Source organism: Macrosteles quadrilineatus, unplaced genomic scaffold (assembly GCF_028750875.1).
Source record: "Macrosteles quadrilineatus isolate MER2022 unplaced genomic scaffold, UCM_ALF_1.0 Scaffold_7__1_contigs__length_78375512, whole genome shotgun sequence".
NCBI classification, from domain to species: Eukaryota; Metazoa; Arthropoda; class Insecta; order Hemiptera; family Cicadellidae; genus Macrosteles; species Macrosteles quadrilineatus.
In genome coordinates this window covers 75,650,904-75,795,082 of record NW_026542600.1, presented here as the reverse complement: position 1 = coordinate 75,795,082, position 144,179 = coordinate 75,650,904, and the positions used below count along the sequence as shown (strand labels likewise).

At 33.6% G+C, this 144,179-nt stretch overlaps 3 protein-coding genes across 7 annotated transcripts; 2 read left to right on the top strand and 1 right to left on the bottom strand.

Annotated features, from left to right (window-relative positions):
• Positions 1-82,903: 82,903 nt before the first annotated feature.
• Positions 82,904-93,071, top strand: LOC128998739 (uncharacterized). Of its 3 annotated transcripts, XM_054425068.1 has the most exons (5): positions 82,904-83,066; positions 84,954-85,045; positions 85,822-85,968; positions 89,367-89,489; positions 92,462-93,071. In XM_054425068.1, exons 3-5 carry the CDS (start codon positions 85,822-85,824, stop codon positions 92,546-92,548), a joined length of 357 nt encoding a protein of 118 aa, XP_054281043.1. In that variant the 5' UTR covers positions 82,904-83,066; positions 84,954-85,045; the 3' UTR covers positions 92,549-93,071. The 3 variants fall into 3 exon arrangements, with proteins under 3 accessions (XP_054281043.1, XP_054281044.1, XP_054281045.1); XM_054425069.1 differs by lacking the exon at positions 84,954-85,045 and having other exon boundaries at positions 82,904-83,023; XM_054425070.1 differs by lacking the exon at positions 84,954-85,045 and having other exon boundaries at positions 83,015-83,066.
• Positions 93,072-99,331: 6,260 nt separating this feature from the next.
• On the bottom strand, positions 99,332-121,706 carry LOC128997975 (protein quiver-like). 3 transcript variants are annotated; one of them, XM_054423853.1, is made up of 5 exons: positions 121,389-121,706; positions 119,380-119,460; positions 112,223-112,267; positions 106,372-106,518; positions 99,332-104,330 (listed from the first exon to the last, which is right to left on the bottom strand). In XM_054423853.1, exons 2-5 carry the CDS (start codon positions 119,402-119,404, stop codon positions 104,134-104,136), a joined length of 414 nt encoding a protein of 137 aa, XP_054279828.1. In that variant the 5' UTR covers positions 119,405-119,460; positions 121,389-121,706; the 3' UTR covers positions 99,332-104,133. The 3 variants fall into 3 exon arrangements, with proteins under 3 accessions (XP_054279828.1, XP_054279829.1, XP_054279827.1); XM_054423854.1 differs by having other exon boundaries at positions 121,495-121,706; XM_054423852.1 differs by lacking the exons at positions 112,223-112,267; positions 119,380-119,460; positions 121,389-121,706 and adding exons at positions 114,391-114,441; positions 115,031-115,185; positions 117,133-117,220.
• A 590-nt stretch (positions 121,707-122,296) lies between these two features.
• On the top strand, positions 122,297-141,974 carry LOC128998328 (cyclic AMP-dependent transcription factor ATF-7-like). The gene is made up of 11 exons (XM_054424431.1): positions 122,297-122,699; positions 124,721-124,814; positions 127,588-127,730; positions 128,365-128,491; positions 132,402-132,510; positions 133,911-134,043; positions 135,894-135,995; positions 137,408-137,479; positions 138,038-138,159; positions 140,077-140,267; positions 141,217-141,974. Exons 1-11 carry the CDS (start codon positions 122,643-122,645, stop codon positions 141,720-141,722), a joined length of 1,656 nt encoding a protein of 551 aa, XP_054280406.1. The 5' UTR covers positions 122,297-122,642; the 3' UTR covers positions 141,723-141,974.
• The last annotated feature ends 2,205 nt before the right edge of the window (positions 141,975-144,179 follow it).

The window sequence follows — 144,179 nt, the reverse complement described above, 5'->3', positions numbered from 1 at the left end:
CAGACTTAGTGACATATTAACGAATCAGTCATGAATAATTTGTAAAATTTATTTATCAGTAATAACCTATGCGTTTTTATAAGTCATGTTTTACGTAACAAAAAAAATTTTAAAAGTAGTTACATTTTCCCAATAGAGCTAAATGTAGTATCTGAAATGATAACGTTTAATCTTTTAACTACACAAGTTTAACTTCACATTGAGGAAAATGTCGTACAAAAACGCGTTAATTTAAAATTTAATTACGTAGATAATTAAAATATTTCATCCTCATGTTTAACAAATTAACAAAGAGCGATCTATTAAAGTTTAGAATAGGAAAACACGGTCATGCTCATATTTTGGAATAGTTCACTGATATGACAACACAACAACGTATGCAGCCCGCCTAGTCTCAGGTATGACGTAACAATCAGCTGGGACAGTCCGGCCGCAACTGTCCCACCTGTTTGCTTCGTCAGCTGAGATGAGTGAACGAACGAGAGCACGACATTTCATTCTTTTATAGTAGTACCTATATTAATGATGTGTAAATTTAAATTGTCAGACTTTATTGTGGTTCTGTTAGATAGCTGCTAATGTATTATGGCATTCACAGCATTTGGTTTTTAATCAAATAATACATAAAGTCATTTTATAAATTTGAACGATTTGAGCACAAAAATATGACAGTTTTATTTTCTAATCACATGCACATATCACAAAATAGTCTATTAGTATGCAGGTCAGCTGAAAAAGGGTTCCTTGGTTTGTGTCCTGTAAATATATTAAATCATCTATATAGTCTTACCTTTGGTACGACTGCAACCACAAACCTGCAAACAAAATTGTTTTTTACATTTCATGCGCTTTGAAAAGCTATAAAAGCTCTACATTAACAGATGGTTTTTACATAGCATGAATACCCTATAGTAGGTATTTTCTCTAAAAGTAATTTATTGTATTTTATATGATATTTAAAGTTTAAATGAACAAAATTATAACAAAAAACCATTTCTTTAACATTTTTCTTCAATAATATTAGTTTATAGTAGTATATTAGTTTGTGCCTGCTCGCAATTTAAGATTTTGATGACGTTATGGCACTGATGTTCCGTAATCAATAGTTTGTTTGAAATATTAAGATTCCACTAAACTGAGGGTACAGTTATGTTTTTAAAACACGAGTATTCGTAGCTTGTAAAAAAAATACTGAACAGAATACAGATAGACAATAAAATACTATTATACAGGGTGTCCCGGAACTCTCAATCAATATTTTAGGGCATTGTTCCTGGGTAAGAAACCTATCTAAAAATCACATTTAAAATAATCCAGAAGTCCTTAGTTACTGACACAGCCACCATTTTGTTTTTAAATTTTTAAATTAAATTAAATTTTTTCTAAAAGGTGGTTAAACATGCGATGTTGAAATTTAGTACAAACATTTATGATAACTAGACAAAGCTACAAAAACAAAGCACAGATCAAAGCAAAAGATATGACAATTTTCAAAATTCATAAAACAAAATGGCAGCCATTATTCTTGTAAAATCCTTGTAAAATAAACGCCTTTCGAGTTATATTTTAGTTTAACGATGTTGTAAATGGCTGCCATTTTGTTTTATGAATTTGGACAATTTTCATAATTTTTCGTAGCTTTTATGTCTAGTTATCATAAATGTTTGTGCAAAGTTTCGATTTAGTAAAGTTTAACCTCTTAAAAAATGAATAAGGAAAAAAACCCCAATGGTGGATCTAAGCACTTCTATACAAATTAAATGTGATTTTTAGATAGGGTTCTTACCCAGGAACAATGCCCTAAATATTGTTAGAGAGTTTCAAGGCACCCTGTATACCTGATTATTTTTAGATATTACAAAGTATCTTTGAGTGGCTTAAATGTATTTAAGTCAATCAACAAATCCATAAGGCTTAAGGCTTCTTAATAACCGATTGAAGACAATATTATTACGACCCCCTTTAAATGTAGTTTCACATGCATAAATCTTATGTTTGTTGGTCATTAAATTATTATAAAAAATCTGAAGATCTACAGCCATATCTTAACCAATGATATAATTTAGGTTTGACAAATTCAAAGATTACATCAACACCATCATTATTTTTAGGTTTTTGCGTACTTCCAGTAATTTTTACCCAGTTTATAAAAAAGGTTTTTTAAGTATTCTGTGAAAAATTATTAAGTTTTAGTTTCCTAACATTAGTAGAAACAGAATTTTGGTATATTAAAAACAGAATTTATTTGCTTCCTATAAAAATGTATTAGTCATTGTTGAACAGCTGTTAGATTAGAGAATATTTACCAAGCCATAAAACATAATTCGACCCTCCCTATTATAGATTTATCAAAAACTGTTTGGCTTTTAATGTTTAATAAAAGGTCGGGAGTTTTGTGCATGAAATATTGGCAATGTTAAGAAGCAGACAATTTTAAAATTTACCTATCTAGGAGAACTACCTAGACCAACAATAACTTAGTGGATAAATGTTTTGATAGAAACTGGTAGGTAGTGGTGTAAATACGGTATATTTGTCTTACAGCTTCTATTATCCCAACATAACTCTTCACCTTGTTCGCCTTTGTTTACATTAAAAATCCTTAAAATTTAGTTGAAATAAAACTGCACTTGAAAAGGTTAGGTTAACCTTTTCACGGTTCAAGAAATATTCTTCAATCAAACAGCTGTACAACAATAAGAGCCAAACTGCAACGCAGTAGATAAATTAGGAAAAAACATAAGAACGAATTTTTAAGAACATAATTGGTTTCATTATGCCACAATTTCGTTCCTACAAGCCACCATTTTGTTTCTACAATTTTAAGAAGTAGCATATTGACGACATATTTTCGAAACCTACCTCTTAAATTGTGTACATTTTCAAAGCTGTCTACGCATAAATAATGGAACAGTAATATAAAAATAAGATTAAAACTCTAAACATATTTGTGGGACACCCTGTGCATAATCAGATAATAGCCTTTAAAAATTGCGTAATCTACTGCTATTTTATTCAGTTTTTCAAAGATAATAATCTTGGTAACTGAGCGATTAAAGTTAGCCTATTTAACTTAAAATACTAACCAGATCTGAGCAAAGATGCATGTCGTCACAGGAAAAGCAGCTGAAATACCAGTCACTTGACACTAACACTAAATGTCTACTAAAACACACTAGCGAACACTACTCGACACAGGTACAATATATCACGAATAACGAACACTCACTACACGAACACACGAACACAACTAACGCGTAATAACGTGAAAATATATTGTAACGTTCACGATACGTACAGGACAACAATGAACCAATCAGAAACTAGTGCGTCATGCGAGTAGATGACTTGCTGCTAATCAGCTGTTTAGGTTTTTGGTTAGTATACCAGCCAGCATTTGCATACGCTACAACATACTTTATTCAATGAATTGTCGTATTTGTATACTTTATAAATCAATGTATCATTAGTATAGGTAAATGGCTCAATTACTAGTAAGAAAAATCTTTTTCCTTTACTATGCAATTACATAAATAATCTTTAGGTTTAAATAAATAGTAGGCCTACTAATTAGTTTACTAACATTTACGATTCAATGCATTATTTTAGTAGTTAATATCTATGAGAGTTTTCTGAATTGCAAGTATTATTGTACTATTTAACTGTTAGTTGCGGTATAACTATAAATTAACCATGATATATTTATGTACATACTATATAATATGAAACTTCTTTATTATTGTAATGGCTTTACCAAAAACACGGGAAGGGAGTTGATCTTATCTTACTTGCTAGTTACCTTTTAATACATTGATTACATCCTTAGGCAACCTGAATATTATAATACCCACGCCGCAGCAAACCTGCAGACTAAGCGAATTTCCATTAGCCTGATTTGATTTAAAATTAAATCTATTCAAATAACTTTAGGATTAACGAGTACGTAGGTTTGCTGCCTATAGGGAGGGTAATAAAGTGTGTTTTTTAGTAAAATATCAATAGCTTAGTATAGAATAAATAGATTTGCCAGGTTTGATCCAAACATATCCATAAACAAGCAAACTACAACATTTTACTTATTCTCCATAAGAATAACATGGGAATTTTTAACTTACAATTTTCTCCGTAACCAATAATCACACAGAAACACTTCAGTATACTAAATGATTTGGGAAATTTTAAGTTTTGAGGGTAAAAAACGAGAAAAGACAATTTTTAACCCATAAATCATCCCATAAACCCTCGTTCCCATGGTCCGATTATCCTGGTTCGCGAACTCGTTTGAATAAACATAGGTTTACACGTTTGTGCCAAATTTCATCAAAATCGGTCAATTTTTGCTTGAGTTATCGTGCTAACGGACACACATACACATTATATAATATGTGTGTGTGTCCGTTAGCACGATAACTCGAACAAAAATCATCCGATTTTGATGAAATTTGGATTAAACGTGTAAAACTACATTTATTCGAATGTGTTCGCGAACCAGCATAATCAGACCGTTGGAACGGGATTTTATGGGGGTTTTATGGGGTAAAAATGGGTTTTCCCATTTTTGACCCTAAAAACATAAAATGTTGGAATTTCTTTCCTAACCATTTTGTAGAGCTTAAAAAAAGAAATAATTTAGTATATTGAAGCATTGTTGTATGCATAATGGTTACGGAGAAAATTTTAAAAAAAAGCAAATATAAAATTTCCATATTATTCTTATGGAGAAAATGAAAACTGTTGTAGTTTACTTGTTTATGGATGTTGATCAAATTTGGCAAATTTATTTATTTCATCCTATACTATTGACGTTTGGTCAAAAAACACTGTTTACCTTCCCTGTAGCAGCAAACCTAAGCACTTGTTAAATATAATTTTATTTAAATTGGGAATAAAAATATGTCTTATTTATGGAATTATTTGAGTAAATAAATATGTAATCAGACAAGTTGAAATTCGCTTAGTCTGCATGTTTGCTGCGGCGGGGATATTTTTGACTCAATGTATTTTATTTATAATGCCTTTGTTCTATTTTATATGAAATATAAAAATTAAATTGAACTAGCTGCTTTTTATTTTGTATTTCAAATTCCATTAACCAACCTGTTTCTTGGTCTCAGTGTAGTTTTCGGGCCATGATGAGCATCACTTGCTATGCTCTCTAAGGCAAGCTTAGAAATAAAATCATATTTAAATTAACATTTTGGGTTTTTGCTTAGGTTAAAATACTTCCTTCCCCGTTTTATCTTTGTTAGGCCTACTCAGAAAGAAGTAAGAGGGTAAGGTTTCAGATATTTATTCCTCTGTACATACCAGTTTTATTTATTCTTTCTTTCATGAGCTCTGCATTAAAAAAACTTAAATAAGGAGCGAAAATGTGTCGACACTTTGACTAAATGTACCTACTAATACTAATGCCTACTAAAATGCTTGGCGTTATTATCACGTTTGCCGCCGACATTGAAACATAACTTTTCAAAGTTTAATCAATCCATTCTCACAAAAAGTTTCGGTTGACGTGCCGGGACTACAAGTTCAACATATCTTAAACAACTCAAATCAATACAGCCCACTTTTGTTTATATTTGTAAAATTTCCATAACTTCATTTACAAGATACTCATCCACAGATGAACACCAATAACTAGTGTAGTTTAGTAAAGTTTATATCGAGCAATCCTATCGAATTTAGCAATTAATCGAAGGTACAAATTGGCAACGTTTGAAAATACCCTAGCTTTTATACGACTACCTCAATATTCAAACGGACTAGACTTCAATTATCAACCAGTTTGATATTGTGAATAGCTGTGTTTTTTAATTGTCTAAGAATCCTTACTTATTTAATGGTAATCGGTTTTCAAATCAAATTAAGTTCAACTTAATGTATTTCACTTAACAGTTCAAACAACAGTTTTTCTACAAGAATAGCAGAATCCATTAAGACCTATACCTTAAGACATTCATTGTCAGTAGCAATTAGCACGGTTATCATCCAGTGAGGTCATAATTATTGTAATTAGGTAAGTATCTAGTGATGGGGAGTATCGTAGTGTGGGCTGGGCACGTACTGTGGTGATGTGTGTGATCACAGATGTTGTAGACGGTATTGTTATTAGGTCAAGGTCATATGAATGTGTTTTAAAAATATTCTACATTCATAGGTAAATAGTGCAGAATATGTTTTATTTTATTTTTTCATTTATTTTGGTAACAATCAGAAATAATAATGTACATTAGTTAAATCTACGCACTACGCACTACGCAACTCCCCATCACAAGGTACTTACCTAATTACAATAATTATGATGACGTCACGGGATGATAACAGTGCTAATTACTACTATTGTCATACCTCAAGAGGTGTAGGCCGTGTTTACATATTGGTACATTGACTGACTATTAAACATGGTTTAAAAGAACTTGGTATTTGTTTGGGTTGGCCAAATTCACTACAGTGTACTCCTAAATACTTCTCATTTTGCCTATCGAATAGAGGAATTTCGAATGTGGTTTCATTTGTATTTCTTGAAATGTGACAAGGTAGGGTGGTTTCAAATAAAACTATGATATGACATATAATGTGTTGAAGAATTAGAAAAAAATCAGATCCGACATTGAAATTAATTAATTACGGTTTATTAGTAAATATATTGCTGTCATCTAGCTCTTAGACTAAATATTACCTTTGGTACTAATATTAGTAGATATAATATGATGGTTTTACCTCACTTTCGGCGTTTTAGAGGCACTTTTAGGGCACTTTTTATAGGGGAAAAATGAGAAAAATTAGTGGCTCATTTTTTTGGCCACTTTTTTAAAGACCCAGCTCTCGACCTATACACCCCTATATAAACTTTCTACTTTTTTAATACTAAAAAAACACGTCTGGAATATGGCTCATTTTTTTGGCCACTTTTTTTAAGACCGGCTATATTTGGCTCTCGTCCAATACAAGCCCATACAAATGTTCAAACTCCATTAAAATTTCAAATCCACATCCATTCCTATGTATATTTTCAAAATCATGCGAGGTTTGTGCGTGAACTTGGGCACGCTTAGTATAAACTATGCCCGACTCAAATGAATGACTGTGAGTGTAACCTAATGACCCCAATCAAAACCAATTGTCAACATTCTCTGTCTGTCTGGCGCCAGTCTGTCTGGGGCAGGTTTAGACAATTACCAAATATGTTTGATTGATTGACCTCAATTATTCAATTGTTCAATTTCAGTTTGTTCAATTTCCATTGTTAAGTTCTAAATTAATTTAGACAATTTTGTGGTATATAAGGGGGGCATTCTATGGAATCATCACTCACTCTTCCACCTGGATCTTCTTGTTTTGGTAAGTCTTTGACATCTAAGCTAGACTATTGTAATATGTTGTCGCGTGTCGGGTCATGGGATCAATTGGTGATGTAATTGATGCTTGTACTCGTACTCTGTATTTCTTTTAACTTAGGAGTGTAGCTAATTTCCCGAGTCCATTTTTAAAAACTTAGCCGAATTGAGTCACTAAGGAACTTGTAAAAAATGTATATAAGTCTATTTTTAAACACTTAGAGTATTTTGAACAGTCACCAAGGAACTTAAAATGTATATAAATCTATTTTTAAACACTTAGAGTATTTTGAACAGTCACTAAGGAACTTAAAATGTATATAAGTCTATTTTTAAAAACTTAGCCAAATTCACTCACGGGGGGGACTTTGAGTCAAAAGTTTGCACAAGTTATTATTTCAAAACTTAGCCAAACTTCACTCACCGGGGGACTTTGATTCAAAATGTGTACAAGTTATTATTTAAAAACTTAGCCGAATTATACTCACTATATAATTTTGTCAAGTCCCTTTTAACATAGGTAACATAGTCTTCTCTATAACTAACACTCACTCTGTATATATGTAGACTCAGCAATCTGAATTGCTAAAAAGTATTTTTATTTAAGATTTTGGATTTAGTTTTGATTTAGAAAATTACAATTGCCAAATCTTATTGTACGAAATTGTTTTGAATATTAAAATTTAAAATTCTGATTTAAATTATTATTTCCCATTAATTGAAATTGTCTAAAATGTAATTTCCACCAATTGTTTTTTTAGTTACATGTCAACTGTGTGCTGCTTCTCTATCCAAAAAAGTAACTTATTTTGTTATTACTATTTTTAAGCGAGTCAAAAATATATACAAGTTATTATTTAAAAACTTAGCCAAATTCACTCACCGGGGGACTTTGAGTCAATAGTGTGCACAAGTTATTATTTAAAAACTTAGCCAAATTCACTCATGGGGGGACTTTGAGTCAATAGTGTGCACAAGTTATTATTTAAAAACTTAGCCAAATTCACTCATGGGGGGACTTTGAGTCAATAGTGTGCACAAGTTATTATTTAAAAACTTAGCCAAATTCACTCATGGGGGGACTTTGAGTCAATAGTGTGCACAAGTTATTATTTAAAAACTTAGCCAAATTCACTCATGGGGGGACTTTGAGTCAATAGTGTGCACAAGTTATTATTTAAAAACTTAGCCAAATTCACTCACGGGGGGACTTCAAATCAAAAGTGTGTACATGTTATTTTTTTAAACTTAGCCAAATTCACTCATGGGGGGACTTTGAGTCAATAGTGTGCACAAGTTATTATTTAAAAACTTAGCCAAATTCACTCATGGGGGGACTTTGAGTCAATAGTGTGCACAAGTTATTATTTAAAAACTTAGCCAAATTCACTCACGGGGGGACTTCAAATCAAAAGTGTGTACATGTTATTTTTTTAAACTTAGCCAAATTTACTCACCGGGGGACTTTGAGTCAATATTGTGCATAAGTTATTATTTAAAAACTTATCCAAATTCACTCACGGGGGGGACTTTGAGTCAAAAATGTACATACAAGTTATTATTTAAAAACTTAGCCGAATTATACTCACTATATAATTTTGTCAAGTCTCCTTTAAAATAGGTATTACTCACTCTGTATATATGTAGACTCAGCAATCTGAATTGCTAAAAAGTATTTTTTATTTAAGATTTTGGATTTAGTTTTGATTTAGAAAATTACAATTGCCAAATCTTATTGTATGAGATTGTTTTGAATATTAAAATATAAAATTCTGATTCAAATTATTATTTCTCATTAATTGAAATTGTCAAAATATAATTTCTACTGTATAGAAGATGCCAACCTAGTTTTTTAGTTACATATATAAAAATGAAGACTACATGTCAACATTGTTTCGCATCCCTCTCCAAAAAAAGCAACCTTATTCGCCACTACAATTTAAAACATCAAATGAAGGTATGTAAACTGTGTGATTTAATCTGTGATAATAATGTGGCTCTAAAATCTCATATATTACAAAGTCACAAGACTTGTAATTTCTGTAAAAGAAATGTTGTTGGCCATTTTAAAAGACATGTAAATTCTTGTAACAAATGTCCATATACAATGATTAAATTTGTTGGTGAATCGATTAAAACTGAACTTAAAAGTACTCTTCAGTCTTGTCCTCTACCGATAAAATGGACTTTAGTAAGGAGAATCAAATTTATAAAATATACAATAGATCAAAATGGAAAATTAGTTAATGAGAAAGAATGTATTGCAGATTTCAGAAGCCTTACTATCCTTACCATTGAGAAGAGAGATTTAAAGCCTCAAATTGAAAATGCTCTTTTAAAGATTGACGCTTCCATGCACAAATATCAAGCGGAAGGTAGTGGATGGATATATGACCACACTAAATATTGGCAGTTGCACGTTTACAAGTACAAGCCCCTAACTCCAACGTCATATATCCCCACACCAAAAAGTATTCAATCAAAACATGCAGTTTTAAATATAAAGAATTCTGACAATAAATGCTTCCTTTGGTCAATTTTAGCAGCTTTATATCCAAGGAATGCAAAAAATGCTGAAAGGGTATCGAAATATGCACCCTATGAAAATCAGTTAAATATGACAAACATAAAATATCCCGTAAAAATATCTGACATAGATCAATTTGAAAAAAAGAATAATATAAGTGTTAATGTATTTGGAGTTGAAGACCAACAATTTATATATCCATTAAAAACCACCAAACTAAATAGTAATACTCATATAGATTTATTATTATTACAAGAAGGTCGTAAATCACATTACTGTTTAATTCGTGATTTTGATAGGTTAATGTTTTACTCTACAAAACATAACAATAAGAAGTATTTTTGCAGGTTTTGTTTACAACATTTTTTCACCAAAGATAAATTAGAACATCATATAACATATTGTAAAAACTTTGATGCACAAAGAGTGGAAATGTCTAAACAAGATACATTACAATTTAAAAACTATAAATATCAACTTAAAGCCCCATTTGTGATTTATGCAGATTTTGAGTGCTTTATAAACTCCAATATACATATTCCATCGGGATTTGCATTTGTAGTAGTAAAAGATTCTAAGATTATTTCTGAAGTGTTATATAGTGGTGCAAATGTTATGGATGTGTTTTTCAAAAGATTATTTGAGACTTATGATTTTATTAAAAGTCAAATGGCGATATATATTCCCCTTGTAATGACTCCTGAGCAAGAGGCATCTTTCCAAAACTCAACACATTGTCACATTTGCGAAAAGCCCCTATATTTTGATAGGGTACGAGAACATTGTCATTCAAATGGCCAATACCGTGGAGCTGCCCACAATGATTGTAATTTAAACTATAAAGTAACAAAGAAAATACCAATATTCTTCCATAACTTGAAAAATTACGATGGACATTTAATAATGCAACACTTGGGAAAATATGCAAAGTTAGATCGTAAATTAAATTGCATAGCCAAAGATATGGAAAAGTACATTTCATTCTCTGTTGATGATTTAGTATTTTTAGATTCCTACAACTTTCTATCCCTTCCATTATACAAATTAGCTTCCAATTTAAATACATTTAGATTTATAGACAATCCACTACTACAACGCAAAGGCGTATTTCCCTATGAATATATGACAGGACCAGATAAGTTTACAGAGTCTCTACCTCCAATTGAAAAATTTTACAGTACTTTAACTAAAGAACATATCTCTCCCAATGAATATGAACATGCTAAAAATGTCTGGACCCATTTTAATATAGACAATTTACAAGAATATCATGATTTATATCTTAAAACTGATGTATTGCTACTGGCTGATGTGTTTGAGACATTTAGAGACCTGTGTTTAAAAGATTATAAACTTGACCCCGTACATATGTATTCACTTCCAGGACTAACATGGGAGGCCTGTCTTAGAATGACTGGTATAAAATTACAATTATTTCAAGATATTGACATGCATTTGTTCATAGAAAGTGCAATCAGAGGAGGAGTCAGTATGATTTCCACACGTTACGCTAAAGCCAATAATAGATATATGGGTGAACATTATGATCCCAATCAAGAAAGTGTCTATTTAATATATTTAGACTGTAATTCACTATACTCTACAGCAATGTGCGAGCCACTACCCGTGGATGGATTTCATTGGACGAAAGAGATAGACTACAAAATATACAAAAACAATCAAAATGATGAGTTTGGATACATTTTAGAAGTTGATTTAAAATATGATAAAAGCTTACATGATTTACATAATGATTATCCATTAGCACCTGAGAAAATGAATGGCAAATTAATACCTAATTTAAATGACAAAACTAAATATATTTTACATTATAAAACATTACAAAAATATGAGGAATTGGGTTTGGTTGCTACAAAATACCATAGAATTTTAAAATTTAGACAGTCCAAATGGCTTGCACCCTATATTAATTTTAATATTGAAAAACGCAAATGTGCTAAAAATGATTTTGAAAAAGACTTTTACAAATTGTTAAATAATAGTCTCTTTGGTCGAACAATTATGAACCAACGCAAGTTTTGTGATATATATCTCAAGGATGAATCACTATTAACAAAATATGTCAATAATCCAAGGTTTGACTGTAGCAAAAAGTTCGATAACAATTTACATGCTATACATTTAAATAAATTAGTTGTAAAGTTTAATAAACCTATATATTTGGGAATGACCATTTTGGATATTAGTAAAGTAATAATGTATGATTTCCACTATAATTATATGTCAAAATTTAAGAATAAAAGATTTCTAATGACAGATACAGATTCTTTAATGTATTCTATAGTTACAGAGGATTTTTACAAGGAAATAGAATGTGACTTGCACTATTTTGATACCTCTGGATATAGTAAAGACCATTTCTTATACTCTGATAAAAATAAAAAAGTCACAGGCAAGTTTAAAGACGAATTAGATGGTCATATTATGTATGAATATTGTGGTTTAAGACCAAAGTTATATTCTTATATTCCTCTAAAATGGTTATATGAAGAAGACAAACAAGCTTTAGAGGTGAAGAAAGCTAAAGGAGCTGATGGTGCTACAGTTAAACATCTCCTTAGACATCAACATTATTTGAACTGTCTTGCCACTGGACAAGATTACTATGAGAATGTGACAAGAATTAAATCTACAAATCATCATCTTCAAACCTTAACTATGAATAAGAAAGTACTATCGTTTGACGATGACAAGAGGTTTATTCTGGAAGATGGTATCAATACTCTTGCACTTGGTCATTATAAAATTGATCAAACATAAATCTATATTTGCCATTATTCTTTAACCTTTCTTTGTCTATTACAAAAAAGCCATATTTAGTTTTATCCCAACATTGATGACAGAGATTTCTAAATTGGTTAAATGAAAAATCATTACCAACATGATTGTTATATACATGTTTTAAATTCAAATCATCTTGTTTAAATAATATTAGGAAATTTACATTATCACGTAAATGTTTGTGTACTTTGCTGTAAGATTGACACAAGTAAAAACTGTTAATATTTTTATGTCGACCCATTGAGAAAAATTGTGTAATATTTGGACTATTTATGTCATCAAATACAACAACTGACTGTGATTCGACATCATTTGGTGTGATTTCACAGTCAGTAAACGTGTGTAATTTCACTTCGTCACACAAACTAAATATTTCAATTATTTTTTTATATTTTTCTTGTTCTAAAGATTTTGATATTAAATATAGGTTTGTAAATTTTAATCCTTCCTTTCTTACAATTAAATTATAAATTACAACCGTTTTCCCACTTCCACTGGGACCACAAATAACACATCGAATATTGGTAGGAAAAAGACCCAAATTCTTTGGTATATTTTCCTTAGTATGTACTATTTTAAATTTGTGTTTTTGTTGAATAAAAGACATTTTTTATATAATAAAAATGGTAAAAAATAATAAGAAAACATGTAAAAAGGGCAAAGGTTTATTCCTAAAGCCTTACAGGGGTCGAGGGTTATTGAATACTCTTATAAATAACCTTCCATTTCCACTTCACATACCATCATATCGGTACTGTGGACCTGGAACGAATATACGTGAGAATTTAGCTAAAAATGTACCTCCAAAAAATAAACTAGACTCTTATTGTAAAGAGCATGACATATTCTACATGAATAATCCCGATACCGCTGCTCGGAACAAAGCAGACATGAGATTAGCAGACTTAGCTTGGACTAGAGTAACAGCCAAGGATGCAAATCTTGCTGAAAGAGCAGCTGCTTATGCCGTGACAAATTTGATGAAGGCAAAAGCAAAGATGGGAATGGGATTAAAATTTAATAAAAAATATGGACAACTACCAGCTGTTAGAGGCCGCAAAAGACGTGCCTCACTTCCGGGGGGTGTACCTAAAAAACGAGCTAAAAAATCTAACACCAAGAGTAAAAGAGTGCGGAATAGTTATTTTAGACAGTTCATCTGGCACACATTGGACAGCATATCGTAAAAATAAAGATATTGTAATTTATTTTGACCCATTTGGAATCCAACCTCCAAAAGAAGTAATTAAATATTTTGAGGGACATAAAATCTTCTATACTACTGATCAAATACAAGATTTAAATAGTTCCATTTGTGGAATTTTATGTTTATCATTCATAAAAAATTTTTGTTTATAAAAATGGATTCATTTACTATAGCATTTTCGGGTACAGAGCCAGAGCTAAAGTCAGTGTTCTTTCCTCCCATTGAATTAAATGATGATTATGTAATTGGATTAGTAGATTTTCAAAGTTATAATTCTATATTTAATGTTAAAAAACCACTAAATACTTTAACATATTACAAAGTAGAGAAAATAACATTACCAAAGGGAGAGATCTTAGTTGACGATTTAAACCAATTATTAAATGGTAAACTTAAAGTTATAATAGATAAAAATGGAGAAGCATTAATTAATACTAAATCCAAACTTTTATTTAAAGGGCTTATTCCAAAATTAAATCAACTTAAAGGCAACAAATTAACCATTGGAGAAGGTGATGATGTTTTCTATTATGACCACAATGCTCCAGTTACAATAGAAATTTCTGAAGGAACATATGAGGTGGTTGAGCTTGCAAAGGAAATTCAAAAGCAAATTCCAAACTTTTTCCTTACAGCTAATAATAAAACTATGAAAGCGACATTACTTTCTAGCCACGTGTTTGATTTTACAAAACCATGTTTAGGGTCTGTTTTATTGGGATTTAAAGGTGTTTCTACTCCTGGTGTTCAGTTTGAATCTACAAATAAAATAAACATTAATAATGTAAATGTGATTAGAGTAAAATGTAATATTGCAAACGGGTCCTATTTAAACGGAAACAAATCACACACCATACATAGCTTTTATCCAGAAGCTCCTCCTGGCTACAAAATTATTGAAGTTCCAAGAAATATTATATATTTTCCTGTAAATAAGAGAAGTTTAGATGTTGTCAGTATTACATTTGCCGATCAGCACGACAAGGCAATTGACTTTAACGGAGAAGAAACTACAATTACTTGTCATATAAAAAAGATATGAGAATTTATAAGAATTTATCTATAAGTGCACAAAATGCTAGGTTCCTACGATCAATAGGACTAAAGTTAAAATTTTCTATTAATAAAAATGGAAGATTTTCTAGACGTTACAGAGAAATCCCAATTCGACGATAGTGTGGTTAAAATTACAAATCACTCCTATGTTCCCCACAACACTTTGGCAATAAATAATTCTGATGAAATTCGAATATGTATTAATAATCAAGATTTGCTAACTCTCCCATGTAGGAGTTATCTGTATATTAAGGGAGAAATTGAGAATCATGATAAAGGTCATTTTATAAATAATGCATTTGCGTTCTTATTTGATGAAATTAGATATGAAGTTGCAGGTAAAGAAATAGACATTGTAAGAAACCCAGGAATTTCTAGTCTTATGAAAATATTGAGCTCTTACAATAAAACAACTAAATTGTCAAATGTGGCATTTGATTCTGACACGAATTTAAAAGAGTTCCATAAAGGTGGCAAGTTTAGTACATGTTTGCCATTAGAGCTGTTAATGGGTGTATTTGAGGATTTTAATAAGGTATTAGTAAATGTCAAACAAGAATTGGTGTTGAAAAGATCCAAAAATGATTTGAATTGTATATTAACAACCACTAGTGCTCCAGCGAGTGGCACTGCTGATACGATTCCTAAAATTACACTTAACTCAATTCAATGGGTGATGCCACACGTGATACCATCAGATGGGGAGAAGTTACAATTACAAAAGATGTTACTGCAAAATAAAAATTTGCAAATTGCATTTAGAAGCTTAGAGTTGCATGAACTTCCATCATATCCCAATACTACAAGACATACATGGTCAGTAAAGACATCTTCAAGTTTGGAGAAGCCTAGGTATATTATATTTGGTTTCCAAACAGCTAGGGATAATAGTGCACGAAAAAGAACTGATGAATTTGATCACTGTAAGTTAAAAAATCTCAAAGTATTTCTAAACTCTGAATATTATCCTTATAGTGATTTAAATCTCGACTTTGAAAATGGAGATGTCTCTAAAGCTTATGAGATGTTTATGAGGTTTAGAGAGACTTACTATAATACTATCCCAGATCCTATGATTAGTAGGGCTGAGTTTATGAAGAAATATCCACTAATTGTAATAGACTGTTCTAGACAGAACGAAACAGTGAAGGAAGGAATTGTTGATATTAAATTAGAGATTGAAACTGCAGAAAATGTGCCAGCAAATACATCTGCATATTGTTTGATAATACATGATAAAGTGTTTGAGTACAATCCTTTGTCAAATGAGATAAATAAAATGTAAATAAAAGATGAAAAACATTCAACAAGAATTGGTTGACTCTGCAAATCAAATACGAGAGAAATATAGAGCTTTAAAACGTGGCAAGTTTCTAGAGGCTGAAGAGAGGTTCCAAACATTCCAACCTTTAATAGAGCCATTACAAGAATTAAAAAAAATCGCCAAAACAGAGAGGCCTCGAATGGAGATTCTCCCAATGACTCCATCTAGAATACCAATAATACCAAGATTACAACCATTACAACAATCTACTCCACAGAAATTAGATTTTGGTCTTTTAGCATCAGACTATTTAGGAAATTACCTCAGTAAAAGTAGTATGACAGACACTACATATGGTATTAGACGAGAAGCAAATAAATTTTTTATTGGAAATAAGGAAGTTGATATTGCCAATGATGATGTTACAATTGCAAATAAAACCTACAAGGGAACAAAAGGTTTGTGGCAATTGTTAACTTTAAAAGAACCTGAGGATTATACTCCGGCTGATTTGCAAAATTATAAAGAAATTTTGGAAGCTACAAATGGACATTTAAAGAGTTACAAAGATGGTGCACCAATTTCAAGTAATAGACATACTAAATATCTTAATATAATTAAACCTCTTTTTAAATCTGTTGGTGAAGGTTTGAGACAAGTGACTGGTAAGAAAATAGACTATATTTATTGGGATGATCCTAATGAGCTTGTAGATAGGTTAAGACTTCTTTGGCTAAGTCGCCAAGCCGGTAACTCAGGAGTGGATAATGAAATAGATTCCATTATTGAGGAATTGAGAGAAAGTGGAATTATTTATTAAATAAAAATATGTTTATAGATAAATTTTATCGTTTATATAATCCATATAATAAGCCTGCAGAACCCAGGGCTAGTAGTGAACCTACTTTAAATTTACAAGACGATAGTTGGAATGGTTTAAACCGTAAACTTGGTAATGTTAAAGATGGGGAGTTTGTAGATGATGTATCAACTTTGGGACAGACATTAACTAGAAAAGGTGATGTCTTCTTACAAGGTAAAACTAAATATGAGTTTTTAGAATCCAAGAATAAAAATTGGAATGCTAAAAAACGGAAAATTACTAATGTGGAAAAGGGTGAAAGTTTAGATGATGTGCCCACTTTACAACAGACTTTAATACGAACAGCTGGTGGTACATTTGTACAAGACAATAATAATTATGAATTTTTAGAATCAGAGAATGGTATTTGGAATGCTAAGAAACGGAAAATTACTAATGTGGAAAAGGGTGAAAGTTTAGATGATGTGCCCACTTTACAACAGACTTTAATACGAAAAGAAGATGGTAAATTTGTACAAGACAATAATAATTATGAATTTTTAGAATCAGAGAATGGTGTTTGGAATGCGAAGAAACAGAAAATTAGTAATTTGATGGAAGGTACAGATAGTAAAGATGCTGTGAATGTTTCACAAGTTCCAAAAATGGAAGCAGGCTATTGGAGTTTTAATAGTAAAAGGTTAGTACGTGTTAAACCTGCCATTGATGACACTGACTGTGTTATAAAAGAACAGACTATAACTTTTGATAAAAAAGAAAAATGTTGGGATGCCAAAAAACAATTCATAAGAAATCTACCAGAGGGGGAACATTTGGATGATATTTGTCTAATGTCACAATCTATGCATTATGATGGATCAAAATTTGTATATGGAGAAAAAAAATTTAATTTGATGGAATATAATCCTGATTTATTAGTTGCTGACCCCACATCTTTGAGTGGATTTAAGTATATAGATAATAGACCATATATACCAGAAAACTATGTATTTAAAAGAATGGAAGATAATCTATTGATTGGGGCTAATGGTGATGTATTTAGAGTTACAGGAAAGGATGATGTTATAAAAAATGAATGAAATTGCATACGAACTTCATAAACCTGCAAGAAAGAATTTCATTAGAAGGTCTTTCAAAGTATTAGGTATAAATGAAACCGTACAAATAGATTTAATTGATATGCAAAACTATGCTAGAGAAAATTCTGGCAATAAATATATTTTAACTTTAATAGATACATTTTCTAAAAAAGCTTATGCTGCTCCACTAAAGAATAAGACAGGGTTAGTGGTTACAGAAGCCATTAAAACCATTCTACCAAAGGGGGTTAAAAACATTCAATCTGACAATGGAAAAGAATTTTTTAATCAATATTTTAGCAAACTAATGAAAAAATTAAATATTAATCACTATCACACATTTTCTACAACTAAGGCTGCAATTGTGGAGAGGTTTCAGAGAACTTTAAAGAATTGGTTATATAGGGAATTTAGTGCTCAGGGGAGTTATAAATGGTTGGATTTACTTCCAAAGTTAATTCGAAAATATAATAATAAAGTGCATAGATCTATAGGAATGAAGCCTAACCAAGTAAATGTTAAGAATAGTAAATATGTACATGAGAGGTTGACTTCTAAAGTAGAGCAAGTTAAAAAGCCAAGATATAAGGTAGGTGATAGCGTAAGGATTTCCAAGTATAAACATGTTTTTAGTAAAGGTTATACTCCAAATTGGACAGGGGAACTATTTACAATAGCAGAAGTTAAGAATACAAAGCCTGTGACTTATATCTTGAAAGATGAAAATGGCAATATAATCAGGGGAGGCTTCTATACAGAGGAGTTGTTAAAGACCAAGTATAAGGACATGTATTTGGTAGAGAAGATAATTAGGAAAAAAGGTGATTCGTTGTATGTCAAATGGCTTGGGTTCCCAAGTAGCCAGAACTCATGGATTTCCACTAAGGATGTCCATGGGAGCACGCCCGAGTTCGCGTGCCGAGAGCCGGGTGGCCAAAAAAATGAGCCATATTCCAGATGTGTTTTTTAGTATTAAAAAAGTAGAAAGTTTATATAGGGGTGTATAGGTCGAGAGCTGGGTCTTTAAAAAAGTGGCCAAAAAAATGAGCCACTAATTTTTCTCATTTTTCCCCTATAAAAAGTGCCCTAAAAGTGCCTCTAAAACGCCAAAAGTGAGGTAAAACCATCATATTATATCTACTAATATTGGTTTGTTATATAAAAGATCTCAAACTGCAATCATAACTGCAATTTAAATTAAACAGTGGAAATAACTTAATAATCACAAAGTCATATATTTTATACTTAAAGTACGTGGAGAAATTTTTTGTTTTGTCCGCAGTAAAAATATGTTATATCCGCATATTTATATATATGTATGTTAATAATATATGTTGAGAATGAATAATATATGTTATGTCCGCATATTTATATGTATGTATTTTATTAATATGTGTTGAGAATGAATAATATATGTTATGTCCGCATATTTATATGTATGTATGTTATTAATATGTGTTGAGAATGAATAATATATGTTATGTCCGCATATTTATATGTATGTATGTTATTAATATGTGTTGAGAATGAATAATATATGCTATGTCCGCACCAGTTATATGTCCCTTACTGATCTGACTGATATTTGTTTTTCTTCCTTTTGAGGAATCGGTTAGGTTATTATTATGTACAATGTAGAAATTAATTACCACGTAAGTGCAATATTATAAGAAATTGAATTATATGTTACTTAACTTCTAGATATTATTGTTTTAGTTAACAATCAAATAACTGTATTAGTGTATAATAATACTGTATTAGTGTGGCAGACCTCGTTCACTCGGTGAATTCACATATTTTATAGGTCAGCGACATATTTCAACTAATTTTATTTAATATCCAAAGTAAGCCTAGCATACAAGTTTTGGCTGTTAGAAACACTTATGAAACCTATCAACCTATAAAACCCAATCAATTCTTCCAGTCCATTGACCGAATAGCGAGGATAACTTAACGGTACCTATTACCGAACTGTTTACATATACAGCTTACTAAACTTTGTACGTTTCTAGTCCTGTTACTTTGTCGCATTTGACTATGAATGCAATGTGGAATGAAGCTTTGGTCGACGATGCCGCTGAAGAGGGCACTAGCACACAGCCACCTCTAGAGGTGGCTATGGCACTAGCCAAGGGTTGTCAAGCTTCGGTTGACGTGCTTGGACCATGAGTCCACCCTCTTACAATCAATCAATCAATCAGCCAAGGGTCCAGCCGCAAAGACCTACCTACTGTCGGGGGACTGCCAGCCGCCCCTACATACGTAGGGACATACGGCGCTTGGCATCGCCAGAGTATCGTTTGAAAGTTCCAAGTCTAGTGTCTTAAAATAAACTCAGCTTTTTCATCAAAAGTTTGAAGTTTTTCAGAATGGCATTTGGCTCTAATAAAAGTAAGTTTTGGGACATAACAGTACTTTGTGAAAAAGACTACTTCGACTTTACCTAAAAAGTGCATAGCAAAATATTTAAAGTTATTTTGTAGAAAGAACATTGTATACACCTCCGACCAGTTGGTTTTACTAAACAAATACCCAAATTATACTAAAATCAACAATTGGCCTGAATACGTTGACAGACAAATTAGGTACCTCTCAAGTGATCAACTAGCGTTGCTAGGGACATCAATGACTTACCATCTCAAATCTATGTTTGTGGAGAGACATTTTTTCATTTATGGAGTTGAAGGTGTTGCATTTAAAAGTCTTGTTTCATTACATTGTAATAGAGAACTTTCACATTAGTCTCCTCCAAAAGACGGTTGAAAGAGCCATGTGATGTATTTAGGTGGCTTGAGTAATTAAAATATGGTTTTCCACAATGATATTGATTTAACCCGAGAAATCGGACTTACCAAAACCCATTATTGAACGGATGTACTTAAACTATAAAGAAATATAGTAATTTACAATAACTTGGCTTTGTACTCATCTTCAACCAGTTAGTTATTGCACAGTCAAAGTTTTATTTAAATTGACTTAAATGGTCAGTTTCAAGTCTTCAAACAAAATATTGCATTATTTCCAAACGCAGAACATATATTTCATTGTTATATGCAAACAACCCAACTTGCTTTTATGAGATCAATTTAAATCCATTTTAGAAAATCGAACAGACTGAAATATCAATGACCCTCTACGGAATTCGTATTATTTTCATAAATGCACTATTGTATTGCCTATTGAATTGTTTTGTTTGACTGTGAACAGCCCAATTAGCTTTCGGAAGCCACTCCAAATTTGACTTTGGTATTGATGCTAGCCTTGTCAGTATCAAAGCTAATTAAATGTCCATCCATGTTAGTAATCTCATCGTACTCACAGATGATTTCAGCACACATAGTTGCTTACACGCTTATTTAAATTGTAAACAAAAGAACTTTTTTGAACATAAATTACAACTAAATTATTTCAATACTTTTATTTAAAAATATTCATTAGGGACTGAATTGATTAAAACCCAAGGCACCTGTGATTAATGGACCAGTCGCATTCTCTTTCGTGTGTCGAGAACAAAGAACCACTAAAGTAGTCCGTTCTGGTCCCGTCCATTGTGAGATGCGTAACTTATTAGTTCAGTTTTGGTTTACAGTGCCTTGCTTTTAGTATTTTATGATTTCTAGTCACCAATGGTAATTCCAATAATGGAATCAGCCAAATAAATATTATCATTATAGCTACAATGCAGTTTAAATAGTTGCGGTAATATACAGTGTGCTGATAAATATTGGAATTGATCAGAAAAGCCAGTATATTTTAAACTTAAACATTTGTCCTATCTCCTTCATTCCCTAACTCCTCCAGTTTTTATTTATGTTGAACAAATTTTACTGTAAAAGAAATAGACAATGTTAATTTCATATTTCAACCCCGAACTTGTATGACAATAATTGGTACCAAACGGTAGTTTGTTGTAAAATTTGGTCCATCAAATAATCTTATGAACTCTGGTTGTCATATTTATCAGTATTCAACCTTATTAATCTGACCTCATATATTGTTTTTATTTTGTAGTTTTATATGGTGTTAAGCAAGGCCATGTATCTAAGATGCATAGTCACTCAATTACATTTGTCTTACCTTTTTGTGTTATTTATGTTAGAAGTTATGTTAAATAGTATTTTTTATGAACATGATTTTTTTCAAAGCATGTTAATAGTATGTTTCACCACTAGGGCGTAAAATGACTCTTTTCGACCAGAGCTCAGGTTGCACGATTAAGGTAAAGCTGAGGACGGGAAATGAGCAAAGGTTGAAAAGAAAAACGAAAATTATTTTTATGCATTAAAAACCAATTGAAGCAACTTCCAGATTGTTTTCATTTTCGCTAATGCAAACAAGCAGCTGTTTACTAAGTGATTAAATCATTTCGTCTAAAATGAGTTTAAGTTCAGGTCGATGTTCTGAGAATTAAAAGTTTTATCCCAACCTCTCCTCACTACCACTTACTATTAGTTTACCACTGTAAAACACCGTACCCTTTTGACCCTACAAAAAATTTTTGGTTGGACTCACTCAGTATTTTACCGATTTTAAAACAAAAAAATTCAGTTACCAAACATGCAGGTTTCAAATAACCGCAGCATCAGTTTGTTACATTATTTTTAAGATTGATGTACTAAACAATATTACCATTTCGTGAATTGGCTAATTTAACACAATTCTTCTATCATCGGTTATATTGTATTAATACAAGTCTATATAATTAATCATAATAAATACAAGTCTCAAAGTCCTTTTGAAAGTAATGGGAATCGAATTTATATCACTTATATCAATAAATACTACATTATAATTTACAGATGATAAACTGATAATTGGCACTGTAACTGATAACTGTATATTTTATCATAAGTATTAAAAGCATATGTAACGAATTCTTTTAAATAAGTCTTAACTATAGTATCCTTAAAAATTACCTCGGTTGATGCACAAGGAAAATTGCCTCTTTCCTTAACTACTAAGAGGCTCAAGCTGCTTATGGATTCGTACAAATAGAACATGTATTTGTAATGGGAGATAGAAATGAAGGTGCTTGTATTTAAGAGCTGTTCAACCAAGACGCCTAACTACATGATCTGCTTGAGTGAATATTAAATCCCTTGAAAGCGCGGTTTCACTCTAACCAACTTCTGATCAAAGTTATATTCGTTCGTTCATGTAAATTATTAATGAGTATAATTAATAAATTCATAAATTATCCATGGATAACTATCCTCGCATTTACTGTAGTAATGACCAGTCACAAAAATTTTAAAATAAAATAAAATGTGAAAAACACAATATATACAGGAATGATTAAAAGAATTCTAGCAATCCTTTTAAATTCTTGCGCAGACAATGTTTGCTTAACCAAATTCATGCCAAATTGAGCTTTATGAAGGAAATAGATTATATCTCCAACGTAGGGATTTCAGAACCAGATATACGATGGGAATACAGTAACAATGTTAAAAACTACATTCTGTTGAGTATAAAAAAAGCCAGAATCCCAGAGCCCTATTGTAACATAAAATTAGTTTAATTTAATTTATGAAGGCTAACCTAATACACATTCCACAGTGTTATTAAAAAGGTACAATCAGGCTTAACAGCCCAGGAAATCGGCGTGGATAAGCTTGTGATTAGTGACCAGTGCATATCAGCGTCCAGTGCCTATCAGTGACCAGTGCCTATCACGACCATTGCCTATCAGTGACCAGTGCCTATCACGACCATTGCCTATCAGTGACCAGTGCCTATCACGATCAGTGCCTATCAGTGACCAGTGCCTATCAGCGTCCAGTGCCTATCAGTGACCATTGCCTATCAGTGACCAGTGCCTATCACGATCAGTGCCTATCAGTGACCAGTGCCTATCAGCGTCCAGTGCCTATCAGTGACCAGTGCCTATCACGACCATTGCCTATCAGTGACCAGTGCCTATCACGACCATTGCCTATCAGTGACCAGTGCCTATCACGATCAGTGCCTATCACGACCATTGCCTATCAGTGACCAGTGCCTATCAGCGACCAGTGCCTATCACGACCAGTGCCTATCACGACCAGTGCCTATCACGACCAGTGCCTATCACGACCAGTGCCTATCACGACCAGTGCCTATCACGACCATTGCCTATCAGCGACCAGTGCCTATCACGACCAGTGCCTATCAGTGACCAGTGCCTATCAGCGACCAGTGCCTATCACGACCATTGCCTATCAGTGACCAGTGCCTATCAGCGACCAGTGCCTATCACGACCAGTGCCTATCACGACCAGTGCCTATCACGACCAGTGCCTATCACGACCAGTGCCTATCACGACCAGTGCCTATCACGACCAGTGCCTATCACGACCAGTGCCTATCACGACCATTGCCTATCAGCGACCAGTGCCTATCACGACCAGTGCCTATCAGTGACCAGTGCCTATCAGCGACCAGTGCCTATCACGACTCACATATTATTTGGTTCTCAAACTCTCTTGATACTGCGTCTCGTTAGGTCCAAAACAGTATAAAAACCACTTCGAAATTGTTTTAAGTTTTTCCTTGTTGCCGTCACATTATTTTATTGTGCCACAATCATCTTATATTATCCCTTAGATGACTATTGTGTTTATACTTTGTAGATATATTATGTAATTATGTCCTAAGTAATTTTCAGTCATCGCCACCTAACCTAACATAACCTAACCTAACCTAACCTTACCTAATCTAACCTAATCCTAGTAAAATCGACCTAAGTGTGTGAATACAAACATTGAATGAACTCTGAGTTTTTATTAATAATCACTTTTCAATATCCAATATTCGTTAATAACGTATGATTAAATATTCTGTTGTAAAGAAGAATGAAGTATAATTGATTATTTGTAAGTTCTTTATGTGAGCATGATCAATGTAAAAGCTATACACCAGACCATGTTTAAGAGTCGTTATCCTTGAGTGCCAAAACATCTCTGGGGTCTCATTAACCTAACATTTACTAGACGTTACGAGTGGGTCACAATTAGTGGATTCATATTCAAACCAGAATTATTACATCTATAAAAAAGTACTCCACAGTATTTTAAGTTATTACCTTAATGTTGATTTCAAAATGTTTAACCTGCATTTTCGCTCATTATCTAATAATGTGACTCTCAAACTTGTATTCACCACCTTAATTAATGTTTAAAATGACAATAAACTAAAACAAATTGTACTGACATCAGACCCACCAACCAACATCCTAAATAGAAGTAAAGAAAATAATAACTCTGGTACTATGAAAAAATAACCGTGAAATATTTTTTTTAAACGTTTGTATAACTATTTTAGAAAGATGAGACGACGTTTAAATCATTGAGTAATATTTATGTCTCTACTAAAACTTTATAATCTACTATGATTTTATATTGTTATAGTCTGGCCGTTCAAGGTCATTATTCTTGTCACTGTTGTCTAATTAGTCGTGATATTTTGATTCTCTATTCATTTTACGTACATTCTCATAATAACGCATAACATTCAATACAACAATCCATGTTGAATTTATAGAATAACATATAGAACATAGCTTAGCCTTTTGTTTCCCAATGTGAACCACCCCACATTCAGCTGCACATTTATGTCTATTGATGTCTGTACTAATGTTAGACCGTGAGGAATATCAATTAATTCATACAATAAAACTTGATTCACTGCTTAGTGAGGCTATATACTATCCCCAGTGGTTGTCTGTATGACTGCATAGCACCGTATACTTACCTATTATTCAAAGTAGAAAAAAAATCTTTACACATTTTTTTTTTGTAAGAAGTATTTTTACAAACAGTATATCGCAATACTGTATTATTATCTAAACAGAAAGTTGGTTCTCATTTGCATTTTGTAGACTAAAATTAATCGCTGTATTTAATGTTTTGCAGTATAATAAAAATGTACATTAAACGAATTAAGAATTATACTAACACACAGACAGTTATTATATTTTGAAATCCTAAAAACAGCTTCAGCCTATGTATGGAATTTATTTATACTGATGATAGATTTAACAAAGTAAATGCCTGCATTAAAATAATAGCTGCATAAACGGTCAAATGGTATTAATCAAACATCTAAACCCAATCGTAGGACACCCTGTATGTACAGAAACGTTGAATCCAACCACCTCACATACCAACTACGTCAGGTCATCAGTTGGTGTTTTAATCCATTATGTTCAGACAATGTTCTTTCTAATTTACAGTTCTCGACGTAGCGTCACTGGTATATTTATTCATGGTTTATCGCGTAATAATATATTTAAACATAGCCGTTGTGAAACACCTTACCCTATCGTACTATACATAATTATAAGGTGTTCTGGATTCCCAACGTAATAAGATTAAATGCTTCATACATTAGCCTAAACTGTTGGTTGTATTTTAGAACCAGCTCGGTCGGGAGAAAGATACACGTTCTCTGTACCTTTATAAGATGATATTTGAAAACTATTGTGCCTCTTTGTGCAAAGATGTATGATGCTTGATATTTCCATTGATTAATTGACAGTAAGGTTCCGTACATCAGAAAAACATTACTGTGGCTGTGACATTTGAAAATTAGTAGCATTTTTAGGTTAGGTAATTATAGTTTACCTATGGAGATTTAGCTGTTCTTACATGCACAGTTCGTACGATTAAATGTAGAACACACATGTATGGCAAGTTCTACGTATATACTCAATTTGTTATATAAAAATAGGAACTTAACAGCACCAAATCATCTTGGGTAGTCCAAACCTCACACCTCTGCCGTACAGTTATACGCCGGCAGCGCCCATGGTTGACCGGACTGTGGTGGGGGGTGTATGTCTGTGCCGGACCGCGTTTCGGGTCACGCAACACATACAGCCATTGACTATATATACCTATATACCTGTAGGTATATATAGTCAATGATACAGCGCGCGAACCATTGTGTTTATATATCGATGTCTGACGTACAAGGTTTGTTTTTATTATTCCTAAGCAAGTTTTTAATAAACGAAAAATGTTTACTGACAACACAACTACGGGTTTTAAACAGAATCTAAGAGTAAACAATCATATTACAAGGGAAACAATTGTATTTATGAGCAATTCATTATAGACCCTAGCTACAACTTTTGATTAAAATCATTCCATTCGGTATTGATACAATATTTGTGCTTTAGTAGGTAAACCAACCCTCCAACTAAAACTAATATGTAATCTGGTCCTATTTCTTCCTCATTTAATAATATTGTCATTTGTAGGGAGCTTAGTCTGTATTTATAAATGTAAATTAAAAAACCACCGGTCAATGAAGCTATTGGATTGACATAAATAGAAAAAAACCCATTGGAATCCAGTAACAAAAATAACAAAGTAATGCAGTAAAAGGTCACACAGCATGTATTTAGGATTAAAATCTTGATTAGTTAAGTATCTGAGCTTTTTATAAGATTATATATATTACTCCCAACTTAATATGTATTAAACTATACAAATTGAATATAACATATTACTTGACAAATAATTTTCGTAGTAAATTTCAATTGGCACGATACATTTCCAAACTAGCTTGTTCATTGCAAAATTATGATTATCTGATTCAAATTTCGCTCCAAAACTACATTTCGGTGTTTTCGTTAAACTGTCAAAGAGATTTTGCAGCTGTCATAGCAAAGCACAATACAAAAAGGAGGATAAAGGGATGAGTCTGCCTCTAACTCAAGCTTTGACTCCACTGTAAACTTTGTTATGTCAAAACATTACAATAATATCAGGCTCAGTCTTTTGGTTTATTAGTTAACGGTTACTTGCGTTTGTTGCTTTTGATGTACTTTTCGCTCTTACTTTAAGCTCATAAATAAGCCTAAGTAGTAAAAAACTAAAGTATTTATATTAATTTTTTAATGTCTGTTAAGGTATGATTTAAGTTATATTATTTTTGCATTTACTATATATTTAGGACTAGATCTAACACGACTTACTGTACATTGCGAATTCCTTGCATTTTGAAGTAAATTTAAGGAGTGGGTGAATGAGTAGGAAATACTTCATTATTGATACAAAAACTAGCACCACGTTACCCTTTCTTAATATTAACCTCGTAAATCCTAAATATAAACTAAACGATATTTTTTTCATTTTACTCAATATAAAACAACAACTAAAGTCACAAATCATAACCCCTAACATACGCATCCACACACGCATTCACATTGGTATATCAATAAATTACCTCATTAATCAGCGTAATACAAACTTTGCGTATTGTAAAACTGAGCTGATCTCGGTTATGTGGATAGTAAAAAGTAAAGGACCAAGTATTGATCCTTGAGGAACTCCTCAATGTACCTCCTTTCGATCAAATTTATTTTTGTTATGATTACACACTGCTTTTCGCCATGAAGATATGATCTCATACAGAATGATAAACTATCCCGTATTATTTTGAAATTGGTAAAAATAATTTCATTTTCCGCTGTATCGAAAGCCTTATTCTAATTGAATAATGTTAATATAGTACATTGGATGCAATCCATAGCGAGGCGTATGTAATTCGTAATCTTTAACAACACAGTTTCAGTGCTGTAAGATTGCTGGAAACCTGATTCAGAAAAAATCGTTAAACCCGTTGTTTTGGGAGAGTAAATCAGATATTTAGAAGTACTCGTCCAAAGCATTCGAATCTCAGATTCAGTCTTACACTTTTAAAAGGAGCAAATCGTTTAAACAATTATTAAAGTAAATGTGCCCAGGTAAAGTGCAAAGCAATTGTGATGATTTACAATGACATTACAGAGATAAACAAACGACAAGAGTTTTTATGTAATGCCACTGGGGTTCCTACATTCACAAACGTAGGTAAATTAAACTAAATATTTTAGTAATAGTGTGCTTTAAATTATTCTCTGTTAAAAAAATGTATGTTTAAACCAATCTAAGTTGTAATTTGTACAGGCTAGTATTTCCTAACTTATGCATTATCGTAGTTCCGTTTGGAAATATTTACATGTCATGGACTGTTTTATTGATCATGAGAGAGATGGTAAAATTTTGATTTTCATCTAAAATAATTTGCAACACATCTAATCAAACACACCGAAACTTGAAGACTAAAAAATGGCAAAATCAGTTAAAGAAATCCTTAATTTTCCGTTTTTCTTTAATCAGAGAATGAGCTTATACCGAAGATCTAATGAAGGACCTGGTACATCAACCAAATTACTTTTCGTTTTGATGCCCCCAGAGGCCAAAACCCCCATCCGTAGATATAAAACTAATAATTTTGTATATGCTATCCATTAAAAAAAATTATGTACATTTTGTATGATTTTGTTTTATGCTCAATGGTTACGTGGAACATTTCTTTAAAATTGTAATTTTAAATCACCATTTTATTCTTATGGAGAATAATTTGATCGATGTAGTTTGCTTTTTTGGATGAATGTTGATTAAATTTGGCCAATTCATCTTTATACCATTAACATTTTACCAATCACACGCTTTATCACCTTCACTGTAACAGCAAACCTAAGAACTCAAAAGTTAATTTTACCAAAATTAACTTTACTAAAATTATTTAATACTAATTAATTTTAGCATGAGTAGGGAATTAATATGCCATTTTAAGGGAATATTTGAGTAAGTATCCAATTAGGCATACGGAAATTATTCATGGTGTGCGGGTTTGCTGCGACGGGAGTATTTTTCCTCCACAGCATAATCATGATAATAAAGTAAGCAATAAGGTTGAGTCAACGGAAAACAATGGCTTAATACAGTATATAACGGGTCGTTGGGAATCAATATTGAAGTTTGAAATTTATGAGGGAACTTTATTCCCTTTTACACACAATGCATGTTGGTTATTTGATTCATCCATTCTTTGTTCCACATATATCAAAGAGCCCTACAAATGTAACAGTAATGGTAAAAATGGATGCACATGATCTTTCAACATCGGAAGCCTATTTAAATAATACAGTTTTAACTATTATAACCACTAAGACCTACTAACTACTTTTAAATACTTTTAAAGACTAGATTACTAGACTACTATTTAACCTATTATATTAATCACTAAACATTAAAAACGCATAACGTAAATGTTTGATCCATTCGTGAAACAATCGTTAACATTTTGTAACATAGTTTTGGAATGTACATTGAATTTTTTGAGTTTTTTTTTTACTTTGAATGTTAAAAGCTATAAAGATGAATTCTAAACTATGTGTATGTATAAATTCCTAAATATTTATTATGTACCGATTTGATCCAAACAGTTTTTTTTTTTTTTTTTTACTCTAAAACGAGACTAAAGGAGGTAAGTAGAAAATTTTAATTCCGTTCATTCCTTATCTACTTTGATTGTGTCCGTAAGTCACACATTTCTTTGATTGCTTGAATTGTATTTTAGTCAGTTATCAATAATGTTATATTATATAAATGTAGTAAGATTCTTACTTTTTATTTCTAGAATGGTATTCAAAAATGTATCGAAGAAGACAGGCTTTTGTTTATGACTTGCAAATCTATTTCCAACAATAACCACTTCACGGTACTACAGTAGTTAGCTCTAACTAACAACGAAGTACAATATGGAGTCAAAGCTGCTTTTAATGTTTGTACGTTTACTCTGCGTTTTGAACAATCGGGGTTGAAGCCTAATCGAATTAATTTTAACTTACCGAGAAATACAGGCTGGAATATAAATTTTCAATGACAATGATATTGGATATGTAGTGAAAAAATATCCTTTCAACTCATTTTATATAGTCGAAACCAAGACGTCGAAACATTACAAACTCTTTCTAGACTAAATTGACGTTGTACTAGTAAACTTTGTAATTGTATTGTTCACAACTTTATAACAAAATCATTATATATACTAATAATATTAAAACAAATTTCTTAAACACTTCAAGCAGCATCATTGTTTTCTATTAGTCTTTATATTAAATAATGTTTCTGTACTACTACTTACTTTCCGTGTCCGGAAATCAGACTTAGCTTTTCCAAAAATTAGCTACCGATACGGCTTTGTCATTCGCATGTGAAAGATCATCTAATGTGCAAGACTGGTCTAGGCGTGGGCAGATCAGCAAATGGCCAGGATCCTGAACAGCACCACACGCGCACAAGATGTTTTCTTCGTCTGGTAAGAGACCCCATTTCTGCATGTTTGACTTGCATTTTGGTACCTCGACCCTAATTCGATGTAGGGTCTTCCACACCGTGTAATGAAGGCCTCCACCAGGAGCCAGTTCCTCCCTGGCTGGTATGGGAGGGTTATTCAACGTGGCCTCCCACCTCGCCACCCGATTGCTTGAGAGTGATCCATCCAGGACTCGTGTACGTGATAAAAAAAAACTCTTCTGTACTGTAAAAATGTCTTTCAAATTAAACATTTTAATATTTCAATATTATTCTGATGTTTTGCCGATTAAACTTACAACGCAGTATGGTGTAAACACAAAATCTGATAAATAATTGTATCCTAGTAATAATAAATATGTTTAAATACCTGCTATTAGGGAATCCATTCAAAATTCAAACGCAACTAGTTTCAGTTCCTATATTTTTTATCTTCGCATTTAGATCTTCAAATTTAAATAACATGGTTATTAACATTTCAAAAGGAGACCCACTCGCACACGATACATGTATGGTCACTGATCACTAACATTCTACGATAGTTTAAGTCAAAACTTTGCAACTTGAACGGATTTCCTAATAGCAGGTATTTAAACCTTTGTTAAAATTATTTGGCAACCCAGTGGCTAATATCTCTATTGAAGTACCCCAAAACCATTTAGATCAAGTACAACGTATATAACTACTTAGCAATGTAAACGAATGGTGTCTTTTTACTAAATACATTTAATGAGCTAGCTGTATCATTGGTTTAAGAGCAATTCAGAACTTACAATAAGCCTTTTGTTTGATCCAGTAGGTTAAAATATCTGTAAAACATCAAGCACTTTTTCTAAAACCATTAAAATGCATAAACTTTGTTTATCCAACTCATTGAAAAAACCATACATTTGAATGGTTAGATGACATTTCCTAATTAAATTCAACCCACCAGACTTATAGTAACTGTGGCATATTCTACTAAAAAGAACTGTATCCTGCAACTAAATACTCTTCGTTGCTCTCAATATCTATTCGTAATTTTATTTTTTCACCCAAAAGGTTTTCATGTGAGTTAGAATGAAAATTTTGCCTTTTTTAGCGAATTTCCCTATAGGGATAGCTATTACCGTAGGTGGCACGGTAAGACCTAGACCCGGGACCGATTTACTTTTTCATTTTGATGTCCCCAGAGGCCAAAAACACCATTCGTTCAAATTTTTATATATGTATATATATATAGACTTATATATATATATATATATACGTCCGTGTACGCGATAACTAGAGTAATTTTTGTCCGATTTTGATGAAATTTGGTTTAAAGGTGTAAAGCAGGATAAACTTGAATGAGTTCGCGAACCAGCATGATCGGACCATGGGAACGGGGCTTTACGGGGGGTTTTATGGGGTAAAAATTGGTTTTTCTCACTTTTGATCCTCAAAACACAAAATTTCCCAATTTCTCTATAGACCTTTTTAAAGAGCTTAAAAAACAATTAATTTAGTATATAAAAGTATTTTGGTTCGGTTAATAGTAACGGAGAAAATTTAAAAAAATTTAAATTTAAAATTCCCATGTTATTCTTATGGAGAATATTATCAAATGTTGTAGTTTGCTTGTTTATGGATATATTTTGTTTAAATTTATTTATTTTGTATTAAGCTATCAATATTTTACAAAAAAACACAATTTATTAGTTTCCTTGTAGCAGCAAACCTAGGTACTCGTTAAACCTAATGTTATTAAAATATATTTAATTGAAAATCAATTAAGACAAATGGAAATTCGCTTAGTCGGCAGGTTTGCTGCGGCGGGGGTATTTTATATATAGCCCCATTATATGACACCTCACTTTAAAGACCATCAGTTAAAAGAATATCGATGGAAACTTGGAGGTCCATTCTCAACTCAGTAGAAAATGGCGGCGGGTTTTTAGTTTTGATCAACCCGAGAAACCCTAATTAAAAATATACATCAATATCTCTTATTATTATTTTATCGGGCTATACGGGTTGTATTAGGAAAATTTATTCATTATCACCTTTAAAATACAGGTTTGCTTCTTGTTGGCATAACAATTTCGCTTGGGATCTCTAAATAGGGGATTTTGGTGTCAGCTAAAACAGGTTCATGTAAAGCTTGAAAACTAAAGATTGTCGCCATTTTGTACTGAGATGAGTAGGGACCTCCAATATGCATAGATATTCTTCTAAACCGATTCCCTTTAAAATTATGTGAAATTTTATGGAGCTTTATATTTAAAAATTTTAAACTTCCCCTAAAATACCCCATTTTGTGGTCACAGGAAAAAGTGTCATACTGACCAAAAAGTACTTTTTAGTTTCTTGTTACGGTAACACTGAGTTTTCCTGATGCAACCCATTAAATAGTTAATAGGGGATTTTGATGTTTTTTAAGTGGAGTCTTTTAGGATGATGAAAAATAAAAATGGCCGTCATTCCGTAATGGGTTGATATAGAGATCTCTAGTTTTCACCATTACTCCGTTTAACTAATGACCTTTAAAAGAAAGGTGCCATACTGCCATACGTTTATCTTTTGTCAAAAGTTATCTAGATATTACCTTTGCCATAGTTTATCGTTGTTAAATATACTCAATGTGTGTTGATTTAAATTTATCTACACTGTTGTATCTATCTGTTGTCAATTTGTATTGTTATTTACTCACACCGTCGTTTATTTTGACTGTCGACAATTTATATCTTTGTCAATTTACATTACTGTAATATATATTGTTACATCACATCAAACGCTAAAGCACTATTTGCAATTTAAGCAGCATATCAGCTTCTTACACATCTAGTTTATATTTTTCTTCTGTATCTTGTCGCATGTATGCTGTGTTGTTGTTTTTTCTTCTTGTAAAATGGTGAATGCCGTTGGAATAAATAAAAATTAATAAATAAATGCAAAATAAACGCTGGCAAATAGATTCAAAAACCTTGTTTATTCTTTTGTATCTTCATTACCAACTTTTATGTTTGTTGGACTCATTCACCAATTTAAAAAGCTATGAATGAAGGAGATGGAGGGATCTCACAATGAATCTAGTTTATGTTATACCTTCTGAGGTGAGTTTTTATAAATACTGGTAGTTGATCTGGCGGTATTATAAATAATCGTTGGTTTTTAAACACATTATAGAGCCATATAGCAACATTAATCATAGTATTTTTTTTATCATTTAGGTTTCGTGAATCTCATTCTTAAAACAAAATACGCATTTTCCCTGCAGCCAGATAATATTTACTGGTTTAAAGCAATAAAAACAACACACGAATAGTATCGACGAGGTTTTGGTTTTCCTTTTGACGTGAAAATGAAACTCTCCTAGCCACATCAGAGTTTGAGAGCGAACACGTTTAATTAAAAATGTTCCGCTTCAGACAGCTTCTGACTGGTAGGGATAGATTTTCTAGAAATTAAATTAACTGCATGGGACTAAACGCTGCAATTCATTACTAATGGTTATAACAGTCTAAAATCATATGTTTTTTATTCATGTTGAAATGTATGAAAATCACATGTTAAAATACTTTGTTTACAGTTGATTGTTTTTTTTTTCGATTTTGAATTGAAAATTGACTTTTATGATTGTGTTTGATTCTGAATTTACCTATTTCTTAAATATTTAATAATGGCGACGAGGATAATAGAAGCAATTGAACAAATAGAAGACGAGAATGAGAGGATAATCAAGTACAAAAATCTCAGAAGATCCTTGAAAGCTCAGCTTACAAATATTACAAAACTATTGAAAGAGCACAAAGCATCAGTTAGACTACAACATTTGGTAAGCTAAAATCAATACGTTTTCAAAATCGATTCGTTTTCTAATTGGGTTGAAGTTATTCCAACAAAGATAACAGCTTCGGAATGGTGCATAAAGACACTTCGGAATTTATTTTCAACTTTTGGTATTCCTCCCGTGCTAGTATCTGAAAATGGGCCACATTTCTCATAATTTACATTCAAAAGTTTCTTAAAGATAAACAGTATCATCCACAAGACATGTGCTCCAATTAACCCTTCATCAAATGGGTGAGCAGAAAGATTTGTTTAGACGATAAAGAAGGGCTTAAGCGCAATGAGAAGAGAGGGACTACTCCCTCTCTTTTCATATATTAATTTTTAATATTATCTCCATACAAAAACAAAACTACCAATGGTCTTAACGCAACTAAGAAAGTCTGTAAACTGAACTGGTAAAGATCGTACTTCCTTATGTTCGGTCGAAATATAAGAACTCGTCTTGACATCATTCTGGAGACAAACAAGCTATAAACAGCAAATGAAAATGAGAGTTCAAATAAAAGACATCGCAATTTTTAAATTGGAGAAAGGGTTCACGCTTTATGCTACAACCATAAAGGGGAAAAGGTGGAGTTTTGGACGAGTAACAGCTAAAGAAGATAAATTGATGTATGTTCTGCGAATGTATGATGGCTGCAACTGGAGAAGACATGTGAACCAGATGCTACCGTGCCGATTTAAGGGGGGGGGGTTGATATTACTGTCAAAATCATATGTTTTTAATTAATGTTGCTTAATGTATGAAATCACATGTTAAAATACTTTGTTTACAGTTGATTGTATTTTTTTGAAGGGGATTTTGAATTATAATGAATTTTTATGGTTGTGTTTGATTCTGAATTTACTTCTTTCTTACATATTTAATAATTACTAATACGTTTTTTCTAAACTGATAGCTCAAAATAACGATAAAAGTAAATTTTTAAAAGTAGCAATAATTTATAACCTAAAATTGTTATAACTTTTTTTTATTACAGCACACCTCAAGGAGTTAAACTGAATACAGATGCACACAAAATTTTGTACTTGACATGATTTTACCAAATTTGGGTAAAAATACCCCCGCCGCAGCAAACCTGCCGTCCAAGCGAATTTCCATTTGGCCGAATTGATTTTCAATTGATCTATTTAAATAACATTAGGTTTAACGAGTACCTAGGTTTGCTGCTACAAGGAAACTAATAAAGTAGTGTGTTTTTAGTAAAATATTGATAGCTTACTATAAAATAAATAAATTTGCCAAGTTTGATCAAAATATATCCATAAACAAGCAAACTACAACATTTTACAATATTCTCCATAAGAATAACATGGGAATTTTAAATTTACCATTTTTTTAGTTTTCTCCGTAACCAATAACCGTACAAAAACACTTTGATATACTGAATTGTTTGTTTTTTTAAGCTCTTTAAGAAGGTTTAGAGAAAAATTGGGAAATTTTGTGTTTTGAGGGTAAGAAGTGAGAAAAACCAATTTTTACCCCATAAAACCCCCCATAAAACCCTGTTCCCATGGTCCGATCATGCTGGTTCGCGAACTCATTCAAGATTATCCCGCCTTACACCTTCAAACCAAATTTAATCAAAATCGGATAAAAATTACTCAAGTTATCGTGTTCACGGACACATATATATATATATATATATAAATCTATATATATACCTATATATATATATATATATACATATATAAAAATTTGAACGAATGGTGTTTTTGGCCTCTGGGGACATTAAAATGAAAAAGTAAATCGGTCCCGGGCCTAAGTCTTACCATGAGACCTACGGTAATAGCTACTTCCCTATAGGGAAATTCGCTAAAATGTGGATCGGCAAAAGTGTAGTGCAGAGTTTAAATAGTGTAGCTAAGAGGTTTTGTACCTCGATAGTAGTAGGGCTTCATATGCATATAGAAGAGCAACGATGGAAGCGAGTTAAAAGGTTGGTTCACAGCAATCCCAAATAAGCTTTAAACCTAATTTCCTTAATACGAGGGGAAAATTTATTGATTTCGTGAATAAACCAATTAATGGTGAACATAGTAAAACACCGAAAAGGGGTAGTTTTTACTGCTTAAATATTTAAGATTTAAAAATTGCATAATATTCCAAGAAACTTCTTATCACTTTGTAAAATGGTAAGCAAATGTTTACAGGATAAATTTCATACAGTATTTATATTCCACCTAAGGAGGTTTTCTATTTTTGATAAGAATTACCAACTCTGCACCCTGCTCCACAATCCTTTGTCGCCTATACGTACATGAATAATTTTAAACCCGCTCAGCCATGGTGGAAGTACAGTTAGTCTTACTTCCACCATGAGCTCTCAGCTACGTTTTAGTCTCGCCGCTCCACTATGTTTTACCCTTATGGCTTGAAGTGAAGCCATTCACGATATATTGTTTCATAATCCTGTTCTTATGAGCTTCAGACACTCCAGACGTTTTGTTCCATATAATCTTCTGACAATGTAAGCCCTACACTGCGTGGTTATAATACCAATTTAACAAAACAGACTAGAATTTGAACTACAACTTGAATTTATGGTGTATAATACTCACCACCTTAACCTTATAACAATTAAAAACCTAAGAAAATTGAAAATGAGCAAGGATCTTTGAACACTTTTTCCCCTAGTGATGAACTGTATTTTTTCCATACTACACAGTTTTTAAGTCCAATAATTCGTAATACAGAACATTTACTTCGAAAAAGTGAAGTACTTTCGAAGGAAAAAGTACCTCGAAGATGAAATCTCCAGGATGGAGTATGTGAAGAGAATTCCACTACAAAAAGTAATAACCCTACTGTTCTGTAAATAGCTGCTGAAATTATGGCGTTTTTCTTTTAAGTATGTATTTTAATAAAATCTCATATTCATTCTCTCAATGTTTAGCGTTTTTTACCTTTCTGTCTCTAGATATTAGATGAAAGTTCAATTATATCAGGGCCATGATGATACTTTAAATGTTTCTCTGGTAAATACAGTATGTTAAATAAAACGTGTTAGGACTTAAGGGACTGATATAACATCATTTTAAGCAAAAAATATCCAATAAACATAGGTTAACAAATGTATCGTTTAGCCATTGTTTTCTTCATTTTATTAATTTTTATCTCTATAATGGCTACATCAAAAAGCTTCGATCTCAGCAAATAAGTCATTTTTTATCAGTTTTATTAGTTTAGGAAATAATATAAATTTACTCATTTTAAAACTTTCTGAAAACAATTGATTTTACAAAATAGCTTATTCCCTATATGGGAAATTCTTACAAAAAAGGAAAGAATATTTTTATTCCACCATTTTATTAACCTATACAATAAGACAAACTTGCCCGCACAGGCACAAGGGCCATTGCATCCCATCCACCAAGCATGGGATATAACTAGTATTTACCACCGATAGTGATTGTTTATATCAATACATAATATATAAAAGGCAAAGCCCTGACTGACCAGTGACCAAAGAATAATATTATTCTTTGGGCGATGTCTGACTCACTCGCCACTAATCCTCCAACTCCCCATCTATACAGAGAGCTGAAATTATCCTTATAGATAGTATTATAGGTTTATTGTTAGGTTTCCTTGGCAACAAATTGTAAATTTTTATGTAACAAACACGTGTTTGACAGAACAGCTGTTATAAAAAAATACAATTCAGTAAATTTCAAGGCAAAGAGATAAACGTTTTATCGCAAAATTATATAATATATAGTTTTGATATCAGTCTATGTATTTGTAATGTTTGTTTGTTACTCTTTACACCGTTGCAAAGAAAGGGTTAGCTGCTAGTTCCCCCTATATGGTAAATATTTAGCACAGACTATATACGATGGAACGTAAAAGAGGGGATAGGTATACAAAAAGCATTCGAGGAGGGGAAGGAGCATCCAAGCGTGACAGATTGTTGACCGCCGGTGCAACTGGGCATCAGCCGTCACTCTAGCATGGGTGCTGTTGATGGCACAGTCCGCACGGTCTTAAGCGCTTTTGAGAGCAGTAACTATGATTGTGCCAACTGTGTCAAAAGCTAAGCAAGGCTTTTGACTGTGTTTACCATTGCCTGTGTAAACTGCAGTATTACAAGGTCCATAGTGGTGCGCTAAGTCTCTTTGAGACCTACCTCACGGACAGAGGCAGGTAATCAGATCTTGAGGCTGGTTTGTCAGCAGGGACTTCCTCTATTGCTACTAGCAACTGTGAAGTTCCCAAGGATCTATTATTAATTAAGATATATTTTTTCTTCGTATACTTCAATGTACACTCCTTAACATACTTCTCAATTTGACAATTGCTCTGCAAGAAAAATTATGACTCTTCCAATACATTGTAAATATGTCTACTGAAAATAAATATGTCTCATGTCTTATACGTAATGCGATTCAGACATGGGTAAATAAAATTATTTTGGCTTTGGAAACTGTTTTATTTTGTTCTCACTATTTTATTTTAAAACTTAAGAACTATTTATGGTCACACATAACGGGCCAAATGTAAACTACTCGTTGGTTGCAAACTATCACTTGTTATGACATGCACCTTAATATTATATGAACCTTAGTAATATGTCCAGCATGTTTCAATTTGTAATAGTTTGTAGAACATTACTTTAACATTCAAACATTTGCATTGCTAATATAAATAAAATCATTATTTACAATCCAGTATTCTGTGTTGAAGCTTAGATCATTTAAGCTAATTCAAATAATTTTAGCCAAAGTAAAAATCAAAGCTTTAAAATTTTAACATTAACATCTTTTAGCAGAATTCTATCATCAAATATCCTAGCTCGCCGGGCCACCCGTTTTCGCCACAGCCGCCAACACTGATGCCAGTTCTCTGTTGTTGTTCAATCCAAACACTTACCTATCCCCAAATATCCAGAGATATAAGTCCAGGAAATATCCTAAATCTTGCGTAACTTCGTTATTAATGGTAAGATGAATATTCTACAAAGTTACTAGAATGGATTTAATATATCCTGGATTGAGGTGTTAAACAACTCTTTCTCACAGACGCTCGTTACAACTTTGGATGTTACATTTTGAATTGCTGAAGAGGTATTTGTAAATCCATATTAGATTCAACGTTATACTTTTCCCATCGATAAAAGTATGAATTGGATATGCAATGAAGGATGAATATTAAAAGCTGTACTAGAAAAAGCTTAATTTTGTACGGTAAAAGCAATAAAGCTCAACACATACGCCATCAATCAGCGCTGTGACGTGACACATCATCCATCATTGGTTATTGTCCCACTTTTGAAATACGAGTATTAAGTATGATAAGCAATCTTTGTTAGAGTAACTAATGGATTGATAAAAGAATCAAATTTAATACTAATCGTTGTGGCAGTTAAATATAACATTAAACGGCCCCAACCTCCACCAGATAATTTTATTATTTGATTTGGGAAGTACCTGGAACCGAGCTTTGCTTAGTGGAAAAAATAACTATTCTCTGAGAGTGGTTTTTGGTCAATGTCATTTAACGAAATATTCTTTTTCAATCTATTTAAAGTCTGTTAAAATGTAGTATCGTAGTTGACTTTGTTTGTTTCATAATTCGCTATTCATAATTCTTATGTACAGCGTAAACATATTTAAATTTTAATTAAATTCTTGTATTTAATTCATACTCAAGATTTTGTAAAATTCTTGTAAGGCACATTTCAAACCTTTTTATTAATTCAAAGTAAATCAAATATTAGTTTCAAAAACAAGGGACATGTCGAATGGCACCGATGAGTCAACAAGAGGTGTCAGATTCAAGGTCCCGGGCATTGAAATGCACAACTGACGTCTACAGTAAACTGCTGACCGAAGTGGCAGCCAATCATTGTAGTGAGCGCCAAATGGATCAACTATGATTGGAGCACTGTAGGTGTGGTTAATTGGAATTAGAATATATCTGAAAAAGGAAGGCACAGGAGGAGCAAGATGGTATCAGAGTGGAAGAAGATTTTTTAGGCTTGGGCCGGATCGAGCAAGTTTAAGATCGGTAAAATCTACCATCTAAAAATACGTCCTAGGCCAAACGACTTCGCCAAATCACCACCACTCCGAGAAGAGGTTCCATGGGGTCGTCATCGAGGTCCAGGATCAACCACGAGGTGGCCCGACAACGGAAACAAGAGACCTGGACATCCAAAGGACGTCTTCACGCGGGATCATCCACCCTCCAAATTCTCCTCGGTATGTTGAGATTCAATATTTTTCCCTGGAACAAAATTTATAAGAGATAATAGAAGTTAATTTAAACCTAACTTAAAAATAAATTAAGGACCTAAATAATCCATGATGTAAATAATAAATAAATAATTCCTGTTACAAAAAAACAACACAAAATAGCCTCAAAGGCTAAACTTGTATAATATTGTATTTAAAATAAGTAAGTTCTTATTAAGTATTCAATTTTCACATGTGTTTATTTTGTAGTTTGCTAAATGTTAATAGTCTTTGTTTTTAAAGTGTATTATTTTTCATAGAAGATCTGTTGTGTGAAATGGACTTTGGCCAAACGGCATAGAAGTAGATTCGTAACATTTTATTGAATCTAATAATAAAGAGTTTTACTAACATCAATTCATTTTAACATTTTGTAATATATCAATCACTTGTTAAATTTGTATTTTATAGTTTGAATAGTTTAATATATCCTATATAATCTATGTGTTCGGTTCTCATTTGATACTGGGCCGTGTATATAATTAATTTATATTTTTTTTGAATATTATCTAGTTATGCCGATTATATTTATGTACATTATAAAGGGTAATAGATTAGAGAGAGAGGTGCAATAAAATTTAGCTGTTTATATATTGTGTCAGTTCAATCAGTTTCCTGAGTGTTCTCACTATTTGCCAAGCGAGCTTACTAAGCTCAATCACAATTAGTTATAAATTTAATTATTACGTTTAACGTAAAGTTTAAAGTTCACCAAAGGTTTACAACAGTATACGTTTAGGTATTTTTGGAACCAACACACCCAATAATCGAAATATAAGAAAATATCTAATATTTTACTACATTTGATGATTGCATATTTAACAGGCCATTAGACCCTTTTGAAACTTATTCCTAAAGTTAAGGTAAAGCCTTTTTCCAGTTGCAAAGGTTTAGTTAGGCGAAATGAAAATCTACTTTTAAACACTACAAAGTAAATAGCTTCTTCCTGTACTCTTTATAGACCTGAAAGCTGTTAACGGAAAGGGACCGGTAAAGTCAGCTGGAGTAAGCAACTAACAGACTACTGTCGCTACCTTCCCCTACTCAGTTCAAATGGTGGAATGGATTACAGCAACAATAGTCCAGTAAAAATACAGGATGAATGATATGAGTGTGCCAGCTGTTTTTTTCCAAAGTTACAAGAGATAGGTATGTTATTTATAGGTAGGTATTTCGTTGAAAACAAACATATATTTTAGCACCCTATAACTCGGTAACTATTAGGAATAAAATAAAAGTGCAAATATCATTTTTGTAAATAAGTCGTAAAATTGCATCTACATTCTAAAACAACCATTGAAAACATAAAAAATATTGATTCCATTTGATTAAAAAATATTGATTCCAAAAATGACCAAAAATTTTAAAATAAGAAAACTATGTACAGTATTTTATGGGGTTTTTAGAATGTATATAATACAATTTTAAGACTTATTTACTCATACCATTTTCTATCTAAACTCACTCATTTAGGAGCTACATGGCGCAGAATGTACACTGCAAGTTATTTTTTATTAGTTTAAACTCGCTGTAACTCCTAAATGAGTTGCTTGAAACTCCTCACAACACGCACAATTGTAATTTCTTTATAACAATTGTATGTAAGACACTATGAACGTGCTTCAAGAAATTTTACGGTCTACTTAGAGGTTATGTCTGCATTTTTTAGTTTTAAATATAGGATTGGTTTAAATAACTTGGTTTCAATCTTTGCGCCAAGCAAAATTTTCCCTGAGATTAAAATATTTAACTCTAACAATAATCTATGTAATCACGGTTACAATAACTACACTCATAGAATATATATATATGATATGTATATAGTATGATTTCTGGCTAATTGCTCATAACTATACGTATGATACAGAATGATAATTACATTTTTTGCATTCTATACCAGGTATCCAATTTACTTTGGGGACAGAGGACTAACAAGGCTGTGGTAATGTGACGATATTTCACTGCCAACACTTTGCTTCGAACTTTTGTTAACTCGATCCATTTAGGTTCCAACCTCTTTGTAAAGTGAAAAGAGAAATCTCAGAAAAAATATGTTATTTAAACTGAACCTTGTTCAACCATAGATTAAAAGAAGTACACAAAGTAGACAATATGTCTATACTCCTTTTATCTATGGTTCAACTAAAGTAAATCACACGTTTCAAGGTTCGGTGTTATTTCGTAGGGTTGACAATTTTAAATTAAATACTAACCGTTTAGGTTTTTAATTATTATTGCACAGGTATGCGTGCTTTGAATGAAAAAATAATAACTATGCATGCTAACTGTGCTGGTATTTCATCTATCATCGTTGATGAAATTCGTTACAAACGTGTCAACCTACATTTATTTGAACGAATTAACAAACCGGACTATGGGATCGGGGTTTAATGGGGTCAAATTGGGATTCCCAATTTTTAACTTTCAAAACAATACAAAAATACAATTTCTTTATCAAACATTTCGTAGAGCTTTAAAAAACCATTTAGTACATTGAAGCGTTGTTGTACACTAAATAATTAAAGATAAAATAACAAAAATTGTAAATTTAAAATTACCATGTTATTCTTGAAGAGATTAAATAAACTATTATAGGTTGCTTTTATATATGTACATTTTGATGAAATAAATGTGGCAAATGTATTTATTGAATATAAGACTATTTGCAATTCACTAAAAATACACTTTTATTACTATTATATGAACATTATTATATTATATGAACATCAATTCATATCGACTTGCTTAGTAGAGTGGTCTGAGTACTCGCATACAAATTTGAATATGCCAGGCATTTCTCGATGGAAGTTTGGATTATTATACGAACCAGTATTCGTAATTAAGCTATAACATAGGATAGAAATAAACAATGTTACTTGCTTACTTAGCTTAAATATTTCATATTCATTCCCGGAAAATTCAGAAAGTAAATCGTACCGGTCTACCACCCACCATCTATGTATGTACCGGTCTACCACCTACCATCTATGTATGTACCGGTACCACCTACCATCTATGTACCGGTCTACCACCTACCATCTATGTATGTACCGGTCTACCACCTACCATCTATGTATGTACCGGTCTACCACCCACCATCTATGTATGTACCGGTCTACCACCTACCATCTATGTACCGGTCTACCACCTACCATCTATGTATGTACCGGTCTACCACCTACCATCTATGTATGTACCGGTCTACCACCTACCATCTATGTATGTACCGGTCTACCACCTACCATCTATGTATGTACCGGTCTACCACCTACCTTCTATGTATGTACCGGTCTACCACCTACCGTCTATGTATGTACCGGTCTACCACCTACCGTCTATGTATGTACCGGTCTACCACCTACCGTCTATGTATGTACCGGTCTACCACCTACCATCTATGTATGTATTGGTCTACCACCTACCATCTATGTATGTACCGGTCTACCACCTACCATCTATGTATGTACCGGTCTACCACCTACCGTCTATGTATGTACCGGTCTACCACCTACCGTCTATGTATGTACCGGTCTACCACCTACCATCTATGTATGTACCGGTCTACCACCTACCGTCTATGTATGTACCGGTCTACCACCTACCATCTATGTATGTACCGGTCTACCACCTACCGTCTATGTATGTACCGGTCTACCACCTACCGTCTATGTATGTACCGGTCTACCACCTACCGTCTATGTATGTACCGGTCTACCACCTACCGTCTATGTATGTACCGGTCTACCACCTACCGTCTATGTATATACCGATCTACCACCTACCATCTATGTATGTACCGGTCTACCACCTACCATCTATGTATGTACCGGTCTACCACCTACCATCTATGTATGTACCGGTCTACCACCTACCATCTATGTATGTACCGGTCTACCACCTACCATCTATGTATGTACCGGTCTACCACCTACCATCTATGTACGTACCGGTCTACCACCTACCTTCTATGTACGTACCGGTCTACCACCTACCGTCTATGTATGTACCGGTCTACCACCTACCGTCTATGTATGTACCGGTCTACCACCTACCGTCTATGTATGTACCGGTCTACCACCTACCTTCTATGTATGTACCGGTCTACCACCTACCATCTATGTATGTACCGGTCTACCACCTACCATCTATGTATGTACCGGTCTACCACCTACCATCTATGTATGTACCGGTCTTTCAACAACTTTATCCAACTTTGGACCAGAATGTAGCTAAACCAACAATAGTCGATCAAGTAATTGTTTGGATTGAATAATACGCAGTTGCTACAATACAATACAACCGGTCACAAACAACAACTTGGTCTAACTTAAGTTCCGTTTGTGTACAACCGATCAACAATCGTCGGTCGTGTAGTTGATTTGATTTAGTAATATGCACCTGAAACAATGCAAAAGAAACATTACGTTTCTGAACGTTTATTTACGTTTATTTAAGTTTACTGTGGGCAAGTTCAGTTTCTAGTTCACTTTTCTTTCAATTTAAATTTTTGTTCAGTTTGTTTTCTTAGATTATTTCGCATCAAAATTAGAAAAAATGGCGTTTTCTAGCTATATATCTTTATTTTATACATCCAATCCCGTTGAAAAAACACTGTATGCCAAACCTGTAAGAATTAGCCAATCCATATTGTAGTCGGTTTAACGTAGAGATTATATAGATTCAGTTTTCATATAAAAATGTACTTTACATTCTTTACAAAAAGACATTTACTGTTAGGAAACCGTGCAAGCTAATGACATTTTCCCTATATTTGAATAACTGAATATATTTTGAATATAATATTAATATCGTAGTATGTGACTTTTTAGACTTCGTCAAAAGTTTATGTATCTAGCATAGGATTTATTTGCAAATCGAGCATACATCATAAAAATTACTAGATTGAACACTTAACCAACTTATAACTAAACCTTCATATGGTAACTTATTACACTCTCACATGCAATGGTCCCAATTTTATGGTTTGATCACCAAACCACTTTGGAACTACTGTATATGATATACATATTAGTGTAATCAATACGAACCAGTGATCAAAGTCACGTCCTTACTAATTATGTCATGGCAACATTAAGCTGGTGGTGATTTGATCATGTCATGGCGGCATTATTGAGGTGGCAACGGTGTGATCGGTTATAGCTAGTTGTAATTGTGTATCACACCTCATACCTCTATGCTTATCTGATATAGAACATATCAATTTTATGATAGATTAGCTTTCTCGATTACATAAATATATATATTTATCCTATTTAGTGACAATTCGTTTTGAATAATTGTAAAATCTGTGAGTAACGGTAAGCAGCCAATTAAAAAATGTAAAAATAGTGCATGATGGATAATTTTGATGCAACAAATACTATTAGATGATATTACTAAGTGTGGCTATAAAGCAGGTTGCACTTAACAGGTTGGACAGAATAAACTTTAAACTGTGATACAGCAAAGGGCCACAGAGAAACAAAGTAAATTATTAAGTATTTATTGAATAATAAAAAAATGCAGTAGGCCTACTTCAATAATATGAAAATTCATGTTTTTGGCCCCTGGACTATATTGTTGAGACAATAATAGGTTTTTTACATACCTCAGTCAAATAGTCGAAAAATTAGCCATGTGTCCATAAATGAGAGATGTATCAATCAAAAATGAGCAATATCATTTTTTGGACTATTTGACTGAGGTATGTAAAAAACCTATTATTGTCTTCAATAATCTATAAACAAATACCGGAAATAATAAAATACAATAGGCCTATCCAATAAATACCGTACACCTTTACTATTCATAATAAATATACTACCATATACTACGGCCCCCCATACACGTAACGATCGGCCGGCCGGCCCGGCCTGAACAGTCCACGCCGGCCGGAAAACTACACTTTTCTTCGCAATTGCCAATAAATTAAGTATTAAATGAGCGAAGAGAAGCTGTACTTCTAAAACCAGTAAGAAGTATGAAACCGAGTGTCATGTGCCAGCTAGCTGTATTTGTGGTTGAAATGTAACGAGAAAATCAAATCTTGTTTGAGTCTTGTGTCCTTGCGCTCTTTAATGTTGATAACCGAACGTCTAAGATGGTATACAGATTTATATGGGATTTTTGTATATAATAAGTAATTAAGGTACTGTAGAGCGTTTGGTTCTATACATCGACTTTGTCACTTATCGAGAAAGAGTTATACAGAGTGTCCCGGAACTCTCTACCAATATTTTAGGGGCATTGTTCCTGGGTAAGAAATATATCTAAATATCATATTTAAATTGTCCGGAAGTCCTTAGTTACTCAAATAGGTGCCATATTGTTTTTTTTTTCACTTATTATTTTTTTCCTGAAAAGTAGTAAAACATACGAAATTGAAACTTTGCAGATACATTTATGACAAAACTACAAAACAATTATGAAAATTTTCCAAATTCATCAAACAAAATGGTGGCCATTTTTAATTTTGTTTCTTAAATAACTCAAAACCGTTGATTTTACAAAGATTTTACAAGAATAACTTTTATTAAGGCAATTTAACTACAAATTGATTGACACTTTAATCTTTAAGATTGGACGAATATTAACTGAGATATGGCAGCTTTAGTGATAAGTGTCTATGCTCTGCATGCTACAACTAACATACAGCGGTCACTTATCACTAAAGCTATAAGTTATCCGAATTGTAAATGTTAAACGATAATGTTTTTTTTTCTTTTCTTTTCTTTTTTTTTTTTTTTTTTTTGGAACTAAGACAAGTCCATACTGTGATAAATACTTTAAGAAATACACAAGCATGAACAGGCTACACTTTAGTGGTATGTAGTGAGGTATGAAATTGTCCATATTTAATTTGTAAGTGGAAGTTTAAAAAGTACCATTTAAGTTAGACATCCAAGTGAAACTGTTGATGTGAATGTGTTTTGACACTTATAGAATAACGTAACGAGACCCTCAATGTTTGTATTTTACCTCTTTTACGCTAACAAAGCTCTCAAAACATCAGCTAACATTTTATACTTGATTTTAATACTTTTTAATCGTTAGTTAATAGACTAATATTTCATGTTCTCATTCACCTTGAAAAAAATATTAAAGCAAACTTTTGCTTTATTGTTTTATCTGTATTTTTACTGAGTTTATAATATAAACTCAGTGTTATAGGACTGGTACAAGACGCGTTTTTCTTTATGAGACAGTTTTTTCACCTTTACATTGTTGTACCTTACGCGCAGTAATATGAAAGTACGAGTTGCATATTGTTACATACTATTGTTACATATTATTTACACAAAATAATCTTTCACCTTTAAACAGTTTTAAAATTCAAACCAAACAAATTATATAAAAACTGGTTTATTCTGTAGGTTGCCACATAAAGGATATTCATTTTCTTTTGTTAGTACTACTTAATATTTGTGACAATTGATTGCTGCTGGTTTGTAACCGAAGTGTGTCTGTGGAATAATGGAAGAGCTATGTGGACAGATAAGGGTTGAAACATGGAAATATATGATGCATTAATTAATAATACAATTAACTAGGGAATTAGGAGGCGCTGCAACTGTCTATTTTAAAGGACCCTGAGACTGATCGTGCCCATTGCCGTAACCACCCTAGCCAGCTTCTGATGAGATGTGATTTACTAAATTATAGGCTAACATGAAAACCTTATAACTAAACCACTACTTGAAAATCTATCAGCTGCGTTGATATGAATAACTAATAATGAACTAACTTGGAATACTGAAATTGTAATTAAGGTAATTTTATGAAGGAATAACTTATTTGGATTAACAGCAGAGAACAAGTGAACAATTTAGTACCATGTGATTTTATCAAATTTCCCTATAGGGAGGTAGCTACTACTGTAGGTGGCACGGTAAGACATGCAGCCGGGACCGATATGCTTTTTCATTTTGACGTCCCTAGAGGGCAAAAACACTATTCCTTCAAATGTTTATATATGTATAAATATACGTCCGTGAACGCGATAACTTGAGTAATTTTTGGCCAATTTTGAAGAACTTTTAATTCATGTTATTTCTTTTATTTTATGATACTTTTCCACCTATATTTTGATATACCTAATATCTTGCCTCAAACGATTATTCAAAATAACAAAATAACTATAAGCCTGTAGGCCTATTAACCTTACGAACGTAAAGGGAATGCTTACACTGTTGAAATCTATGATGAGCTTCTTCTACATTTGTATACATTACCCAATACTTTAACAATACTAAAATATTATGTTTTCCAACATCAGTTTTGTCCTCAGCCCTGAGCAAAGCAAGCGATGAGCTTATACAGTACAAAAGTAAACTGTACTGATAAAATCTAGTGCTGGGTACCAAAATGTGAATCTAAGAAATCACTACTATAGACTTCTAGCCAGCATATGTACCATCTAAAGTGGAATTTTTTTATAAGGTGTGGAAAGATCATTATGTTAAATATTAGTTAATTATTGAATTGATTTAAAATAGTTAATTAAAACACACACTATACCAATAGCAGTTCGTTCCAAATGAAATGTCTATACGTGAACCAATTGTCAGAAACGAAGTGTTTGAGCTTAGGCAATAAAACAACAAACAACAAATTAGTTCGGGACGAAAGCGGTGGGACTCTCGCAATAGAGTACACAATCTTACTCTTGAGCTCTCGAAGTAATTACAGAATCTTCATTACTATTACAGAGTTATTTCTAACAAATAATTACATCCTTATTTATATTCAAAAGTTTTACTTTTAATTTGAATGTGTCTAAGAATCAAATTACGCATATCGTATCATACAGAACGCAAATATTCCCACATGTTCTCAGCATGTGGCACCTTATGTCTTGTAAATATCCGCCTCAAGTTATAGTGATAAAGAAATTTCTTTTTATATGATTATAAATCTTAGATGGCACTAAGTAGTGAGAAGATAGTTTTAGTTAATACTAAATATTTTATTAATAAAACCCTCTAATAATATTAGACTGGTAGTAGGTCTATCATCATATAATATACAAAATTATTTAAGTCATAATATTATTTTTTTATTTATTTATTTACTGTGTATATTCACGCCACTGGGGCATTTATTGATGTTTTTTTAGAAAGTTTAGAACTCTGGTCTTGCTACTCTCTACCGACAACCTGTTGTTAGGAATCACCATGAATTGATAGCCCGTTGACGAATGGCATGATCTTGATCATCAAATCAAGCACATGTTCATGACTTCAATCAGAGAATATTTCGCGTTGCTTTAAATAACGCAAATTACTTTAAAACTGTATGTTCGAACATTGTAAATTCAAGTACGGAACTCTTCAGCAGATCTTCGAAGACAAGTTTCAATGTAATGTTGGCCAATAAAACAGCAAGGGTAAAGCTAGTGCACCTCAAGACAGTGCCTGATGTGAGTAATACTTGTTCTCAACTCGTGTTACAAACGACAAAGTTATTTCACTGTCACCTAAACTATATTTTATCTGTTAATAAGACGTCAGTAAGAAAAATGACCACTGAAAACTATACGCCCCCCATCATCTAATAGCCAGTTTTGGTGTTATATTTTATAATGCATTAAAATTATTTCTTTCTCAAATTAACCTATGCTGCCGATAGTTTGTATTTGAGGGATTATGCATTGCATCTTTGAAAATTGAACAATTTTAATCTTTTTATAAGATAAAATTATAATTCTAACACAAAAATTAGAAAGATCTATAGCGAAAGGTAATGTAATAACAACAGCCGAAAGTTTATAGGTTTAACCTGTTGTGTGATTCTTGTATTTAGGAGCATAAACCACTATGAAAGTAAATGTATATAGTACAGTCACTATTCGAAGTATGACTGCCATCCCTAGGGGAAGATTGATTGGGGTGGAGGGGGGAGAAGTGTATCGTTTCTAGACAGCCACCAATCACTCAATCGTCCAGTAAAACCATTCCAAAATTATTTTCCCTTCTCTAAACTAAACAAAAAATCAAAATAGAATGACTCTTCCACGGACAGTAGTGATATTCTTCTTTGTGAGAGATAAATTTGCACAGTCAAATTTGAAAAGCGTCTTGCCGAAGACTGTTATACTATTTAGAACTAAATAATACTGTAAATAGTTTTTTACTGAAACTCATGTAATGTGTTAATTATTTCGTGAACCAAATAATATTTTAATTTCATTTGAGTCTTTAAAAATGTTTAAAGAGAATTACTTTTCACATTTTCACCAGATTACCTTATTATTTAGCAGAGATATCACACTTCTTACTTTGTACTTGTAAGAATGTGTAAGAGGTGGTGTACCAAAGAATGTTTGTTACACTGACTACCAATCACTCTGTATATTTAATTGAAAATCTAATCAGGCAAAATGGAGATTCGCTTAATCTGCAGTTTTGCTGCGGCGGGGTATTTTATTGTAGATTTGTTTAGAGTAGTTTGTCAAAAGATATTGTACATCACTCGTCCAAGATGTGTTTACCGTACTCGTATGGTATTCCCTCACTCGACTCGTCCGGTAAACATATATTTTCCGGTCAAGTAACGTAATGTAACTACGATTTCTTCCTTAGCTATAAAATATGTGATTTATCTTTTGTATTACCAATATTGTAACAGCCCTTTGACGGTCTGTGCAATTGTGGTGATTGTATTTGGCTGCACACATGAATGATGGACATTCTTCCCTGAACGTCATCATTGACATTTGTGAAATAATGACAGCGAGAGGCGGTCGTGGTTGTGTGTGAGAGTGAGAGAGAACAGCACCCACTGGCCACTACCCTTGCCACTACCCTTGCCACTACCCTGGCCCCTGGCCACTACCCTTGCCACTACCCCCACTACCCTGCCAGCACCTGTGAAGTGGCGCGCCGCGAGGTAGTAATCTGAACTAGAACAGCGCTCCACCGCGGCCAAGGATGGAAGCTTTGTGTCGGTAGGCAGTTTTGTCGGTAGGTAGAATGAATTACTGTCAATAACTAACTAATAAAATGTATTAATAGGTATAGATAACCTTTTATTGATAAAAGCTCAGATTCAAGTAATATAAAAATGTATACATTTGAAGAATATCACATTTCAAACGGACTTATTGACAAGGTCGGGAGGAAAACTGGAGATAAACATGTGAGTTCTCGCACGAAAGTTTGCAGATGTTGTCGAGATATATACTAAACAGAGTCTAACGTCTCATGGGTGGACCGGTGCTTCTAAGTGTCGAACTGAGATCTGGATAGCCCAACTCAGTGTACATATGTACATAGTCCTGCCAACAATCATTCGAACGGCAAGGTAGTTCGTAAGCAATGATCGTATTTGAAAAATTACACTTCAGAAGCGGCATTTGTTCACCCAATTTTTTGTCAAATTAAAATCCATGTTTTACTTTTATGTATGTACAGTTGTTTACTTAATTTCGACAACAACTAATCTCATGAAATTGAGACTTGCACGACATTGCTGTAACATGTGGTTTAACGTGCATTGCTTTTGAATACTTAATAAAATGTATAGAAATAAAGGGTTTATTAAACGCCACCTAAATTACAAGTACCGTAAGACTACAAAATAAGCTCACATGTTGGTATCCCTGTTTTCTTTATTTCATTACCAATCAGCTGATATGCATTATTGCTTAGTTATCCACGAGTTTTATCCACTCAACATATTTTATTTCTGCAAAGATCAAGGGGTATGTATTGTACTCTAATAGTAAATCATTGGTTCAAATTCGTGGGTTTGAAATTAAGTTTCAAATTATGATTTCACATCATAAAAAATCAACTATTCATAGAATTGTCATAATTTAAGGAAACCGGATCAGTAGAAACCTTAAATACCCTCGCCGCAGCAAACCTGCAGACTAACCGAATTTTCATTTGCCTGATTTGGTGGTACATCAAAACCATTTCAATAACATTACGTTTAACGAGTACATAAGAATAAAGTGTGTTTTTTAGAAAATATCAATAGCTTAGTATAAAAGTAATATATTTGCAAAGATTGATCAAAATGTGTCCATAAACAAGCCAACTACTACAGTTTAGGTTACTTATTATGGAGAAGTTACTTATTCTCCATAAATGCCACTCGTACCCCCTATTGCAAATGTTTTAGGACATCCGAGTCAATTTTTTACTTAAACGATTAATTTTGAGGTGCCTGATGGAAGAAAAATATGGACTAACACTTTCATGTCTGTACTGAATCGATGCACTTATTTAACAAATGAGATAATTTACAAACAAAATACAAATTTTACTTTAACATTTTGAATGAATTCGTGTATAACATTTTCAGACCATATTTCGAAACAAACCAATTTAGAAAACGCCATCCGTTCAAATTCACACACGCACACACACTTATTTATATACATACATACATAAATAGTTCGTTAGCGCAATAACTCGAGCAAAAATTACCAGATTTTGGTGAACTTGAGTATAAAGATGTACATCTTTGTTTATTCGAACGAGTTTGCGAACCAGCATGATCAGACTATGGGAACGGGTTTCATGGGAGGTTTTATGGGGTAAAGATTGGTTGTTCCCATTTCTTACCCTAAAAACATAAAATTTTGCATTTTCTTTCCACGTCATTTTGTAGAGCTTAAAAAGGAAATATTTTAGTATTCAAGCGTTGAAGCTCTTAATGGTTAGAAATGTATATTCAGATTTTTTTTATATAATGGTTATGGAAAATAAGTAAACTGTTGTATTTTGCTTATTTATAAAGATAGTTTGATCAGATTTGGACAATTTTTCTATTCCTTACTTAACATTTTATTAAAAAACTATCTATTACCTTCCCTGTAGCAGCAAATCTATGTACTCGTTAAACGTTATTTAAAGAGGATATAAAATCCGACAATTTCAAAGAGATATTTTAGAGAAAATAATCAGCCAAAAGTAGTTTATAGCAATACATTGTTTAAATTATTCGAATCCTATTCATTAGGTGTAAGTGCTATTTGGTTTTTCACTACTGTGATTAGATATTTACATGCTGTATACGAACTCCCTGCCCAAGCTGTGTGCGCTTACGTCGATATACTCAAGAAATCACGTAAACATATCAAATCAAACTTTATACAAAAAAAGGTGAACGATAGAAGACACGAAAATAAATTTCCAGTAAATCAACACAATACTGTATTACTTACTATTAACCATAATTAAAAATAGACTTATAAACTTCACAACAAATTGTATGTTTCACATAAAGCAACGTTCAATTTGTAATGTCTAGCCTGACAGTAGCCATGCTATATACACGACAATTGTCAATGCATTTTTTGTAATGTCCAATGACAAATAGATTATCCTAATTCTGATTCTGATAAGGCATTCTGTTTGAAAACAAACAAACATGGTTAAAAATGCATATTTTTGTGCTTTTCTGTTCGTAGCTTGGTTTTAAAAATTATCTTGATTTAAAGTGCCGTGTTATTAAACTACGTCTTCTGTTTTAACAAGACAAATAAATTTTGTTAGATGGACACGATTGACACTATTTTTATAAGGGTTATTTGAATTTGAATAGTATGCCTAACTTATAAGCTTATTATAAACCCTGCGTCGTATGTAAAGTCTTAAAACAAAACAATTATTGACAGATAGCATATATAGTAACGTAAACCATTGTAGACATATTTAATACATTAAACGTTTACGCTTTGAAAATGTTGATTGTACATTTAAAATAATAAACACTGTCGAGTTCCATCTTACATATGTATAGCAGCGAATTAACAGTAATAAATACACCTTTGGCAACATCATTTGTCATTTGGCGTTTTCAAACAAAACTTTGAACATTACCTGTAACTCTCCTTCAGGCACAAAAACATTTCACTTATACTGTACAAATACATCATATAAGCCGCCATACTAGTTGTACTGTATTTGAAAATACATCCATCATTTTGCTATACGATTACTGTAGTTTAAAATACGTCCATCATTTAGCGATACCATGGTTACGGTGGTTACAAATAGGTCTATAATTTAGCTATAATATCGTTAATGAGGTTACAAATACATCAATCATTTAGGGATAATATGGTTACTGTTGTTACCAATATATACGTTTAGCGATTCTAGATTGTTCTGTAGATGTTAATAAATCCTTGATTATAAATGCTTTCCAGACATGAGTTACAGCTCAGAAGGGGGAGTTTTAACATGAGAAAACAATTGAAAGCAACACAACAAAAACTGTGATTTGATGTTGTTGTTTGCATCGTTGCTGCAATTGCAATTTTGGTGGTATTGTAGGCCTATGACATGGATTTACAGAGTTTAAAAGGTAAACACTAGACAAACCAGAAGATCTGTACAATAAAGATCCGAAATAAGTTCAGCGGCAACTTAAAGATGACAAATAAACATCGATAAAAGTACATCGTGACCAATGAAGCCGGAAATAATGTTGACATTGCCAACAACTCGCCTCCATGCGCAGTGCATTGACCTTCAGCTAGGGCATGTTTTATAGGGGCCGTAGAACGATTGGCACACATTTTTGTCCGATTTGGAATAGCACGACTGGCACAATCATTAGAGGGGATTAAGAAGGGTCAAACTGTAAGGTTCGGAAAGGCACGATTGGCACAACAGACCGGTAAGACAGTAGCAGGAAGGTAGCCAGAATGCAGGAAAATGTAAATTGTTTTGTCACCACAATTTCCCTACTAGTAGTACTTATTAGAGTAAGCAAGGTGTAAGTTTGCGCGACAAATCTGCACCTACGGTCACTGCGCTAGCTGGATCCAAATAAAACTACACTAACCTAACTTAACCTAACCTATCTTAACCTAACCTAACTTAAACTTACCTAACCTAACCTAACTTAACCTAACCTAACCTAACTTAACCTAACCTAACTTAACCATTGAAAATACGCGATATTACCGGCAAATGACTGTCGTAGCAGAGTTGACGGGGAATTTTAAACTTCCCGTTTTCCTTCGTTCGGTGGCGTCTACCTGGTCGAGCGGTTGTGCCAATCGTGCCTTTTCCAAGCAGGCGAGTTGACCCTACTTATACCGCGCAAATGATTGTGCCAATACTGCCATGGGCAGAAGATCCCATTAAAAATGTGTGCCAATCGTCCCGTTCCCTTTACAGGGAAACTTCTCCTCGTTTATCCTGTCTTCGTTTCTGCCAGGATTCCATCATTGGCCAGTAATTCACTATTGCGGATAGGTTATATTTAACAAACTTCCTCACCTAAGCCGTAGATGGTTCTACCATCGGTTCTACTACAAATTGTTACACGTTTTTGAACTTTTCTTCTGTCTGTTCAGCTTTTGCGTCGCTATTCAGTTGACTAAAAAAGCTTTGTTTTCAAATATAAATTTTTATCATGAATACGGTTGTTTACGATTTTAATAGATCGAGACAATAAGAATAAACACTTGCACTTACCTCTTCCACTTAACTGCTTCAATTTACGAAAGACTGCATTATGCTTAACCTTTGTTTCGAAAATCCTTTAGTGATTCTCTTTTTATATGCCTACTTGTAGTTACAGAAAGCTGACTACGTGAGTCATCCAACCAATATTAAGCAGTGAAAAATATACTTAAAATAATGTGTTAGTGTAAGCAAGATTGGTACTATATTAGCATCAATGATTTTATAGAAAATATAGCACGAAGAATACCGGTACCTCAGATGACGTGTTAACAAGTAAGGCAATAAATGACTGTGTCATTAATCAAAAAATAGAAATCTAGAGAGCTGCAATACTTTACCTACTAAATAATCAGTAAATCTAACGTAGCGCTTCACCCTCACTGTCTAATTAGGAAACCAAAATTAAGGTTCAAGCGTAGTACAATACTTCATCGACTGTGTAAAGGTAACTCAATGTAACACTTTTCTCAGTAAGAAATTAAGACACCCAGCCAAAGGTATAGTATCAGAAAGTAAAATCTCACACTGTATATCATCAATCAACACCAATAAACAATAATTTTATGTTAGTTTGTAGAAGTCATTAGATTGACTCATATACAGTTCTATTGGAGTTTTTGCTGTGGTGTTTCCAGCTTTGGGTTGGTTTATGAACTTATATTGTTATGTTTTGGTACTTTCTCGCCCGAGAGCGTATACAATAATCTCTTAAGTAAAGAACCTAGAAGGTTAAATAGTTTGCCTATCGTACGATGCAATCAGTAAATGAGGACTTTAATCCCAATGAGTAATCAGTAGACACACTCCAATCAGTTCCTTGGCGCTGAGTATCAAGTTGGCTAAGGACCAACTTGTGATTGCTAGACTCTCAGGCAATAAAATTGTTGAATTACCTAAGAAATAAGTTTAAGTGGTACTTTAAACTAATTAAGATAGAATGTTGTTTGACTGAAATTTTATAATCCATGTTTCTATTCTATTATTTATTCTTTATTATATTCTTTGTATTCTTCAAATTTATTGCTTTAATCAATATTGGGCATTTTCAAATCATTTTTGCATTTAAATGTATACATTATTTACTATTGTAGTTGGTTATCACTAAACCAGGACTTCTTTCATGCTCAACATATTTTATAATTTGTACATATAATGTTACTCACTTCCTTTATAACATAAAACCATTCATATACTGATGAGGAATTAAAATTACAGTTTCAAAATCATTTTTAACTTGATTATACTTAAAATATATAATACTAAAACATGCTCCCGTCGCAGCAAACCTAATAATCAAGCGAATTTGTATTTGCCTCATCAGATTTCCACTGAAATAGCCCCTTAAACTTGTTAAATTTATTCCCCTTTTAAGTAATATTAAAGTCAAAGTCAAAGTCCTTTATTCAGCCAGATTAACAATACATTGCATTGGCCAAGTCAAGAATTACATTTATCATGAAATTAATTAACTACTAAATACATTATATACAAATTGTTTTTTTTATATGTTTAATAAGGTTAAAGACTACCAGCAAATTCCCGGACGCTGTCTGTAGCAGACTTCATTTATCAACATGGACTTAACTAATTTCCTGAATTTTCCGATGTCCTGTTCGGCTTTCAAAGGGAGAGGGAGGTCATTAAAATGTTTTACTGTATTGAAGTATTGAATGTGGTTGAGTGTCGTGGTACTGAAAGATTGAAATTGTTGCGGAGACGATAACTATGGATACTTGGAGAGTTATATGATGAATGGTTTTTCTTGATAAATGATAATGTTTCTAAAATGTAAATGGAAGGGAAAGTTAGAACTTAATGTGATCTGAAGACATCTCTGCAGGATTGACGACGGTGAAGGGAAAAACTGTTCGGAGAGCCTTTTTTGAAGCTTGAATATGAGTCCTTTGGCTTTCATACCCCCAGACAGGTACCGCATATGTCAAATAAGGATAAACAAGTCCATAGTAGGCCGTCAAGAGGACCTCAGACGAAACGGTATGTTTAAGAGTGCGGAGCATGAAAATCCCAACAGATATCTTGTTTGAAACGTGATCGATATGCTTGTGAAATTTAAGGGTTCTCATCAAGAATTAAACAAGGAACTTTACATCTGGGGAGGGGCAAATAGTGGTATCATCAAGAAGAACGTGTATGTCAGTAGATGTGCGATGCTGAGAAATGCTAAATTGAAGGAGTATGGTTTTGTTGGTATTCTAGTTGATTATCCTCACACCACTGAAGCAGGCAGTTGGATTCAAGAAATAAGGTATGTTCTAATGCCTGCATACTGGGATTTGAAATGGTGATATAAGTGTCATCGGCAAAATGACATTAGGTTTAGTAAGTAGCCTACTTAGGTTTGCTGCTACAAGGAATTTCATAAAATGTGTTTTTATTAAAATTTTAATAGCTTGGTATGAAATAAATAAATTGTTTGCAGTGCCGTTCGTATCTCTTTAGACATGAGGCACAATATGTTAAATAATTAATTTTGAAAATATTTGTATTCATCATTGTGGGACCAACGGTTTGTCCAAAATCAATAGTGGATGCTTTACGAAATTCACCTTGTAAATATATATGAATCTGTGTTTTAGGCCACTGCGGACATCAATATGAAAAGCTTTGGTGATCAATCCTGGGCCTAGGCCTTACCATAGACGGTAATTGCTCATTTCCTGTATAGGGAATTAGCTAAAAGAAGTTGTATAGTTAATGTTAGGTGTTAGGTTTATGTTTATGTGTTAGGTTTTCGATAATTAAGATAAACACTTAGCTTAACATAGAACATAAGGTATTGAATTGTAGGTAATAAATTTTTACATTTATAAAAGTCAATGAAGTTGACATATGCATTTGTAACGTTTTTTTACTTAATAAATATAATTTTAGTACTCGTATTTATGATTTCTAAAGGTTACAATAACTTTCGATAGACATACTTATATAAAAAGAAAAATTGTTTACAAAACTTTTTTTTGTACTTTGAAGCTTCATTTAGCAAAGCTCAAGGAGTATATTTTGTTCCAAGCTACAAAAATCTCATTTAGTGAGTAAAAACATTTTGTTTCATACAAAACATAGATAAATAAATACTGTTCAAATAGTTTGGAAACCATAGTGAAAAATGAATTAATTTGTCAATTAATAGAGATAGTTTATTTTTAGATAAGATTCCCGAGATTAGGTAAAATATTCGAACTTTCATGTTGTGTCGCAGGGTTTTTAAAAAGCGCATTTTAAAGATATGAAACTAAATTGAAGGAAACTATTTAGAACAATATTCACATAAAATTAATAAGGTTTCAAGGGCTGTTTTCATATTTTAAATTGCCAGTAAAGCCAAGCTAAGTTAAAACTCCATCGCCGAAATTGGGAACATACTTATATATTTGCCTATTATTTTGCAAACAAATTTCTTTAATTTCTTTTTATAAGTAAAAAACTACTATTAATTATATATTTATTCTAATTCAAACTTAAGAGGTTTGCACGTTAAGCTAATCGGTTTATCAGCTGTTTTATCACTAACCCCTAAAAGCTGTAGGACAAAGGGCTTAACGAGGTAATTTGACTTTATTGTAGTAAGGCTCAAAGTAACAACTTGCTTTAAAGGGCTCTTATCAAGGGAACCCTACTAGGCTATCGCTTAAGGAAGTTAAATAGTTTTCAGAGTTTGTGGTTAATTTTTTGTAATTTTGTCACAAGTCTTTATAAATGTTAAAAGTAAACTTGTTTGTTTTAAGATTCGTTGAACTTTGTCCAAGAATACTTTATTCAAACTCTTTGTATTAAGATTGGTGTCCTTTAAACCATAAATTCTACGAACATGACAGCTGGTAAAATTACTTCTTATGAGCTTAAGATAATATGAATTTTAATAATGATAGATGTATTTTTTTATTGGGATTCCATATAAGCAATAACCAAGATAGAAAAACTCATAAAAAATGTATGTCGCAAGTTCAATATAGGGATTGAGTTTAAATGCGGTGAGATATCTTTATCCCTTGATCATTAGATTAATCGAAAATGGATGAGATTATCTATATTACTCGAAGGTATTGAACAGGGACCGGATGGTATATATGTACTTCATGTAGATTCAAAGAACACATCCTCGCCGTTTAATCGAATAATCAGACATCCCAAAGTTCAATGTACGCTGAACATATTTTAGAAAACAATTATAACTGCGCAATATTAAAAGAGAGTACCGAAATTAATAATCATAAAAGTAGGGGTGAGAAAAATGATGTAAAAGAAGATTTACAACTCTACCAACATGCAAAAGAAGACGGGAACCAAATTATTAATACGATGCGAAAAATTCCAATCCAGGAAAAATTAGACAAATGAGAAAAAATTCTTATACACACGTGTTAAAAAAATGAACCTTACCTTTTAGCAAAGTAAAAATTTAACCTAAATCACATGTTGAATCACATTTAATTTGTTTACAAACCTTATGTACTATACTGAGATTATGAACTTCGTGTTGAAATATGTAGGCCTATTATTAAATGAAATAATTTGCAGGGTGCTATGATATTTTTTATTTCATTTAATTATTGAAAAAATAGCCATAAGCAATAAACAGAACTTAAACAAATTATACATATTATTTTTTGAGCGGATTGTGTTTTTGGCCTCTGGAGACATCAAAACAAAAAGTAAATTTGGCCCGGGGTCTAAAAAACTGAGCACCACAACATGCACTCATGAACGGTCTTATCATGAGACCTCCGGTAATAACTTATTACATACTGTGTATGGGAAGTTCGCTAAAACATTAAATTTTGATGAAATTGGGTACAAAGGTGTAAACTTATGTTAACTCTATAAATTTGGTGAACCGGCATAATCGGACTTTGGGAACGGAGTTTTCCGGGGGATTTTAAGGGGTGAAGATCGGTTTTATATTGTTTTACCCTAAAAAATAAAATTTCGCAAATTTCTTTCAAAACTAATTTTTAGAGCTTAAACGAATCATTTTGTTAATCGAAGCGTTGTTGGGCACATAATGGTTACGGAGAACTTAAAAAAAGGAAATTTGAAATGCCTATGTTATTTGGATGAAAAACAAATAAACTGTTGTAGTTTGCTTGTTTATGGATATATTTTAATCAAGTTTGTCAAATTTATTTGGTGTATGTACTTTTTGTGGGGTAAATGCGTTTACGCACACTGAGAGGCTCAATGACCTTTTAAGTAGTACCGAACTCCCACAGGCTCAATGTCCCCGGACTACCGGCTAAAAACCCCCTCTACACACACACACACACACACACATACGGGGTTTTACCGAATACTCGCAAACACCTAATTGTGGCATCTTTCAACCTGCGGCCACCAGTGGATGAAGGAAGGTGGTAGAAACATGTCTGCATCGATATTTTTAATGAACACTCCATTTTAACATCTAACATTCCAGTTTTTAAATTGTGGCACCATGCCACAAATCGGTATATATCAACAGTGTGTGGACAGGATGCCACTAATGCGTTGTAGTGCTTGAGCGGTGTGTGCGCCCCCCCTACTTCTCGCGTGCGCTGTTGCCAGTTCTCCGTTCTAGTTCCTTCATTCCGTTCTGTATTCATGTGGCTATGCCCTAGCCGCTGTAGCTCATTTCCCGCGCTCATGACGTCGTCTTTTATTAGTGTAAGGATTTTATATGAAGTTTTTTTCAAAGCTCCAATAATTTTTACAATTATTTGATTTAAAGTCAATGGACCAAATGAAATGTCGTGAGGATTACATAAAACTACATGCTATTTTTTGATATTTTATCGTCACATTGTATGTATGGTTTACGAACTGAGATACTTGGAATAAAGGCCTTAATGTGCTGGGTAAATTATCAGTTTCATGGGAATCTATATATTAATTACGTAAGCCGATTCTTTGCGTCAAAATTGTGGGCGACTGGGAAGTCGTAGAACGACGTGAGAGGGCTCAAATTAAAGGTCTTTATCCCGTGACGGCGTGAAAAATAGTGAAATTCCCAAAATCTTAACACAAAATTAGATATAACGTACAATGTTCTCCATAAGAATAGCATTAGAAGGCATTTACTGCTGATTTTTGTTTACTTCAATCCAGCTGATCGTGATTTTATCATTAGCAAGTAAGCTTACATTTGGATTACTCATTTGCCAGTCAATTCTGCAATGTAATGTATACTATATAAAACCAACTATATAAAGGGATAACGTTACCTTTAATAATCAAGACTTTTTAGTTATGTCAAAGTTGAAATAAATTGTTTTCAAGATTTAAGAAACGATTCAAGATTAAAGGAAGATCTTCTTTGTTTTTATTTCAAAACATATGTAAAAGATTTATTCCAATTTTTTTTTTAATTTACTAACATTTATATTTGAGATTTATTGTAGTGTTTAATCAATATTTTGTATGAAGTGGAATAACCTCAACGGTTACTCTTAGAAAACAATTTGGGAATAGAGATGAAGTAGGTTCGTACAGGTATTTAAACGAACCAAAAATATTTATGTCGTGATTAGTTTCGATAACTGGGTAATGGAACCCTAACTAGCCGCAAAATAGTTGGTAATTAGACGTTGACTAGGCCCTTTTTTGGTAGAATATGTAAATCAATCGCACCTTTAGGAGGATTAACACCACATACTTACACTAGGCTAATAGTGGTTTTTTAATGTTGATCACAAACAAATTTAGGTCCAAGTTCTGTCAATGGGATGCCTTTACTTAAGAATAATTTTGTTAAACCTTTACAAAATGAGCATAGACTTAGAAATAATAACTGGGTAGGGTATCTCAACACACCATTTTTTGCCTTTTCTTATTTGACGAAGACAATTTCCAATACTGTATTTCAATCGGGGAAGCCTTGTTATCAGCATTAACCAAAAAACCAAAGCTACCTTAATAAACCAATATTTATTCATAAACATGTTTGCTGCCTTTAGCAGTTAAACTCAGGAATCATTCAAATTCTTTATTGGACATAACGTTATCAACAAAAGCAAACAAAGACAAACAACAAACGGTTTTTTTTTTGTTTTTTTTGCACAAAAGATATGTTGTAGTGGGATATCTAGGCCTATCCTGACATATAGATAATTTGATTCTGAGTTTGTTTAAAAAATTCCAACAATAATTCCTTTTCCGTAGCTTTTTAGGGACTATGTCCCTACAAGCCACTAGTTTACATTAAAATACGCAATAAGTATGACTCCGTTTTTTCTGTATGCATATAATTAATTCATGGTAATGTAAAAGTATGCGTAACGAATTTTTCACCTCACTATGATGTTTTTAGCTGTTTTACATACATTTAGCTGGTTTATATTGGTGGCTGAAAGTTACGTTTTGCTGGCCATGCCAGCTGTCATCGTCATATGGGGACCGAGCAGGGGTTTACATCCCTAGGGCCGCAAAATCACTTGTTCGCCTATTTACTTAAAACATTAATGTATATTAAATGCACAAGCTGTATCCATGGCATTGCAATAGACTTGTTTTTTTGTCACAGCTGCCTAGACAACTATTTATTGTTATTTTTGATTTTGCTGATTCCTCAAAATATTTCACATAAATAAGAGGGACGTTATATTGCAAAACATACTTGGGTAAAAAAAACCGCTCGTACCACGAGCCAAAATGGGTTTGCAGCTCTCGATCGTTTCACGTTCTCGACTTCGTCCCGAACTTAAAACCCGATATCGAGTCGGCAAAACCTCACTTTAGGCCCTAGGTACGAAATATACTATTTTTTTACGGTGGAATTAGAGACCCAAAGATTCTCACCCCGTTGCGAAGCATGGGCAGATAGTTAGTTATAAGATTATAAAGTCTTTACTGTTTTGTCTGTACATTGCGTAGACTCATGAAGTGTTTGGTTATTTCTATACGTTGTATATAATAAGTTAGCCGAAACGAGTCTTGTGTATATATCTGTACGTTTGTTTGATTCTTACTGTCATTGTGCCTGTAACGCAAAAATTCCAATTCACGTGTCCTACCTTGGGAAAACTAGAGTACCGTTCATGATCCAAATAGTTTTGTAATTGTTTGAATAAATTTGCCAAGTTTGATCAAAATATATCCATAAACAAGCAAACTACAACATTTTACAATATTCTTTATATGAATAACAAGGGAATTTTAAATTTACAATTTTTGAATTTGTCCTGTTACCAATAACCGTACAAAAACACTTTGATATACTAAATTATTTGTTTTCTAAGCTATTTAAAAAGGTCTGGATATAAATTGGGAAATTTTGTATTTTTAAGGTAACGTTTTTCTCCATTTCATATATTAGTAACAATATGTATAGTATCAAATTCAGTAATAACATTGACTACTGTATTTAAACCTTAACACAAGTGTTTATATATTCATTGAGGCTACTGGTGCTACCGCTGATGGCTTATGCATGTGTACGTTAGTAGCTAGCAGACAATTTGCCAACTAGGAACATGAAATCAGCTGTTCCCCGTCCTCACTGTCGCGGTTGCTCGCCTAGCATGTCAACAGCTGACTGCTGTAAAAGTTGGATGAGGCGACAGTAACTTTTTCTAGTACGCTTCTTTACCATGGCATCTGCTAATTCAATTTTGTCCTAAAAAAATTATAAACATCTCTAAGATTTGTTGCCAACTAACAAGCAATTTAAAAAAAAAAAAAAAAAAAAACTATTGTTAATCATCCTGCAAAACTGCTAATAATTCATGATCAAATTTTCATCAGAATTCCGTTAGTTTAAATCAACGATCACATAAGACCAATAGATGGAGCACATCTATATAACTAACATACAAGCAGTTGAAGCCCAGTCCGCCATCTTAGTGCAGGTTAGAAGTGGTAGATGCCAATGAAAACGGCACCAAAACTCAATGTCCAGCTTCAAAATAACTTGACATTTAGACTAAAGGTAAATCGTTGACACTTCGTGTGAAAGATGTCAATTAGTCTAGGACACTATTGGTTCTAATTAAAAGCTCAAAAGTTTATATTTTCTATTTTAAATCTTGAAATAAAGTCGGTACTTTTAACTGAGTTTTTAAATATGACATAACAAAGTTCGTCGGCTGCTACTGTTTTTATTTCTTCGTCAGGTAAGTAAAAAAACGGTGGATTTTGTGGCTAAAGAGCTCAGTTTCTTGGATAATATATTTTTTTAATTTTTATAAAGGAGAGTTGTATAAAGAGTTTCAGAAACCATCTTGTGACTTTGAAAATTTTTACATTGTAAACCAAACGCTAAACCTTTAACACACTTTAATACGATATAGATACATATATTATAAATTAATTTGTAGCTTTTTAGAATTTTTCTTTCGCCCAACAAGTTTTTGTAATTATTGTTAACTAACTTTTTCTAAGATACGGTAAACGCTAGGAAACAAATTAAAAGCGTATTTTAAAGGCCATTGTTCAACCGTCATGAATTTTTTGTTACATACCAACCTTTAGGGCCCATTGGTAACATTGGGGGGTGGAAGTCTAAATTTAGTTCATTACAATTACGTCAATGACCTTGAGCTCTGCTAGTAAGATGCTGTGGTATGGTAGCGTGTCGGGGAGAAGGGTTATTGTTCATGCTTACTCATTCGCTCTTACCCACAAAGCCTAAAATGAAGAATGTAGATCTAACTTCTATATTCGTTTGGAAAACGTCAGTAAGAGGCAAGTCTAGACTGTTCCTATGTCTGCGCGGTCCATCACTAGTTACTTTCTTTACTTATTTTTTTTGAAAGCCTATGTGTCGATTATGTATCTTGAGCAATGTAAAATCAAGATGACGTTGTTCAAACTAAGATATAAGTTTGGACTTCCTTGTGTGACCAAAATGGTCGCCTACAGAGCAACAGAAGAATCTACAATTTCTTATAAAATCAGTTTTATTGACATTTGCAGACAGTTTTATATAATTGTTTTAAGGAAACCCAAAATCTATTGGCAATCATAAGTTAATATGATTTGAACTTTTTGCCTTATACAAATGAAATACCATGTGCATATTGGTCCTCTGGTCCTGTTAATACAATTTTTTGAAGGGTTTCTTTTATAATTTAAAACTATATCATTGCACAAGCATTTTCAAGGACTCTCTGCAGTTTTGCGTACTCTTGCAACTACTAATTCAAGAATCAGTTTGATGACCGATTAAAAATAATGTGTTTATACGTTATAAAGATTCAACTGTTAAATATCATAGTTTTTGAGGGTGGGACTGGACATTTAGACTATATTAAAGATTTGCATTCATAGTAGAACATTATATACTTTAAGTAAACCAACAGAAAAAGATTGTTTACAATTTTCAAGTTCATTTTAGAACAAACTGTTTGCTCCGCCTCCCAGTTAACTGAGAATTTCAAGAAGTAAAAACATATTAAATAAATAATAAGTGAAGTTAAATATATCCCACAGTGATTTTAAAAAACATTACACAAACTTCACGGATGCCAATATACTTCTAACAACCTTACTAGGAATTTCCTAAAACTGATATTGTACCTTGAAATAGGTTTATCTATCTATCTATTCTATTCTATATCTATATATATAAAAGGCAAAGCCCTCACTGACTGACTGACTGACTGACTCACTCACTCATCACTAATTCTCCCACTTCCCACTTACCTAGGAGGCTGAAATTTGGTACACTGATTCTTTAGGCATTAAATAGGAAAACTAAGTGGTTTTTATTCTGATCGGACTCTCGGGCTCCGCCCCAGTGGCTCTGGAGTTTCCCATGTTAACCTAATGAGTACTCATATTTAAATGGAATTAATGAATCATAACAGCTGTTTCAATTAAACAAGTTGGTTCTGTTCTATGATGTTCAATAGCATTAAAGTTACAAGGATTACCAACAGAGTGCAGCACTATTATTTTTTTTTAATATTTGACAACAGCTAATTTGAAACCAAAAGGTGAGTGAGCGTAGCGAACGAACTTCAACCCGGAGGCGAGGTAGCGTAGCGAACGAGCTAACCTGAAGGCAAGTGAGTGCAGCGAACGAGCTCCAACCGTAAAGGTGAGAGAGCGTAGCGAACGAACTTCAACCGTAAAGGTGAGTGAGCGTAGCGAACGAACTTCAACCAGGACGTGTGAGCGCAGCGAACGAGCTCCAATCTAAAGGTGAGTGAGCGTAGCGAACGAACTTCAACCAGGACGTGATTGAGCCATGCGAACGAGCTCACGTATGAAGTTAAACGGGGCAAAGCCCGCGGGTACAGCTAGTTCTATTCTATACTATTATAAAGAAGAGGGGGTGTCTGTGTGTGTGTTTGTATGAGCTAATCTAAAAAAATACTGATCCGACTATGCTCAAATTGCACACAAATGAAGCTACAGCTCCTAGGATACATATAGAACTATTACCGCTTCGATATTCACCTAGGGCTTTGCCCCGTGGGCTTTCAAAAATCTGAGATGAGAGATTTAAAAGTAAATATTGATTGATGGTATCCATGGTAACAAAGAACAACCCTAGTAAGTTTAAAAATGTAAACAAGCAGAACTAACTGTCAAATTGATTTTGATTTCTCAATTCAACACAGCTGGTTCAAACCTTATTAAATACTGCATGAATATTAGAACAGAGAGGGTAAGGATTATAAATTTAAAATAATGATGTCACTAGCCTGAATTTATTTAACATTACCTAAAGGAGCTGTCAAACCATATGTTAATGTAAATCATTATTATAGGATTGTTTCAGTTACAGTACTTCATTTGTTTATGATCTAACTATACTGAGTCTGTTATAATATTTGTGAAATGTTGTAATATTATTTATTTATTTTTATAATAATTCATTTTAAAATAAATCATTCAATGGATATAGGAAATAATCAACATTCTATATTGCCCTATCAACCTAGGCCCTTATCCTGAGTTATGGGGTATATTCTTTTGATTTATTTGTTTGTAAACAGTAATATAATCCCCCTGCCCCAGCAAACCTATAGACTGAGCCAATTCCCGTTTGCCTGATTATAATTTCACTAAAATATGTTAGAAAATTGCCCTATTAACATGTTTGGAACTATTGTGATAGGTTTTCGTTTACAGTGTATACCAATAAACATTAAACATTCTTTTATTATAGGTATATGTGTGCCACACTATAGGATACCGTATAAATTAAAAGACCATATTTTCTTAGACCTTTTTCTCTCCCATCACTGCAATGATCATGTTCTACTTATATGCCAACCCCGTACGAAGGTCGGGTATTCTACTAGTTATTAATAAAGTTGAGAATACTAAAGGTTCTACAAATCAAAACATTGAATAATAAAAATACATTTGTGTGAAAGTAACAGATAGATTGACAAAATTGTAAAACGATCGTATAATATCTAACAATATCAAATTATTTACAGTATCACGGTTACAACTTTTAAACTACTTTTGTTATGACTCAATGTTAACCTCTTTAGGACCTTTCATTTTATGCTTTTGTTAGTGGGGACTGGTTAAAACACCACAGTAGGTTTTACAAATATGATTGTGAGATGATATTATAATCTGAACTAGATTATGCGTGTTGATAATAATATGTTTTTTAATTTAAGTACTTTAATTGATTCGGTTATATGTTTACCTCATATAACATTTGAACATGGATTGAAACATTAGATGTCTTTGGAATACTCTGAGAGTGAGAAGCAAAACATAACTTTCAGCAATGATGCATCGAAATCTACCTTTACTGACTGATTCAGAAATGTAATTGCAAAATATTTTGTCAACATGACTAAAATGTAAAAAAATAGATGTATCAGCACGAAATAGTTTGTAAGATAAAAAAAGCAGTCTAGGACAACTTATATAGCGTTCTAACCTCAAACATTGTTATCGTTTCAGTGTACAAATTCAATTGATACAAAATAACTACGTTACCAATTTATGTTTGTAAACAAAAATCAATTTTTTAATGGTTGCGTAATAGCTATTTACATTACAAGTGTAGTAAGAGCGTTTTTACTTCACGCAGTTGAATGTTGTGCAACGAGCGGAAGCGAGTTGCATAATTCACCTAAGTGATGTAAACAGCACGCTCTTGCGTAACGTGTAACGTACAAGATTTTACCTGACCCGACAATAAACATGGGTTTACGTACAATATTTGTCATTATCCATTTCACTCATCTTCTATCAGTAACGTTCTTTTACTAACAAAAGCTAGGTTAGGTAGGAAAATACTTTAAAGCATAATAATAACATTCAAGCGCACAGCTGATTTCTAGCGTTGAACATCGTTGGCTCCATAGAGTTATATTTTTTAAGTTAAGCACTCAATGTTATTTAAATGGGTTTCTTTACATCACCGAGTGAGTTTTTGATACTTTGCATCACTCGAGAAGTAAGGAAGTTGTATACATCACGCTTGGGATAGGGAAGTTTAACATGGCGGGTTAGGTAAATCAATTTAAATTATTATTTACTACAAAAATTATTTGTAATGTAAAACATTGTTCACCACTCGGAGCAAAAGTATATTATTTATGGTACTTAAATTGTTTTATAGTACGTGGCAGTATAGTATTATTAGTTTATTAGTTGCTTGTTGCACTGTTCTACACACTGCTCAAGCTCTACAGCTCATTAAGTGGCATCCTGTCCACACACTGTTGATATATACTGAATTGTGGCATGGTGCCACTATTTCGAGTGTAGGCTGGCGCGAGAATTGGCAACGTAGCATTAGGAAAGTTATAGTTCCGGCGGACGGCGCGAGGCGCGCTAGCTACCTGTATGGTTTCGTGTTCCACAATTCGGTGTGTACCTGCGCTACTTAAACTCACATCAACGAGTTCAAAAATACTCAATTGTGGCATGTGATGTTTAAACGACGTAATAATGCTGGAAAACCTCAAAAATGATCGAATTAGCTGTGGCACCCTGAAAAAGGTGCCACAATTTTTGAAGGTGCCACAGTACGGCCGTGTGCCTGTGAAGGATGCCACTATTCGGTGAATACAAACACACACACACACACACACACACACACAGGACTCTACACAGGCACTAATCTTCTACTGGGACTTTCCTTCTTATATGCTTCCGAAAACTAAGGCCGATCGAGATCGACGTTCCCTAGACTCGATTTATTTGCGCTACCATGGTCGATACTATACAATTCAAATTTCACTAAAAATTCACTTCATTACACCCCCTGTTGCAACAAACCTTAATACTCGCTAAACCAAATGTTATTCAAATAGGGAATACATCTGACAATTTTAAGGACATATTTAAGTGAAAATCCAAACAGCCAAAGGGAAATTCGCTGAGTCTGCAGGTTTGCTGTGACGGGGGTACTTTCTATGTTTACAATAGTTAAAATCCCAAAATCACTAAGTACCAATGGTACCAGAAATGCCTCTCAATATTAAAATAATTTATAATCCAACCGTCAAATCTTCACAAACGGGGTTTTAAGATTTTTACAAATGAAAAGTCACAGTTTTTGTTTGGGGTACATTGGAATTTTCTATGCACAAATAAATACATTACCATTATTATATACTCGTGTGAGTACAGCTTTTGTTATTGATAGAACTTAATATGGACTCATCCTTTATGGAAAAAATCATGTATTTCCAACATGTTAACATGTTACTAAATGTCAAAACATTTAAATTGATATCAAAGTTTCGATAAATATATGAATATATTGTTTTCATGATTACCGAGCGTAAAACTTAAGGAGAAGGTTATTTTCCCATTCAATAAAATAAAATTATGCCATTTTATGTTATAATAAGTTTTGATGAATCTACGGAACAATTTCCCGCGTTACAAATATTGCAGTTAAGAACTTAAGAAATGCATTAATAGATATAAAAGCTATTTCAATGAGATAAAATTAAAACATTCTACGGAGCACGTGACTCGGGTCTGGGATTCTTCCAAAGAACATTCGAAAAAACACATTTGCATGTTCCTCAATATAGCAAATTTAGTGCTCATTTATATTAGACGTCGACTTAAGTTTTTCCACAAGAATTACCAAAAAAAACTTATTAAGTAATTGTAATTTTAATGAAGTGAATAGTATACTGTATATTTTAATCAGAACTGTTCTACATGGGTTCCATCCTGGGACTGTATAGGGAATCATATTATTCATTTACAGTTTTATTAAATGCCCCTGCCAAACGAATATCAGTTGTCTGATTGGATTTTTACTTAAATATCTCCAAACATCACCATATTTTATTCTCTATAAAAATAATATTGTACTTAATAAATACTTAGGATTGCTACTACAGAAAAAGAATAAAGGTTTTTACTCAATTGATAGTTGTAAATGGCAAAATAATTCAATTTGCCATATTTGATAAACAATGTATTCACAAATAAGTAAACCAAATCCAGTTTACTTTTTTTAACGTTTTGGGATTTTGCTCGTAATTATTAGACGTACAGTAGATCTTCAACGTATTTTTGTTATCCTTTTACGATAACTTTGATTACAATTTGTAGTTTCTACGTTTGAAAGGAAAGAATATAAAAAAAATAGTTTTTGGAAATTTAAAAATCTTATAACATCCTGTTCCTATGGCCCGATCTTCATGGTTCGTGAACTAAATACTAAGTATATCCATTCTTACACATTCATTCAATATCTCATTAAAATCCAACCAAAATTGCTCCAGTTATCCTTCTTCACGGATACATAACATTTCCTAATATAACATTTGACCGAGTGGCGTATTTTACCGCTTATCAAAACTGAAGCTATTCAAAACGAAAAAGTAATTCGTCCCGTGTTTAGGTACTCATATTACTGTGTGGCTTACGGCAATAGCTTATAAACTATATAAGATTTGTTTATTGGAACCAGATAAATATGTAGCTTAATTAAATAAAATGTTTGTCAAGGAAAACTCAATGGTATTGCATTTTGTCATTTTATTACATTTTATATTCTACAAAACAGACTTTGATAGATGAATTTAGCTAAAGATCAAAAGTAATGTTAACGAACAATTCCAAACACAAAATAAATATAATTATGAAAATCTCCGTCTTGCGACTATAGTATTTCGAAACAAAAAGAATGACAACATAACATTCTTTAAGAAACATAATGTGAGCCATTTGTAAAACCCATCAGTATTGCCAGGTAGATTTTCCTACCACATTTTTTCACGATACGTAGAAGGAATGTGCTCGCTTTGTATGGTATTCAGACAAACGTTTACAACACAATAAATGCACACTTGTTGAAGTTAATTAAATCTTCGTGTCTGGTTCGTTCATTGTTTATTTTCCTAAATGCTAATATTCAGATAAGTAATTTCCTTTGTTTAACATGCTCTTGGGAGCCCCGTTCCTGAATGATGTTTTCCAATATTGGTGCTACAACGAACTGGGTAAGTTTATTAGATAATACTTGTGTAGCCGAATATTAAATTATAAATAATTTGTAAACCGACTGTTTTATATTTAACTAGGTGATGACTTTCAGTTGGATTAAACATTTTGAGTTTATGCTTGTGTTATTTAGTTAGTATTGCAGCTTAAGTGATATAACACTATAATTTATTTTTGCATTCATATATTTAAGTACAGTATACATAAAATATTCAAGAATATAACACAATAACATATTTATTACATAATATCTTTTTTATTTCACATTTTCAGAATAGTAAATAGCTTTGGTCCTAATAAGCTTCAAGAAAATGTGTTTTATCGTAAATTAAGTGAGTTGGTATCTCAGTTAACCATGGGAATTCATGTCTGCGATGTCGTGGGTTCGGTCCCTAGTGCCCACCACAAAACAAAAAAGGCTCAAACGTCTTGGAAAAGGTAAAGGATTTTTTGGAGTCTAATATGAAACATGGATCTGGTTCAACATTACATCAAACCCCCTTAGGACAATCAACTACTACAATACATGAACCAATCATAATAAATACACACATGATATCCAATCGTAATAATAAGGACGCAGTTAGATTTTTAGCGAATTTATCATAGAGGGAATAAGCTATTACCGTAGGTCTCGTGGTAAGACCTAGACCCGGGACCGATTTACTTTTTCATTTTGAGGTCCACGGAGGCCAAAAACACCCTCCGTTCAAATGTATATTCTGTTAGTGCGATAACTTGAGCAAAAATGATCCGATTTTGATTAAATTTGGTACAAACATGTAAACCTACGTTTGTTCACACGAGTTCGCGAACCAGCATGATCAGACTATGGGAACGGGGGTTTATGGGGGGTTTAATGGGGTAAAAATTGGTTTTTCTAATTTTTGACCACAACCACAAATAGTGTTAGCAACAATATCAGGAGTTAAAAACCACCTCACCACAGTACGTGTGTATCGTGACTATATGTTCCATAATCATTATGTGAGGGTGAGGCACGGGTTTGTATCACTACACAGTCTGTACAGTGTACAGTTCAGCTGTTTAATCAGTCAACAATAACCACAAATAGTGTTAGCAACAAATTAGGAGCTAACAACCACCTCGCCACAGTACGTGTATATCAACATTACATATACAGGGTAATCATAGCCACGTGCTGATAAATAATAAGTCTTTTTTTGACATTAAATTCTCCCTTTCTGTCATACTATTATTTTACACTATCACAAAATATTGTATTGCAAATGCTAAATAATTATTCTCAAACCTTAAATTTCGAACACAAAATGTATAAATGACGTTTAACCATCGTTTTAGTCTATCATTTGGTCATTAACTAGAAACTGTCGGTTTAATTTTTCTCCTAACTAATCAGATAAAAATATTATGCGACTTGTGTGGTTATTAGTCTGTTTTTATATTTTTTTTAAGACTATCTCGGTAGAATTAATTGTAAACTTTTTGTTTAGAGAATAAATCAAACTTTACACCCTTGTTACATTGAAAACAGAGATAAAACGTCTGCTGGAGTTATGAGGGATGTATAGGAGGCGCATGTTGTATAATGCTTTAATCTCTTACACGGGACATTCCCTATTAAGCGATTAAGTAGGATATCTCGTAAGCCTTATTACTCTTCTGAAACTCATATCCTATTTAATCAGTTTCATATGAAATATATTTGGTCTTTCGCGATATCATTAATACCCTCGAACGAAACCTGAAATATTAATAATGGACATGTATTAGCATACAACTTCTTTCTTTTCTACTCCCTGGAATGTATTTCAATATTTCACCCTGTACATCTGACTGGGTCAAATCAATATTGCACAGACAATGGTGATCTTTAGGATTTGAACTTGAGAAATATGATGAACAATCTTTACTTAGTTATACACTATAAGCTAAAAGAGTTACAGTGCTATAAAATGTAAAGAAAAGTCTTTGGCCATCATTATATTCAATTATAAAATAATTAAGAGCAATTTACTAGACAGATAGATATACAGGGTGATTGATATAAGTGTGCCAGCTGTTTTATTCGAAAACTATAAGAGATATCAAAAAAAGTTAAATGGTAAGTGCCTTGGATTTTTTACTTAAAAAATTGTAGTAAAGATGAAAAAAATATTTTAGCCACCATTTTTACAATATGGCCGCCAACTTAGATTTTTCTTATAGAACACCCTGTATTTTATGATGTATTCCGGTAGAAAATGTAATTTTAAGACAATTTTACTTTTTTTTCATAAACCTAACGGTTTCAAAGATAATAATAAGTTGTGAAATTTTGAATAATTTTCGAATAAAACAGCTGGCATGCTTGCTTAGGCCTTTATCGAAACTCTTTCTCATGCCGAAATTTCAAAACTTTAACCATTATTATCTGTGAAACGGTTAGGTTTATGAAAAAACACAAGAGTAAAATCGTCTTAAAATTAAGTTTTCTACTGGAATACATCATAAAACGTTCCATAAGAAAAATCTAAGTTGGCGGCCATATTAGAAAAATGGCGTTTAAAATATTTTTTTTTAGTTGACTACAATTTTTAAAATAAAAAATCCAAGGCACTTACCATTTAACTTATTTTGATATCTCTTATAGTTTTCGAATAAAACAGCTGGCACACTTATATCAATCACCCTGTATATATAGATAACAGTGTTTATTTTACAACACACTGTATGTATTTTACAAAATCACATATTGTATATTTTACGCACAAAAGACAATGGTCATTTGACTGACTGTCTGGTTGGCAAAATACACTTTCACTACATACAAATCACAAACAACACTGAAATCGTATAAAAGATAAGAAACATAAAAGTTCAAACTCATTTAAAAGCTAAAATAAATTTTTAATTGATTTACTTTGATTGTTTGTTTTACCACTGCAAAAAACTTGTTTAACCTATTGCCTACACTTACCTATCCACGTTTACGAATATACATAGATATCATACCTAGTAATCATAAACAATTTAATGAATTCTTTGTGATTTTCAGAGGCTTAACAATCCCTAAGGTTGCGTTGATGAAGTTTTAATCCTAAGAATATTAAATGCGTAAACCTAAACATAATATGTTTCAGAAAAGAGGAAGTATGTTCCAATTTTGAAAGTTATAGTACAAAAGTTTTAAACCTGGAGGAGACATTGCATCTTGAAAGTGCTATTTCCAGCTACACATAAGATTTAATTAAGTACTATGATTTAGTATAGGTAACTGTCATTTAAATCAGATAGCGAAATAGATTATTGCAACAGTAGGCCAACCGTTATATCAAATGACAATTTAAGTTCGTTATAGGGTATAATTGAAACCGCCTTGCTGGGTTTTAAAATTGAGTATCATCATTGTATGTTTTGCCCTTACCTTACTGGGGATTAAAAGTGTTTAACACTATTACAAAATTTAAACCCATATGTTTTGTAGCAATTAATATTCATCTAAATATTTAAAATTTATGTACATATATAACATATATATATATATATATGTATATAATTTGTTTTATAAGAATTGTATATATTTAAAACTATACTTTTGCCTAATTTTATTAAAAGACCTTATTAGATAGATAAATATTTATTACCGATGTTGCAGCGTCTTGTCGAGTAATGTATGTTTAGCAAACTGGCAATCCACTGATTGAAACAGGCTATAAATTAATCCCACTGATTGACAAAACTTTGTTGGGAAAAATTATATTACTTTTATAATAGAAAAGTTATTGGATGTATTTTGTTGTTGAAACGAAAAAGACAAAACAACTGTGAAAAAGAAATTCATTAACGAATTTTACACAGATTTGTGTAAGGATTAAAATTTCATCAACGCAACCTTAGGGATTGTTAAGCCTCTGAAAATCACAAAGAATTCTTTAAATTGTTAATAATTTAGAAATAATTACAGATCTTAATATTTCTTCCGAGGATTTAGCTAACTAATGCCTTTTGTTCTTTATCACTGATGAAAAACTAAACCCATTCTCTTTGCTTTGAAGCAAAAGTGCTGAGATGAATTTTGGAGAATGAGAGATTGTAAACATTTCAGATTTTACCTGTAAAATGATATGTTTTACCAAAGAGGGTGTTTTGTTGAACAACGGCCGTCACTACCGATAAAAAAGCAACAATTTCAGTTGTGTTATTTATTCTGCGTTTAGAACAATGTCCGTAGAAATTGCATGCACACACTTTTGACAAACCTAAATTACAATTCTTTAAGCTTGCTAGTACGCCAAGTACTTGACGTTCAAATAAGATAGGTCACATAACAACGGAGAGGAGAGAAGAACACCAGAAAATGTAAACAAAGTTACATAAAGTAAACCTGGTAAGCAGTAGTGTAAGTTTAGCCTTTATGACATCATCAACTACACCGTTGTAATAATAAAATTGTAATTCGTTTTTACATAATTACAGTATTGATATTATAAAAGGTCTATCTTTTATTTTCATTTATAGAAACATAACTTATAAAGTGCTGAAAAATTATGAAGTCCGGCAAGGTTTATCGGCTAAATGTTACCAACTAGAAGTTAGGTAGGGTTGTAAAGGATTATAATAAGAAAACACCATATACACAAGGATTATTTACAATACTGACATTTTAAGCTACAGCATAGCTAAAAAAATATATATTTATTTGATAACGTATTTTTATCCCTCCAATACTTTCAAACAGATAAGTGACCTGTTAACCCCATTTCCAAGTGTAGTCTGTATATTTTATTCTTACACCTAATTCATATTCGTTGCATCGTTTCACGGTCTACATTAAACAATTGAAAATTCTATTCTGTAAAACGCACTATTTGACTTAAGTAAAATGTACTGTAAATAAAAAAGAATCGAGGAAGGACTTTTAATTTAGTTGTAAAGTGTGAAACACATTCAAGACGATGTGGAATGTTCTGTAAAAGTGTTTCTGGAACTTTGTGACCCAAGATAACAACGCCCAACTCTTACTCAATTAAAAAAGCCCCTTTGTTTATTCCTCTGCCCTCTCAAAAGAGGCTGAGTAATTAACAATTCGAATCTTATATGGTGTTTAGTATAAAAAAATATCCAAACGTCATGTCATTGGAATATTTCTATAAATTATTTAAATCTAATATAGTTTGAACTAATTATATTGACTGAGCTAACTCAATGGAATAATGTAAAACTGAGTTGTAGATTTTTAAAAATAGTACAGAAATTGATTTCTTAAAATAAAAAATAGTTGGGAAATCTGTGTTAAGCAGTTGGGAAATTTGAGGCTTCTCCTCCCCTAGAATTTAACCAAGCAACGCCACTGAACATGAGCTTATGTCTAAATACATTGTCCTTGCATCGTGTCTTCCTAAATATTTTTATTAGTTTCTTTGTAACAAATACGCTACGTTTAAATAGATACAAACTAAGACAAAAGCTGTAATGTAACGTTAAACTATGATAAAACCTAGTTCTGCTGTAATTCGTCTTTGTTCAGTCAATATTAACTTTACTGACACTTCATGTTTACATTTTATTTTGTTTCCAAATCATTCAGTATTTTATATATTTATATAATATTTTATATTTACTAACTGTTATATAAGTTACGTTGTATTAACATTTTTGTTTCTAAAAGTATAAACTAATTAAAATTACATCAAAAATATGTTTGATGGCCCAAGTTGTAAAGAGATTCAATTGAATCAGTTAATCATCTTTTGGAGGCCTACAAAGGTAATAAAGTCTGTAATGTTATTGGTGATCAGAGTGTTCAATTACCAACAATTGAGTTTTTATTGATTGATTTTGACGTAGTATTTGAGTTTTTTTTTTTACAAATATAAGACACCATTAATATTTATAAAACTAATATTTACTTTATTTACATTCAATTAAAAAAAATTATAAACGGAATTATTATAATCATAATTGAACGTCGTAGGTTTAGGCATATTCTATTTTTATTTTGAGCTACACTTAAAATGAATTATTTAAAAATATATTTTTTTTTACTTTTTCAAGAATCGTATACTATGACTTTAATCGTGAAGAAATTGTGTGTAATTTCAACTGGAAACATTCTACAGTAGATATAACTATGAAATACTTTCAAGTGCAATACATTTCATTAGTCATTTAGCTGTATCATCGTAATGAAAGAATATTGGTTCTTATTGTATTTAACTGTGAAAGGTTCTGTTGCATTGGTTTTAAGGTTGATATTATGCTAATAAGGAATAAAAAATTGTATTAACTACTACATACTGAAATGTGATCCAAATCGTTGTACAGTATAAACCGTTTGCTACATTACTGTAATTCAACGTTTTAGCATGTCTTAAAAATATGACGTTTAACACTTTTTATATAATTTATAAAGTTGAAGTCATACGAGCAACTACAAAAAGGCAATAACAAAGTTTGAAGTAGACCAGTCCTTATACGAAGTTGCCTATTGGATACGGTGGAGCTGTTATTCTGTCGCAACAGAATTGATCACGGTCCAACTGAGGCTCTCTGATGGTCAAATCCCGAACTTTTTCAATAATTGTCTTCAGCCAACTTCGAAAAGACACTTCACTGAGTAATAAATAATTTTTTTACTTGTTGTTTAAAATTTGTCTAAATCTTAGTGTGCCCTTAAGATACATTAGATTACCTTTTATATTTTTAAGTTTTTTGTTTGTTTTTTAGGGAGAGGAGGGAAAATGCTTTTACGCCCAAAGGTAGCCAGCCTGTAGTGTGAGACTCCTGAATTTATCAGACTACTCACCCCCTCTAAACCCCCCCCCCCCCCAACACCTCTGTTGGATATGGACCTGGAATTGTTTGTCACATTATTTCAAGTCACGCCAACATGTGACCTAAGCCCTCAGGGCTCTCACCGTTTCTGGCATTTAGATTCTTTATGACCTACACCGCATCCCAGTCAAGGTTGAGCTTCTTGGTGCGGAGAATACCCTGGATGTAATGGGACACACAGGTCCAATTGTCCTCACCCTCCGTCATCATCGGTATGACCGTGTCCACCGACAGCTACTAACTGCTGAGTCTCCTGGCGGGGCCTTTCCCAGCGCTAGCAGTGGAAAAATATATGCTCCACGTCATCGGGAATGCCTGGGAAGTATGCGATCGGGTGACACGGCTTTGCCCATCCTGAACAGGTAGTCAGGTACGACCGGAAAAAGCCGTGACCCGTCAAAATTGGGTGAGGTAGAAGTCCACCTCTCCGCACCGCCGATTGACCCAAGGTTGGACTTGCTGTATCAGTCGCCTGGTCCAGCGTCCCCGTGTCTCCTGTTCCCAGCTCTTCTGCGACAGCTGGTAGGTGCGGGTGCGCTCCTCTGTTCGTCACTGGTCCCCCCTTTACGGTGCTGATAAATTGCCTTTCTCTCCGTCGCCAAAAGTTTCATGGGGATTACTCCAGCAACCATCAGGACGGCGGGTTCGGATACGGTTCGGTAGGCTGATGGTAATCTTTGTGCTGCCTGACGCTGCACTCGGGCGAGCCGCATGCTATACCTCCTTATTAAACACGTCTGCCCACACCTCCGCACCGTACAAGAGTACGGACTGGACCCAAGACATTAACAGCCATCTACAACTGGACAGAAGCCGTCCGACATTGGCCATTAATCGGCTAAGAGAAGAAACCACCCTAACAGCCTTGTCCGCCGTACGGAAGATCTGATCCCGCTAAGCTTGCAGTCCATCATAACCCCAAGGTACTTGGCAGTTATGTTTTGCATAGCTGTCAAAATGTTTTTTGAAAAAGACTATTACTTAAACATACTTTACATACGTCACTCCACTACATACAGATTCACGTTTCTTTAACCTACACCCAGACCACCTCAAATACACAACAACATTAAATTTGCCAGTAAATTAAAACATTGCCTACTTGACCTATCATATTACACCGTCTCTGAATTCATAGAATAGTAATACTTCACTACTTATGTTATATTGAATTTTTTTGCCTTATCTACCAAAATTAGGCTATTTTAAGCACTTTTTTACCTTTGGCAATTTTGGGGGAAAAGATTTAGGGAAACTACCCTTCTATGAGCTTATACCTACTACTTATTGCATTTTTTTACCTTCTACCAAAATTAGGCTATTTTAAGCACTTTTTATCTTTGTCCCTTTTGGGGGAAACGATACTGTACTATTTCACCTCGAAAATCGTGTTTTAACATCGCGAAACCCTAAACTAAAATAACGGCTTCGGCATTCCCTAGTTCTCAAAATTGTCTTTCTTTCAACACAAAATCTCTTCTGCTCATGTGCTTAAAGCATCTTTAATTTTGTTAATGGTGTCCCCTTTGAAACGAATAAATAAATTTAACATAACGATTATGAAAATCCGTCAAGGGGTTAATTATTTAGAATCGTGAAATTAAAGAACCTTGTCACGTTTCATAACCTTGAAACACTAGCCTATCTTTTCTGAAAAAGAACATTTCCATTTTTTCAGATCATGTCCAGGATATTCTTTGCCAAACAGTCTTAATCTTTAGATACCAAAACATTCAACCACCTTTTTCAAAAAACATCTTTATTAAAACGGTATACTGCTTTTCAATGCATTGCCAACCCATCTAAAAATTGAGTCAACCCCTGTTATTTTTAAAAAATCACTTCGAAAATACTGGTGTACAAGTGTTACTACCGTTTCCGTGATTTTATTGCTGATGGGTAGTCATGGGCATATGGTATGCTTGGTTCATGAATTGATTACATGTAAATAGTGTTTATTTTAGTAGTTATTTTATAGTTTATAAGACAATCTGTATTTTTTTAAATGTATATTGACTTAGCCAATGCATTAATGTAAATCTGGCCAATTAAATGACTTATGACTTTAATATATACGATTTTAAAATAGTCATAGTAGGAAAATTATACATGCAATACATTGTTTATATTGAAAATTAGTTGATAGACTAATGATATCCCACAGCTCCTAAGGTTCCATTTTGTCGATGATATGAGACTTCGACCTTGTGGGACGTTGACTAACTGAGACTCTACACTACGTTACTCTATGTGGGTCAGGATCAGGAATTCCGCCAGAGACCGTCAGGCGCCAAAAGCCAAAACCAAAAGTTTCTTTCTTATTTCTGTTCTGTGTTCTCTTCATAAAAAAATACTGTAAGTATAATTATATTATTATTTACTGTTTGCCTAAACTATTAAACAGTTAAAAATTATATTGTGCGTATTCTATAAGTAATTAGGACATCTTGTTTAGATTTCAGTAAGTAACAATAAAGTCAAAAAATTAGCTTGGATAATGAATTATTAGTAGACGTCGACGTCGGTCTACAGGGTAGGTTTTGTGTTAAGCTTCTGCTGCTCTATTAAATAGTGAATACCTAACCTAGTATAGGTAATTAGCGTAGGTCAATTCAGATGTGTTTTTCTACAGTATAGGAAATATTGATGTTAATGGGCCAAATAGTCACTGTTTTTAAATGAGTTTGTATTTTATTTCTTAGAAACGAAATTCTCAGAATATGCCCTATTTCTTATAATCTTGATTTGGTATAGGCCTAGGTTTTAGCCCATTACCATTATATTACAATTCTTACAATAAATCATTTCATTTCATATCTAAATGGCCCTAGTCAAATTGTTAATTGTAAATACTAAATTGATGTTTTACTCAGTTTAAGTATTTTCATCCCAGAAATTGGTAGGAGTAGGCCTACTTATTTTTGTTCTGAGAGAAAAAAATTTACAGTTTCTGTAATTCTGTATTAGGGCTAGGCCTTATTATTATATTGGTTCCTGCCTACGACTCACATTTTTCAAAACTTCTCACTTTACCATCCTTATGTCAGATTGTCAGTAATGTATTACTTGGGCGACTTACTAAACTTATCATGGAATAGGCCTAAGTTAGGGATTTTCATTGGTCAAACTGGTAAACTTTACCTGAGCTATTGCTCTACTTAAATTAACTTATAGTAAGTTAGGCCTAAATTGGGTATCCTAATTGATTATTTAGGTCTAACTATTCTCCAATTTATGCACTTGCATTTTGTTTGTTATTGAGATTAAGCCAGACCAAGGTTTAATAGAATATAGCCAAATATTCTAAGAATAACTTAATTAAGTAGGCCTAACAAAATTTTGACCAAATGAGTTTACTCGGGAAGACCTATAGATATGACATAAGTTATTATTCAACGCCTAGCAGAAAACTGAACCTATTTAATTGGATGGCACGCAGCTTGTTAAATTTCCTAGATCTTAGTTTAGGCCTATAAATTGTGTTTAATTCAACAATGTAGGCCTAAGCCCACAAATATAATATTCTACATTACATTTTCCTATTTCAACCTAACATGAAATCCTAATCCAACAGGCAAAACATGTGGTACAAGTTTCCTAGCTGAGTAGCATATTTTCACTCTATGAGAGTGGTTACTATCCATTAATGTAATCTGTTAGTATTTGGACTAGGCCCTATCCAACATTTTGTGCATCTAACTTAGCCTAGTCCAGCCTAGATATTAGAAATGCGTTCTGAGTTACATTTTGGCAGTTACCTATTAATATAGGTTGTAGTGTAAGTTTAAATCGTCCTAATGACCATGTGTAACATTTTTAAAGTTAAATGTGGGCTGTGGGGTTTATTATATGACATATCATCAGTCCTTTTAAAAGCCTTAATGAAATCAGTAGCTGAACCTTTAAGTTAGCTTTGTGTATTAATGCCAGTCTAAATGAGGGGATTTTCCCATCCAAACTCAAAATATCTAAAGTTGTGCCTGTGTACAAAAAAGTTAGCAGGAGTGATCCAGGAGGGTACCAGCCGATTTCTCTGGTCCCTGTTATTTCAAAAGTCTTTGAAAACTGTAGTAAAAAATCAAATAAGTAATTTTTTTGAACAACATAATCTTTTTATTGACTGTCAGTATGGTTTCAGGCCTGGTAGATCTACGATCGATGCAATCGAAGTGTTCATAAGTCATGTACTTGCCAGCTTTTAAAGCGGAAATCCCACAGGAGCAGTCCTCTGTGATTTGTCAAAAGCCATTGACTGTGTCGATCGTAATATTCTTTTGCACAAATTGGACTTTTATGGAATCATTGGCAATCAAAATTCTTTGTTGAAATCATACCTCAGTGATCGGCTCCAAAAAGTTTCGTCGAATAACTCATTTTCTAACGTAACTGAGGTTAAGTACGGGGTACCACAGCGATTGGTTCTGGGCCCTCACTGTTCCTAATAGCCATAAACGACCTTTCGTCAAATGTTGAATGTAAATCCATCTTATTTGCTGATGATGTAACTTTTCTCACAAAAATTTAGTACTTACGGTACTGAAATCCCAGTGGCTGCTAATAATATTCTTAATCAGGCAAATGAGTGGTACAAAGCCCAATATGTTGCTAATGAATAGGGAAAAAACTCAAACTGCTGTTTTTACTTTGACAAATACTGGTAATTTAGAAAATGAATTCTCTCAGTGTGTTAAGCTCCTGGGTATGCACATAGATTCCAAACTAACATGGCATAAGCATGTCAAACACCTATGTAAATCGTTACACCGAATAATATGTTTAGTTAGAAAGTTAAAAGTCTGTATATTCCCTGATTGCTTAAGAATGGCTTATTTCTCTCTTTTTCAAAGTAGAATTACCTATGGGTTGATGTTTTGGGGGAAATTCTAGCTCCATAGTGTGTTAGTAGCCCAGAAGATGTTGAGAATCATCACTAACTCTGACACAAATACACACTGCAAACCTATTTTTTCACAGGAAAAAATTCAAACTGTAATCAACCTGTACATTTTTGCAAGTCTCTTACATACCAAAAAGCACTTAAACACTCTCATTCTCCACAGGCATGTACACAACCATGGGACTTGAGGCCAAAACAAAATCTGTAGACCCTACACAAGACTGACTAAGGTTCTCACATCCTTCGAAGCTACAGGTATTGCTTCGCCTTTTCAATTGCTTGCCTTTATCAGCTCAGCATGTTAGCTTAGGTAGTTTTAAGAAGGTGATCTATGCATGGTTGATAGTAAAGTAAGGCCCTACTACAGCCTTAAAGAATATTTTGAAGCAGACTTTAGCTCCATCAATTTTGCATGATGTGTTTTTTTTTTTTTTTTTTTTCTAAAATAGCCACTCTTATTTAATTTTGTAGAATGAACACTTATTTTTTATGTTTGCTTTAGTGTAGCATGTTTTACTATTGTATTTGTGACTGACTTGTGCATTTCAAGCGTCCATGACAAGATCGATTGCATGTAATTTTGCCTAAAGATCAATGAATGCCTTGTCTTATTGACTCGTACTTATTGGCGTTCGTAAATAATTTAAGCCTACCTTACTTTTAGAGATAGACTTAGTGTAGATCTGATGATGCAAAATGGTGATAGTAACTTAGGCTAAATGTAATTCAACTTACTCTACGTAGTGTGTTTTTCATCCTTCCTTAGTTAGCCTAAATAAAAAAACATCTTATACCTAAAAATTAATCTGATTGAAATTGGCTAAACCTCCCAAAACTGACCTATGAAAGATCAAACTCTTAAATTGAATGCAAACCAATGGGTAATTTTCGGTTGTCTAATGATTTATGTTAATCATAAAAATCACCATGCCTAGGTAGGTTTTAGTGAAAACTCTACAGTTCTTAAGTATTTACCTAGGCTACTTATTTGTAACACTTATTTTGCCAAAATTTTATGTTTTTTTTTCAAGATGGCTGATCAAAGGGAACAGTGTTCAAACCCTGACGAAGACGAAGTAGTAGATGTTCTGTATGACGTAACCAGTAGAAGAAGCACCGTACCTAATAGGGTGGCAAACGTTGAAGCAGAAATTCTTCAACAAAGACAAGATCTTGCAGTATGTATTATTAAATTTTGTACAGTAAGACATCAATGTAAAAAAAAAATAGTGTAATAAGTCTTAGGTAGGCCACACAATGGCCACTGAATCTCTGAAAAATGAGCTTGTAGTTTTAAAACTGTTAACTTATGCGTGAAACCAGTTTTTTTGGGGGTTTGGTGACTCGAAGTCATTGTTCAAAAAGTATTAAAATAAGGAAAGTACCGTATGAACATATTATGAAATCATAACCTTACCTTACTACTGCAGTATAGGTGGGCATTATTTAACGTAATAGGATATAACCTTTGACTATTAATAAAACTAGACATTCCATCCCCACCTTAAATTTGTGGCCGTAGTTTAAAAATTGTCGTAGTTGATGTGAGCCACCAACAGATTGCGCTGATCTAAATTACTTAATTCTGTCGAGTACACAAACTATTTTACCAAGTCAAACTTAGGGAATGACTTATGGTGAGCTATGGCAACTGTTATGAACCATTAACCTGGTCAGCAACAAAAAATGAAGCATAAAATTGAATTTTAGACACTTGCGCATTCTGTGACTGGCTCACACAATAACGTTCATTTTTAATACAAATTTGGAGACAGCTGTTCCATAGATGGTTTGTCTACTTCAGTATCCAATAATCAATGATATACTACTATTAACTGAAGAATCACCTATTATCTTGGTACCGGTACCTAATAGATAACGGAGAATACCCTCTATTATTTTTGTAACTTTGAATAATTGTTAAAACGAGCAAATGAAATAGCGCTAGAATCACAAGGGTGCTCTCAAGGGGGGCTGTTGCACAGACTGTGTCATTGAAATTCTTGGGGGGTCCCAAAAATTTCAGGGTGGCTAAAATTAGATTGATAGTGTTCATTATTATGAAAAACAAAAATATATTACCAAGTCACCAGATAGAATGTAAATGAATTAATGACAAAAGATTCACAACTATTAGCTTAATATATTATTGAATTTCAATTAGCTAAAATTGATATGTTTAGGTGCGTGTGCTCAAATTGATCCGCGGCCAGAGGGTAGTTTTGGATCGTACAAACTAAACTGATCCAGGGGTCTAACGGGTAGATAATAGGGTCGCTTGAAACATAAGAATTGATCCACGAGTGGTTGAGGGAGGGAGGGAAATTCTCCCCGGCCTGTACGGGCACTCCCACCATATTGTAATGGGATGAGATTGAGACCTCTGGTTTTCACCGATATTCTTTTTAACGAATGGTCTTCAAAATTAGGTGTCACTTGATGGGGCTTAATAATATAGGGGATATTGATGTATATTTTTACATGAGGTCCCTCAGGCTGATGCAAAATAAAAACGGCCGCCATTCTATAATGGGTTGAGATAGGGACCACTAGTTTTCATGGATATTCTTTTAAACTAATGGTTTGTAAAATGAGGCCTCACTTGAAGGGAAACACATTAAAAATACATTTAAAACATTTAAACCATACATAACACACATACATTTAAAATTTTTACTTGCTTCATCAAAATCATTGTAGAACTATGCCTAGCCGGGTTTTATCATAACTCGGCAGATAACAGACCCTTAAGAGAGTTCTTAGAATTGGTTTTCCTGGTCTGTCCACTGCTGATAATTTTGAAAGGTTTCATTTTGCAAGTTTAAAAATGAACGTATAAAAATAAATTAAGGAAAGTATGATTCATCTGGTATCGTTCGATTCGTAACAAAACGAGGAAAGTCCCACAAACATATGTATGATAACCCAACCTAACATAACCGCCGCAACGCGCTGTATAAGGTGGCCTCTGTAGGACGAAAGCACCCTGAGATCTTAGTGGCACCAGCCGGGCGCAATACTGGTATTAACCGAACTCAGTTTGGAACCGCATATGTAAAAGGTTTCATAAGCTCCAATGGTCGACTACAAATATTTGTCCGGCCGATTTGTACTCGCCCGGGCGAAATTGGATAGGATGAAATGAGGTCCTCAGCAAGTTCAGTCATTGATCCTGAAGATCACTGGGAAATGGGCAAGATGAAATCATAGCTCTTTCATCCAGCAAATTCCTTGAATCCTGTATCGTCATCCACTCTCACTCTACTCCCACCCAGCCCGGTTTAAATAAAAAATCCTGAATGAAAAACCAAGTTGGAAGCCCAACTTACATATAAAAGTTTAATCTGTGGGTTTAAAAAGCTTTTAAAAATGGCTTGTTATAGCTATGTTTTAAACATTTATGTGAAAATAAAGATGTATATCCTATTTATTTATTAAAGGCCTTCAGACCCCTTTTTTCTATAATTTATTACTTAACTTCCATCGTTATCGTTAAATTAACTGCTTGCCAGTTGAACTGGCTTTGCTGTTATTATACAGGGTGGCTGAAAAATAACTTGCACCCCCCCTTAACTTTTCAACCAATTGAGATATTTGAAATCGGTTTGCGGCAACCTTCTTAGATATGAGGGGTCACAATAATTATAGTCAATTTTGAAGATTTTGCCCTTAGGGGTAGTGGGGGTAGGGGGTAGCTCTAAATTTTCAAATGACAAGTATAGTCGAGTTTAGTATCATTTTACAGGTCTTGACAAAACATAAACATTGACATAAAGAAAACTAAAATCGGCTCACTAATAACAAAATGGCGCCCTAAAACGTTTCAAATTCAAATAACCATGAGCGTGGCAAAAAAATTAACTTGCACCCTCTTTAACTTTTTAACTATTTGAGATATTTGAAATCGGTTTGAGGCAACTTGTTTGGATATAAAGGGCTATAATAATTATGGTCAGTTCTGAAAGTTTTGCCCTTAGGGGTAGCGGGGGTAGGGGGTAGCTCAAAATTTTCAAATAGCAAGTATAGTCGAGTTTTGTATCATTTTGTAGGTCTTGACGAAACATAACAATTAACATAAAGAAAATAGAAATCACACCATTAATAACAAAATGGCAGCTAAAAATGATTGAGACAATGGTTATTTAAAGTAGTTTTGAGCTGTTGAGCTACCCCCTACCCCCGCTACCCCTAAGGGCAAAATTTTCAAAATTGACTATAATTATTGTGGCCCCTCATATCTAAGAAGGTTGCCGCAAACCGATTTCAAATATCTCAATTGGTTGAAAAGTTAAGGGGGGGGGGGGGTGCAAGTTACTTTTCAGCCACCCTGTATATAGAGAAATAAAGGATTTTAGATGATTTTTAATTAGTTTCTAACTAGTCAATAATTTCTCAAAATTTTTTAAAGGGCTTTTTCCCTACATGTTGAATGAGCAGCATTCCTATTTATATTCCTGAAACCCCTTACATTACAGATCGTTTTGATCTTTTGTTTTGATTGTTTTTAGTTTAGGTTTTCATGTGTATCAGTTATTAAATCAACTAAATATATCTAAAGATTCATATGATTGGTTAGGAAAATGTCAAAGTATTGCCTGGTTTGGATATCAAGAAAGTTGCCACCAAGTATCCCCTAAAGAAGACTGTACCTGCAGTGAAAGAATCTTCTGACAAAAGGGACCAGGATATGATGGCTCGTGTAAGTATTACAAAGATTTTAACGGTTTGTCACGGGGTGATGAGTTTGTGTAAAACCTGCTTTGGAAATAGGCTTCAACTAATAACATGTAAATCCCTAAAATTTGACTGTACTTACTATCAAAAGTTTAATATTTGCCAAACAAATTATATAAATCAAATCAAACAGAAACAAATAATTAAACTTAGCTCGATGAAAATTGTGATTTAATCATCAATACTAAAATTTTTTTTTACATTTGTCTAATGTGTAACTAGTTTTGAATTACTTAAATACCCTGCTATGGAAAATTTGTATGTGTCAAATTATGATAGGGGTACATTTTCGTTATTTTAAGGCCGCGAATGGATCGAGTGCATTGCTTACAATACGATGGCAGCCTGCATAACAGTGGACAAGTCACCCCCCCCCCCCCCTAGTTCAGAACTCAGCCGCTGCCACCTCGGAGTGCTGGCTGGCATATTTTGTTTTGTTTATTTGATCTTAACATAACCAACCAATGTATTTATTAATACTTATGAAGTCAAACGGGGTGAAGCCGGTGGGTAACAGCTAGTATATATAATATTCCAAAAACAATCATGTCTGTGTCTGTGTCGAAAATAACACCCTTTGTACCATGGTAGCCATAAAAAGGCTGTTATAATAACGATCAAAAAAATAACGAACGAAAATCAATGAATATTAGGAACAGAAATAGTACGATTAAGATCCATAAACATTTACAAATCATGCCACTGGTCGAAAGTAAACATGTTTTTATTGATACTTAAATTGTTTTAGCTTAGTTTGTTTAAAGTATTTTATAGTTTCCAAGTAAACAAGTTGAAGATTTTAACAACATAGAATACAATATTATTACTTCTTAGTCTTCATTTTTATTTAATCCTCCCGACATTTTATTCCGTTTATTGACTTTAAATCCAACTGTCAAAATTGTTGGTTTGGTCCAATTATAATGCTGGTTTGGTAAAATATGTAAACAAATCGTTAAACTAATAAGCATTAAGTGAGAAAGACGAAGTGATAGGCGTGGGACACGAGCTAGGGAATAGGCTTGTGAAAACAGAATAAATTAGAACAAGAACGGAGAACTGGCAACAGCGCACGCGAGAAGTAGGGGGGGGCGCACACACTGCTCAAGTGCTACAACGCATTAGTGGCATCCTGTCCACACACTGTTGATATATACCGAATTGCGGCATGGGGTCACTATTAAAAACTGGAGTGTTCATTAAAAATATCGATGTACATAAGGTTTTGGTACCTTCCTTGATCCACTGGTGGCCGCAGTTTGAAAGATGCCACAATTTGGTGTTTGCGAGTATTCGGTAAAGACCCGTATTTGTGTGTGTGTATGTGGATGTGTAAATTACGGTTCCAATGTTATTGTAACTTATACTATTTTCCTATAAAAACCCCATAAAAACAAAAAGTTGGATTTTAAACAAAACCCCGGTTTTGATTAAAATTAGTATGTTACGGTCCTTAAAATTTTGAACAAAATGGTACAGATCCCATTTCTGTAAAAAGTATGGTTCAAAGGTTATTGTAACTTAAGTTATTTCCCATAAAAACCCCATGAAATAACAAAATATCGGATTTTAGGAAAAAAGTCGAATTTGATTAGAATTAATGTGTAATGGTCCTTATAATTCTAAACAAAAATAGTGCAACCCCCCATTGCTGTAATGATTACGGTTCAAAAATCATTGCAACTTTTGTGATTTATCCCTATAGAATATCATAGTTATCAAGGCAGTAGCCAGGACAAACTTTCGGGAGAGTCAGGTCAGTGGCGGTTCTAGGACCTTGTAAAGGGGGGCTCCCGGGGGGGTTTGAGAGAAAAGAGGGGGATCTGGGCAAATTTTATATTTTTAAAGCCGTTTGGTGACTTTCCAAAGCAATTTTTAATGCCTAGAACTGTGTCCAATCGTCCAAAGCTTATAGGAGAAAGTATGTTTCAGTTTGCTGATACCGTTTATTGTATTTTGTTTTATTAAAAGCGATTATTCCTTTACATCGAAGCCGAGAGATGTATCAGTAACAAACCAGAGATTATTTTATTTCGTTTTTTTAGTATTTTATTATTTCTCTTAGATTGTAATTCTATTATGAAGTTATTCTATTTAGTTGATTCATTATTTTGCTAGGCCGAGATAAAGGTTTATTTAGTTAGAAGAGAACGTATTAGTTTATCAATGCGTCGGTGTGCTGATATCGTGAAAGTAATATAATAATTGATGCTCGGACCATCGAGTGCCGATCTACGACAATAGTGCCAGCTTAATGCGAGCGAACCCTAGACATTTCTAGCTATCAGAGTACCTAAATCGAAAGTTTTAGCTTAGTTCACCCTAACCTAAAAAAAACACCTCACAAATTTGCCAAAGTTTACAGAGCCTAATTTTCTCTACAGTTGAAATAAATATCAGAGGAATTAGATGTAAACTAACTCTTTAAGATGCTCAAAGTTAACCACCCAAAGGGTTGTATGGGTTAATTATTGAACAACAAAGTAAATTTTTACTGTAAAAGTAAACATGGTCATATAAAAATGGTAAAATATAGGCCTAAATTTACATATCTATGCATCAAACTAACCTAATTTGAAAAAAAGGTTCGGTTCGTCTTCTTTTCTCAATTAATTCCAAGCTTTTAAAACAAATTATAATGTTAATGTCATTTTCAATTTGTGCCTAGGTGAAACTAGTCTTAGTCTTAGGGGGTGTTGTTTATTGTTATGAAATGTCATAACGGTTAGCCGGAGTTAGCCCTGTGATTTTGGGAGATGGGGAGTTAAAATGCTATTCTCTTGCCTCTTCAAACAAATATTGGTGAACATTCAAAGATTTTAGTGAACATCATATTTTTTACTCAGTTTTGACTCTACAGTCTATGTCGTCATATAAGGAAATATTGTGACAGATTTAATAATTTACTATTGCTTTTTTCTTTTTTGTGTTTTTCAGACAAAATTACTTTGTGAAACAGCGGATGCATTAAAATCTGCACTAGCACAAGCTAAGAGAGAAAAAGAAAATAAAGAAAAGAATTAAATAATAATAGTTATTTTGGAGCACAATTGGTACAGTATTTAATAGGCATTTACTATATGTGAAATGTGGTTTGTTTCCTTATGAAATTGTATTACATTTTTATGACTTGTTGACATTCCTTGCTTTCCCCAAGCTTGTGATGAAATTAGATACATAGGGAATTTGTTATTAAACAATACAATGTACATTTTAAGATATTTAACTTTCGTAAACAAGTATGTTTGGTACATATAACTTTTACCTACTTCATTGTGTTTAGTGTAGTTTTTTAGGTTATCAATAGGCCTGCTGAAAAAAAAAATTATTGATATCCTGTAGGTTTCAAATCTGTGTCAAACCTTGCATTTGTTGTAAGTACTCATATCATGAGTACAGGTTAATTTATTACCTATTGGTTACATTTTAAGGTTTCCATAAAGTACAGTTTTCTTATTTTATTTAAATACTCAAGTTAAATGTAACTGTTCTACCTATTGTTGTTTAATAAATAAGTTACATAATGTATTTTTTTTAACAAAGTTGTTTCTAGTGTTTCCTATGTTAGGTTGGTCAATAAAATGTTGTTTTAAATTTGTGTGTTTTATTGGCATGTAAAATATTAGTTGACATTCTTCATAAAATCTTAACAAGAATTCAAATTAAATTATAAATCAAAACCAAATTTAGCATAAGGGGTTTTTCAGAATGTGTATAACGTAGACAGAGACAGGGGTGCCTAGAGGGGGAGTACTGTGGCGCCAAGGAATTTTTGGGGGGGGGATGTTTTTTTTGCTAGCTCTCATAATGAATGTATAATTTTGTATAAGCAGCTCGAAATGTGTTTCTAAGTAGTTCACTATCAACACCAACAACATTTTGCTATTTATAAGTAAGATTGTTTCTAAGAATTCTAGAGGGGCAAGCGGAGCCGTAGAGTGGCAAAAAGACGCAGCTATTATGGGCTATATGGGAGAGATAGGGGAAAACGTGACGCATGCTGTTTCGAATTCAAATTGCCGCTAAACTCAAACACAGGTGTTATTCAGTGATTGCATTCTTAAAGTAAATTTAAATTTCCTTTAGAATGGCGTAAATCATTTCTATAAAACTATTATTTGTTATTTACTATTGAAGATCAAAGTTGAAAGAATTGTGTTGGACTTTGAACATACGATTACTTTAATTATGATTTTGAAATAAATATGATATATCTTTACAAATAATCAATTTATTTGTGTTCCCTAAGAGTTTCTAAAAATAAAAATAGTATATTTACCGATATTTAATCGGATTATTAAAAAAAACCGTGTTAACTGTTTTTTTTTCACTTTTACAGTTTTTAAAACAAGCTTATTAAATTTAGGTTTTAAATCAAAAATGCAATTTGAATGATGGAATAAATATTAAATTAGCATTCATTATTTTCTAGAATTTTTAATACCTTTAATGCTTGTTTAAAAGCATTTTTGTGATAGGCAAGTAATTTGAAATAAAAAAAACAAAGCGGTGTTCGCTTTTATTACACGCACAGCTGTTCAAATTAAATTACAAAAATATAATGTAAAATATTTTCTATTTTTTTTACTTTTTTAATAGACCATATTTTGAGAGCTTACTGTATGTTAAGAAATATCAAATAAACTTTGATTAAAAAGTGAAATCTTTCAGTTCTCGCATCCTCTGATGCCACAGTGAGTACTTGTCATCATTTTATAGTTTTAAAACTTATTTTATTTCTTTTTGTGCAAAAAAATTTTAAATACTTATATATAACTTTATGATTTGAGTATCGGATTATGAATGGTATAATCAATACTAACACAATATTAGCAGGGAAAAATATAAAAATACATTCATCCGTCAACCGTTGTGGTCATCTTTGAATTTGCTATTTGTTCATGAATACATTCTTCCTCTTGGTTAGGTTTCTAATATTGCGATTCTAATTATGATCTTAATTTTGTTCGCATGATGTAGTCTTCAATAAATCTTTTAAATACTTGACTGTTATTTCAGTGACAAAATCTCTAATATGACATTATAACAGTCCTAACTGATTGGTGTGTTTGGTTGCTGGGTCGATTAAGGCCCGTTTTGCCAGAAGCGTCTGGTGCGTCTGACGCTTAGCGATGATCGCTAGAGCGATAATCGCTCAGCGTCTATCGCTCGGGCCTATTTTGCCAGAAGCGTCTGTTCTTGCGATTATTTGATCAGTGAGTGGTTTGCTTTGGTGGCGAAAGGAGTGTTTCTGAAAATGAGCTGTAAAAATCAAATAGTAAAGTATTTGTTAGCTGAGGAATTAGACGATGAAGAGATATTAGAAATAAGGGGCAAACGTAGGGAAGAAGTGCGCACTATGTTTTTAAAGAGACCTGAAGAGGGATATTTTAAATTGTTAATTGGAAATCCCCTCCGCTCTGATGAGACCAAGTTTCACTAGTTTCATCTAGTGTTTCAATGTTTCATCTTCTTCACTATTAAATCCCCACTTTGATTGTGACATGTCACTAAAACTTATTTGAGGAAACAAAAGTTAAGTCAACACCTAAACACGTGCTTATTCCAATAATAATCGCTAGCGACTGCGTCTCCGTCTGCTCCAGGAGCAGTGGTCCGCGTCAGACGCTTGCGTCTCTGTTACAGACGCTGGCGGCTGTAGCGATGGACGCTTCTGGCAAAATAGACTAACCAAAAACAATGCAAAGCAGTGGGCAGCGATAGACGCGGTGCGATAATCGCTGAGCGATAGACGCACGAGACGCTTCTGGCAAAACGGGCCTTTAGCCTTAAAAATATTATTATGTATGTTTCTGAACACAATGCCCCCCACGGTACGGCGCGCGGTCAGCTGGCTGGCTTCAACGAAACTCGATCAAGTAATCTCCTTAATGTTTAATCCTCCTAGGATTGAACCCCCAAAGACTAATTAATTAATTTTCTTGGTTAGGGATCGACTTGATATTTTTTATGAATTCTATATACGGGTGATTGGTAGTCAGTGTGATTAAATTTTTTGGTGTAAGTAAAAATTAAATGAAGTGTGATGATGCATGTAAGAGGTTCCAAGTCTAAAAATTATTTTTCAAAAGAGTTGTTTTAAGTTTTTTTTTTCAAATAACCATTTTTTAAACTTAATACAGCAATTTCTCAATTACCTGTAAATTAATTTGAGTAGCTAATGTTATTTTCGTGTTATACATCAAATTTTGAATAAGAATAATATAAAATGACGGAGCATCAATAGCAAAAACTCCATTGTAAATAGATTCAAAGATAAAAATTAAGGTGTTTGGTAAAAATTAAAAAAAAAAAACATTGGTCTATTGCATTTTTTTACACCCTGTATACAAGAAGGTGGTCAAGTATGTTAAAAACTGCGCCATTTTATAAGCTTTCCAACCATATGCTACACTATTGAGATTTAGATATGCTTTTGTTTGTTTTAGTGGTTTGAATATCACTACAGGGAACTTTTTTACTGTCCAAACCAAAACAAAAATACAAGTTTTGCTTAATAATACAGTTGGATTTTTTTAGCTAGAAGCAGTTAAGTGGAATATCTTTGAAGATGAACCTATTTGGCTATAATGCGATCATGTGTTGTGTCAAAATTTGAGGTTAAATCAAAACAAACTGGCATATTCTAGGAATTGACTATAATTAATAATAGTTAAATATACTTCAAACTTACTCTACTTTATAAATTACTTGGTCATTAGAGCATACTGTGAAATAGAAACGTGATTTAGAACAAACATTTTTATTTAGAAGAAAAGTGATGGTTGCTTTACAAATAATGAATTGACATAAGCAAAAATTAAAATATTGAATCTTCTTGCAAAATTAATGTCGATCATTGATAGAATGATGTGACAAGGTCACTTGGATACACATGATAAACTGTTGGAACATAGGCCTCGCAGGCCTAATGATGGTTTACGTTTCGTTTGAATCTCTTAACGATTAAATATTATTAAAATATAGACCCACCATTTGAGGGTTTTAAGTTAAGCCTAGTCCACACATGGACACTGAGTCGGCCGACTGCGCGCGGACAGTCGGCAGACAGTCTGCCGACACAGTTTCAGATACAAGTTTCCGATGTGTTTTGCATCCACACTAGCCAGCCAGTGTTTCCATGTTTGTTGGTATGGTGACCAAGGAGGACGTAATTATATCCTGTGTGGGCTTCATTTTCCTAAACCATGGGCCTAATGAATCTAGGAAGAGACGATGATGGACCCAACATTTTCTCGAGCAAGGTTCGTATTATGGTCACAATCTTCTATCAGACCTTCAGATAAGGTGGAGGATTTTGGAACTTCACGAGGTTGACTTCTAAAGATTTTGAAATTTTGCTGGGCTTTGTTGGTCTTAAGATTTCAAACTTGAAGAGATGAACAATTCAATAAAATGTCATATAATGTTGTAAATCATGGAAAGCTAATTCCAAAACTTTCAAGAAACTCAATCCAGCTCTTTTATTACCGCCCAAAAATCGTAATATTACCGCTTTGCAGTCTTAACTAAATGGGCTGAATATTGATCACCTTCGGCTTGTATCCAGTCTCCTGTCTTCAGACACGTCCACACATGCAGACTTGAGACAAAAGTTTTGTCTCTTGTCTCCGTGTTTCCCATTCGAACGGGAAACAGAAAACACTGTATTTTGTCTCCAGAAACACTGAAATTTGTCTGTCAACAGCCGGCAGACAGTTGGCCGACTTACTGGAGACAAAATAGCAACACTCCAGAGACAGTCGGCAGACAATGTTTACGTAGACAAATCGCCATGTGTGGACGAGGCTTTAGGGGCCAGAGATGACGAGATAAACCGTACTAAACAGATAAACAGCAAATTGTATTGCTAGCTTACTTTGTACTTACACCAAAGAATTTTTGTCACACTGAGTACCAATAACCCTGTATAATACATTGTTTTATAATAATTTGAATGTTGGGATTCGGAGGCATATTGTATGGACAATCTTAGAAAATAACCTGAAGATAATCATCACAGTTAAACAGATTAATCCATATGGATAAGAACTAAGCTTGAACTTCAAATTAGTGTAACCGAGCGGTCAGACATGATCAAAGCAGATGCTTGTTTTGGGACGGGCCTACGAGCTAAAAGGACTGTTTTCCACAGAAGAACAAACTCCATCGAAAGTTAGTTGTATTGTATCCGATTTACTTTGGCCGGCTTGTCAGCTTCTTTTTGAATGCAGAAGCCGTTGTTTTAAAGTTGGTAACCCACCAAATGATTGTCCCTACTTGACGGAATCCATGTTGCCCTTATTGCAAGAATGCACGGAACTGCCGCTGAGTTGCAATGACTGAATCAATACTTTTTAAATTCGACTTGATAACAAACACACGTTGCTCTGACCACTGCTCTATGACCACAGATAATGGCATCGAGTAGGCTTTTCAACGAGCCCAACCCCACCACTCTCAGACGACCTGTCGCTGAACAGTGAGCTGCATAAAATAGATCGGTTTTTTTTGCCGCACCTTGTATTTAGATGAATGGAATTGCCAAGGAAAAATTTCCTTCAAAAAAATTGATTTCATCAATTACTATAAAATCAGATAATAGCAAAGTCTTCAGTATAACTCCAACCATCCAAATTGCTTAGAGAAAGAATTAAAAAAAAATTTAAGTACACTAGGAATAAGAATCATTATTGTAGCGGAAGCCGTTATTGAGGCAAAATTCTGAACATGTTCCATAGTAGTGTAGACATTACCCTCATCTCCCTCTCTCACGGTATGATCATAATTTTCCATGATTGCGGCATCGCTTTCCGCGGTAACAGCAAAATCTTGAACGTCTGCGGTCTTTAAACATTATCATCGTCTCCCAAGGTCAAGGACTATCATTGTCCTCTGCAATCACGGGGGAGCATGAATTTTTCTATTGGGCTATGTTCTGCGATTGTGATGGTAAAAACTCAGCTTGACCTGAGTTCGAGCTACAACTTCCACCCGGTCGCGTCACCTGTCTCGTGTCTCTGAGTATTTGGTATTTTTAATGTTAAATGTTTGTCTATCAATGTGTCTGTTCGTGCTCTATGTACTTATTTATTAAATGACGACCTTCATATACAGAGGTGAATAACTACGCCTTGTACAGCCTGAAGATGATTCCCTGTGAATTGAAACTATAGTTGCCACAAGCAACAATTTGGATTACTGAATGCAGGTATTTAAACCATTATAAATATTCAAACGTAATCCGGAGGCTAACAACTCTTGAAAATGAAATTTGACCTGAGAGTATAAATTCAACTGTCTAAATGTGGTAAGGTCCCATTGGGATGTTTGAAGTTCTACTGTATCTGGTAAAATGTGGATTAAATTATTTTAAAACAAACAGTACAGTTAAACATATTACAGTTGAAGAATACGTTGTGTGTTTGTGATTGTTGTTTGTTAGTTTATACATATCACACATATAGTTTAGGGTTGACGTGTAACGTGTAAGGGAACACAGTCTAGACTAAACACCCATGCTACTAGACGTCATGCCACGACACGGTACCACTATACACACATAGGCACACTAAGCTTCATTAACATTAGTTGATTAAGTGTTTCTTTGGTTTGCACAATCACAAAATTAAATGCATGATTTAGACTGCATGAATCAGTCGTCGTCAGCCTCAAGCAACACCTCTGTACAACAGAGCTGCAGCTAAAAGCCACTCATTCTTAAATCTGCATTTAATTTCATAATTACTACAATGTTAAACAGGGAACCTGTATAGACATGGTGGATGTATTAAAGTAAATATTCAGTCAGTTTTACATGTATTTAATTATTCTTATAAAGTACAACTACATAAATGGTAGATTTGTATAGAATAGTCATAAAACCTGAAGTAACAAAAGCTGGTGAAGATCTTGATAAAAAGAACAAAATTAACAATCAGCCATATGGCTCCTTTGGGTAGGTGGTCATTACAAAAATGGGAAAATCAATGTTACACTGTAAGTCGAAAAAATGCAAAATCACTCATTAACATTCACGAAAAGACTGTATATGAAAGGAAGACAGTTAACTTCTATCCAATGCTCAACATATGTATAAAATCAAAGGAAAACTCTTTGTGTCAGGTATTTAAACATTAATAGATTTAAACGCTAATTTAACAATAATATTCTATAACATACTCATGTCTAATTACAAATGTTCTTAACACTACTATTGAAAAGAAAAAGTATTTAATAGAAACGATTGAATGCTTAAAAAACACAACATCAAAACCATCTTTTACAAAAAATTACTTAATTTATTGTGCTTTACATCTCACTTCTTCATTTCCTCTTCCTTATTACAATGAAACAGTCATGTAGATAACAAGTAAAATAAAGAAAATCGAAATGACCATATGATAATGATTATGAGCTGAGTGGAAGTATAAATTTAAATTACATCAACATGTGTATATAATCAGTGAATGAAATATGAATTTGAACCGTGATCTTAAAGCGTGTAGTTCTGGTGAATGCAATGATAAAAGCACGTTCAGGAACAGAAACAACTCTGTTTCTGTTCCTGAAACGAAAAACGGGCCAGTTGTGAAAGTCCTCCTGAGCGGCACCGCCCAGAAATAAGTAAAAAAGAACCCGCCAGGTCTTATGAACCGGACGGCTAGGCGGTGGTGCCAGGAGGAAGTAGTAAAACATTGTAGTAATTGCCGTGCGAGGAGGGATAGGTCAGGGGGTGCAGCAACAAGCATGCACATTGCGTACTCACTGTTACTGCCACTGCAACTGCAAAGTTAACATCAAACATTCACTAGGTTACACGAGTCGAGTGTTGACATGTTTTCATATAAAAATCGACTGGCATTTAACTTTCTTGCACATAAAAACTTCCTTGATTCATTTCCTATTATAAAAACACTCTAATCCACAAATTTGATTCTTTCTACGTTTGTGTGAAATGCAAAAGATAAATTAAAATACTTTCCAATCAAACAATCAAAGGAATTGTAATTCTTGTTAATGAAAACACAATATACATCTGATTCAGTCCTAAAACAATCAGTCTAAAAACCCATGCAAAAATTATAGTAGGGTCGTTACCTTAATTCTCATCGGATAAACATGCAACTGTAGGATAAGGCAAGCGATAAGTTGCAGCAGCCCTCACTCCAGTCCCAAGCATGACCTTCACTATACACTATACACAATACAATATACAATGTACAGTATACAGTTCTCTAGGTGCATGGCATCTAAAGTACATCGTTATCGATTTTGTTTTGTTACATTTGTATTGTCACTGATAATTTATGATGATGCAGCAACTAGTTCCCAAACTTAAGTTTAATCTTAAATTAAGTTTTAAAAGGGTATAAAACGATACTCAATAGAATTCATAGCCTTTCTAGTTTTCTTTACAGCCTAAAACAGGAGCTGCAAAAAAAGGATGAACTTTATTGTTCTCTCTCTCCATACTTTACACTTATTGTATAAAAAAAACACAAGTGTTATAAATGTTCTAATTTTGAGTGTTTTTCAATATAAATGGGAAAAGTATGTAAAGCTTTACTTTAACAATTAAATTACTATTAAGATAAGAATGCTATGATCTAAATATATCTCTGCTTTTTATTCCTTACGACCAGTGGCGGCGATAAAAGCCCGCAGGCCCCCGCAAGTATGTTCGCCAAGCCCCCTCTCCCAATAATCTTTAAAAACATTATCGCATGTATTACCGCCTTACTTGCACTTTTGCTTGGCACAGCATCTCCCGAGGCGTCATCATCGTCTTCCATGATTGCAGCAAAATCGTGAATACTTCCCGTAGTCATGGAAGAAACATTATCGTAGTCTACAGTGATTACAACCAAACCTATGACATCATCAGATAACAACATCATCGTCGTATGGCCCAATCCCTAATATCTCCCGCGACCTGTGGTGACGGGGAAATAATTTTTTTCCACAATCGCGGCAAAATTCTAGATATATCTCTCGTGGAAAAAGAAACGTCATCATCGTCTTCTGCTATCGCGGAAAATATCCTCACCCGCGGGGAAATGTTCTCGTCAATATCTGCGATCGCGGCAAAATCGTAGGCCTAATCTTTCAATTTCGAGAGTGTGACCCTCGTGACATAAAAGCTTTTACTTTCAATTGGGCATTATTGTATTGAGTAGTGAGAAAATCGGCTCGAGCTTGATTTTCTGACTTTATGCTTGATCTATCAGGCTTATAGTCCAGGCTCTACTCGGCTTGAAAATCTACATTATATAAAAATCACCAGTTTCCAAAGCAAACCTATTTTGGACCTTTCTGATTTGGCCCGAGGCCCATAGGTAAGTAAAATTTTTTTAGCTGACTCGAAGTAAACAAATCTAAAGGGCAGCCTCCTAATAGTAAGAAATTAAATTAAATGAAAATCCTTTAGCATCAATGAAAGAATGGCATTATTTATTAGCTAGTATCCTAGCCTTTAGTCACCTAGGTATTTGCCCATTTGATCGTAAAAAAATTTTCAAGCTCATTTAGTTGAATCAGCATAGAGAGCCCTGCCCTCTCTGGTGTGACCCGGGGGCCGCATTGGTTCTAAATACGGCCCTATTATAGCGACTTCACACAGTCCTCGAGGGCAGTTGATGCAACCTGCACGACTGATGGCAATCCTTTTACTTAGGTTGGAAGGGAATTTATATCAATCCGTCAAGTAATAGTGTCAGTTTAGCTGTTGTAAACTACTTGCCCTAGTGCTATAACTGGGTTTAAGAAATTTTCGTCATAAAAATAGCGTATGGTAATTCTCATATAAATTTTGTTTTAATAGGTGGCCGTGTGGCTGAGCCTGTCACACAATCGTAAGCCCGTGTCCCGGTAAATTTTTTTGAAAAATCCCGTTCAAGGCTCACGGGCACCCCCCTTAGCGCGTGGGCCCCTCCGCACCGTTACTGCTTACGACATAATTTGTTTAAAGTTTAAATATTTCTTGTCATATTAGAAATTATGTGCATGTTCCCTGTGTAGGTTTTTGGAAGAGGGTTTATTCTACACCCTTTTTTAAGAAATAGTCACTGGCTTACCAAGATCCAAATAGCATTCTGTGGCCGTAGAAATTATCCAACTCTTCCGAGTTCCAAAATCTGCAACATCAAGTACTGTACACTATATATCGTATGTATTAGGAGTAAAAACATATTATGATAATACAATCATACTCTGAAAATATTGGATTATGGACCAGACTAAATGGGAAATTCAAATTAAGTAACTAGATAAGCTATGAATTCTCATTGGTAAGACAGACTGTTCTAGCATAAATCTCTGGCTAAATAAAAGTGTCTAATGATTAAATAACTACAATAATATTTCATGAATAGATTTCACCAGGTTTTTAGGAACCGATTTCTATAAATATTGTTTTAAGTAGACAAAAGTTATGAAAAATTTAGGCAGAAGCAAGCAAATTAAAACACAAAAATTGGGTGCATAGCATTCAGATATCATGCAGAAATAGAAAAGTGGATTGAAATTTGATTAGCCCAGTGGTTTGTGTAGCAGATCAAAAAAAAAAACGTCAATTGGTTTAAACCTAGAACCACATGTAATTGAACAAACCGTTCAAAACTCTGTTAACATTGCCATTTACTAGTTGCTGCATCACGCTAAGCAAATAAAATACTAAACTGTCATTCGATAAAACAAAATCAGAGAGTGCAAATCTGATGTACCTACGATACTACTACTACATCATGTACAAGCCAATAAAAATACATATTAACTATTACAAAAACATTTTGAGGTAATAGTCTGGGGGTTTCCTTACATTACCCTAAATATTTTTTGAAATTATTTAATATGGGGGTCAACTAAAATTCTGCTAAATGTGTATAATTGTTAAAAGTACAAAAACCAGAATACTTGGACTTAATACTTTTTTGATTATGGGTTTACCATTCCTCAGTGATTCTCTTTGTCTCACTATATTCCTGTGGTGTTCAATGCATGCCATAAACTTATTCCTCAGACTATTATTTCAAAGTGTTCCACACTACAATACATAGGCAGCCAGCCTGAATTACAATTTTGCCTCTAGCACTAGGTAGCTAGTTCCTAGAACCACCATGCACCATAACCTCCCATCCACAAGGCACACTCAGCTGCTAAGACAAGCAACAACTTTAGGGTAACTAGTCTTTTTCACCACTACCAGGGTTCAATTGTGTGTAATCCGACTTAAAAAATTAAATAAAAACCTATCTGAACATTCGAGGTTTTTGTTTTACAAAAACTTATCCAATAGCGATACCTGAAGAGAACACTTACAAAATAGATATACAATATTCCTTATTGCAAATAACTTTTAAATTTGTATCTATATTCATTGGTGTTGGAAAAGAATTTCTTTGTGAAACAAATTTAGAACGTAAGCCATAAATTTACCCGTCAAGATTTTCAATGTGGAAATTCTTACACTAAATATCCCTCATCAAATTATAGTAATCGGAATTTACTTTAAAACGATCAAAAACATAATCCAGGATACATACAATTTAAATCGAGAAAGCGAACTTTTCATGATAATTTGAGCCGAAACATGCAGTTTAGTTCAAGCTCTATCTAACCACTTGAGGAATCATGCAAACCAGCAATAGAATTAGGAGAGGAGAGAGGGGGGAACTGGAATTGCACATGTCTTCCTCACAAAAACACATATGGCCCGTTCCTGTACTTTCCATCATGCAAACATGATCCACCATGAATAGGTTTATTTGTAACTGCGATGTACAAGTTCTCCGGACACTCTCGTAGGCTGAAACAAAAATAAAATAAAAGTACATTAATGATATGACCTTTCACTATCAATCCTATGTGACACAGAAATATAAGACATATCTCTAAAACAATGAGGGTAGAACGTAGAACCCCTCATATCAGCAAAACCGACTCCTCGGAATAACCAACCTAGTGTCCAACAGTCTACTTGTTACACGATAGGCAATTGTGCCGAGCGTGTTTGGTTAACCGAAAGGCCATCATGGGTGTTGCAGTAATTGCGACAGATGAATACCAATGTCACAGAGACTGCAAGACATTCTCACGGGTTTTGCCGTGATCCCTGGAGACGATTACCGGCGTTGACGAGACCAAAGGATATCCTCACGTTGCTGTGATCGCGGGAGACTATTACCGGTGTCAACAAGACCGAAGGATATCCTGATCGTATTTTGCTCCTCCTGATATCCAACCTTTTGACCGTTCCGACCTTGCCCCGGTCCCGTCATGGTCAGATATGAGGGGTTTTACTGTATTTCTGAACTCAGCATCAACTCTGAATTATAAGTTTAATATGTCAACATCATCCAGTATTAAATCTTTAATTAGGTCACTAACAATATACCCACTGGGGTGAATCCAAAACCTCCGGGGTGACTTTGGTTGTTTAATCACAGATTAAAGATAGTAGACACTCTATTTAACCTTTGGATCTATTGCACCACAACAATGACAACTTAACACAGCTGCTAACAACAAATCATCATCAGACACATCTCAGCACAGTGTAAATGGCCATCATTTTAAGTTAAGGTGCATGGCACAATGCAGTTTGCAAGCCGGCGACAACTATGCCGTGCCTCCAAGCCAATCGGCATAGTGGGGATGCGGCTTAAGGGAGTATCAGCCAGTACTTCCTGTTGCATGGGCTTCATTGGGCGAACTACTTTTTGTTACCATTCTCCCCTTGATTATGAAACTTATGTTTGAACTTATTACTTGTTTCAGGTTTCAAAAACATTGCCACAATGTCCAATGCTATAAAATGTTTGAATTTCTTATATTTTTTTCTGAAGGATATTATACGCTCACAAAGTTTTGAGGACAAGTGCTGCAGTCTAGCTACATATTTTATTTATTTAATCAATACAAAGACAAAGGGCATTTTAACACTAAGTTATACATAAACCTTGTAAAAGGCTTGTCCGTAGGATTCCTTGAATTCACCTGAGAGGCTGAAAAAGAACTAGGTGAATGGTTTTTGGTTTGGGCTAAGCTTATCACTACTGTGCATTTGATTACAATGCAACAACTGGCTCAAAAATTAAAATCATCAGGTACCATTGTAAGTAAGCATCCTCTAAATCTTTCAACTCTCTGTGTCCATACCAGGCTGATTCTCTTCAATCGTACATTTATCATTGTATATTATTTTACTTATTTATTTTCATTCCATGGCCAACATTGGACCAATACACTGACTGATAGAAGTGATAAGAGTTTTGACTTGATTTCTCTTTAGTTTAATGAGCTGCAGACAAGCCATGTCAGGCTTTTGCAGCATGGTGTATAATTATCTGTAAAAATGTGTGTTAAATTTGTTTCAAATAAATAAATAAGTAAATTAAATAAGAGGTATTATCTTTTTCTTCTCTGCCGTTTTCTGTTCTGCCAGTACATTTTCATCTGGTCAGATGGCAGTTTTCTTTCTTCATCTAGACTCACTCTTCATGTTCTTTATTTATTTTGTGATTTGTATGTGTTAGTCAGTTTTCATCTTTTGCAGTGTGTTGTAATTTTTTCACTTTTGATTTTAAAACCTTCGATTGTAGTTTTTCAATCTCTAGTGTCTGTTTTCTTGGTTGGTTTTACTGATGCTCTAACTCTTATTACTAATTCAAGCAATTATTCAATCGAATGGGTTTGTTGTTCTAAAGATAGTTTCACTAGCAGTTATTTCTGGTTGTGTGACAGTTTTGTACTGTTTAACCTATTAGCAAGACATATTTTATTGTGTTTTTGGTGACTTGTTGTGTTTTAGTCAATTTCTTGTATATAACTTAAAAGAGTGAACTTACGTGATCTAGAATTGCGGACCATCTTGACGCAGCAACCATTGCAGGTCATGAGGGGCGGCTGGTCCCGTGGAAGCGCTGTATAGTTAAAAGGATCCTTGCATCTTGCGTCCTTCCAGCTGTCACACTCATAGCAGTAGATTGAGCGAGCTGCGTACATATGAAAACAAGTATGTACACAATCAAGATTAAGTCGGGTTTGTTTAACTTTGAATATCACAGTGAAAATTTGTTTTGTGATTTTTCCAATCATTCAATACAACAAGAGTCTCTTATACAACTTAAAATTACGGTTGTTAGAAACAAGACGAGGATTTGGTTGGTTTCCTTAAAAATAACATTCAACGTCCCAATTATCCACGATAATGAGTGTCTGTGATTGACAAACCTAATGTATAATACCTGGGAAATAAATTACACTTTGACTTTGAATGTGTGTAATACAAGTTTAGGTAATAATAAAACGTTTTTATTGTAGTGGTACCTTTTTTACTTTGTTTCACATACTTCTGTTTAAAAAAGAAATATGTATTAGAGAGCCTATATAAAGGATTAGTAATAACAAAGATTAAAACACACACAAAATTTAACTTATGAACTCCTTGCTTGTAATCGGTGACTCATCAATTATTGTCGGTGAAAAGTAAATAATGACAACTCTACTGTCTGCTCGTCTCTGGCGATGGGTCTCCTAACGCAATGTAACGCCAAACATCTTGGCTGTCACTTTATAACATACATTTAACTTTCATGATATTTTTCGGATCAGGATTAATCTTCTTGTGGATAATCGGGAGCTTGTTGTATGTTTATTAGAAAAGTTTTTTTTTTCATTCAAGGACACTTAAATTACTGTAGTTTCTGATTATGCTTTTGGATTCACAATCATATAATACAGTAGTTCAAATTAATTATTCTTAAGCCTGCACGTTTCTTTCTAGGTTATATTTTCATACCTTAGTAGATTGTATTTACCTATACTAGGGGCCACGAGAGTCTGCAGTTGGCGGCTGCCAATACCAAACTGGGGTAGCGCGACGTTGCAACATCACCCGTTCACAACTTTTTGACACTAATTAAAATATACTAAACAATATTTCAAAATCAGCTGGTATTATTAGATTTGGCAACACCGCACTGTCCTCACTGGCTCCTTCAAATTTACATGGTAAATAGGCTCCTCCCTCAACTGCAGACTCTCGTGGACCGTTCTGTAGGATGTTCCATGACTCATGTCTCCAGTTAAATGAAGCAGCTTTCAAATGTGAAACTACAATAAAAGCTACCTAAAATAGTTCCATAGCAATGCATATTTAATTCTATAATATATCTTAACCTTTACTTAGAAACACTGTGAAAAAGGTAAAAGCTATTTGTACTTTTTGAATCTACCTATAACTGAATGACACAGCAAAATTCTTTTGTATTAAGAAACCAAATCAATCATTCTATACTGTAAAATAAATCCTTTATTAATTATAAATTTATCCAGTCCCACGGTTGACTTTTTTTAAACAGCGAAAATAGAATTGTTCAAATTTAAAGAGAGAAAGGAATTTAAGGAAAATGTTCCAAAATTATATATAACCAACTATATTTGGAGTTTTTCAACTTAATAAAAAAATTTTATTTTATATTTTGTAATTATATTTATTTTTAGATTGTACAATTATTTATATTCTTGACACAACCTTGGGTTGTTTTAACTTTCTGTTCTGTAAGATTGGAAAATCAGCTGATGAAACGCACAGTCTCAATAAACATTGTGATCAAATAGTCCTTCCAAGATTACCAATTCCAACATAAAATATGACAAAACTAACAAATAATAATACAATTAATTTTTCAGGTCCAAAAACTGTTTCATTCACAGAATCCTTATTGTTTTAACATTTTTTCTTTGTACAGGTTTACACTACTGCATTGAAGCCAGTAAACTTTACATTACAAAACATCCAAAAGTATATTTAATATTTATAATTTTTAATCCACTACATAAATGACAAACTTGTTTATTAAATCAATCCAGGAATTGACGGGAGGATTGAATATTTATCATTTAATGATAAAATGTATTCAAACAATAAAAAACAACACACACACTGGTACACTCTACTGATATTAAAAAACAACTTACCTTTTTTCCAAGATTGCTGTCTAAAATTTGAACTTGAAAACTTTGTTAGGGAATGTAATTAATATTTTTAAACTGTAAAATTTTAATAACAAAAGTTGATAGAAAATGCTATTACTGACAATCGTTGAAATGTAAAAATTAAAAAATAAAGTGTTGGGTCAAACAACAACTTATTTTAAATGAACTCAAAGAGATCCAATAAGATTTAAATGTATATTATAAGTTAATCTAAATTTGGAAATGATCAACAAAATGATTATTACCTTTATCACCATTTCACCCCTGATTATCCAAATGTTCTTACCCTTGCATAATCTGTCTACAAGATTTTATCAAATACAACCTAGAACAACTTTTACTTTCAGTGGAAGTTAAATGTTCTGCTGTGTTCCTTGCTAATGGGAAAATTACTTATACAAACAGTAACATACCTATGATTGTGTTTTACATTGTAAGTCTTAATCTAACTAAAGTATTTCTAAGTTAACTACACAACAAAAAGACTCAACGTCATCAAAGACCAAAGTTTTATATCTACTTACCAACAACTACTCAGGCAAGAATAAACTCTGTAGCTCAAAGCGCAGCCCAGCTATAGCCCATACTTACCTAACTTATGATGTTGAATAGTTGAAAAATGAACTTAAACAACCTTACAGATGTAATCATGCATGATAACTACAGTATAAAGTAACCGAACTGAACTTCTATTGCAGAATTTATTTTGATCACCAGATTGTTTGTTGCTCAACCAATATCATTATATGTTGCTAGAGTTAATTTTATTAGAAATCTTTGATTTTTGAATAGAATTAGGCCTGCTTTCTTTAGACAAATTGTATCATTTATTTTATTTTCAAACTATAATCGATTAGATAATTATTGGCTTTATGTTCACTGTCAAACCATTACTTTAAAATTTGTTAGGTTGTTAAACGTTCTGGTAAACTTCTGTGGTATATGACAGTGGTTTTTAATATCATACACCCATGTTATGATATGATTATTACTGTTATGATATGATTATAATATGATTATTTTATATTGGACACTCTTGGTAATAATTTACATAAATGTAGTGATGTAACATAGGACATCTGGGCCTAGGTACATGTGGAGAGAACAAAATTATAAATTATTTGTATTGTTTAACTTTAGCATAGCTTCACAATATAAAAAAAAATAATAAAAAAATAAAATAAGTGAACTTGTTACAAAGACTATAATTTTCATAAATTGTATTCTGGTTTTTATACTTATTTATACTTAATATAAATGTAAATGCTTTTGCAGTCTTATATTTGTACAAGTAGTGTTTCCGTGCAGTTACAATTTGAGTTGCAGTTAAATCCGTTATCAAACATTTCTCAAATTATTTACTGCCACTCACATATATACAGTAGTGATTTTTACCATCTGGCACATTGATAACTCAGGCTGAAGGAAAATGGAAAATACTGATACCAATATTTCTGGACTAGAACCAACAATTGCTACTTCATATAACATTCTTTGCTTTCTAAGCTCCTAGGCAATTGCTGTACTGTGTCAATGGAATAAAGTTCACTTGAATTTGAATTTATTTTCATTATGTCTAGTCGTTATCAAACTTAAAGACATATTGGATCATTGTTTTTTTTTATAGAAGACTGAATGGCCATAAAATGCTGAGTAATATTTGAGACTAGAGTTATTCCAAACTGTCTATGATGTTGCGCCCAAAATATTTTGTGCTGCACATACTACAGAACATGGAAAAGAAATTACGAGTCAGTTTTGTCTTTTGTTATCTTTATGGAGGGTTAGTAAACCAAAACCAATTGGTGTGATGTTATATTGCGTTATAGCTAATCATTAATCTTTTTCATCCATCTATAATTATTTGTTTGTTTTTACAGAAACGGTATACAATACTTACTACCCTCAAATTTAACAAGTATGTATTTTATTGGCCCAACAAAGCTAACTATACTAAACTTTCTCCTGGTGAATTCGGTTTAAAACGGCTACTGACCAAACTGATTTAAAATTGTCTTGGTCAGTAATATTTATAATTCTCAACAGCTGTGGTGAACATGAATTCTAACAAGATAACAGTTTTAAAATTAATAAGTACTCCATTTAAATTAGAATTCATATGTTTCACAATTAAATGCCTTAATTTGTGCTGATATTTTCTTATTTATTAAAATCAATACTTAAATATTTACTATCAAATATCACATTGATGCATGTCGAATTATTTTTTTTTTTCGTAAACTGAACCAAAAATTCCCTTGGAAAATGAAAGTTGATACAATTTAGGCTTTGTGAAAATTCCTTGTAGTACTATATACATTATAACTACCATCCAAAACTGTGTTATCTCTTAAACGCTTTTCTCGGTCAAACGTTAATAAAATTAAGATGCTAGAATAGGTGAGGCAATTTTTATTTTCAATGCTTGTGTGAAAATTTTGAATATACAAATTTACACTGTTCACCTAGAATCCAACTGAACATAGCCATTCCATCCATTAATTTTACAGTTAAGTTAACCCATGTAGCACAGATGGTTGGGCCAACGTTGGTAAATTGTGGAGCCACACAGTTGGCCAACGGTAGAAATGTCACCTCTTTAAACTGTTTTCCAGCCAACCATTGTCCAACCGTTTTATTTCACACAAAATAATAAAGATTTAGTACGAAAAGCATAATTATTAGTTGAGTAAATTGATTAAATAGTTCATAAAAACAAATTTTGAAAAAAAACTAGAACAAAATTTTTTTGGCCCAGACGGGTCTCGAACCCGGGTCCTTCGACTTATGAGCCTCTTACTTTACCACTGAGCTATCTGTGATTGCTGATATAGAGAGTTTTCAAGTGGTGAAAGAGTAGCCGACAGTTGCAATGGTCGCAATACTTCAAACATTTTTGATACTACACAGTATAATATGATTCTGTTAATCTGTTAAGGCATCATAAGTAGTTTTTTTTTTGGAGTTAGAGAGGATACTGGTATTTGAATGATTAATAAATTACCGTTAGATTGTTAATGCTATTATAATTGCCTGTTATATGATTAATTACTCTTTCCCCTTAAATTGTTGCAAATAAGTTAAAGAATATTAATTTAAAAAATATTTGCATTATTAAAATTATTAAAATTCATTGTTGTAGCGCCGGAACTGTAATATATAAAATATCTGGTTTTACAATACCTTTATCAGTTCCAAAAACTTTTGGAACTGATAAAGGTATTGTAAAACCAGATATTTTATTATAATTATGTTGTGAAAGCTAGACCCAGAGAATGAAAGTCGTGTAAACTCAACTATGGACCATTGTTGGTCCAACAAAAGTATCTTTTGTTGGTCCAACGGAGTGAAAAACGGTTGGACAACGGTTGGCTTGATGTATGATACCCAGCAATGCATATTAATGTATTTCATTAACAATGAACCAATGTTGGTCCACAGTTGTAAATATTGGTTGGCCCAACTACGAGATATACAGTTGGACAACGGTTGGTTGGTTGTGGAAGCTCCAACCAACCATCGACCAACTGTCCCACAGTTGGCCAACGTTGGCCCAACCATCTGTGCTACATGGGAACTGTTTTAGCATTATAATCCCAATTTTTATTCAAAAACACATATAAACTGAAATACACCAAGAGAAAAAAAAAATTATGAAAAGCCCTACCAAACAATAGAATGGAGTTAGTATCGACTTACTTTGACACTCAGCATGTGAGGTTTGTAGTGCAGCGAGGAGGATAACTGTAAATAGCCAACAAGGATGTAAAGAGTTATGAAATATTAGTCAAGTCTAGGTAAGATTAGTCACAGGTCACAGAAATGCTTTGCCAGACGTGGCTGCCTCTCTGACGACTGTTGTTCTGTCTTAATTGTTCTGTGATTTTTTAGCTCATATTTTGTTTTAGGCAAAAATAATATCTTGTGACACTTTGAAATCCATTACTCATCTAGTAAAGATTATGAAAAGTGTATAAATTATTTATATAAAAGATGTAACAAGTGTATAAATGATTTATTATCTTCCTCAGAATTTATCACTTACTAGCCTTTGGATGCATATTTTAGTATACGCTAGACTAAGAAAGTGTCTAGCCTTAGACCCACAACCATCTCAAACATTTTTATACACCTCTTCTTAGTTTGATGTTATAGGTGGTTTCGGGTCTGAGGCTGGACACATAACATCTCTAAGGAAGCCCTTAGGCGAGTTAATAGTTGACCCTTTGGATTTGGTCAGGAGTCAGGACTCCTCTCTAATAATACACTTCTCAGAATTTGCCTTTAATGACCAGGAGGGGGCATGTCAGGTAAGTACTAGGGATATTCGTCAAGACTGAAGAGTGGGAAAAGGCTTACCAAATAGTAGGGGAAAACCAGATGGATTAAAGGCACATTTGAACCTTTCAAGTATCACGAAGGAGATGGGACCAGACCCATCTTCTTACAAAAGGGTGACTGCTACTGATAATCTGTAGACTTAATAGGGCCTAAACAATGCCCCCGGCTCTTGGTGCCACAATGGAACACTTCCAAATTGTGAACTTGAATAGTTTACGGCTAAAAAGAAAAACCATAGTGGAACCGGGACAAAAAGAGGGAGGAGTGAGGCCATAAATTGAGGTGAGCATCTCCTCTTCCTAAGAATCCCTCTGTGTTCCTATGGGAAATAATTTCCATTTTGGAATTTGTGCCGGAAATCATGAGACTTAGCTATGCGGACAAGAAAATCTGCTTGGAACCTCCCTTGATGAAACTTGACCCACGCCCGCCGTCACCGCGCTACCGTGTAATCCTCGTGGTGTGAAAAAACAACAGTGACTCACAAACACTTGTAGAAATATGTGAATTTACTTTTATAGTTTAGTCTAACTCTGAAGATGCGACACACTGTGGGGAAATGTGCATTAATGAATAAATTTTGACAAGAACACAAAACAACTAATCATATAAAAGGTAACTTAAATGGCCATCATATTTTACCCGTTTTGACATGGCAAATCCAGTGAACCATGCAAAACACTGCTAAGGTTTTTCATTATTTTTAAGAACACTACCCAATGGGTATTTACCCGGACCATATCACTGGTTTGGGAATGCTTTGAAGCCATCTGCAGGTCAGGCGAGCTCAACAGTCACACTCTGCCGGGTTCTTGGACATTCTGGGCTTGGTATTTCATCTTCAAATTTCACAGGACTCAAAACATACTGTGGTATCCCCAATAAAAGGGCAATTTATGTTATAAACTCTTGGGCACAACATGAACACAAGAGAAGGTGTGAGGCTTGTTCAGGTCAGGGGATATGACTAAACTCACACTTGAGTGTCCCTTGTCACCAACTGCAGCAGAATTCCTTTCCTTGGACTGGAGTCCAACAGATAGCAGGCTTTATCACAGGACACTGCGACCTTAGAAAGCATATGCATAGAATGGATCTCTTTGTGAGCGACCCAGTATGCAGAAAATGGGGTCTCCAGGATGTGATTGCTAAACCTCTGCTCTTTGAAGTAAAGCTAAAGTCGTTCAGGGCTGACTCTATTGAAAAGATGACTAAGGGACAAGCAATTCTTCGGAGAGTTTCTAATCAAGGAAATCTGCTGGTTTTTCAGGTAAATTTTTGCACTTATTGCACTGATTTGTTGTTGTAAAGATCATTCTAAAATTTGTTTGTTTTAAACAAGTTCCATAGTATATATTTCAAAGTGTTACAAGACAATCATCCTTGATTCTGTAATAACTGTCAACACCATGGGGTGTTCAAATTACATGTATCTTACTTTAAGATTGTATAATCAAAAACAGAATAACAGCCTTCAGATGCTTAGCGACAGCGACAAATAGTAACCAGACAAATAGCTTACTCACTAGGAAAACATAAGTCCGCATCGGTACATGCTAGTGATGTGAGCACAACAACTGAAAACAAACAGGTATTGCTGAAAATATAATGTTATGTCAATCAAAAGTTGATAAATTTGTAAACAAAATTAGTTATAGTACAGCATAACAGATATGGAAAATTAAAGTTTTATATCACACTTTTAGAGAAATGTTATCATTCATCTTTGAAACCAAGAAATTGACCACCAGAACCATTTAAGTTGAAAGCAAATAGTATGACAAAATTTACCTACAATCTAGAAAAGGTCGATAGAATTCTTACAAAGTAGAATTGCAATCTATTTTAATCAGCCCAATTATAGTAAAAAAAGCCAGACGGACAAAAATGTGGACCCAATGTGTGCTCGTCTATTCTGACTTTTTAAACATCTCAGGATTTAAGGGAGAAGGTAATATTTAGGAAAAGACTGAGCAAAAGTCAATATCCTTGGAAATGTATTTATGACCCAGACCCAACAAGCTCAATGGCAAGCTTATGACAAGCTCAATAACCAGGTGTCTTTATAATGTGTTAGGACAGGGAAATAGCATTGAACAAGTCTTATTTTGAAGTATAATAAAGTTGAGTTAGTATATCACTAAGTAAATTATGGTCTATACATACCTAGATATATTATTATCATAGCCTTTTTTTCTGTGCGTTTCACTTATGAACTAAGATTCTTTTACTGTACTTGTAATCATGTTCCCGATGATTTATAACTACCATAGGGGTATTTAAACGTGAGCTAAAGCTCAACCTTTTTCTTTCAGGTAGGGCTAAAAGATAACCGCAACAGACCATTAATTACTACCAAAAAATGGAGAAATAATTTCAGCTTTACTGTTAGAAGTGTAAGTTATGATAGTGAGTTAGTTGGTATGAATCATATTACAAGGAAGGAAATGTACTTACACTTCAGAAATTTTGATTGTAGTACTAGAAATTTATTTAGAAAAATCGGTTGGGAAATAGTCTGCTTTCAATTGAATGTATCAATTACATCAAAAGGAACTATACAAGAAGGAATCAAAGGATCTGACAAAATGTATTTTAAATTTACATTTATGTGTAGTAAATATTTTTCCTACTACATTGCAGTTGCAGGTTATGAAGCCGTTTACACTTATGACTTAAGCTATGGTTCCACAGACTGTGGAATTTCGGCCGTGCAGTGTGAAATTTTCCTTTGCAGAAATCATGCCGCGTAAAATACGGAGGGATGGTTCCTCTGAAACTTCGGAAAATACGTTGCGGAAATTCAGTTGTGTTCAAACTAGTGACGAGTATGGATAGGAAGACAAAAGCCCTCGTGGCTTTTCGATACTTTATGACGATGATGTTGATGATGATGTTGTCGATCTTTTGTCTTTATTGATGTCAACTCATAGTGGTCGGAGTGATATATTTAAGAATCGGAACAGCAAAGGAGCTTAAACATACTTCTTCTTAAACATTTGGTAGACAATGAAAAAAAGTTTAAGCGGTCTTCCGTGTGTCAAAAGACCAATTTTTCATTTTGGTTGATGTCATAAAATATTACTTACCCACACAACCCTACTAATCGAGACAAACAACCTTTGAATGCCGAGATTAAACTAGCAATAACATTAAGGTGTGTACTAAAATTGACTAAACGTTCATAAACACCTAACACCTCTCATAAGCACAAATCATAATGTAATTGCAATAACTACACGGTCACAATAGTTGATAGCTCCTCTCCGCTGGCGGCTTCCGCACTGCCACTGCTCTCAGACCAGTATGATTTGTCCGCCATGAGAAACCGAAAATTCTGGACGCGTAAACACACGTAAGTGGAACCGGACACAGGGAACTCCATTGAACCAATGTCCTTGTAATTCCGCATCGCACGGCGGAAATTCCGCAGCCTGTGGAACCATAGCTTTAGACACTAGTTCATAAACTTACAAAAATACAGGTTCATAAAAGACTTCTCTTGTTTTGTAAAAAAAAGGTTTAGTTCAGGAAACCCAAATGTAAATACCAGTTACATACCCTACATGTTAAAACTCAATGGAAAAAAACATATTTATGACTCATTAATTAATGCTCATTTTTTACTCATAAATATAGGTTTAGATTGGTTAGATTCAGTATAAATGCCAAAAATAAAAGTTGGCCCTTATCAGAGTTCAGATTTTAAAAATTGTTTTGTGGTATTGTGATAGATATCAAAAGTGGCATACACTTGTACACTAAAACAGTTTAGCCTCAAGGTATGTCAATATTATTACCTTGTTGTGCCCTCTTTATCATTAAGTGTACAAATATATTCTAAATTAAAATAGATATAGCAAAATGTATATAAAACATAACAGTTTGATAAAATAATGAAATAAAATAAAAAGAATGTGAATGTATTGAAAGCATTAACGAGATTTCTTGGACTTGCAGAGAGTATAATCTAGTATAGATAAGTTGACGTAAAAACTAAATTGTGTAGGTTGTTTGCAAAGGTGGATAGACCAAATTCACATTTATGAGTACGTGAACAGATTGTATCCATCAAGAGTTATATTGTACATTCTGAATTCATAATTTTAATAAAATAAAAATAACATCCCATTAAAAATGTTAACATTTCCCAAATACTTTAAAAATTGCCGAGACTAATAATTGAAGAAAACACAAGTCCTGTCTATTGCATAGAAAATGAAAACCCAAAGAACCATCAGTGTTAATGTTTTGTTTATGAATCTTACTGAAATAAAATTAGCAAACCGACTGCTGCAATATTTAGTATTTCACACCAAAACAGAAAGAAACAACTTTACAGTAGTGAAGGTTCCAACAGACTGAGTTATTTTGGGATTCATAGAAATAGATCACACCCATCTCTCCCTTATAAATCATGTCATCGCTTTGATGTTGATACATGTGGTTGAAGATGTTGATGGGCTGTCACAAATCTTACAAGTAATATTACTATGCAATAATCTACTGGAAATTAATTTTTTTTTAACAAATAAAATTGTTACAATAACATGTTTTGAGCTTTTGAAATACATACTAATGTACAAAAGAGTAAAGTGTATAAACTGATGTACAGATATTAAAGAGTCCTGACAATCGTCATGGTCGTAGGGTACAAATTTTAATGGAAGAAACCAATCTTAGTTACTCTAATTTAATATAAAAAATTATATGTTTGATACATGCAGTTATAATGCTCAATAGAATAAAATTTAACTGAATTCATAATAAATTTAATAAATGTAGGCTACTACTTAAAAGTTCAAATAAAATTTTGCTAAACGATTTACAATGCAGTTACTGTTTCAGGTATGTTATAATTTATTTTACTATTTAGCTTTTAGAACGGTTGTGATTATTTTAAGCAGGAATAGTTGCCGCCTCTTAAAACTTTGCTTGTCAATAGAGAATAGACGCAGTAGGTATCTGTGGAACATATCAAGCATAGTAAGTAGTGTTCCATACAGAACTACGATGGCGGTTCACTTTGGCAATAAATTGTGTCTTTGCTACAGCTGAATTTAAATCAAACAATAATGAATAATGGGAAAGAGTTCAAATATTTTGCTTTGTATATTTTAACCCATATTATTCATCTCTAATATTGGAAATATCGAATTTACATTTTTTTGTTTATTGTAGACAAAAGAATTCTAATTAATTAATAGTAGTATACTAATTTAGGGCAAAATTTGGTAAATACAAATTGAATGTAGTATTTTTAAGAGGTCAGCGGCCTCTTTAAACCTGCATTTGCCCATCCACATGGGCCACAGAAGCCTGTGCATGGAACGTCTCCACTAAAACAAGGGGTGAACTGTACGGCTAGCAGGGCACCGCGGCTTTGGAAAGGTAAACAATTTAACAACGTTATCGGCAAACCGCAAACGAATATTCCACGGAAAACTCGTAAACATGTAATCATTGACAATGACTATTCCAAAAAAGGAAGGATAGCTAACTCACCTGAATAAAGAGTCCCAGGAAGTCAAAAGAACACATAGAAAATTACACATCAAAGTGATACTTCGCCCCTTTCAGGGACTTCTTCAGAGGTAGGAGGTAGAATGGCAGTTAAAGTTCCGGCACTGTTTTAAATGTCTGACAGGCTTGCCAACACCCAACTTGTTTACACTAAAACTTATAAACTGTATATACTTCTTTTTACCTCCTGGGACTCTTTATTCAGGTGAGTTAGTTGTGTATCCTTCCTTTCTCCTCAATAATTATTCCAAAGCCAAAGCCAAGTTGCTTTTTTGCCTTTAAAAAACTATTCTCAAAAAAGGCAATCTATATAGCTTTTGTTGTAGGCCTATTCATAAAATAAATACCGTTATTTAATATACAACTCGTACTATTACTACTTTTATGTTTGGCATGTGACTTGTTGGCAATACTGCGAGTCCGGGACACACACACTGCGCATTCGTCCACACGCCCCACGCCCACCTACACTTGCTTGTTTCTAACCTCAAAACACAAACTCTTACGTCAACTCATAGTAGTTTCGTGATGTGAGTTGTGAGTTGTAAATTCAATGTTTTTAGTAATTTAGTTCAGTGTAGTTGTTACGTTACGATTAGCTCAGTGTTGTGCGAACTCAAACTGTGAATACAGACGTGGTTTTGATGATATGCTAACAGCGTAACATTACTAACATTGTTTACATTGACCATCTATATGGACCCATTCCTATATTTAAACAAACTCAACACTGTATGTAAAGGGTTTATAAAAAATACTTGCAAAACGTTCGATATCGATATATCGGACGTTGTGTCTATTGACGCAAACCCCCAAATACCTTTTATGGGGAGGGGGCGAAAATATAAATCTCGCCCCGGGCGTCTATTACCCTCGGGGCGACCCTCGACCCTGATTGTACTGATCAAAAGTAGCGGCAGTGACCAGGTAAAATATTAAACTTGAGTATAGTAGTTTGAATTCTTGCACTATGTATTAATTCAATTACAAACCTGGGACTTGAATGTACCACAGCATTCTCCTTATTTTCTACTAGTCCAGAGACATCATCTTGATCATCCTCTTTCCAGTTTCTGAAATAATGTAATTAAATTAATTTTGAACAATAAGAATATTTGCATTTTAGTAAGACTCAATGTGTACAGTTACAATGTGTGCTGGGGATTGATCAAGTATTGCCCGGGCCGGAAGATTTTCACAGGCGTCACAATTTTAAAAATTGATATGAAATGAAAAAATATATCTTTATTCATATGGTATACAGCCGCATACATTCAATGGCGTCACTAGGCTTAAAACTAACTTAATCGAACTAACCTGTAATTCATCAAAATCACAGTGTATTATCGGTTAACAAATTTTTAAATTTATTTTTAGTTTTAAAAGTATTAGTATTAAATTTGGAAATGTTATCAATATTCATCCTCACCTCAGCTGAGATTTTGGTCCAAAAACCTTTTCCCTGCACAGGTGGTTTTTTTTTTAAGAGCTCCAAAATATGGACACTGGTAGCAATTTCATTTCTGTTCCGGGTAAAATGAGATAGAATAATAGAAACTAATTTGATATAAATTTGTTTGTAAGACTTTTTAGATAATTTAACTCAATGAATATTGTTAAATTAAGTTTTCATTAGCATAATTAATACATTTAATGATGTAAAATACTTACATAACTCTAAAGGAACAAATTCATGAACATAGGGTTATTAGCAGCGACGAGACTCGTCGCTCCCCATATTAGCCCCTTGTAAACAAACAGTCAACCCAGTCACCTTCAGTTTCGAGTTTCGACGGTTGTAATTTTGAAAAAATGCCTGGTGAGCTAAGTACTGACGAGGCATCGTCAAGTGCAGAAGACTTAGAAAAACTCAGCTCAACGGTATCTAGTTCTAGATTAGCAGGGCCGTCCGAAGGGGGGGTAACCGGGGCAAGCTGCCCCGGGCGCCGTGGCTGAGGGGGCGCAGCTATTTGTATTAACATAGTATTAAAATATGTAAATGTGACTATTATTCCTGAGGGGGAGGGGGCGCCACGACCACATTGAGTATTCAATTGAGTATTCAAGGGCAATCAATTTCAAGATCGGGTTTGTAGAAAGAGGATTTTTTTATAAATTATGCTTACAATTGAATCCCTATGGTTACAATAATCCCCCCCTCCTACAAGCCCCTCCCCCTATAAGCTACATTAGTGAAGTTTGACGAAAACATCGCTGATGGACTTTGAAAACAGCATTTACCAACAGTTTTATTATCAAAAAGAAAATCTTTCTAATATTTACTGCTATATTTCAAAGGAGGTAAAAAGGGTTTTGTTATCATAATTTTAACTTTAAAGATAAAGTGTTAACATCTACTACGTTTTTTGCGGATGACTATAGAAGCTGTGGAACGTAATTATAAATTTATAAAAAATGCAGATAAATAACATGTTATGAGGTTATCAATATAATAATTCATTTTAGTCCCTGCCCTATTCTGAGATACCGATACTGTACAAGAATGTAACCTGACTCTAAATTATATTTATTAACTTTATCATTTTAGTACCTTGACCAATACCTATACCTTTACCTTTACACATTTGAATATTTTCACAACCCTCAATAATTTGAGGGTTACCTACAACCCCCTAGGGGTTTGAGGGTACCTATAACTGTATAATTACAGTTATAGGTCATTATGATTTTTATTTACAGTTAAAATTTCAGGGATGGAATTTTAATTAAAATTAAAAGTCCCAACTATAAATAAGAAAAATTAGTACCGGTATATAGGTACTTAGCTAGTTGAAGACTCTTAAAATATTTCAGAATTCTATGGCTCCCATGTCACTTTTCTGCAGTCACCATGCAGCATATACTAATAATAATATATTCATAATCTAGATAATTATTGCCACAAAGTTTTATAACAAATTATACAATGTTGTAGCTTGATTAATAAGGCTAGTATATCTCAACTTTTTATATTAATACTTCTATTAATTGGTGAACTTACCTGTTATTTGTGCAGTGGCATTTTCTTTTATTACAGTATTAGAAGAGAATCCAATATATTAGATTTAATCCAATATATAGGTAAAAAGACAGAAAATTATATTTACCCTAGTTGCAGGTAAGTTATTGATCCATTTCAGTCTCTAGTATTTTTGAATACAAAACAAGTCTAAAATATAGCTTTTCAAAACTATATGCCTAAATTATATCACACACAATTCTATTAATTATTATAAGGTTGCCCAAATAATCTCTGCAAGTTAGCAATCACCGACTTCCCCGACCATAGAATAAGAGCACCCTGCAATGCTGTACAACCCCCTCCTCTCAATAATGCAGTAATAATCAAAGTGTCAAACTCGAACTGCGCATGATCCAGCATTTGCCACCACGAAGGGTGGAAGGGTGAAAATTTAAATCAATTTAAAGCAAAGAGTAAGCTTGTTTTCCAAGACACATGTACTAAATGAATTTAATAGTTACAAAATTTTGCTATTTTTAAAAATAATTTTAGTGATGGCGTGTTAAATTCATATGCATCTATGAAATCATACTTATTTGAGAAATGAGTCATCTTTAATACGTGATTGTATGAAGTTGTTTTCACGTAATAAACAAGGTTGTGTTTATTTGGGAGACATTTACTGCAGTATTCCATCCTAAACTGCCTCTGAGTTATATTGCGATCATCAATGACTCTTAAAAATGCAATACAGTAGTCGGTTTACACAATAATTACACCCATCCTCGGCATATACTGTACACATAATACAGATTGTATTCGTGATTAAACTCTATGTATTTTTCCGTCGTCTGCCACGGCCTTCTTGAGTTTAGTTCTCAGTTTATTTGAAAAGTCAAATCCAAATGTATTTTTAATTTATTTTGGTTTTTGTTTTTGGTGTTAGTTTAGGTTATGTTTAGTTACGAGGATATCGAAAGGAAAATCTTTATTTTTTTGTCTATAATTTCTAACTATAAATACAAATATGCACATGAACCCTTTACAGTAAAAATCCCTAGTTTTATAACGTATGTAAATTATATGCTATGATACGAAATCCTTGACTTTATAACATTGGCAATTGTTTGGCCTTGAAAAGTATTAAGGAAGCTATGTTTGTTGTTACCTGTGGATGATTAAGTTAAAGTTTGTAATGGTGTTTTGAAATAATAACGCAGTCATTTACATGAGTGTATTTTCAATCCCACGGAACATATGATTAAGAAACAATAGTTTTGCTTTGAATGTTGGATGATAACTGCAATGGAAGGATCTTCTAGGTCATACTCAACCCACGATTACCCTTTGGTAGGATTGTTTGTATTTCTTATATTAAGATAAACGGCTATAATTCCAAGAGCACCCAGTTAGTTAGCCTATTGCATTATTTTTTACCTTCATCCACTACTAACTACCACTTTTAAAGCATATTTTCAAGGTGGCTAAGAGGCTAGTTCCATTTTATGCTTATGCACCTACTAGGCTAAGCATAAATTTCATACCTTTTTGCTAAGTCTGGATTGTAACTAGATTTTCCACAGTTGAATAGTTGATCCATGATTTTGGTCTTCAAAATTTAGCCCAAACATGCTCTGAGCAATCAATAATTCACATAGACGTACAGTAACGTAGGCCTACTCACTGCGTACCGAAAATCCAAAATTTTAGGCCATTAGGCCCATAGCCTGAAGTAATCAGACCTAAATCTGAATCTAAATTAATTTAATTAGGTTTGCCCACTATGTGGTTTAAGAATTTTGTATTTAATTGAACCAACTTAAATAGGCTAGATCACCAAATTATTTTGAAATTGACTTCAGCTTTGTAGCTTGTTGATGGTAGGTATTACCTTATTACCTTCTTCTTCACCAAGACCAGCAATGCCGGATAGGTTGTGTAGGTAAACCTACCTATTTTGAGAAGCTCACACACGGCTATGGCTATTTTTGTTCTTACGTAGGGCCTAATTGCTGATTAGTGTGTGTCATTTTGGTTAGCCTATAGCTCTCGCCTAGCAATCATAAAATCGCTGGTTCGATTCTGAGAAAAAGGTGTAGGCCTAACTTTTCGATGGTCCTATACTAGACCCAACTGTATCTGATCATTTGGCTTTTAATAAATGGTCCTGACTAATGAAATAGCTGGTCTTGGGCTGGCGCGCACTAGCCCGACCACGACCATGACCAAACACCCAACCGGTCATTGTCGTTCACCATGCGACCAGAGCACGACCTGACCAAGGCAACGAATGTTTACTTAACATCAGTGTCAAGATGGATGTTGAAGAAGTGGCCGAATTAGTAACGTTCTCACGTCCGCTAAACATCAGCATGATCTCCTCCAAAGCTTCCTTCTTCATCCCTCTGTTGTTCATAATCTAAGTTACTGGTCGGCTACTGCTGATAGATCCCATAAACAAGACCTTTCGTTAACATTCATAACAAAACTCTCAGTGACAAAATCCTGCCACATTTTACAAAAGAAGTCACTTCCCAAACCACACAAAAAACATGTGCCATAGATCCACACAAATACTAGGGGTTGAGTGGTGTACTGGTTAGGTCAGAGACAAGTCGGGGGTAGTGTGCGTCGTCCCATCACAATGTGTTCTATTTTTGGCTGCAACAGCCAGCGGGTCGGGCCCGTCCAAACTGCAAGGACTTTGGTCGTGCAACCAGGGTCCAACCAGTCGACTAATGGAGACTGTTCCATTTACGCCTATTAAAAAACTGGCTGTATCCGACTGGTTGGAGTTGTGGTCGTGGGCGGGCTAGTGTGCTCCAGCCCTCAATCGGTAACAAAGCTACACAGATCATCTCACTCCATTCTAAACTCATCCTCCACTTATGGGTTGTAATAGTATTTCTAGGTAGCATCGAATTATGCTTTCTGACGTTTGTAATACAATGTACTTTGTAGACTACAAGAAACGAATTATTATTATTATTAGCATCCCCATCTCAATAATTAAATTGAATTGAATAAGCTTAGGGCCTAAGTATTTTTTTTATTTAGTGGTAGCATAGGTATAAATACTGTTTGTGTATTATATGTTGGTATATACTGGTACGGTACATGTGAAGTGAAAGGAGAGCCTAAGAATTAGACTTAGTAGCTCGAAACTTAACCCCCATGTTGAAGCACATGTCAGGTAGCCTATAGCGGTTTTATCTGAGTAATACTCGCATACATAGCTGTGTGTAAGTGTATAGGCCGTTGTAGCTTGAGTTGTTGGGCTAGGTATGTCAACTTTTCTAAGGTATATATATATATATATATTATATATCCCATTTATTAACATTTATTTTCACGTTTCATATTTTTTGCAGGCATGTTCAACCAAGGAATACATGAGTAGTCCACCTAAAAAGAAGCACAGCATGGTTCTCAATCTTGGAAATAGGAGCTCTAGTATTTTTGGGGGTGAGTTTTTTTAAGGAGGCTTAGGTTATTTTATAGGTTAATGTAGATTAACAAATTTTCTGTCACAGCTCTGACTCCTCCTTGTAGCTTGGATCAACCGGGTTTTGGCTTCTGTCAAGCCATAATCATATCGCCAGGACTTTAAAATGCTATATTTTTTCAAACAATTATACACAAAGAACTACGGACATCACCTAAACCGGCAGTGCACTACACCTACCGTTGCAGAACGTTCCCGTGTACCTGTATTTTCAGTAAGGTCAAGTGGGGTAAATGTACGCCCCAAATCATATAGTACGACTTTGACCACATATTAAAAGACACAAGTAATAACTGCTAATACATCAACAACTGCTATAAACATCAAATTTGCTGAGTTTATCCTGTGAAACGTTTTGTACATGTGGTTTTTTTATTTTGATAGAAAAAAGTTGTTTTTTTGAGAATTTTGTTCGTAAAATTATGTTTGGGGTGTACACTTTCCCCTTGATCTGAGGTAAGTGTACAGTACACCCCCCCCCCCCCCCCCCCCACTTAATGTACATTTAGACTACATATTTCTTGATGTTAGGGTAAGTGGATTGTAGAGGGAAATATTAACTTTCTTTTTATTTTTAGCGAATTTCCCATATAGGGATTAAGCTATTACCGTAGTACTCATGGTAAGACCTGGACCCGGGACCGTTTTACTTTTTCATTTTGAGGTCCCTAGAGGCCAAAAACACAATCCGTTTCATATATATATTTGTCCGTTAGCACGATAACTCGAGCAAAAATGATCCGATTTTGATGAAATTGGGTACAAACGTGTAAACTTTCATTTATTCAAACGAGTTCGCGAACTAGCATGATCGGACTATGGGAACGGGGGTTTATGGGCGGTTTTATGGGGTAAAAATCGGGACCTCAATATACCAATATAATTATAATTATATACAATATAAGTGGTTTAAATACCTGTATTTTATGCAATCATTCTTCTACAATTCGGATTAGTAAAATTCAGATTTTCATCAATCTTATATGAGCGTAAAACTGGCAAAGTCTGTACGCTTAGGGCGATGGGCATGTTAATCTAATGTCTTAACTGAATCTTTTTCGGTACAAAGACTATCTTTTATAGATAACATCATAAAGTGATCAATTTAGGTTTGTTAAACTGAAGACTTTGTCGGGCAATCGATTTTTTCGGGCTTCTGATGAAGACTTGTCGGATTTCTTCGACTATGTCATCGTTTGTTTTTAGCCGGCTAGGTGAATGTCTTTTCAAAACACTTAGGTGCGACGAAACTCATTAAACCAGCTTTAATTTTCTTTATCATCAAGTAGATTTAAATTTTTTTTTATTTAGCAATGGATATAAACACTGTGAACTACAGATTACAATCTGTGCCTTCTGTTGCACCGTAAACGGCATTACTGGCGACTGGCATATGAGTCACAATAGCGGCCTATCACGCCGAAACTGTTTTACGCATACCAAGGTCAAAGTTTCCTCCCTTGCTGCACGGAAAACAAAACTTAGTTATTTTAGCTTCAATTTGACATATAAAACGCTTAGTTACCTTGAATAGTATCCAAGCAATTACCATTTAAAATCCCGGCATTCTTTTAAAAACACCCTGTATATTAAATTAAGCTTTAGCTTTGCGCCAGTGGTGTAGTTGTAAATTTTCCAAAGCGGGAACGCTCACCATAGTTGTAGAAAAAATCCAGGTTGCCTATCAATAAAGGGCCTATCAATAATTAGGTTCGTGGGAAAAGCACAGTGGGCTTCAAAAGGTATTAGGCAAATTTATTTTTTGTCTTGTATGTGCAAGATCTGCTGTTTTTAATTTCATCTGTTTGGGTTCATAGAACCTTGTTTGAAGAAAAATATTGTATGGAAGTTCATAGCAACGTTCAAGTGATGAACAAACAACGGACTAGAGTCATGGAAGAAATTCACTGCTTTACAAAGAAGGGAATTCAATATTTATATAGACCTATCAATCTGAAATGTTGTTCTACTTTATTATTCTGTGCAAAAATGATAAAAGTCCTAGCATTGAGCATAATAAAAATTCAAGAGTGAAAAATTGAATTCTCCAAACCTACTGTTGGATTGAAATGGGGTTAGGTACATCTTAGAAAATGTTAAATGTCTTATGTTATGTTAATGTTATGCTATGTTGTGTCTTATAATGTTATCATATGACAGTTAACTTAAGTCATATTTACATGAGCGGTGTCGGCTATTAAGATTTGCTCATAATCAAAATTGCGAGTTGAATTCTCATTCATGTTTAAAACAAGATTTGCTCATTATGATGATTATGAGTTTAATTCTTCATTATGCTAATTTTTACTCTGTATGCTAAGATCAAGACTGAATAATTAATAATATGTCAGGGCCTGATAAACAATTCTGTTTATTTGTAGATGATTTGTCATATGTAAAGTGCCTGTGATATTACACACAAATTTTGACATGGGCAGTTTCTGTTTATTGATACAGTTGTTTTTTGCATGCAAATTGCTAAATAAATACAACAATAACCAAAAAATACTTAACTTGGTGTTATGTGTGTTCTAGGTTACACTGTTTACTGAACCAAATACTTATGTTTATTGATCAAAGAGTTTGTTGAATATCTCATAATCACATGTCGTAGGTATGTCATTTTGCTACTTGTAGAGATCCAGAAAATAGATAATCACACAACTATGTACTATAATATTAATATTTTAGAAAACCATTTACATTGTTGGCTCGATTTTTATTTTGGTTCAGCCGACCAAACTCCAACACCTACCCGATTCATCCGTAATTGTGAAGAAGTCGGCCTTTTTCAAGACTTGCAGAATGTCAATCCATTTGAAGAGACCTTTAGAAAGGCAGTTGAGTCAGGAAAAACAGGCAGTTTGGCTTTACAGGTTGGTTAATAGTCAATTTTTACAATTTACTTGCATGTAAATTTTAGTATAAAAACCCAAAAGTATTAGTAATATTATGCAGTTTTTAATCTGTGGAACAATATGTTATGACTATAATTAGAGAATGATCGTAATAACAATATCTATACATTTCTAGTAGGTATTTAAACGATTAATTTTAATGTTAGGTCTGTAACATTTTCTTCAACGTTTGGAAGACAAGACAATTTATCTCATTAAAAAACCCCCAACCAGTTACATTACCCGAGTGCCGACCAATTTACCTAATTCATTGTTAGGCCTATCATATAGTCGTAGTTGTGTATATAAGATCACTATAGATTCATTATTTACGTTTGTTCATTAAATTGTATATTTTGGTTTTCTTTATACTGGTAGTATCTTTTGTAGGCTACTTATAACTAGCCAAAATATTATTATGCTTTATACAATATTTTAAAGTATTATTATACTTTATAAATTCAATTGTTGATTTTGTGACAAAAAACTACTTCATACAAATCCTCTTAAATTTATATATTTATGTTATTGTTAATTCATGTCTGGAGAGTAAATCATTCAGTGTGATTGTTCATACACACAAATATTAAATTCCTGTCAAATAATTTTTCAGGAAACGAGAATAGCAGCTGTTACAGACGACACATTACACACACCCCATGTATTTCCACACATCATAGAAAATGAATCTATAAACCGAATAGAGTCCACCCAAAAACAGCCTGTGCAGAACAAAACAGGTAAGTTTTCCATATATAAAGCTTATTGGACACATTTAGTTCAAAGATCGATTCATTTGCTTATTCTAGTTATGAGTACTTTTTGAGAATTTATTATAGACTCATAATACAGACAATGTTTCAATTGGGTTTATTTTCATATTATATTAAGCTACTGGGTGTTAAAATATCTAAAGGTTCATTTTAGTGAATTCCCATTCTAGGGAACAATCTATTACCGCAGGTGTCATGGTAAGGAAGACCTTGACGCAGAACTTTTAACTTTTTTTTATCGATTAACTTTTTTGTTTTGAGGTACAGTACCCAGAGGCCAAAAACACATTAATTCATATTCATATAGGAATCTATGTGTGTGTAGGTTAGCACGATAACTCAACTTAAAACTATCCAATTTTGATGAAATTTCGTTCAATCGTGTAAACCTACTCTATTCAAATGAGTTTGCAAATCAACGTGATCAGACTATGGAAACAGGGCTTATGGGAGGTACTATCGTGTAAAATGGGTTTTTTCCCATTCTTTACCCTCAAAACATATAACCTGGCAATTTCTTTCTAAACCATTTTCTTGAGCTAAAAATAACACTAATTTAGTATATTCATATTCATATTCAAACATCTTTATTCACCATAAATCGTGTACACTGGTGGTACAGTGAATAGTGTCAAAATACATAAAATAAAAATACTATTTCTAATTCTGGGAGGTGAGAAACTCATCATAAGAATATAATGCTATATTTATTATATGCTCTTTTAGAATTTTCTTGAATTTTGATAGGTTCATTTATTTTTTTAAGAATCCAAGAACTGTTACTCAGCTGTCAGAATAATACTGCTACTGCTGTCCTCAGTTGAATCCTCAGTTGACGACAGTTGGTACTGATAGGCTATTAGGCTTTTGGTAATATGTGGCCAGTTCATATCATGTATAACATCCCTCCTTTCATGAAATAAACTTGAGACTCCTGGTAAGATTTTTGTTTTGTTGTAAAATGTAAAGTAAATGCATAACCAATTTCTTCTTTCACAAATCAATACAAAACTCTTCCTTCACACAGAAAACAAAATAAAAAAATCTTCTCATACATAATAAAATACATCTCTTACAGGCCTACAGAATGTGTCTTCATAAAAACCAGAATTTAAACTTAAAAAATAAAAATATCTTTGTAGGCCTGTATTGTACATATCTTACTTAGTATTTGTATCGTTCTGGGGTCTTGACGTGACGTCCAGAATGTGTCACTCGTCTGTTCTAGCTGTTTTTGTTTCCATATTGAGTGGTCCCAGATCTTGATGGTCATTTAAAGTGTTGTCTATGATTGGAGCTGATTTCCTAGTGGGACTGTCAACTTGGGTCATGTTGTCGTCTACGACTCGGTCAGGTTCATTGTGTGTTAGGTCTGCCTTTGGTGTGTTTAAGAATTCTCTGTTTCTTCTATACAACTTTCCACTAACATCTACCACGTACGACCTTGGTGATTTCTTCTCAACTATCTTTCCTAGAGACCACTTGGGATCACATTTAGTCGATTGCTTCACGTAAACTTCTTGATCTATGTCTAAATCAGGCAATATCTTGGAAGTTCTATCGTATATTTTATCTTCTTTAAGCTAAGTTGGTCTTAGACTGAGCACTCTGTCCTTGGTACTAACAAGTTCTTCACTACTGGTATGAGCGTTCTTGTGCGACGAGACATCAAGCGTTGAACGGGACTTGAATTGATTCCTTCAGTAGGAGTGTTGCGGCGCCACTCTAATAAAGCCATCCATAGATCTTCTGAATTTCTTTCAGTTTTCTTAATTAAGTATTTTGCTATCTTTACAGCTGATTCAGCCTTGCCACCTCTCGGGTGATATGGCGACGATGTGACATGATTAAACTCCCATTCTTTTGCAAATCTGTGAAAGTTAGCTGTTTGAAACTGAGCTTGTGAATTGTCAGTCACCACTGTTAAGGGGCAGCCGTGACGACTGAAGTTTTTCTTTGCGATTTCTACCGTAGTGGCTGATGTCAGATCAGGTAGTTTGTCCAATTCAAAGAAATCTGAGTAATAGTCTACTGTGACTAGATAATTGTCATTTTTGTGGTGAAATATGTCAAGCGCTACTCTCTTCCACGGTAGATCAGGGATTCTATGGGTCTGCATAGGTAAATGAGCAGGAGCAGGTGATAATTCCAAACAGTCCGAACACTCTTGAACTGTCAATTTAAATGTCCTCCGACATATGTGCCCAAAATAATTTAAGCCTTGCCTTTCTGAGACTGGCATCAATGCCTTGATGACTTGAGTGCATTCTGTTTAACATCTCTCTTCGTATTGACTTTTGGCACTACTAAGCGTTCACCCCTACAAATGAGTCCATCTTGAATACTAATTTCATCTGATTATCTGAAAATCAAATCATCCAAATAGAAATTTGTTTAGGCTCGGTTCACAGGAGTGACACATCTTGTAGCCAGGCTGTGACTAGGTAGCATGCACAATGTAGCGTACCATAGAATCAAATGGAGCCGTTCACACGAGCGTACGGTAGCTGCTATCGGGTGCTTTGTTGCAAATGACCACTAGCGACAGGTTCCAAGAGGCTTTTCGCGGCTTGCCGCAGCTAGCTAACCAATAGCTCATGGGCGTAGCAGTACATGTAGCCATATGAACCTAAAAATCTATTGAAGTAGCTAGGTGCAGTTGGTCGTTGCTCTGCAGTTTACATACTTTGCTTTGTTTTCACTGTGCACGCCAGTAATGGATCTCAGTGGCTTTGATACCGATATTTTTATTGAATCAATGAAGAAGTGGACGTGTCTTTGGAACACTTGTTTCACAAAGTTAATATTACAAGTTAAAGCAAATGCCAGTTACAACGAAGTAGCTAGATTTTGTCAAAACTGTTGCTCTTATAAACTAGTACAAATACGGAAGCAATAAAAATAACCATTATGGTTTGATAAAATAATACAGTTATTAATACATTTTTTTATACATCATCAAAGTTTTGTATAGTTTCCATTAGATATTATTAGTTTTAAAATAGGTAGTGTTATTGATTACAAGGAAATTAACAACTTTCTAAATTGCACTGAACCTTTTGGTAAATTGTATTATAAGTCCAACAATACCAAAAAATAAAATAAAACATTGTAATTGTCTAAAAAAATAATTGCAACAAAAACATTGGTCACTTGCAATCAATTTATCAATAAGATCGGTTATCGATGCTCATTCGCCTGTGATCTAGTCGGTTGAGTTATCGCTTAAGTGAACTGGTATGTCTCCAGGCCACGACAATTCTAGTCACAGCCCACTCGTTAGATTTGTCGTTTTTTTGAACCAGGCCTTACTCTACAGGTTTAGTGCGTTGGGGTTATTACTTTTTTTGGTAAAAGTAAATTTCCTGGGTACGTGTGGTAGACTATACAACGTTTTTTTCTAGTATCATCCTAGATTTTTATCATCTCAAAAATGCTGATAGTTACTGGTTTAAATTGGGTACCTTCTTAGTTCAAAAAGATCTGGTTTAAATGGATAATCACTATGAATATGAACCTATTGTTGATTTTTTTAAATTTTTTTTGGTTTTTCATACAAATCTAGAAGTCCATTTAAAGTTGTATATTTGCTTGTATAGAATTTCTTGTAAATTTGTTGGGATATACATTTTTATTAGCCTACAATTCTAGATTAAAATAAATGGTGAATGTCCGTCAAAAGTGCTGATAGGTACCGGCTGTTAATCGTGACCATATTTAACACTGATAAGAAATTCTATTGAAAAGTTATCAAATCCATTTTTATTTTAGAATTTCAGAATGTATTTGCATGATAAACTTTTGTCCCAAGGAAAATTAGTAATTTATAACTCTTATTGTGAATTTGAAAACACTGGAAAGCATGTGCTGTCCACAGTAAATGGAGCAGAGAGGGAATGTGGATACAAACCTACACCTCCAGTCAAGGTGATAAGGCAAGAGGCCGATACTTCTCAGCTCCGACCAATAGCTCCGTCCTCTAACAGGTATGACATTCATATTTCTCAAGCCCCAATTATAAGAGCGTGGCAATGTGCCAAAGCGGTGATGCAAGAACATGGGCCTGGCCATGAATTACACCACCAAGCTAATTGGTTCAGCAACAAAGTTAGTTAAGTGAAAATACTAAATTGAGAAGCTGGGTTTAGGTGGATTGTCTAAGACTAAAACAAAGTGTTCATCCTATTAACAAATGCAAAGACAGGTTTGGTTTGTACTTCAGTTTCCACATCAATTAACTTTCTCACAAACTTGGCCTATTTGCCTCTCTACATTTCACAGTAAGCTGGTACATCCAACACAGTTGAGCTAAATGACAGAATGTGGAGGGATATCTGTGGCAACACAAAAATTCAATGTCTGGGGTTGGTGATGGGCAGCGGTCCGCGTCTCTGCTGACGTCAATCATGGCTGGAGTCAGGCGCTACCGTATTGTTCCACACTGATATTAATGTCATCGTCGCCACTTGCCGCTGGTTCCTCTTATCATAACTGGGGTCTCATTCATTATGGTTTTTCTTGACTGCTCTTCACCATGGACATTTCTGCAACAATGAAGATTATGGTGAATGATGAGAATTATGAGACATTTCATTACAATAAACACAACACAACTTTTCTATGAAAATTACTGGAGTGTACAGTAGGCTCTCGATTATACAATCTTCAGTTATCAGACCTTCCAAGTTTCCCCTTTCTTGCAGACCACAAAGTAAGAAATCCTTTGCTAATTACTTGTCGTCTGACTGTACATCACACCATAGCAGGTTTATCAAGACAACCCCTTTTGTTGTACCCGTCTATATTCAAAATATTTTTAGTACCAAGAGTTTTAGCCTCCTGCACTTGGGCTGTATTTTCTGATTGTTTTAGCAGGCTGCATGCCACAAGGTTCGTTAACTCCTTATACCTATATACCTGTCTGCTACCCCTTACGTCTTAAGACTCAGTGTGATAGGAGACCTTTCTCTGAAGGGACGACTAGTGTATCTTTTTTTGCAGTTACAGTTGTGTTGTTTTTACTTTACGGTTAGGTATTTTTAATGTTATTTGTGATGATGGTTTCAAAAAAAAAAAGTTCAAACAACTTAATTCTTGAATAGGTTTGAACAGAGTTACCCTTTTTTAATTTAATCATTTTTGAATTAAAACCAATTAGGTTATTTTCTTTCAGTGATATAAGACTTCACCGCAGCCAGCTTGGATCAGATAATTGAGACTTTACTTAATCATGTACCTGGGTATATCAAATAAAAACCCAAAGGAAATGTAGTGTTTTTACTGTAATATGGTTACCATTATTGGGGCTCAATTTGAGGCAGAATGTAGTGTAAGAGTGTTTTTAGACCTATTTACTAGTACTATTTTATTGTTCTGTTTGATTCAGCAAACCCGGAACCAGTGGGTACCAACCTGTTCAACTCCTTCTGAAAATGCCCGATGGTAGACTGATGCAACTTAACGCCACTCCGGTTGACTCTGACAAAAAAGTAGATCTTCAAGGTCCAGTGGATCTTGTTGTAAGTAATAGTTAAACTATAGGCAATTCTCTTTATTTTTAATTTCTTAAAGAAATACAATGTTGTCACAAAAATATAGGTAGTTCTTGCCATAAACCCATAAAAGATAATTGATAACTTTTTCTTTCTAAGTGTTTCTTAAAGTATGCTCTATGATCTGTAGAATAGGTTTTGTTTGAATAACAATTATTAATGGTCCCACAACATTTTTAATGTTTTAACTAGGTTTTATGTAGAAAATTTACAAAAAAATTGTAATAAACATGTTATATGTAATTTATATTTACGGAAAGTAAATAATAATATGTCTAATAACACTTCAAACATATATTTACACCATAGTATGCCTGTATGAGAGAAGACCGTTCTAATTTGCCACATAAACGTTTTAGTGCAAATATACTCAACTGAGTTACATTTTTAAAACTACAACATGCCTCAGTAACTCGAAGTTTACCTTTATAAGTCAAAGTTCGCACGAATGTGCCTCAATAATTAAAAGTTTTGCCTTTCAAAGTCAGTTGTGTTTTGATTCCTGTCGAGACGTGAAAATTCAACTTCCTGTGTTTGCTTCCCGTGTCTGTTTGGCTAGGTTAGGTACTGAAGTCAGTGTAGTCTGCCAGCTGTTGAGATAGTTTTTACGTTGCATTTTGTTTAGTATTTTAATCACACTAGTTCAGTACTGTATTTTCCCTTTAAATGTTACTTTCTACATACTTTTTGTTTGTGCAGTATTGTACGTATTCAGTATTTTTGTTGTTACAGTAGCTTGTTTTTACAGTATATATAAAGAGTTTGACTAACGTTTGCTTTAAACAGACATTATACACAGTAAATGTAGTTCCGTGTATGGATGATATACTGTATACTGTATTATTGTTTTGTATTTTGTATACAGTATTTAAACTATTTTTTTATTTTTTATTTAGCATGTTTTGTATGTACTTTATCTAACTTATTGCTAAATAATAAATACAGTACTTTATGTGCATTAAAATTGTTTTATTTTGCTTCCAAAGTTACTCTTCCGTACGTATAAATACAGTTTGAGTTTGATTTATAAAGGATTAACACGTGAAAGTCTGGTTCTAAAGGCGGTGACGTAACATCACTGTCAGACCCCAACACCTCAGTATCTCGAAATTTTTCATATGGAACCTTCATAACTCGAACCTCGCTAACTTGAAAGACTTGATAACTCAAATTTTTATCACAACCCCTTCAGATTTGAGATATTGAGGTCCTACTGTATATACAAATTTGAACAAATTGTGTTTTTGGCCTCTGGGGACATCATAATGAATAAGTAAATCGGTCCCAGGCCTAGGTCTTACCATGCCACCTACAGTAATAGCTACTTCCCTATAGGGAAATTCGCTAAAACTGGTTTGTATACAGTTTTGGCCAACCTCTGTTAATATAGGCCTAAATCAGCTAGATAATTTGGGAGTGTTGCTCAACGTCCAAATGCCACGACCTCCAATGGCATAAGTCAGTGTCACGGCTTCCAAAATATAAAATATATAACAATAAACGCTGAAACAATCTTCCTTTCACAATTATGGAACCCAAAAATTAACTTCAAATTTCTTTGAACACAGCTCTTAGAAATTTGTTCTAACGTCAGGCTATGGCAATTTTTTCGGTAGCTAAACTGCATGTGGGTATAAACCAGTTGCCAAAATAGCAACTAGTTATTCAAAAAAGTTATGCTGAAATATATGCTGAGTTATATAATAGGATCTTAAATTTTAGTTCTTCAGGCATTAAATGTTTGTAGTGAAGTTTTCGAAACAGGTCCTACAAGGCCTATTCAATACCATTCAACGATTAAATTCTCTTATTTTCAGGCAAGAGTCAGTCAACCAAAAGCTGATGCAGGAACTGTCATTCTGCACACTAGCCCAGAGAAGAAGCAGGAGTCAGATAATATATCTCCACTCATAAAAGAGGTAATTTAATTGTATGCACTCTATTTTAAATTGCTTTAGTTGTCCGTTGTAATTCTTATTGTGGTTATGGTTAATAGTAGTTTTTAGAACAGTGGAACATTTAACTTGGTTGTTGCCTATTGTGGCGGGGCTAAATTAATATAGAAGTTAACTCAATCTTACCTTCTTTAAAACGGGAGTGTTGCTGAAGGGCTAAATCTAGGAAGGTCTAATTAGACCTTCGGCTCACATTTTGCATTTTTTACTTGTTGCTGAGGGTCTAAACGGGCAGTATGCCAAAGGTCTAAATCCCGGAAGGTCTAGTGTGTAGGAGGTAGTTGTGAGTAGATAGTATAGTAGGGCTTGGGGAAGGGTGTAGGCTAGGGCAATGAATTAGTAATTAATTATGTGATTTATTAAGTAAACCAACTTGGTCGTGGTCTGGTGATCAATATTCCAAATTTATGCATTTAATATTTGATTCACGTTAGCTATATCAAGTTACTATTACGAATCAGAATAAGTCCATTTACACAATTATTTCTCTGTTCACTATATTAATTAGATATATTAAACATCACAAAAGCTGGCTGTGATAGGCAGCTAAGGTGTTATTGTGCAATATGACAATGTAGTTATCTTCTTTCCAATAGAGTTTGAACTAGGACAGGAAATGTGTGTGATGTAGTAGTGGTTAGTGGAAGATATATTGGGCCCAGGTATCTTTATTAACACTCATACTACTGCATTTCACCACAATTGCATAACTTCACTAGGCTTAGAACAATGTGCGTGCTTTCAAAAAACGAATTAAACTCAGGTAAATGCGGTTACAGCCTTTTAACTCAGGCTACGCAATGTACGTACACATTTTTAAACCTTCGGCATACAGATTGCATTTAGCACTAGTAGCGGAAGGTCTAATTCTCATTTTAGACCTAACCGCTACTAGTCCAAATTGCAAAATGTTTGCCGAAGGTCTGATTAGACCTTCCAGGATTTAGACCTTCAGCAACTGATCCTTTAAAACTAGTTAAACTATCTGGTTTTATTTCTTTATAAAACCTTGTTCTATTTTTTTTTTATTAAGGCTATTTTATTTATACATAAGCATTATTTTATGTCTTCACTATACATATATATATATATATATATATATATATATATATATATTGATTTTATTATTTCACACAACTTATTTTTAGAGCTATGAGTCAGAATAAAATTAATCTTTCACAAAAGTGGAAAATTTGTAACTAAAGGTTTCATTTTCACTAGAAGGTCAAAGTAAACCAAATTTTAGAAAGAGCCTATTCTCAAATTATAAATGATATTGATGGTGTTAGTTATTACGGTTTTAAGTATGTACAGTAACAAGTTTTTTTTTTTTCTTTATTGAGGTAAAATATTAAAATAGATGATTTTTATTTCAGAAGTTAAAAGCTCGTTTGGGGAATTTGAGTGCAAATATTCAGACTGAAAGGCCAAATATGGATGATCCAAAGGTGAGTTTTGCGGTAAACAATAAACTAAAAATCCAGTAGGGTTATATATTTTTTTTAATATTTCTACTTCATAATTTTGTATGGTTTCTTGTGAACTGTGATTCCCAGTGATTGTCTTCTGCCATCAAGTTCCTCTTACTACTTGACGGTCTTAAAAGGGAACCAACCACCAGAACATCATTAATGAATGGGCGTTCGTCCATATGCTGTTAGAAACCATCCCAAATTACAATACAATACAATACAATAAATTTCCCGGTGCCATTAAAAATTCACACGCAATTCTCAGACTTTCTCAAAATTCAGGTATGATTCCTAGTTTTACTGATTTCCTGGTCCGCTGGACGCCCTAGTTAATATTTCAGAACACTTATAGCTTTGTTTTTGCTGTTAACGAAGTTACCTTTTTCCCTAACATATAGTTCGGATTATTCAAACATTCTGATTAGCTCGACTTTGGTGTATGGGAATCTAACTTATGAATATAAATTTGTACCAGCATAAACAAGTTTACTGTTATGGGTGATTTTATTTCAACAATGCTCAACATTTGTCTAGATATTTGAAAGAGGCCATAGAGAAGAAGGATCTCATCACAAAAGATCTTCTTCAACCTCAAATGCAAGTAATAGTGAGGATGATGAGGAAACAAAGAGACGCAAGTTTCTTGAAAGGAACAGGTAAGTCTTTTAATGGCATATAGTTTATCTGTTTAAACTATAATTGACTGTTATAAGATCCACAACGTTATAGTTTTAAATTTGAATTTAAGACAGCTTCAAGTTTTTGCAGTTATGACAATCTTTTGTAATAGATTAAAAATCAAAGTAGTGATGGGCCGATTCCAGAATTGGTTGTTTCCGATTCCAGAATTTTGGTTCCGATTCTTGATTTTGAACTCGATACCGATATAATTTATAAAACTTTATTTATTTCATATATCGTCGCCCATCTTCCATACTATCTGCTTCTTTGCTACTTTTCAGGAGAGCCAAAATAAGGATTTTGCACTTATTCACTGGTTGATTGCTGAAAGACATTTTATTTTACTGTTGTCATGTTCACACATAACATTCACTAAGAGTTGTGTTTGACTCTAGTTTAGAGGATACATTTTCGTTATTTTTTGTGTGTAAAAATGGCGGTTTTTGCAGATACGATAGTATGTGAGATTATATTTCAATAAATCACAATATGTTTTATCATAATAGGTATCGTATCTGCATTTAAAGAGGCACAATGAAGGATATTTCAAAAAATAAACACAAGGAAATATTTTAATGTCCCATAATATTTGATGAAAGAAGACTCTAAAATATTTCAAAAAAACTTGGTTAGGCCAACTTTAAAATTATACAAAGATTAATCCTTTAAAAGCTTTATAAAGTAATAATAACATGAAATAGCTATATAGAAGTTGTGTTGAAAACAGTTTTAACTTTTTAAAATGAAAGTATTTTTTACCAATGTTATGCTTTGTTTTTGCGTTTTAATGAAAATACATCGTCACCACCGGAAAAACTAAAATATTAATTTTATAAACCATCTTAAAATATTTTTACACTTTAAACAGAAATATTTATTGTCATGTTGTTTATGTGCCTCAAGACAGCTGTTAGCTGACGCTGATTGGACTACTGTATACGAAGCTACAAATGCTTCAATTGCACTTGAGAATTTTTCTGTTTTGTTACAAGGCTTTGTAGATCAAAGTAAAGTTGAAATAAATCCAAACAAACAAGTTTTTAATAAAATAAAACCTTGTATGATTAATTTTATACGTTCTAAGATCAAAAAAGAAAACAAATTTAAAATTTGTGTAATTTTGTTCACAAATGATGCCAGTAAATGGTAATGCTTGTAAAGGTCAATTGTTCACTGTATGGCTTGATCTGTCCCCACAACCCACGGTTACATGATAGTGGCTGTCCCTACTTAAATTTTCAAGAGTTGCATCTCATACGGGGCTCTTTCAGTTGAAACTCAGATAGAGCGATTTTGAAAATTGTTTTTAGAGTATTCTTTGTGTTGTAAAATAAAGATTCACTACCACAATCAGGCGTACACTAGGCAACAGTGCTTAGTTCCAGCGCCTAACCTTTCCCCAAGAGGTATCTGTATTGTCAACTCCATTGGTATCCCATAACCAAATAATTGTTATTTTTCATTGGCCTCCAGTTCTTTGTCTGACACATCCTTTCAAGACCCAAGTTTCGGTTTTTGTATAATCAAGTCCATCAGAGGTTAAGATTCATCCATATCTGGATGTCATAAAACAGTTAACACACTTAGAACACAAAAGAACACTTACAAAATCACATAACAGAGTGCACTGTTATAGACCGTCACGGTATGTTCCTATTGACTATTTGCAGCAATAAATTCTAGGCAATAAATAATCTTCTTATTATGTTCATTTGTGAGCTGATTATTTGACTCATTTGACGACATCAAGAGATTGATAAATATATATCCCTGATGAATATGATTAGCGCTTGATAAAAACCAAAACCTGGGTCATGCACTACAAAGAACAACTCAGAGCTAAGACGGAAAATCCGGTATGTTTAAAATTCTAACCCAAGGTTAATCCACAGGGCTGCTGCAATGAGGTGCAGAGAAAAGCGCAAGTTCTGGGTGGCTACCTTGGAGCAACGGGCCGAGAAGATGATGACAGCCAATCAGCAGTTGCAGCTTGAGGTCGGAGCCTTACGAGCAGAAGTTGCTCATCTCAAGACTCTGCTGTTGGCCCACAAGGACTGTCCAGTCACACAGGCGATGTGCAACAGTAAGTAAAACTATAAACTGTAGAGCTTGTAAAGATATCTATCATTAACGAATAGGTCCGCCGAACAACTTAACAAAGTCATTCATGGATTAAATTTGACAATTTCAGCCAAAGAAAGTTATTTCACCCTAAGAAACAAGATACAGTAGACTCCCCCTTATCCGGACTCCTCGGGACCGAGGCCAGTCTGAATAACGGGTTTTCCGTTATACCGACGTCCCAAAAAACTTGTTAAAACAGACCGTTTTAATGCATACTGTATACAGTATTTGACTTAAATTTAGGAGAGCATTGTACTACACTGTCAACTACAAGACTAATGATTTATCATGCCTAATTTACTGAATAGAGCTTTGGGGCATTACCTCCGATTTTTATTAACTTTTCAAACTAGAAAAAAGAATAATGTACTTAGAATTATGACTTTAAACCTGCAAAACGTTCTTTCAAACAACTTGTCAAAGACCTAAAGATTCTAACAGTCCCTAATTTGTACATTCTTAAAATGTTATCTGTATGTGAAATTAAATTTTGAAAACTTCACAGTGAAAATAATCAGCAAAAAGCACCGATTTCAGACGGATGGATTTCATTTCAAATACAAGGATTTCAGACATATTTCCAATATCCTTTAGACGGATTAAATCTTGTAGAAAATAAACCTTCTTATAAGGGAAAAAAAATGTTCAACAACTTGCCAGGGTTTAGAATCATTTAAGGGGAAAAAATCATTGAATTTTTGTTGAGGAAGAACTATTATAATGTTAATCAGTTTTATGAAGAATTGAATTGTATTTATTTTTTCTATAGGCTAGTTAATTTTAGTATAGTTTGACAGAGTTAACTGTTTTGTCTGGCTGTACCAGAGCATTGTAAAAAAAATGTTTGGTGACAATAATGATGACTTTGTCCCTTAACACATTCTATAAATTCATGCGTTTTGTTTCAGACGGTGCCATGGCTGCTGGGTCGGTGATGATCCCAGTGGAAGTAGAGCCTTTAGTGATCAAACCTCTGAATCTGGTAGAACTGTCTAAACCCTTGACTATGGAGGAAGCTGTATTTCGTCAAAACCTCAAAAAGAAATTAAGAACAGTTTCAGTCAAAAAGACCTCCTCTCAAAATGACAAGGAAAAAAAGAACCAAAATATTATACCTAAGAAGAGGCTCTCATTAGACATAGGATCTGCAAAACAGTCTCAATGCTTGGATGGGGAAAATTCAACGTTAGTTAAAAGTGCACAGTATTTTAGTTCAAGTCTTCTTTCAAGTGAGCCTTTAGAATTGGACAGTTTCAAAGACATGGCACGACCAGTAGCCACACAAGTTATTCAAGTCAATCCTAATGCATTGTTTAGAGACAGCGGTGGTGTTCGAATATCACCCCCTATCATGGAGGGGGCTTTGTTACCACTAACTTTAAGTTCTCAGACAAATTGTATTGACTACAGCTGATTGCCTTTTACATATGTCTAAAAGTCATAAACCATGTGCCTAAGCTCAAACTGTGATTAATAATATCTTTAGCTTGCCAAAAGTAAAAATTGTTTGTTAATATTGTTGGATTGTTTTGTACATGTTAAGTTTATTGAGCTGATAATAATTAATAATTGCGTATTAATATTGTTAATTTGTACCGATGAAGGATTTTGGTATGTTCTATGAAGCGCAAGTAAAATATGAAATATATATTTATTAATACTTAAATGAGTTTTTTCAATCACATTTCTTCTTTTGTTATTTGTCATTTTGTTCTCATACATTTTAAATACCTCCGAATATTAATTCAAATGATGAGCAAACATTGATGATAAAACATTTTTCTGCTTTTGTTACTCTTATTTACTCTTCTTAGAAATGATATCTCCATTTCTATAAAATACAATATAAATACGTAGGTGAAAAATTAATAGGTATTGCCAAACAATTATTTTTTGCGAATTTCCTCATTTTTTTTTATTATTTAGGATATTTTAGCGTATTTCCCATAAAGGGAATAAGCTATTACCGTAGTACTCATGGTAAGACCTGGACCCTTAGAGACCAAAATCACCAACCGTTCAAATTCATATATACATATATATGTGTGTGTGTGTGTGTGTGTCTGTTAGCGTGATAACTCGAGCAAAAATGATCCGATTTTGATTCATTTGGTACAAACGTGTACACCTACGTTTATTCAAACGAGTTTGCGAACCAACATAAACGGACTCCGCATTCGCATTCGCATTTCGTTTTTGTCTTAAGAGCCAGAAGCTCCCTGACTGCAAACCCGGTCTATAATTAAACACACCCGGGCCCCATGATGTAGGCCGAAGCATACGCACCGACCTTTGGCACACCATGGGTGGATGACTTAAGGTCATCAGGCTCACCGGCTGTAGAAGCAACCCTTCGGAGAGAGGGTTGCCCCTCAATCCTAACCAGGGATACCGGCTACTTATTTAAGCGTCACTCCACCTGGGTTCCCCCAGGTACGAAACCCAGAAGGACCATAGTGGAATGCCCTGCATTTAGTGCAAGCAACACTCGGGACCTATCCAATCCCTGACAAGCAGAACCCGCCATCAAAGCCAGGAAGAAGGGGACCACCAGCAAGCTGATGGGGGGAACCCCAACCACCTATTTACACCACTACCCGATCGAGGCCTTACCCAGTTGCTGGAAAACCAGAGGTGACCAAGGCGATAGATCCCTGAACACCCCCAGCGGGCTTGAACCCAGCACCTGATCTACTTCGTTTGCCCGTAGAGCCCAACATCACTGCCAGGCCATCAGGGTTTCCCAAAAGGAGGCAGGAATAGAAGTGGGTCCCACCCGGATGAACCTTCCACCAAAGGTGGCGACACCCTTTGCTCAATTGAAGTTCCAGGGAGAACTCCCCACACTCTAGATAACCATACCTTCCGGTCTCAGAGACAGGGATTGGCTGATGGAACATAAATGGACTATGGGAACAGGGGTTTTAAGGGGTAAAAATTGATTTTTCCCATTTTTTACCCTAAAAACACAAAATTTCATAATTTCTCTCCAATGCCATTTTTCCTACAGTCACCCGACAAAGTTGCTTTTTTGGTTTATAGTACAGAAAGCTGCTAATTGCTGCATATTTATACTTTGTCGTATGGTTTATACTTTGTTGTACAGTTTATACTATGGTGCACATCAGAATTCCAACCAAACAACACAAAACAGCGTTATTATGCACCTAATCCGTGTACGCTCGGAAATAGGTTGGCAACACTTAAAGATAATAATACTATGATCAGCTGATTGACTATTATAACTACGATTTACCCGTCATTTCGTGTTTGTAGTTTATGTTTTTATTTTCGTTTAACGCTTGGTTTGAACACACTCTGAAGTGTAGCATTTGAAAGATGAATTATAAGTGGGCCTAACATGTTTAAAAATAATGAACTCGGTGAGAGTAAATGTGAATATAATCAATGGTAGACCAGAAATAGCAGAAACTGACTGTTACCTGAACAATCAAGAAAGAAGTATGAACGAGCATACAAACTGTTTTCCTCTTGGCGCTTAAGTAAGAAAGTTACAAAACTGTCTGAAAATGTTTTATTGTCATATTTTGAAGAACAATCTACTTGTTTATTATGTGTTTATACTGATTATTACTGTTTATACCTGTACTCTTGAAAATACAGTAAGTAACACTTAAAGATACTACGACTACAATCAGCTGGTGCAGTACTTCCCATTCAGTTCATGGCTTGGGTTTAACCTAACCTAAAAACGTGTTGTATAGTGTTTGAAAGACTAATTATTTATATGCTTTATAGTGACTGTAGGAAAAATATAATGTGTAACACAAGTGCAAAAGGCCATTGCTGCACTCGAGTTCATTCATTCATCCCGAGTAAACATTGCTCTCGTGTACAGCAAAATGCCACT

Excerpts from the sequence above, each read along its gene's own strand:
- LOC128997975 (XM_054423853.1), bottom strand. The coding sequence starts at position 119,404 with ATGCTGTGGTACATTCAAGTCCCAG. Across the intron at positions 112,268-119,379 it reads GTGGTACATTCAAGTCCCAG|TTATCCTCCTCGCTGCACTA; the intron begins GTTTGTAATTGA and ends GGCTATTTACAG. Across the intron at positions 104,331-106,371 it reads GGTCCGCAATTCTAGATCAC|CCTACGAGAGTGTCCGGAGA; the intron begins GTAAGTTCACTC and ends TTTTTGTTTCAG.
- LOC128998739 (XM_054425069.1), top strand. The coding sequence starts at position 85,822 with ATGGCTGATCAAAGGGAACAGTGTTCAAACCCTGACGAAGACGAAGTA. Across the intron at positions 85,969-89,366 it reads AACAAAGACAAGATCTTGCA|GAAAATGTCAAAGTATTGCC; the intron begins GTATGTATTATT and ends ATGATTGGTTAG. Across the intron at positions 89,490-92,461 it reads ACCAGGATATGATGGCTCGT|ACAAAATTACTTTGTGAAAC; the intron begins GTAAGTATTACA and ends TGTGTTTTTCAG.
- LOC128998328 (XM_054424431.1), top strand. The coding sequence starts at position 122,643 with ATGATAACTGCAATGGAAGGATCTTCTAGGTCATACTCAACCCACGAT. Across the intron at positions 122,700-124,720 it reads CAACCCACGATTACCCTTTG|GCATGTTCAACCAAGGAATA; the intron begins GTAGGATTGTTT and ends TATTTTTTGCAG. Across the intron at positions 134,044-135,893 it reads AAGGTCCAGTGGATCTTGTT|GCAAGAGTCAGTCAACCAAA; the intron begins GTAAGTAATAGT and ends TCTTATTTTCAG.